General features: G+C 35.1%; 1 protein-coding gene across 1 annotated transcript; it reads right to left on the reverse strand.

Annotated features, from left to right (window-relative positions):
- Positions 1 to 2,377: 2,377 nt before the first annotated feature.
- On the reverse strand, positions 2,378 to 76,768 carry LOC148947801 (nuclear receptor subfamily 2 group E member 1-like). The gene is made up of 9 exons (XM_089096013.1): positions 76,697 to 76,768; positions 72,843 to 72,923; positions 65,128 to 65,270; positions 63,260 to 63,375; positions 25,418 to 25,669; positions 23,587 to 23,729; positions 21,622 to 21,715; positions 20,546 to 20,662; positions 2,378 to 3,165 (listed from the first exon to the last, which is right to left on the reverse strand). The coding sequence occupies exons 1-9, from the start codon at positions 76,766 to 76,768 to the stop codon at positions 2,939 to 2,941; spliced, it is 1,245 nt and encodes a 414-aa protein (XP_088952139.1). The 3' UTR covers positions 2,378 to 2,938.
- Positions 76,769 to 135,951: the final 59,183 nt, after the last annotated feature.

Here is a 135,951-nt window from a genome sequence, read left to right on the forward strand (position 1 = left end):
AATGATGTATTTTTGGATGCTCAGGGAACACATTCTATGAACAAAAAATTGGCAGTCCTGGTCACGGTGAGGAGACCCTGGCAAGTATTTAACAAAATCTCGAGGTTCACTTGCAGAAAATCAGAAGATTTGAAAAAAAATTATCCGAAATAACAAAAAGATATGAACTATACATCCTTACTGAGGATAATTTTTAATTAAATATATTTTTTCCAAGATCCCAAGTTCATGACTCAAATTTCCAGATCTTGAGGAAAATGTGAAGGATCGGCAGCCTTGCTAAACATAATTTTGCAGCCTCTATTTTACTGTTCTAACAGATGGTACTCTAGAAAGATGAAAAAAGTCAATATCCGATCATTTTGAAAAATTGCCTTATAAAACCATATATATATATATATATATATATATATATATATATATATATATATATATATATATATATATATATATATATATATATATATATATATATATATATATATATATATATATATATATATATATATATATATATATATATATATATATATATATATATATATATATATATATATATATATATATATATATATATATATATATATATATATATATATATATATATATATATATATATATATATATATAGTTATGCACTGTGAAAATCACAGGGAAAAATAATCCTCCATTACAACCCAGTTAACCCATGTAAAAGATGCTGTAACACCTTCATAACAAGATCAGGAAAAATTTGCCTTTAAATAATCGTTTTGAAGCGGCAATAAGGTAGATGAACCGTTAGACATATTAACCCCCCCCTCCCCTTTTAACAGTCAGTATGGAATTATTCAGTATTAAAAATAGATATTGCCCTAAATTATACTTTAAACCATCATCTAGAAACACATTTGAGTTCATTTATGCATTGACTAAAACAGGGTGTCACTTAGGGTTACCACCACCGTCGATTTTTCACTGAATCAGAGGATTTTTTCCCTTTTACTATTTGAGATGGTCTCGCAGATATAGTGATCTTTAGTGATTTTCTTTAAAACTGGTGCTTCGGCTCATAAAAAAAGGATAAATTTCATGCTTATTCTGAAAATTATCACTCAAACTTCGGATGGCTCGCGATAATTCAATCTACTGTTTTGAACTACATTTGTCTACTAGAAGTGGTTATATATTTGAAGGAGATACTAACAGGTGTATCCAACTAGAATATTTTCTCTTTTTAAGCCAATAGCTACATTTTGAAACATATGAACCATAGCCGTTCTAAGGTAAATTCAGTCACAAATGGAAAGAGAAAAACCAGGGTAACGAAATTGGAGCGACCAAAGAGTATGAGTAACTTATAAGAGTAGAAACTGGCACAGTGTCGACAAAAAAAAACTATCAGCGTCATCTAGCATTTAGAAAACTTAGTATTTATTTCAATGGAATAATAGAATAATTAATTTAATTAGTTTAATCGGTAAAATAGAATAGTGATAAGTATCTGATCTCAGTTCTTTACAGAAAAAATGATTACATGGCTTGAAAAAATGCCAAGTGTTACCACATTCTAGATTGCGTTGATGGCATGATGTTTTTACTTTCTGTCGACACTAGTGCCAGTTTCCAGCCCATTAGTTATCCATACTTTTTGCTAGTGATCATATAAACTGCACTTAAAACGCAACACGTAAAACAAAAGCTAGGTAAAAGCACTAATAAATACTGTCAAAATCATTTATTAAACTTACAACTGCTAGTTTCCTTGCATCGAAAATCTAAATTATGAGATCAGACTCCACAAAGAAGTTCCACTTGCAAGCTTTTCATTTGTTTGCGACCATCATCCACAAGTATTAGCAATTCGATAATTAACCACCAAAATCTGTTAGCAACAAGTTTCTATTGATACATCCTAATTTGTCAGGCTAGGTCTCGTAGAACTCATATCGTCCAAATCAAGATTTTCCAAACTGTAACTGAAGCTCCTTGGTAAGAACAATATAATAATTGTACAATATAATATAATATAGTGAAATATAAATAAAAATGTAGACAGAGCATGAGATTTATAAACATATAATATTTATTATAATACATTATTCATAATACCTTAAATTGTATATCATATATAAAAATTATAATATAGAAATAAAAATAAAATATAATATGACAATAAAACAAAAAACATTGTAATAATGTATATTAGGATAACTGCTTGCATTATTAATATGTATAATGTTTTTTTTTGTATCCTAAAACATCTATAAATTCTCTGAAAGGCTAGATGATTGGGTTTATCTAAAGATTTTAAGTGAATGTAGAGATTGTTGGATGCATGCTGTACATCCGACTTATCCAAATGAGCGGAATTGTCATACTTTAAAATTTAGATATGTCTCAAACGGCTGAAAAGTTCAGAGAATTTTTGGAGGATGTTCATTCTCTAGAAACAATTTCTTCCTGGGCCATTTGTGTCGCTTTCATCTATGAAGGAATTTAATCCGTCTCTTCTCTTAAAATACTGGTAGTTAGTTTATTGGACACAAAAGTGTAGTTGGTAAATAATGAAACAAGTAGCTATCTTCATAGACATTAATGCAATGGCTTCCGTTTATAGAAAGGTACACTTATAGGTTTAAAACCTTGATTTGGACTGTATGAGCTAATAATATCTAAAACATGAACGAAAAGATTATTAGAGACATGTTTAAATACGATTACTTTGAAATTGCTGGTTAAAATTTGTTGTCAGATTGTAAAAACGTGTCTTAATTGTAAACAGATGTACGGCAAAGTAAAAGTGATACGCCACAGGTTTAACATTTTTTATCGTTATCAGTAAATAGAATGAGTCCCCCATTTGGTATGTTCAATTGAACTTGATCTTATTTTAGATTATAACTCCTGTATTAACCAGCTGAAAATCGTCAGAAACAACACCACAGATATCATAATTTTATATAGACAAATCCACATTTCCGTTGAAGTAAGGAAAAATACTTTCTAATTTAGAACTTGTAACTATCCTTAGAGATGGTAGTAGTAGTATTATCTTTATGAACCGGCTTGTTAGACCAGTTTGACCTTGGTTGTGAAATGATTTCATACTGTGTTCAAGTAACATCCCTTGTGTTTGGCTGTGTAAGAATTCCACCAATCCCGGATTTTCCAACTGATGAATATCTATAAAACAGAAAAAAACAGGTTAGACTACATGAATAAAAAAGGAAAAAAACTGATTAGACAGCACTGCTATCGCATTTAGAAACAAAAGAAAAGATACAAGAACAATTTAATACTTTTCGTAGCCCACCCCCCTATTACTTGAATATTAGGATAGGTTAAACACGCAATACATTCTGATTCTAACAGTCGAAAATTTTTAATTCTTGCATCCTGTATCTAGAAGTATACTAATAAGAAACCAAATAAATATTGCGCTGTCCATACAAACACCTTTTAACTCAAGGACACCAACTGAGAAGCCTCAGATACTATTGGTTCTATGTTTGGTCTAAATATTTATTTTCTAGGGCATGGTAAAAGGGGGAATCAAAAGCCTTAGTTAGTTAACGATGGAGATCTGAGCAATTTTTTTAATATTTCAAAGAACTATTTTCTTATAATTTTAAAGATATTTCTAGCCTTCTTCTCAAAAGAGTACATGTACTAATGCATAGTATTTGTACTCGTTAATATAAAAAAGCTAATGTAAAAAATTTGTAATTATTAATGTTTTAGCTGAAAAACATTATGTTTTTACAGCTTAAAAAACGACTCAAAATACAGCTTAGTATATTGAAGCAAGACTTAAAAGTTGATTCAACAGCTTGGGGAATAGAAACTGACATGGGAAATGCTGCATCGTTCATATCAGCCAGTTTTGGGATTGAGAATTGACTGCCAGAATCAGACTTATTAATTTAATATTATTGGCAAATTATGAGCAGAAAAAATCGGCAATTTATAATTTCGACGTGGAAAATTTTAGCACCCTTGTAGATCAAAACATACAATTAAAGAGTGAAGTAAATTAGAATAAACTAAAAAGATTTATGATTAAAACAAATATTAATGTAGCTTATAATTTACATAAGGGCAACATTCACTCTAATATAGTTTGATATTAAAAGATATTATGTTGAATTGTAGATTCAAGCTTATAATTCAGGATGTTAAAAAAGAAAAAGAAAAAAAGGACTTTACACAAGGAGATAGTCGGAATTTTTCGGGGGGGGGGGGGGGTCGGGGGTGTTTTAAAAAAAAAAAAAAAAAAAAATACATCACAACTTTGCATATATGCATTTTTGCTTCTTTTTTAACAGTCGGACAAAATTTAGGGCGGGGGTAGAGGTTTCAAACCCAATGCCCCCCCTCTGGATGTGGCCTTCGATGTACAAATGAATAAAAACTGCTAAAAAATAGCCAATATTGGGATTCAAAAGAAGCCATTTATTTACCCTTATCTCCTTTTTTAGAAAGCAAAATGGAATTTAGCTTTTTACTGCTTTTGCTTGTTGACAGGCAATTATGTAAGGATACACTTTTATGCAAGAACATGTTTGTTAAGTTGTAAGAATCGGAGACAGTTCTTTCTTTTTGGCATTCTCTTCTATTTCTGTAAATATTAAGTTCCTTTGGTGTTATTTCTCAGTTTTTTTTTTATCTTGACAAGCACATTATAATGTAGTCCCAGGATAAGTTACAGTAATATGTGGGAATACTTGTTTGATATTTTTCCGAGGGTCAGATGACAGGAATTTTAGTTTTAGGAAATTAGGGGAAGAGGAGGGGAAAAAATTTATTATACATTTCAAGATCTAGGTAAGGGGCAATTTGGCTTTTTTTCATTTTGTTTCAATTAAAATACCAAAGGACTGTTTTTTTTTTCAATGAAGATACAAAAATGGTATTTTTCACATTTGTGGGGGGCGGAGGGGGGGGGGGTGATGGACCTAGGTTACCCATGAATGTATATATTCCTCTTGTTTTTTTTTTTGTTTTTTTTATACTTATTTCGGAAAATATTTACTAGATATTTAAACTGTAAATTTGGTGTAGGAAAAGAAAGAAGTAATGGATACAGACTTTTGCAATTTCGTAGGTATAACAATCTAGTTATAACCAATACGGTGTTTGGTCATAAAATGGCTCATAAGTTAACATGGTATTCACGTGATGGTAAGACAGCAAACCTTATTGATTATGTTATAGTAAACCGAAGACTAGCAGGATCAATACAAGATACTAGGGTATGTAGCAGTGCTGTTATTGATGTTAAAAGTAAAGATCACCATCTAGTAGTGTCAAGGGTTAATTTAAAGCTGAATTATCGGAAGGGTAACTAACTCCCGGGAAGTTATGATGTTGGTAGACTCCAGAATGAGAATTTGAGAGAAACTTTCCAGGAACAGTTGAATACTAAACTTCAGAGTTTAAAATTTGACAATGTGGAAGATCGGTGGAACAATTTTAGAAAAATAATTTGTGAAGTTACTAAAGGTGTATTAGGGAAGAAAGCAAGAACTGCAGCTAAGAATATCAGCGAAAAAGATTTATGTTTAATAGAAAGGAGAAAGGACTTGGTACAAGAATTATCTGAGTGATAGATCATATGAAAACGAAAGAAATTTAAAGAAAGTGGAGAAAGCATTAAAATATGAACTAAGGAGGTGTGAAGTGGAGGCCATGGATAGAATTGCCGAGGATCTGGAAGATGCAGCTAGACGGCATAATAGTAAAATATTATACTGGCACGTTAACAAATTGAGAAGAAGTAATCAATCCGGACTTCGCCCAGTTAAAGATAGGTATAGAGTCACAATTAGCGATAAGGAAAGAACTAAAGAGAGATGGGCCAAACATTTTGAGAATTTGCTTAACCGAGATAGAGTTGCAGGAAAAAATATAGAGGAAAATGAAAATGTTTGTGATACCTTGGATGTGAAGGAAGATTTGTTCTGTGAGGAGGAATTAGCAGCAGTACTAAAAGGATTAAAGAATAATAAGGCTCCAGGTGCTGATAAGGTGGTAAATGAGTTTCTTAAATATGATGGCTCTAAGGTTAGAAATAAGTTACTGAAGATTATGAATATGATTTTTGAAAAAGGGGAAGTACCTAACGATTTTAGGAAAACCTTAATTAAGGTTTTCCTTAATTTCCTTAATAATAATCGAGGCATTAGTCTGGTCTCTTTAGGTAGTAAATTACTTAGTAATATGATACTTTTTAGACTGAGAGATGCCGTAGACAAAGTTTTAAGAGAAAAGCAGTGCGGCTTTAGAAAAGGTAGAGGATGTGTCGACCAAATTTTCACTCTTAGGCTAATAATTGAGAAGTGGCAGAGTTTTTAAACACCTTTGGTCCTCAGTTTTATAGATTATGAGCAAGCGTTCGATTCTGTTGGTAGAAGAGCTTTAGTTAAGGTTCTATCTTTGTATGGTATACCAGACAAATACATTAAAGTGATTAGTGCTATGTACGAGAATAACACTGCTGCGGTTAAGGTAGGAAATAAGGTTAGCAGCTGGTTTTGTATTAAATCAGGAGGTAAGCAGGGTTGTGTTCTATCCCCCTTTGTATGGATTATTTTGATGGACTTTGTTTTAAGGAGCACAGGAAAGGCAATGGGAGACCACGGAATTAAATGGGGAGGAAAAAGTCTTCTGGACTTGGATTATTCTGATGATTTAAGCATCTTAGATGAAAGTGTGAGCAAAATGAATGAACTTTTAGAGGTTTTGCGAATTAAGGGTGGTAGAATAGGTTTGAAAATTAATGTTAAGAAGAATAAGTCGCTAAGGCTTGGAATAAGTGAAGATGAAAAGGGGACGTTGGGTAATTAAACGATTAATATGTTTGACATTGTCACTGACCGTACTAACATTATGATCAGTGACTGTGGGATTAGGGAAGTTGATAACAATAGAAGAGCCTAAGTTCAGAGTGTTTTTTCACAGTTAAAAAAAAGTCTGGACGAACACAAAGATATGTTTAAAAACCAAGATTAGAATATTAGAAGTGGTCAAAGAATATTAGTAGTGATGACAGTGGTCAAATATGGCTCTGAAGCATGGACGCTCCGAAAAGCGGATGAAGATTTGCTAGACGTTTTCGAGAGAAATTGTTTAAGGATTGTTCTGGGTACCTGGCTGACTGACCGTATTTCAAACAATAGGCTATACGAAAAATGTTGTTCAATACCGCTCTCTAGGGCTATAATGAAAGAAAGGTTGAGGTGGCTAGGGCAAGTTGTGCGGATGAAGGATGACAGATTGCCAAAGATTGTCCTTTTCGGCCAACTGTCCTGGGCTAAACGGAAAGCAAGTCATCCTCGCCTGGGGTGGGAGGATGTCTTAAAGAAAGATTTAAAGTAAATGGGAGCTTTCTGGGCGGGTGTAAAAAGGGAGGCTTTGAATAGATTGGGGTGGAGGAGGAGCATGCGTAGCTGTGTTGGCCTCAGGCGGCTTGGTGCTGTGGTGAGTTGTTAGTAGTAGTAGTACTAGTAATTAAAAGAATAGATGATTAAACTGTTTTCACAGAACTTGATAAGTGTAAAGTTGTTTTTGTCTTTTGTTTAAGTCCTTTCCCAATGTTAAGGCTTTGAAATACCTAATATAATAGAATTTTGCAATGTATTCAATCCAATTTTCTTAGAATGTTGGAGCATTTTTTTTCCTTTTTCACTTTTTTTTTACTGCAAAAAACCTCTTAGATTATTTGTATTTGCTTTTTGGGAAATATTAGTGTTATCAGCAATACTGAAAAAATTTTCTTAATAAATCTTACCAAAGAATATGGGTTACTTATAAGAGAGGAAACTGGCACTAATGTCAGCAAAAAAACTATCAACGCCATCTATTATATGACGACACTCGGCATTTTTTCAAGACCTGTAATCGTTTTTCTGTCAGGAACCGAGATCGGACACTTATTACTACCTTACTTTTGACAATTACACCAATTAAGTTAATCATTCTTATTATTACAGTGAAAAAATGCTAAGTCTCGCCAAATGCTAGATGGCGTTGATACTTCTTTTTGACAACACTAGCACCCGATTCCACTCTAACAAGTTTGCCACTGTAAATTAAGTGGCCGCTGTACTTTGCAAGATTCTACAGGTCTAGTTTTGTGAAACCTTGATCAATATGGTATGAGTTTTCAAGAACAGAAGCTGCGGAACATGTGAACGAAAAGAGTATTAGATACATGCTGTTGACCTGTCCAATTTATTTTGGATCGTGTTTTTTAATATTGGGATATACGTGACAAAAATAAAACTTTTAAGAGAGGTGTTGTTGAAAAGCCTTCTTTTAATAATTTATTACGAAGAAAACATAGATTAAAAGGGTACACATAAATGTTAGAAACCTATATTTCTTATAAGTGTAATATAAGTAACCACTTTCAGTTTCATTAGAACTAAATTATCTCTATTTCCGACACATAATGGGAGCGTTTAAATAGTTTTTCAAAAATCTCTAGTAAAGTAGATTTGGGTTTTTAGTTTTCTATTATTTATTTAGATCTCATATCTAAGCTCTACAAGCTATGGCATTACCGCCCAATCAATTCTTCATAATTTCGCCACACAAACTGAAAAGTTTATTATGGGCGAGATTGTGTGATACTTCAAGGTGTCGAATCTGATTATGAACTTTATCAAAGACGATTTTTGATAGACTTATAGTGGTTTTCAGAGGCAACGCTATAGTGTTGCCTATAGTAAAGGCCATACGGCTCCAATGTTTTATTATTATTTATTTTTTCTCCCAGAGGCACTTCATTTGGAACGGGTCGCCATATATACTTCAAAGGGGGTTCGTTTAATCGGAAAATCGAGAGTTCTAGCGCCCTTTTTAAGGGTCAAAAGTGATTTGACGGCAACTAACATCCCTTCCACGCCCACCAATTCCCCAAAGACATCCAATCAAAATTTTGAGATAGCCATTTTACTCAGCGTAGTTGATTTCCGGATAGAAATTATGGTTCTGAGGAGGAAACTCCCCCACAGTCCTCAGGGCAAGGGTTGTACGTTATGCCCTGGGGCATTTAAGGTTTTTATAGAAAGCTTTGTCGTAAACACTTCAAAAAGGACTCATTCGATTGGAAATTCAAAGGGCTAGTGCTCTTTTTAATAGTTAAAAGTGACTAGAGGGTACCTAGCCTCACTCTCACGCCCACTTTGTCCCCTGAACCCTCCAATCAAGATTTTGAGATAGCCATTTTGTTCAACGTAGTTGAAAATTTTGGATTTTAGGTCTTTGAGGATAACAACCCCTCCCCCCCCTACAGCCCTCAAGGCAAAGGTTGTAAGATATGCCCTGGGGGCATATTAGGTTCTTATAGAAAGCGTTGTCTTAGAAACTTCAGAAAGGGCTCATTAGTTTGGAAATTTAAATGGCTAGTTCCCTTTTTAATAGTCGAAAGTGATTGGAAAGCAATTAACACCCCTTCCACGCCCACTATTTCCCCAAACACATCCAATCAAAATTTTGATATAGCCATTTTGTTCAACCTCATTGAAAGTTCTGGAAATTGTACGTTTGAGCAGAACAATCCCCCCCACAGTCTTCAGGGCAAGGGTTATAAGTTATGCCCTGGGGGCATATAGCCTATGGTTCTTAAGGAAGAAGTGCTCGTATAAACTTCAGAGAGGGCTCATTTGATTGGAAATAGAAAGTTCTAGTTCACTTTTTAAGCGTCAAAAGAAATCAGAGGATAACCAGTCCCCCCACAAGCCCTTTTTTCCCAAATACATCCGATTAAAATTTTGAGATAGCCATTTTGTTAAAAATTAGTTCAAAGGTCATATAACAAAAATTGTAGTGTCAACAAAACCCCCGGGGCCCGGGGGCAGGCGTGTTAAGTTATGCCCTGGGGGCATATATGGATCTTATGGAAGGGATGATCGTATTAACTTCAAAGAGGACTCATCTGATTTGAAATTGAAAGTTCTAGTTCACCTTTTGAGAGTCAAAAGAGATTGGAGGGCAACTAGCCCCTCCCGCTATGCCCCTTTTTCTCCAAATGCATCCAATAAAAATTTTGAGATAGCCATTAAGTTAAAATTACTCAAAAGTCAGATAAGAAAAATTCAGGTGTTGTCACAACCCCCAGGGCCCGGGGGCAGGCGTTGTAATATGTGCCGTGGGGCATATAAGCTTTTGATAAAAGGGATGCTCGTATAAACTTCAGAGATGGCTCATTTGATTGGAAATTGAAAGTTCGAGCTCACTTTGTAATAGTCAAAAGAGATCCGAGGGCAGCTAGCCCCCCCCCCACGCCTTCTATTTCCAAACCCATCTGATGAAAATTTGGGAATAGACATTTTGTTAAAAATAGTTCAAAGATCGAATAAGAAAAACTCCGGTGTCAATCCAACCCCCAGGGCCCAGGGGAAGGCGTTTCGAGTTATGCCCTAAGGGCATGTATGGTTCTTATGAAAGGGATGCTCGTATATAATTCATAGAGGGCTTATTTGATTGGAAATTGAAAGTTATAGTTCACTTTTTAAGAGTCAAGAGAGTTAAGGGCAACTAGACCCTCTCCACGCCCTTTTTTCTACAAATGCATCCAATAAAAATTTTGAGATAGCTATTAAGTTAAAAATTGATAAGAAGTCAGATAACAAAAACTCAGGTGTCGTCACAACCCCCCAAGGCCCGGGGGCAGGCGTTGTAAGTTATGCCCTGGGGCTTATATGGCTCTTATAAAAGGGATGATCATATAAACTTCAGAGAGGGCTCATTTGATTGGAAATAGAAAGTTCGAGCTCACTTTTTAATAGTCAAAAGAGATCCGAGGGCAGCTAGCTCCCCCCCCCCCCCACGCCTTCTTTTTCCAGACCTATCTGATGAAGATTTTGAGATAGACATTTTGTTAAAAGTAGTTCAAAGGTCGTATAAGAAAAACTCCGGTGTCAGTACAACCCCCCAGGGTCCCTTATGAAAGGGATGCTCGTATAAATTTCATAGACGGCTCTTTTGATTGGAAATTAAAAGTTCTAGTTCCCTTTTTAAGATCCAAGAGAGTTAAGAACAACTAGCCGCCCTCCACTCCCAATTTTCCCCCAACCCATCCGCTACAAATTTTGAGATAACCAGTTGGAAATTGTTCAAAAATTAAATAACAAAAACTCCTCCCAGGGCCCGGGGATAAGTGTTGTAAGTGTTGTACTGGGGGCATATATGGTTCTTATGAAAGGAATGTCCGTATAAACTTCAGAGAGGGCTCATTTGATTGGAAATTGAAAGTTCTAGTTCAATTTTTAAGAGTCAAAAGATATCCGAGGGCAACTAGCCCCCGCCCACATAACCCTTTTTCCCCAAGCCCATCTGATGAAATTTTTATAATAGCCATTTCATTAAAAATAGTTCAAAGGTCAGATAAGAAAAAATCCTGTGTCGATGCAACCCCCCAGGGCCCGGAGGCAGGCTTTATGAGTAATGCTCTAGGGGCATATATAGTTCTTATGGAAGAGATGATCCTATAGACATCAGAGAGGGATCATTTGATTGGAAACTGAAAGTTCTTGTTCACTTTTTAAGAGTCAAAAGAGATCGGAGGGCAACTAGTCCTCCCCTCCTCCACGTCCTAAGTGCATCAGATGAAAATTTTGGGATTGACATTTTGTTAAAAATAGTTCAAAGTGCAGATAACAAAAAACTACAGCATCGACATAGCCCCCCAGGGCCCAGGGGTAGGTGTTGTCAGTTATCCCCTGGGGGCTTATATGGTTGTTATGGAAGGGATGCTCGTATAAACTTCATATAAGGCTCATTTGATTGGAAATTCAAAGTTGTAATTCACTTTTTAAGAGTTAAAAGTGATTGGAGGGCAGCTAGCCTCCCCCCCCCCACACTCCATTTATTTTTTTCCCAGAGGCACTTCATATTGAAGAGGTCGTCGTATAAACTTAAAAGGGGACTCACTCGATTGGAAAACAAGAGTTCTAGTGCCCCTTTTAAGAGTCGAAAGTGATTGGAGGGCAAATGGCTCTCCAAACCTTTTTCCCCCAAATACATCTGATAAAAAAATTTGAGATAGCAATTTTGTTAAAAATATTTCAAAGATCATATAACAAAAACTCCTTTATGTATGGCCATTTCGTTAGAAATAGTTCAAAGGTCAGATAAGAAAAACTCCTGTGTGAACACAACCCCCAAGGGCCCGGGATAGGCGTTGTAAGTATTGCTCTGGGGGCATTTATGGTTCTTATGGAAGGTAGGCTTGTATAAACTTCGGAGAGGGCTCATATGATTGGAAATCGAAAGTTCACATTCACTTTTTAAGAGTCAGAAGAGATCGGAGGGCAACAAGCCCCCCTCCTCCACACCCTTTTTTCCTAAAACCTATCCGATAAGAACTTTGAGAGAGCCATTTTTTCAAAATAGTTCAAAGGTCAGATAACAAAAACTCCGGTGTCGACACAACCCCCAGGGTTCGGGGGCAGGCATTGTAAGCTATGTCCTGGGGCCGTATGTGGTTCTTATGAAAGGGATACTCGTATAAACTTCAGAGAGGGTTCATTTGGATGGAAATTAAAAGTTGTAGTTCATTTTCTCAGAATGAAAAAAGATCGGAAGGCAACTAGCCCCTCCCACCCTCCACGCCTTTCGGTTTATCGGATGGATAAACCCATCGGATTGATTTTTCTATGCAATCTAAGCATTATTTGCTTTAAGATCTATTTATTCATTTATATTATTACTTGTTGTATGTTTTTTTCTATGATTGTTTACTTAATTTTTGTTCGTTTTAGGTTTCATTTATTCTTTAATAGTAATTACTGGTCGTTTTGAGTTTGAATTTTAACAGGTATTTGTATCTGCTGAGCTTAAGTTTAAGATGGCCTTTACTTTTCTTTGAAAAACTTATTTTTCAGAATTTTTGTTTTAATTAATTGCAAAATAAGACGATAAATAACGTTTATGCAATAGTTGTTTATGATCTGATTATCAAGCTGTTAAGGAAGCTTTAGAAAGAAAATGAAGTAACAATGGTGTGGGAGTAAAAAAAAAAAATGGTTGTAGATTTTACAAGCAATCTGATAGACGATGATAATTTAGCTAACACTTTAAATCAAAGCGCCAAAGATACAGTTGCAACGAAATTCCAAATTTCTCTTATAGACTTTCTTATATATTTTTTTATATACATAGACTAAAAATTTTCTGAACTGAAATGCGGTTCTAAGAAAATATGTGAATTTCCTGATTGACCAGTTGATGTAAATATATTTCTAATACTACTACTACTGCTAACCACTCACTGCAGCCCCAGACCACCTGAGGCCAACACAGCTACGCAAGCTCCTCTATCCCTGTCTGTTCAAAGCCTTCCTCTTTACACCCTTCCAATAATTTCTCATTACCCTTAAATTCTTCCTTACGACACCCTCCCATCCGATTTGGAAATCCAAGACGATTTGCTTTTCTTTTGCCCCTAGATGGCTGGAGATCTTTGACAATCTGTCATCGTATTTCTTCCTCTGCCAATACAAGCCATTTGCCACTGTTTATCCATTATTGGGGATATTTATCTAAAGGAACTTAAAAAGGGTGCGAAAAAATATTTTAAATACTTTTTTCAGACAATAATAGCTAAGGTAACAAATACAGTTAAACAAAAAAAAAAAAAAAAAAAAAAACAACCATCTCACTATTTTTGTTGCTGAAAGGGTTTACAGAAAGTGATTTTCGTAATGACATTTGTAAAATATTGAAAAATCCAGAAACATAAATAGTAGGAAAATGCATATCGCTATTTGCAATCTCTATTATTTTTTTTTTTATTCTTGTAATTATAATAAAGATTGGAACGAAATTGTATGGCAGAAATATTACTGCAATGTTTGTCAAAAGAAATAATTGCAAGAAATACTCGTGAAATAAAATGTGATGAACATTACAACTGTTGAGCTGTCCTAGCCAAGTGACTTGAAATTCTAGACTCGAAACCCTTTGTTCGCGGGACGGGGTTCGAGTACAGGTGTCGCTGGTTATTTGGTTTAGAACGGGGGTCAGTGGTGTGACTCTGTAAGCTCAGCCAAGAGTCGACTCAGCTCCAAATAAACACCTGGAGAAATTTGGTGGAAAACATGGGAAGGGTTGGATCATTTATCCCCAATCACGTATTGCACTTCCGGCCGAAGGCAGAGAATCGGAGATAAGAACCTGCAGTATGCAGACCATTGGCCAGCATACGACAATTTTTTTTCTATACTGTAGCTTTGACGGGTAATCTAGGTTAAACCTAAGAACTCAATTTAATATTAAGTTTCGGGCAGTGATTCTCTTTTATGTACTGGTTAATTAAACGCATGAAAGCCCAATCAAAAACCAAAGCTAATTGCAGATTCATCCTGTTGTTTGAAGGGAATTACAGCTGATGTTTTGTTTTAATATTAAATAAAAAAAACAAGTTTTTTAAACTGAAAGTAAGGAGCGACATTAAAACTTAAAACGAATAGAAATTATTCCGTATATGAAAGGGGCTGTGCCCTCCTCAACGCCTCGCTCTTCACGCTAAAGTTTGACTTTCTCACAACTCTTTTTTTTAAACAATAAAAACTTTAGCGTAAAGAGCGAGGCGTTGAGGAGGGCACAGCCCCTTTTATATACGGAATAATTTCTGTTCGTTTTAAGTTACAATGTCGCTCCTTACTTTCAGTTTAAAAAACTTGTTTTTTTTATTTAATTTCTGATCGTTTTTTAGTTAATGCAGCTTTTATTTTGGCTCGCCGGCATTGAATAAGTAAACAAAGTTTGCATAAAAAATTTACTTTTCTTTTGCTAGATGGCTGTCTCTAAATTTGGTTCTGACGTAATTTAGAAATTAACTTGCGTAACAAACTTCTATATTCGTATATTTTTCTTCTGGCAAAAAATACACAGTTGCAGATTTTTGCAGATATGAGCTTTAAACCTATGTTATAGGGTTTTCTGATACGCTGAATCTGACGGTGTGATTTTCATTAAAAATTTTTCACTTTTAGGGGATGTTTCCCCCCTCTTTAAAAAATCAGGTAAATTTTCTCAGGCTCGTAGCCTTTGATGAGTAACACTAAACTTAATAAAATTCATATGTTTAGAATCAGCATTATAAGCCCATTCTTTTAATACATTTATTGACATCAAAGTTCCGTTTTTAAAATTTTCGCTTACTTTTGAGCCGTATCGCTTGTTTTTTTTATTGTTTTTTTTTTATTACGTATATTTTATTACGTATATTATTTGGTTATCCCCTTATTAAAAAAAACGAACACTGCTTTAAAATTAAAAAAAAATATTGATTAAAAAAACACAGAAAAAAAACCGCAGTTTAATTAGAATATATAGATGTTTTGAAAGCACTAAAAAAAACTGTAGCGTAAAGAGCGTGGTATTGACTTGGGGGAGAACCCCCTCATATACGTAATAATTTATGTTAATTTTAAGTTCTAATGTTGCTTCTTACTTTCAGTTGAAAAAACTGTTTTTTTTTTAATTTAATTTCTGATCGTTTTTTAAATAATGCTTGGAAATCTGGCGCCCCCTTCATAGAAATGTCAATTGCCCCAAAGAAACATCCTCCATGGAAAGATTTTCCCGAGTAACCCCCTCCTCTAGCCCCCCCCCCCCCCCAGAAAAAAATCCGTCCTGAAAATGTGAGGAGACTTCCCAATAACCAAGACAATATGTAAGCAATGGGCAAAGTTCATATCTTGCAGCCCTTCCCCGGGGAACTGTGGGGGATTAAGTCATCGTAAAAGACATATTTATTAGATTTTCGACTATGCTGGACAAAATGGCTGTCTCAAAATTTTAATTGGGTGACTTTGAGAAAAAAATCAGCGTGGGAGAGGGCCTAGTTGCCCTCAATTTTTTTTGGTCACTTAAACAGGGCACTATAACTTTTAATTTCCGTTCCAATGAGCCCTCTTACGTTATTCCAGGATGACTGGGCCAATACGATGACCCATGGAAAAAAAAAAACAACAAACAAATAACCACGCACCCGTGATCTTTCTTCTGGCAAAAAATGCAAAATTCCACATTTTTGTAGATAGGAGCTTGAAACCTCTACAGTAGGGTTCTCTGATACGCTGAATATGATGATAAGAATTTCATTACGCTTCTGTGTCTTTTATGGGGCCTTTCCCTCTTTTTTAGAAAATCATCCAAAAATTTTCTCAGGCGCGTAACTTTTGATAGGGAGTGTTAAATTTGATGAAACTTGCATATTTGAAATCAAAATCTGAATCTTATTCTTCTGATGTATATATTGGTACCAAAATTCCGTTTTTTAGAGTTTCGGTTACCATTGAGCCGGGTCGCTCCTTACTTACAGTTCGTTACCACGAACTGTTTGATTGTCTAGAGCAGAAAATAAGCTAAGTATTTGCTCTTTGGCTTATCAAAATTATTTAAATTTAATGCCTAGGCCATATTATAGTCACACTTGTCGATAAAATTAAAATTACACATGACTACAGCGCCAATTATGTTCGCCGTTCGTAATTTCTCGAGTTGAACATTATTCAACTTTCAAGCATAAATTTCTTGACCGACCAATCAAAGTCAAGGTTTAAGGCATACTTTTTAAAATTAGAAAATATCGATAGATATGACTGTGATGTGGCACAGGCATAACACAATTGAATATGGTTAATTTATTGCAGGTTGCTAATGGTTTAGTTACTGTTTCAGCTTCTAATGTAACTTCATTTGATTTCAGCAAGCTTTACACTAATTTATCCCTAAAATAGAGTTTGAAAACTCAAAAATTGTTGTAAGAGTACTCTTTTTTCGAATATTTTTGAACCAAGGTATATAGTAAAAAAGCTGCTTGGTCTAACACGATTAAAAGTAATCCAAGCTCTGGATATGTTCATGGGATTATCAGAGCTCGTCATATTTAACAGTTTTGAGTTCGTCAATAGCATTTTATAGATGTAGGTTTTTGTTATTCATACGGGAGGAGATTTGACTTCGTTAATATCTGACTTGCATATTAACCAAATAGAAATGAGCTTTGTGATAATTAACTGGCTTAGTCATATAGTTTGGTTTTGGAACAAAATCATGGTTTAATTCTGATTGACGATTTTTTGGGTTTGAATATTACAGGAAACAATAAACGTACTTTGGAATCTAAACAACTATTAAAGACGATAATTACCACTTAGATGTTAAAGATTAAACATTTTCGGTAACAAGTGGTCTTCCTAGCTTAGTGTAACTTATTCTGCCTGTAATTACCAACTAATAATATTTACCAGAATATGTAGCAATTATTTAAAATTTCGAGCTACTCTCCTTGCTTATAAGCTAACTTCTAAAGGTTTTTCCGAAATGTAAATTTAATTTACATTTCCTAAAAATAATATTTTTTATTTCATAGCTTAGTCTCACGTTATGGGGTGATAGATCAATGCATCATTTGCAAAATTGGACTAAATTAAACACATTTTTCTTTTTTTCACCCTGACTGTGAACTATGTAATCTTTTTTGACCAGCGAGCTTGTATTCAAATCTGGGGTGAGTTGTGGTTATGTCATCTTAACTGCATGGTATACATTGTTTCAGCCGGTGACTTGGTTATTTAGTTATTATCTAAGAAACTGAAGAGAACCAAATAATCATGCAAACAAAACCCAATTTTTCCGACGCCATCTATCATCATCAACCAAATAATTAAGTCAAGTGTAAAAGCTTTAAGTGGAATTTCGTGCTGTTTTAAATGTTATATATTATTTTTTAGCCTTGCTTTGCATTCACCAAAGATTAAGTGTAACTTCTACCCTAAAACTAAAATACGTAAATTTGCAAATGATTTTTTCAGCATCCCAATGTTCTGCATATTAGTTAAGCTTTTTGTAATAAATGAGAAACAGTTTAAAAATAAAAGAATCTGACTTCTTTTGGAAAGAGTCAAGTTCAGACCAAAGAAATTTAGATGAAATTGAACAAAACTGAAAATCAAACTTGATTTGAACTTTTGTAGCTCTACTGGGTAATAATACACTGTCAATGGAACTAACAGTCTGTATTTCCTGTTTTTTACTTCTAGTATTTCCTCTTAAAAGCGTTTGAAAAAAGAACTTTTCCAACTAAAGTAAAGAGCCACATTCAAACCTAAGAAGATAAGAAATAAATTCATGTGATAATTCATGATTGATTCAAGATTGAAGCCAATTATAGAATCAATTATTTTCTTGGATCAACAGAACATTGCTCTTCGTGGCTTTAGAGATGATGGAGAGTAATTGACAGAGGAGGACCCATTAACAAACGAAGGGAACTTTCGAGAACTTTTAAGGCACCGTTAAATAGAGGTCAAATCACTTTAGCGAAAAAAAAAAACTAAATGAATTAATTTAATGTTGTACCAAGAGACTCTCAAAGAACTTCATTAAACGAGTTCATTGCGCTGAGTTCCACAGTGTGGCTCTTGATGAAAGAACGGATGTATCACACAAGCACAAATAAGAGTTGCCCTTTGCTAAAATTGCAATTGAAAAAGACGAGAGGATTTCGTTGGTTTTGTGCACCTGCACAAAGCATTCTTCTCTTACTTAATTTTACTTTATTTTTGATGGGAACTAGACGCTGCTCCGCCTCGGCCGGCTTCCATAATTTATCCAACAAGATACGGTTATGTACAATGGCTTCGACACGGTACAGCCAATCACTGTCCCAGAGCCGACCGAAGAGGCGGAAGTCTGCAAGCGGCTCTGCGTCATTTTTCATCACTGACCACCAATCTTTATTCTAGCCTACAGATCAACGTTTCTAATTTTCAAGCGGCTGTGCTTTAACAGTAGACTTATCCTTAGATTCTGCTACTCGGACAGCATTGGAAACATCGAACCGATTATTAATATGGAATGCTTGGAAATGTTGTACTGGATTTACTTTGATGTCATGGGATAGACTTGGAAAATTGTGTGGACATGGGCACTGATGGATGTGCTGTACTGGTTTCAGAATACTGTGGTCTGTAAAAGAAGTTCAAAAGGCAGGAAATGACCGCGTTGACCATGTTTAAACCATACTCTAAATCTTTCTATGTAAAAACTTTTTATGTCCAAAGTTTTAGGGACTGCATCGGAGTAATAAAAGCTTCGCTGCAATTTATAAAAACCAATCCTGAAAATTTCTTAATGACTTGGGTTTGTTTGCAGCAGAGTAGACAATTCAGCTATAGACAGGAATTGGCGTGGAGGTGATTTGTCGCTGCAAATACAATTCTATTCCAAACTGCTTCAATTACCATCAATTATAGATACAAGATACACAAATTCTCCCTCCACCTCGGATTGTTCTTCTTCTTGCAAGTAAACAGGCTTACTGGGCTGGTGTGTTGGATAAGAGGATATTTGGCTTGAAAATATGGAACATTAGGTAGGTTATACTTGCCACCTTAGTGAAAATTTCTTGGGCTTTTGTGACGGTCTCAGAGTTGTCACCAATGTGATCGAAAAAATCTCTACGCAATCACCATCATCAATTAAGTTAAATTTGAGGCTAATTTCCACTCAATCAAAGTGCATAACGGTCCTAGCCATTATCACCTCCATCAAGAAGTTAAAAGATACCGGAGGGGAAATGCAGGTCTTTCCTAATCCATGTTCTAAAAAGAACGTTATGGATAGATCTCTCTTAGCCTGGACTTCCTGCACGTGTTTGATCGTGACGAGCCTTCATAAATCCTATCAGCTTATCAAGTCTCCAGTCATAGCCCCAAAGGTTCTACATCTTAGGAGACGTGGAGTGCTGCTACAAAGTCTATAAACACACTAGTTATGAACTGCTTATGCTCTATTGGATTTTGAAAGACTCGCATGATTGTAACTAGCTGATCAACGGATTTCTTCCGTGTTCTAAATCAGAAGGCTGACTTGATATTTTTTGTATTCTGTTGATTACTAAACTGGGTAAGGAGGACTAAGACAACAACATTACTGCACTAGCCTACAGATGAATAAAATCTCTCTATGGTTTTATTTTGGGCCCTGTCTCCATTATTGGGAGCAGACAGGAGTTCTTGGTCATGAAACTCCTGACGAACCGCTCGTCTTTCAGGATTCTGATAATTAGGCTGTCTAGGCCTAATACTGCTTTTGGCTGAATATATTAGGCTCAGTGGGTTATTTTTATAGTGATATTGACCGTTGGCTACGAAGGTGGTGGCTGAATAGTGAGGGGTTATACTTGCAGTGGCGGTAGAGCACTCTGGATATTCTTGGTGTTACTGCGGTCTATCACCTATTGTTGACAGTAATATGTCTGTTGTTCCCATCCTGCAGTGATAAAATATTTTATCTTAGTTTCTTTCGCATTTTTAAGAAACTGGTGAGACTTTTGGGTGACAGTTGTTTGTCTTTCTTAGCTGATGAATTTTTTCACAAATTCCTCAAAGTTTGATCTGCCCATTATTTTTAAACATCGTCTTTTCGATTGGCATTCAAACAACAATTTAATATAAGCTTATATATTGAAAAATCTATTTTTATGAGGGTATTTCCTAAACAAGCAACAAATCAAGAATCATAATTAGAAGCTTTAGCTTACCATGCCTGAAAAGTACAAGTGACTTGAGACAGACGAACTCAGTGTAGTCCAATTGAAAGTGCTGAATTCGCTTAATAATATAGGCCAAATCCTCTGAATTGGCATCAACATCTTGTTCTGAAAAAAGGTTAGATCTCAATTACTCATATCTGAAGGCGACATCAAAAACTTTTAGTTGATAAGTAATTCAAGCTGTGATAATCCCGATTACCCCAAGTCTAACAGTAAAACTTCAAAATCAATCAAATAGCCAAAAAACATCACAGCGTTGGGAAAAGGAGGAAGTGGATATGATGCCTCTAAATCGCCGCCTGTTCATACCAGTGATTTCCAGAGTTTTTAATTTGCTCTTTTAATATTGACCTACATTTATAGATAAATAAATATAATAGAAGTCTGCAAAATACGAGAGAGATTTGTGTGTCATAGTCAATATCGTAGCTTTGACTTAATAAAGAGTAATCTGTCTACCAAACGTTATTATATTTCTCGACCATTCTGCATGAAGGAGATGCTCATATACGTTTGTAAGGTATTTAACTGATCAGAAAGCAAAAGTTCTAGTTCCCTTTTAAGGACCGAAAGTGATTGCAACTGGCTCCATCTTGGGCCATTCTCTGGCTTGAGGAACCCTAATCCCATGATGTTAGATCAAAATTTTCAGATAAAATTTTTTCTCAGAATATTTGGAATGTCCGATAAATATTTGGGGTGACATAACCTATACGCATATACCAATTGCTCACAGCAATTGAAATTGTCAATTGCTTACAGACAGGTTAAGTTGTAGAAAAACCATGAAATCTTTGTTATTCGATCGATTTGAAACTTTCAGGGAACGTCTCCTGGTCCAATAAAAGCTCAACTTTTGTGGGGAAGAGTGAGGGTCTGAAAATGGGGCAACATTTTTTGTAATAAGGTGCCCAGTGAAAGTAATGATAGGATTGAGCTTGCAATGTGTTTTTCTCGTTGTCTTGACTCTGGCAAGCATTTGGAGTGTACTAAAAAGTAGGGCAAACCAAAAATAAAACTTGATTACGTAGACGCAAATTGCAAAAGATGTTAAATTCACTTACCTTTCATAATGGAATGATTCCATTGGGCAGAATGTATAACGAATAATTCGGGCCATGTTTTCTCAATTAACCTTTTACGATCAGTTTTTGAAACCTAAAAGGATAAATAATATTTTTGATTTTGGGCAACAATCTACTCTAGGATAAATTTCAAGGGTTTCCAGAGACTCAAATCTTTTTGTATCTTTCCTAAATTAAAGTATTTTCGAAACACCTCGTCTCATAGTAAAAACAAATTTGATAACAAATGGAAACTTGGTGTTCAAATTTGGAAACTTGGATCCTTGTCAGTATTTTTAAAAAAGTACACCAAAATGAAATCGGCTCTTTTGTTATTTCAGTGGTATAATCTTAAAGAAGATTAAGTAAATCTAGGACTTAAGATTTAGTCTTTGATTCAAAACCTTTGATGCTAAATTTAGTTCTGAAGTTTGTATCAGCCGTTTAAAATTGAAGTATATCACGATGTCCACATTGTGCTCGTACTCAAATCGTGTTCGGATAAGAAAATTCTTCAAATGAAGCTTTTGGTAGCCCTAAGCCGCTACCTAGCCTAAATGATTAGAAACGTAACTAGCATGTTTAGATTTTGACGGTTGATCTGTGGCAAGAAGAATGAGAAGGTTCAGCATCGGTAGTTTTGATTATTTTTTTTATGGAACAAACACGAATTTCTAACAATTATTCAATTATTATATATATCAGCTAAAGAACCTTACGGACATACCATAGCGTACGCTATTTTGTGAGGATTTGATAAATATAGTTTACCCTCTTCTCCCGAACACGTTAACAGTGAGTGTGGTAATCTTACTGGGATTAGCTATCCTGGCTTCTGAGTTTTTGAGGTATTGAGAGTTCAGGGTGCAAAAAAAGGTTTGAAAATTACTGTGAAGAAGGCTAAGCCGCTTAGACTAGGAATTAATGATGGTAAGTGATGATATTGGACAATGAGAAGATCGATCAAGTGGAAACCAAATTTACCTGGGTAGTATTATTAGTAAAGATGGTGGGTGTAATGGAGAGGCTAAAAGTAGAATAGTCAAGGTCCAGGGTGCTTTTTTTCACAGTTGAAGAAATTTTGGAAGAATACGGAGATAAGTCTGTGAACCAGGATTAGAATATTGAAAGCTACAGTAATAGGAGTGGTCAAGCAAGGCTCTGAAATGTGGGTGCTTAGAAAGACGGAAGAGGATTTGTTAGATATTTTCAAGAGGAATTGTCAGGAGATTGCTTAGGGGACCCATTTGACTGACCGTATTTGACGCGGTAAGCTCAACGAGATCTCTGGTTTTATCCCGCTTTCTAGGGCTATAGTGTTAGAAAGATTGAGGTTGGTATGACGGGTTTTGCCGATGAATTATGGCAGATTGCCAAAGACCTTTCGACCAGTAGTAATATTCCCTCTTGTCAACATCCAAGAACTAACCAACTCTGATTGTTAAAATGTTCCGGAAAAATCGTCACCCTTTGTATAATACCGTATAATTCTTTTATATTAGCGATTTGTTGGTGTTATGCATTCTTATCCGTTGGCACCCATAGGGGGGGGGGCGGGGGGGGGGTGCCTGACCCCTCTGGCTGAATGGTACTGCCTTGGTTTTATATTTTTGTTCTGAGATTTCTATTATATAGCATTAAAAGTGCCAATTAGACCAGGTTTGCCCCGACCCTGGAATTCAGCTTCTGGGCGCCCATGTTACCAATTATATCAGGTAGGATTGTATGAAAGGTCATACATAGATCATGGCATTTCTTTGGCAAAAAAAACAACAACAAATAACAAAACAATATCTAGATTATATAATGATATTAAATAGGTGTTTCTCCTAAAACAAAATGATGAAATTTATCCTAAGTTTTGCAAAAATTGTTCTTTGCAGCTCTTTGTTATACAAGGCTGCTGTACCTCGCCCTCTCCGGTTTCTGCCCTTAACGATATGTAGTAGTAAACACCTTACTAACCTGATTAAAAGATGGTAGTGATTTTGCCCAGTCAATGACAAATTTAAGAACATTGCTTGGTGAATTGTTTTGGACTGGATGGCGGTCTTTTGAATGTAAAAGTGATACAGAGTCACTGACTACATCTATCTCTTCTTCCTGATCTGAAAGTAAGAAAAGATTTAAACAGTTAAGTATTCCAAATATTTCGTTTCTTGGACAAGTGCCGGTTTATCTTCTCAGGGATATATTAGCCTCATATGTAAGAAACTTCCATTCAATTACATTGTTACACTGATATATAGAAGTAGGCTATAAAAGATCTTCTGGAGAAATGAGGAGATCTTAAAGCTGCCCGCTTAAAGTCCTTCAAATTGATTAGATTACCATTTAAGACTTTCAATCTAGCCAGGGAACTAAGTTTTTATATTCGATTCTTAGATATTCCTTGAAATAGGCAGGAGGGGGGGGGGGGAGATACGTCAGAAATCCCACATTCAAACTAAAAAACCTGGCACCCAGAAGTTTAGATAATTAAAGCTTAAAAAGGTTTAGTGCAGTAACTGTCTTTTTATAGCTGCTATTATAAATGGAGAATTACTGCTTCTTGGAAAGAAGAGAGAACTTGAAAATAATATAATAATTCCCACAGTACAGGAAAATAAACAATGTGGTATTCCGCGCTTCAAAGAACTTTAGACCTTTTGGAGCATTATAAACAACCAAAAACTGTTTTCTTGATTCATTAGCTTATTAATAACTTTAATGATTATAATATTTTCTATCCCGTGTTAAATTTAAAACAAGCAGAAACTGCCATATTTTAGGATTAGCCTTTGAATCCCCTAACCTTTTCCACAGTTGGTAGAATACAACTACTCTTTTTTGAAAACCAAAGGACTGAAATTAAATCATAAACAGTTTCTGAGACCACACTGGCTAATCATTATAAAACATAAAATCGCGAAGAAAGGAAGAAAACAAGGACAATGAACAGTCAGTGAAAATTAAAAAAATTATGCAAGTATTTCAGTCAAGACCTCCGCTTGACCGTCCTCAGTGCAGAATAAAACTGAAAATTTTATAAATATTAAACCTTAAAACAAAACACAAAACTAAAATAGGCTAACCCTTTCTCGGTAACGGTGAAAGGATAACTGAAAAGGAAAACATATTTTAGTTTTTTTTTTGAAAATCAGTAGAAACTTTCTGAAAAGTCGGTGTATATTTTTGGGGGGGAAACTTTGCCGTTCCTGTTTGGACAAAAATATTGTAGGTATGCTCACCCCCACCCCTTCCTCATTTACTTTAATAAGTCCTGCTGTATTCCAGTCTTGCGACTGGATGCATGATTTGTTGCATCGATGATGAAATAACAATTATGTCCACTTACAGCAGCAGTTACATATCACGTTCGTAATTTGTCAAGTTGAACATTCTTCAACTGTCAAACTTAAAATTTATTATTGGCGGATCAGAACAGAGATTTAAGGTTTTAATATTGCCAAAATACGAAATGACATAGTATTAGCGGTATATATTTAGGAACAAATCAGTATGAATACATGCTTTCCAAACCAATTTCTTTGGCATTTCATTTTTCCGTAATATTTACTTTTCCTTATACATAATATTTCAATTTAACGTTTCTGTAAACCGTGACCATAAAATCCAGGAAAGACTATTACAATTCAAAAATCTTGGCTTTTTGTCGACAGGTGTGAGTATGACGTGGTGCGCGTATCCCCCACACACCGAATTACGCACGGATAAACTATAGGTAATTTACTCGCACGTAGTTTTGATTTCATCCTCAAGTGGGACCATAATGTGACTCGTGCATGAGACTCACCGTTTGGGAATGTATTCTTTTCCTGGTATGGTGACATGTCAACTGAAAATTTTTCTTCTCTGAAAGGCTGGGCCCGTGGTGTGATAGAATTCCAGAAGTACCAAGAAAACGGCATGTCATTCCTTGGCTGATAAACAGGAGGTGCATGGAAGATGTTTGAAGGGCATGAAAAACGAGGTGCTTGAAAAAAAAATGGTGGAAAAAGAGTTCTTTTGCCTGCCAAAATTCGAGGGGCTCTTTCATGTTGCACAGCTAAAAATATAAGTTAATGAATGTAAGTTACTATTGTTGATTCTAACAAGCACTCTAAAATAAATCATAATTATTGAAAAAAATAATCAGGCAATATTTGAAAACATTCAAAGTTAAAATCCATAAGATAGTCCGTGTTATATCCATACTATGGTTTCCACTAAAATCAACCTTTCGGTTCCCGGGTCGGTACAGCTTCTGATTCAAAATAGAGCTGGTAGCAGGGTTGCCACCATGGCCTGGAAGAATTTACTAAATCTGGAAGGAAAAATTTACTAAATCGCATCTGTTTCTACTAAATGCTAAAAAAAAAAAAAAATTGCGCGTGCGGCTTACGCCGCAGGTGCACCATCAATCATCGATTTTTACTATAGGAGGATAATCAACAGGATTTTCAAAATCTTTTTCCCTCTTTTCTTCGTTTTTTGTCTTTTCCTCTTTTCTTTCGCTTTCATAGTATGATAGAAAGTTCCGGAAACCTATAGTAGCCCTGATATCTAACATAATGGAAATCAGATTTTGTAATGGCTGGACCGTAATTTTTTTCCTGAATTCATGGAAAATAACAATAAGTTTATTTACTATAAATTATGACCTTTTACTAGATTTCGGTAAATTTACTAGATCCTCTAATTTTATTAGATTTTTTTTTACTAGACCTAGTAAAATCCTACTGACGATGGCAACCCTGGCTGGTAGCTTGCTAAATACGGGACACAAAGACAAATATAAGGCCCGTTTCTTAGCACTAAGATCTTATATCTAAGATCTTACATCTTTCTGCAAAGATTATTGTTTTTTAACTCATCTCTATTCAAAAATCTTACATCTCTCGATGTTAGCAATAAGTGTGAAGACCGCCACTGTTCTGCAATATAGAAAAATGATGACAGAGAACTTCGATGATCTACTCATCATTATTCTCAGACCGCTGATCAGAGCAAAATTATGAAAGACGTTTACACAAAAATGACCAAAGATGTAAGTTGTTAGTTCAAAGAATTCACTTTTAAGCCTTTTCTTACAAAAGATGTAAAATCTTAGCACATTGAGGGGTGAAAAAATGCCCCCATAGTTGGGATATAAGATTGCAAGTTCCACCATCCTAAAAGATAATAATTGAATAGGTGGGATGCGAGCACGTCCCTTTATACAAGACAGTGTAGAGAAACGGGTATGCACGTGTTAAAAGTGGCGAAATGAATTAAAAATCTCGCTCTAAACATCCTTTGTCTACCCGAACTGAGGAAAATGTTACAATAATTTGTGAAATCGTCCTGGAAGATCGACGACTGACGATTGGAAAAGTTGCGGAGAAATCTGGAGTGACGTTTAGTTCAGTACAAAAGATTAAAAAACCAACAAAAATAAAAATCTATAAAAAAAAAACAAAAAAACAAACAAACGAGACTGTGGCCCGGGGAGAGAAAAGGAAAACAACAGAAAAAAAACAAAGCGGATATTTCGCCTTTAAAAAAACAAGGCGTCTTCAGCACAAAAGACACACAAAAAAAAAAAAAAACAAGATAAAACAAAAAACAAAAAAAAACACCACCAAAAAAAAAAAACAACAAAAATGTACAATCGGCGCAAACAAATACACGGAGGGAAAAGATGCTAATATAGAGTTACTTCAGTGAGGACACCAGAGTAACTGAGGAAAAATAAAAAAAAACTGTAAATTACTTTAATTATTCAGTTGCGAAATAATCCTTTTGTTAGCTATTACTGAAGCAAATCGTTTTGGTCTAACAGGTAAAATAGTCCCCTGGTGATTATTTAAAATCTTTACTCCCTTATTGACAATTGATTCACTCTTTAGAAGGTTATCATAAATTGGGTCAATATTTAAATTACCCGTGTCCCTATTTATGGAAAGGTTAGTAAACATATGTTTTTTAATTTCTATGGCTTCCCTGGCCCATTGGGTGTACCCCTTATCATTAGAAATAGCCAAGGCTTCATCAAATTTTACAAAATGGTCTGGTTGAAGCCAAATATGCTCTGCTAAAGCTGAAACGAAAGTTTCTGGAGGCTTGCTTAATTGTAGGGTTTTTCCTATTGAATTACGGTGTTCAATAAACCTTTCAACAAATTGTTGGTGAGTCCTACCAATATAGAACTTCCCACAAGAACACGGAATTTTATACACCCCACTTACTAAATTTCCCCGAGTTAAATCCTTACCAGAACTAAAAAAACTACTCATTGGCCTCATCGATTGGAAACATGTATCAATACCAAATTTACGTAAAACCTGTGAAAGTTTCTCCCCCAAACCAGGTACATATGGTAATGAAATGAAGCTTTTTGATACAACTAAATCTAAAGACTGAGAAACCTCAATAACCCTACTACTATGTTTGGTCCGTCTATTTTCAATTATTTTATCAATGAACTTAATTGGATAACTATTACAAAATAAAATATCCCTCAAGTATAACAATTCTGAATCCAGAAATTCCTGGGAACAAATTTTAAAGGCTCTATCCACTAGTGAAATTACAACCCCTCTTTTCACCGACATAGGGTGGCAAGAATGAAAATTTAAATACCTATCATTGTGCGTAGGTTTTCTGTAAATCGAGAAAAGTAAATGGAGATCCCTTTTAATTAATAAAATATCCAGAAAAGGTAATTTATTATTATCCTCAAATTCAACTGTAAATTTAATATTATTATCAAAACTATTTAAATGCTTACAAAAAAGGTCTAAGGAGTCCAACCCATGTTTCCAAACGCAGACCACATCATCCATGAACCTACCCCAGAAGCAAGGGGAGATTCTAAAACTGTTTATAGCGGAGGTTTCAATGGCATCTATGAATAGATTTGCCAATAAAGGAGAAAGAGAAGCCCCCATAGGTAAACCAAAAATTTGCCTATAAAACTCCCCTCGAAAACCAAAATAAAAAGAAAATTCATTTACCAGCATAATTAGTTTCATAATGACATTAATATCCAAACTGGCTAACGTCACATCCTGTATTAAATCAAAGTGTCTTTCTAATTTACTTTTTAAAATATCCTCGCACTTTTTTAAATCACAATTTGAATACATGGACACAACATCAAAACTGCAAAGAATTGAACTCTCCTCCAACGTGAAATTGCGCAATTTATTAGTAAGATCAGTCGAATAAGACAAAAATATCTAAAAAAAAAAAAAACAAACGAGACTGTGGCCAGTGGAGAGAAAAGGAAAACAACAGAAACAAAACAACGCGGATATTTCGCCTGTATACAAACAAGGCGTCTTCAGCACGAAAGACACACACAAAAAAAAAAAAACAAGATAAAACTAAAAACCAATAGTTTTTTTTTTTTTTTATTTTTTTTTTTTTTTTTTTTGTCATGGCTGGCCGGTTCGGCTTAAGATCTTTCATTCGTACAAAAGATTATAAATGAAAATTTGGTGATGAGTGCGGTTGTGACAAAATTTGTTTCTCGAATGCTGACTACGCAGCAAGAACAAAGGCGCTTGGAATCTTGCTCTGTTTTAGAGGCAGGGTTCCAAACTGACCCAAACTTCTTTTTCCAAGGTCATCCACAGATGATAAATCATAGTGGAACCAAAGATATTTTTTTTAGCAAATATAGATCTGCGAATACCGATAAAATTGTTGTTCCCAAGGTGAATAGTGAAATTTGGATTGCTCTCTCATCACGGGCTAAAGAGATGGATGCTAAGACATTTCAAGTGCAGCGGACTATTGTTCACTCAACCTTCTGTATTTTAGAGGCAGCAAATACGATTCTTGAGCTTGAAAATGAGAATATCAAAGAAAAAGTTGTCAAAAACCTAATAGATGCAGTTGACATGCTTGGTTTCACCAATTATGATCTCAGTCTAAAAAGACGTCATGTGGTGAAATTTGAAGTGAGCCCAGATCCCATGGTAGTATCAGATTTATGCGTTCCTAAGTCAAAGTCATGGAGTTCCTTTTTGGCGAAGATGTTGCCAAAATGACGTTCAAAGCCAAATCCGTGACGGATTTGAAAAAAAAAAATGGAAGACCAAAAAACGCGCAAGGAGTGCGAGGCTACCGTTATCACCGATGGAAGACCATCGCCCTCCGTCCAAATTATCGCAGAAGGCTGGACCAGGACCGTCAAGAGAGGCTCAAATTCCGGAATTTCCAGAAAAGGGATCGCAAATAGCTGGTGTATACTATTTAATATACCCCGTCCTTGATTTTTATGATTTTGTTGTGAATTTCAATAGGCAGTCACACCATTTGGCTGAAAAAATTAAAGCGAAGAGAATTAGTAAGTTCGTCCCAAAATGGCAGTCAATAACCAGTGATCTGAATATTTTTAGTATTGTAGCTTCAGGCTTTAAGGTTGAATTTGAGTAAACACCATTAAAAGCATTGAAACAAAAAAACTAAACTTTTACGTTTGTAGAAATACAGGCTATAAGAAACAAACTTCATATTTTATTTCATAAAGGTGTTATTTTTAAAGTACCCGAGTTCAGAATACAGGAAATACTCTGCATTTTTCCCATTTTTAGGGTTCCAAAGAAAAATGGAACTTATCAGTTTATTCTTAATCTTAAAAAACTAAACGAAATCATTAAGTATTGCCATTTTAAAATGGAAAGTGTTCAGTCTGCGGTTTTTTAATGATAAAAAATTGTTATATGGCCTTTGTTGACCTGGTCAATTTTTATTATTCATGTCCTGTTGATTTTGATGATAAAATGTGGCTTTGTTTTGAAGTAGATTGTTGTTATGCTTTCATATGTATGTCAAACGGCTTACTATCAGCCCCAAGGATTCTTACAAAACTCAGGAAATCTGTTTACTCTCTACTTCGACGAAAAGGGTATTTGTCTGTTGTTTACTAGGATGACTCTAACTTTCTGGGAAGCTCTTATTTCAAGTCAACAAATAACAATTGGGGGTTTTCTGTTAGATTCACGATCAATGCGTAGGCTATTTTCATGCCGGAAAGAAAAATTAAAAAGGCTTTAGATTTGCTTTCGAAATTTTTTAGTCAAGAATCGACTACGATTCAAGAATTAGCCGGAACACTAGGCGTTCTTGTTTCAATCTTACCAGCAGTGGAATTAGGACCTTTATTTCACCGGAAAACAGAGTCGTTGAAAATTCAACCACCAAAATACGCGAGGGATGATTTTGCTGCCAAGCTAATCTTAACATCCGATTTAAATTCGGAACTGCAATGGTGGTTGGATATTGCCAATCATGCCTCTAAAGTAATTGAGCCTAGATCAACTGACAAATATTTGTGTGGCGATGCATCGAAACTAGGCTGGGACTCGTGGATGAATATTCCATGAAAACAGCCACAGGCGAATGGTCCTCAGAAGAGAAGGGATTTGACATCAATGTTTAAGAAACGAATGCCGTTTATCTGGGATTAAAATGCTTTGCTCATGATATTAAAAGCATGGATGTCCGGTTGCGTTCAGACAATAAAACTACAGTAGGTTACATAAATAAAATGGGAGGATCAAACTCTGAGTTTTGTAATTATTTCGCAAATAAGGTCTGGCAGCTAGTATTGCAGGACAAAGGTGGATATCTGCAGAACATGTGCTTGGAGTTGTTAATATCGCGGATAAAGCATCACGAAAATTTGATAATCAAAAAGAATGGAAATTGGATTCTGGAATATTTAATATTTTGAACTCTTTAGTATGTCAGTCGATAGCTGTTGATTTGTTTGCAACTAGATTACATTTTCAGATTAAACCATTTGTTTCATGGAAACCAAATCCAGAATATTTTTTTCGTAGATGCATTTGCAATGAGTTGGAAACCTTATTTTTTTATGTATTCCCCCCATTTAATTTACTTCTGAGTACCTTCAGAAGATAGAAAAAGATCAGGTAACTGGTATTTTGATCTTTCCTAACTGGACCACACAGGTCTGGTATCCCTTACTGTTAAAGCTTTTGGTAGAAAGTCCCATACTTCTACCAAATGCTTTTTTGCTTTGTCTCTCCCACAGAAACTGATCTTGTTCATTCCATTATCCAAGACTTTACGCCTAGCGGCTTGTGTGGTCTCCAGCAAGGGCTTCCCCACCAAGAATATTCTCCTTCCACAGTCAATATTATTATGGATGGATGTCGGGATTCGACTTAGAGCCAGTGCAGGGTTTACATTGAAAAATCGATTGAATTTTGTGGAAGAAACACAATCTAGGCCTTGGAGGCAACTCTACTGAAGACTTTGACCCTTCTTATTGAATTTTTTCTCTCAAGTAGATATGGTGCTATTGATGTTGCGAGGAGTGCTTTATCGGCCATTTTGCCAAGCCTTCAGTTAGGCTGTATTCGAATCACTAAGAGGTTCATGAGAGGTGTCTTTAATAGAAAGATTTCTAGCATTTGGGATGTAAAACAAGTATTCAATCTTTTTAGATTGCCAGCTTGGGAGATCAAAAATCTTCAATTAAAGACACTATCACAAAAATTAGCAGTTTTATTGATTCTATCAGCTTGTGAAAGAGTTAAGTTTTTGGCCAGTTTGTCACTTAGTAATATCGTACATATTGGCTCAGGAAGTTTATAGTTTCAAATCAATTTATCATCAAAAACAACGAAACCGGCAACCACAAGGCAGTAGTTAAATTTTGGCCTTTTCAAGAGTCTTCCCTGTGTCCAGTGACGCACCTAGCTAGGTATATTAGAATGACGTCATAACCGAATAGAGACGACGCACTTTTTCCTACATATTCTAAGCCTTATATTGCTGCGTTCAAGTCATCTATTTCTAGATGGATAAAAGAAGTATTATTTGTTGCAGGTACAGGTATAAGTGTTTATGGTGCTCATAGCACACGGTCTGCCTCAGCGTCCCATCTTAAAGTAAGAGGGGTTGATGTGGATTGAATCGTAAGATATGTAGGCAAGACAAATGCCAAAACGTTTGCAAGGTTCTCCCAATAACCAATTGAAAGTGGACAACAGTTATCTGTCTTTTGAAATTACTAACTGTATTTTGTTATATTTGAAATATCTTACTGTAAATGAATTTTGTACAGCAGCCTCTTTTGATGAATAGGGCTATTATTGATTATTAGTGTTGGTTTAGCTGATGCTGATCTTTAAAATCTCAGTTTAACTCGAGGCGGAGCTAAGGCGCTCTTTTTGAAGTAGAATTTATAAATTAACCGAAAGCTTACCAAGTTTGAAGTTTGATTGTAATTTTACTCTAAAGAAGGAGCGGCAGCGTAGCTGAAAGTTCAACCTGTTCAATCGTGGTGTTGTTTTTGGTCAATCGAGGCGATTGCACGCGTCTGTCTCAGTTGAACTCTCAGCTACGCTGGCGCTCCTTCTTTGGAGTAGAATTACAATCAAATTTCAAACTTGGTAATTGTAATTTAATTTATCAATTAACACGTGTCTGAGTAACCAGAAGGTAGATGTAATGAAAATGTAAAAAGTTGAATAGCCGACTCCCTGGGCGCTTTTCCACAGTTGATAAAGTTTGGAAGAATAGGAAAGTAACACTGTAACCAAGATTTGAATATTGGGGGTTACAAGTAATGACAGCGGTCAAGTACGGTTCTGAAATGGGGGTGCATCGAACGAAAGATTAAATGTTTCCCGAGGAATTGCCTAAGAATAGTTTTAAGCATCCGTTTATCTGACCGTAAGTTATAGTTGCAGCATCAACGTTAAAAAACGCGTTTGTTGCAGCAAAAGTTAAAAAAACACGTTTTGAAAAAAAAACTGCCTGGTGGAAAAAACAGCCATCTGACGCTGTTTTAGGAATGGTAACTATTATTTTGGTTCGTTTTAAAAGTAAGAGTTTATTGCTAAAAAAAAATTCTGGTAATTCAAAAAGGCCTGAAACCCTCTCAAAATAGTTACAGATCGAAATAAAAAAAAACGCACTATTGGCATCCGCATAGCTGAAACCTTTAAATTGGGGAATTACAGTCCCCAAAATAGTCACCTTAAATAGCAAGGAAAATCGGTAGCACCGATGTGTCTCCTTTTTTTCTTTTTTTTTTCAGGACTAGCGGGTTACCAAAATATTATAGAGATATTTTTAATGTCTCATTATCCACGTAATTTTTAAACTTCCACCATCTGCAAGTGTCATTTCTTGTGCTGTTTGTCAAAGGTTGGAGCTAGTGGGCTACCCAAACATAGTAGACAGAGTATTAATAGCTAATATAAAAGCTATTGCTCACATCTACGTTCTTCCTATAGGTTCCACCATCCTCAAGTGCCGAATGGCAATAAAATGGCATTTTTGATGCCATGTTTGAATAGGAAAATCTGGGGCTAGTGGGCTACGAGAACTTCTTAAAAAGATTTTTAATGGCTCATTTGAAGGCTATTGCTCGTATCTACGTGCCTATTATCAATTATACCACCCGTAAGTGCCATATACTACTAAAAACGGCACTTTTGATGCCATTTCTTAAGTGGAAATGCTTGGAAGCATAAAACGGTACCATTGCAATAATTATGGTCCAAAACCCTTAACTGGAGGTTTATACTCCTACTGCATGCTCCCCCTCCCAGCCCCTTAGGAAGTTTCATTGGCCCGTTGGGAGAATTCGCTATGAACTCTTTGTCTTTAACACGGTCAGCCGACGTTGAGGCCCGCAAAATGATTTATTAGACATTAAATGTTCTTAAGAGGAAAAAATTCATAGAATAACAAATCATTGAATTTCGAAATTCCAAATGATTATTCCTTGACGTAGCCCCAAATTTCAGATTAGCCAAATATAGTTTAATGTCTTCACTCGTTACAATAGAAACTTTAATCAACTCCATGTTTTATAAAAAGCCAATTACAAATGTATTTGCTGAAAAAGGTCCAATAACTATACTTTTGATGATGGTATGACCCTTCATAGTCCTTGGGAAATGGGATGTTAGTTACGTAATTATGATCCTGCAAAAGCCAACAGGTTAAATTTAATTATTAGCAGGGGCAAATATCCAGAATTTGTATTGGGGGGGGGGGAGACAAGAGGGGTCCATATCTGGATAGTCAAAGGGCATGGAATGTATAATATTTTTTCTCCACATTATTGGGGGGGGGACTAACCCCCTTGCTACCTCCAAACGCGCCCCTGATTATTAGCCACGCTAGTTCAGTTACTAGAGCGTTAGACTTTGAATCAGAATGTTAGGAGGTCAATCCTTAATCGGGATTTTTTTTTATCATGGTTTTGTGCCTTATATATGATTACTTTTTTTGATAATTCACTTTTTTTGTAAATATGATGCTCTTATTTTTAAATTTGTCAAGCATTTCATTCAAAAGAGGATGGAGGTCATCAAGTTTCCTGGTTTGCAACTACATTCCTAGTTGATAACTAAATCTATACCCCGACCCCTTGTCACTTCGGGGCTGGAGAGTTTTAGTTAGATGGTTCTGGAATCACTCAAAGTTGTATGTTCAAAGAAGGATTACTTATTACTATATTTACTTGTTCATATTATTTACTTATTTTTACTATTTAATACAGGATAAAACTGTTCGTAATGTATATAGAGAAATCATATTACATAAAACCTATTTGTATTTTTTTTCTGTTATATTTTTTCTAGTTGTCAGGTTACTTTCCAGATTTTTTTCTGTTTGTTGCTATTCCACATCTGTATGTTTTGGGTTTTTTGGTGTTTATAAGGGAGGTGAGAAATATTTCGTGAAATAAGTTAGACATACGAACATTTTGCTTAGATTTTGAAAACCTTAAAGATCTTCTTTAGAAAAAAAATTACTCTTTCCTAACTGTCAAGGTTGTTCATCTTCAGGACTATAGACTAGCTTTAGAATTTATATAATAACTTGAAATGTTTTGTTGCATAAAGCGAAATAACTGAATTTCCAGAATACATATTATGGCTTATTTGATCTTCATTTCGTGTAATACTAAAGCGTATTTCTTAGAAATTAAGATTGTATATTACTCATTGTTGACATTATAGCTGGTGAGACCAAAATGTTACCTGATAAATCAATCCTATATTTCTGTATGCTGTTCAATGGGTTTGCAGTTATTCCAAAAATACTTATTTTTTATGCTTGTGTTTTTAAAATAGTTATAATTGTATACTGAAAGTTACTGATAGTAGAAGAAGACATTGCTACAAAACCGGGGCAACATATATGGGCATTGACCTACTAACGGGAGTGGCACAACGCGCTCATTGAATACAACGAGGATAACAAGATCACGTGCCTCTTTCCAGGCCAATCAGGGAGCTAGAAATACTAACGGGAGTAACGCAACTAATATAATGGAGCATTTTCAGTATATTTGTTATGAGTGTGAGAATAAAATTTAAGAAGTGTGGACACTCGGAATTTTATCATATAGTTATCCATTGAAAAATTCTTACAATAATTATTGAAATGCTCACATTATTCTATGTCGACAGTGTAGTTAGTAGCAGCAGCAATGGTACAAAAGCACCTAACATTGCGGTAGCAATCACAAGAGGTTCAAGTCTTTGTCTTGAAGGGGATGAAATATATGCAGGAAACGTTTTATCATTGAGCAACTTTAAATTAGAAGACGAATTATGCTTCACTGCAAAAGCTGATATAGCGCATATGAAAAGAATTCAAAATGCTTTAAATGTAATAGTGAAACATATAGAGGACCATAAGTTATATCGATAATTGTATATGTGTAATATATATTATTGTTGTAGTTATAATCACGCACAATAAAATTGTTTCGAAATCGAAAATGTTCCCTTTCTTTTTGTTAGATTTTTTTTTAGGTTATCGAAGATTCATGAAGCAGAACGAATCGTGGTTAGTCTAGAGTCAGCAGTGAGAGTGTTAGGATTAAAAAATGAATAAATTTGAGAAAGAGAGAATTAGGTCGAATCTTGTGATTAGGGAAAAACATTTGATTCTGGATGACGATTTTCTCGAGTTACCTCTTCTACGGAAGATATTTTCTCAGGGAACACTTGACAATATAATGAAAGCTGATTCTCCCCCATTGGACTTTTGTACGAAGCTTTTACGACGTGAATCAAATGCTTTTACTCAATTTATAGATATATTAATTGAAACAAAGCAGAATAATATCCTGGATATACATTGCCATATACATGGCAATGTATATATATATCCTGGATATACATATTTTGAAAACATTGCCATAGATTCTATGTAGATGGCCCTCTCTTCAAACGAGGCTATGTAACGTCACAGAGTTACTCCTCTCCTATCCAACTCGGAATTTATCGAACGAGGATCAGTTTCCTTTGAAGCGTGAGAAACTTGACATCAGGTACCAAAAATGTTTTTTATAAACCCGCTATGCATGCACATTTTATTCGGCTGACCGTCACGTGGGACTTCTGTCGCGACTACTCAGCATTAAGATAAAGTGCAAATTTAGCGATCAGTACAGAGTTTAGAAAGGATATGTAGTGGAAATTAAAAGCTGTAATTCATGTCTTGAAGAGATTTGTGACTCTTACCCTAGAGGGCAACTCTGCTCCAATTGCCATTATGATACATGTGATCAGTGGAAGAATACTTATCCTGGTATGATTGGAAAGAATCCTAAACGTGATTTTAGTTTATTTCTACGAGATTGGTATCGTCGTGGTTTTAAATTATTTTGGCAGGAAGAATCAGGTCTACGATTCAACTGTTGGGGTAACAAGACAATTTGGTTTCTACGTCATCGTTGGGACAACACTGCCTATTATGACTATAAACCTAGTGATTTTTATTTGGCAGTTACCGAATGTGATTCACCGCTTGAAAACACTGTATGTGATATTGCTTCACAGACAGATTGAAACACGTGAATTTCACAATATGAATGCAAATAGTATCATTGAATATACAAAGAGATACGATAAGACTGAAGTTACATTGTACTGTAGAAAATGTGACCCTGACTTTGCAGCCTATCAAGATCAATATACAGGGAATTCAAATGATCTACCAGCATTAGTGGTTCTCGACAGTTACCTATACACCAAAGAAGAAGAAATCTAAAGTGTAGAATAAAGACATTCTTGTTGTATATATACATTTTGTTTTATTAATAAAAAAAAATTCACATACATATTTAAGCATTTTACTCGTAGGGCACTAATATCAATATTATACAGGTCTGAGAGGATATTTTCAACCATAAAGTCGTTCAGACGTGGCTTATCTACGTAAATTTTGGGAAACTGCTTGTATGTATAGTCGCGACATCTGAACACGAAATATTTTAGCGCATGGAAACTCGCAACTTTTAGTCGTCAGATCCTGCACTCTCTTCAGATTTTGAATAATAATTTTCCCACTGCTCTCAATATATTTGTTGATGTTTGGAGCGTAGAATGTATAGAGTAAGCCGATAAGATAAACAATCTAGACCGTCTTTATTGTTTGAATGATGCACAGTCAATGGCCGGTATTTACGGTCGACGGACTGCTATTAACAATGATTAGGGTATTGTTTGCACATTGAATTTTCCAAAAAAGTCCGAGAGTTGACAATAGGATCTGTATTTGGACATGTAGGGGTCCATATTAAATACACTGATTATTTGACTGGTGTTCATGGTGCAAGGTCTAGTAGAACACTGCCTTCGGGAGTGATTTCCCAATATGTTTCAAATTCACTTATTGAGGTTAGTGCGATACTCTCAGGAAATAGGTGGACGAATGTACGCTCTAAACGTACACACCCTAACCGTACTATACTCATATTCTGATTGCCAGACAAGTCTAGTGGAATAATATCATGTATGTTTGTGAATATATCTTCGGTTATACCATTTTCAAATAGTTGTTAATCAAGATCTATGGTTTGCATTGTTGACTCATACAATGTCCTATAGAATTTATCAAAAGATAGATTGTAGAGTGGATTTCCATTTACTTTGCAGACAAGAGATGAAAGTCCAAACATCTCAAATTTATGTGGGCAGCCAGTCCACGATCCTATTGCACTAGCGTTTTAACAAATGCCATTGCTAATTTTGATGGAATTCGCCACTGATAACGGATGAGTCGGTGAAGGTGCGTGAGCCTGTGGCAATATGACGTTGATTGGTGATTGTCTAAACAACAAGTAGTTTAATATTATTTCCGCTGGCTCTCTGTTTTTCCACTGCCAAAGCAATAGAACTCATAACCTGCTGCTTTCGTACATGTAGCATTGCCGAGGTGAGGGAGAGAGTTACATCTGGATTGGCAGGAAGTTTCTTTCGTAAAATGAAATTGGATGGAGTAAGCATTAATTTTATATCCACTTTAATATTTGGTGGTAGCCATTGGGGTATATTAAATATCTCATGATTTTTTTTTCCGACTAGATGTAATTCACTAGTTGTAGCATTTTCAAGTGCACCTGTTCTATTAGTATCTGTAATATATTCATATCTATTGGAGGTGCCTCTCAACTCCTTGAAAGGCTCGTGTGTCATAAACATGAACTGTGTATGGCTTTCAGAATATTAGAGGCTGCTACTAAGTTTCAACAATGTTCCATTTATCTAGTTACTGATTTATTAAACAAAAAATTTCAACACGCAATTTCCATGGTAAGTTCAATCGGGTCTAATTGGAGTTCTATCGTTAGACTTCTTGCCCTTGACATGTTAATCTATAAATGTCGAAGGTCTGTTCATCAAGTAGTCCTCAATGGAGTAGATTTGAAAGTGGGTATTATCGAATAGGGGTTGTTGTGGATAAAATTGTTCATAGTATCCATGTTTTACACTAACATAGACATTCTCTATATTGAATATATTTAAAGAGGATGTGCTTGAAGGATAGGAATTCCTATGGGGTAGATATATCATTAGTTTGTTTATGAAAATAAGTCTTGTTTTAATTTAACGAGTTTCTACTTGGGACTTTTTCTTTTCTTTTTTGTACGAGTCATCTTTTTCCTTCTTTTCTTTGACAGGAGTGATGTCTTTCGTTTCTGACCTGAGCATAGACTGATGAGTGGTGCACTGTTTCTGAACCTTTTCAAACCTTTTCCATTTTGTTGAGATTTCCATCGCTTGCCAAGGATTCGCGAGCTGGCCCTAAGATTTTCTGGAGCACTTTTTTTAAAATCGTTGCCAGAGCTCCAATCGTATAGTTTAGAGGATGCAAATCTGTCGCAGCCGGTACATTTATTTTCTAGACAGAGATAGTGCAGAGCAAAAAAGCTTAGCAAACCAACTGCCAAGACCATAGCCAGACATTGATGAACGACCTTTGTAACAGTCCACTCCATTGCCCAGTTGTCATCGGCCAAGGGCATTAACATAGCAGTCAATATCAAGACAAATGAATACCACATTTCTATTAGATATCTTGTTTGTTTTGAACACCGACAAAGATGGGTCGAAAATTGCATGCAATCACAGCCAAACCTTTTGATATTGCTAGGGGATCACCTAATTTAGTTCTTAGTGTTAACTGGCAGAGTTCCAAATAGGAAGTGTTTACGGGGATATACTGAAAATGTTTTATATTGTATTGATGAATATGATATTGATTGGTTTTTCGTTCAAGAACTCGTAGGAGGGGGACATTGCTATTGCCAACTCTGGATGTTTCAATTAATGAAGCATAGAGAAATATACAAGTGTCCGTGGAAAAGGCTGGTGGGTAGTCAGCAAAAATAACATTAGTGTTTCCGGAACATTTACCATTGATTATATTGAGTTTAAAGCCAAGAACATCTTTTAGATTATCATTGAGAATAACCTTTTTACCGGCAATGGGTGAACTAATGTAGATCCTGCCCTCTTTCTTTGAATACTTAACACGAAAGGCTACTTTCTTACAAGCAGAAATTATTTTATTGATAGAATGAGAAAAACGGGTAATGCAGGCGAGTTATTTATGTGGTAGTTAAGCATAATGATGATCCAACCATTTGAACTTTTTAGTTATATGTTGTTCGCACTTGACTGGTGGCAGCCAATCCTAAATCCTAATTTTCATATCATATTTGTGATATTTTCTCAGGATATCATAGGTGTTTGTGAGAATATAGTCGACAAGAGCTACTTCATACGCGCCGGCGAATTCGATTGTGGGAGGGAGTTTCGTCCAAAAATTACTTGTTTTATTCAAATAATTTTAGAGAGGATCGGAGACATTGGACACGAATGTAACATAGAAATAACTGGGCATTGTTAATGTCTTCAACTGCAATCCAAGAATCAAAATCAGAGTTGTACCCTAGCCATCGAACAAGCAACTGTCTCTTGCCCCTGCAAGTACGGCTCTTTAATATCTTTTCAATTTGATAAATTTCACTGCTGTTTCTAACTTTTTGTAGTTCATATTCATAAGAACTGCCAAGGATCTCATAATCTTTGCTGTCTCGCAGCCAATATGTTGTGGGTTTGGTGTCTAGGATTTTGGACACTTTAAAAAGGTCAGTGGTTCAAAAATATTGGTGGTTCTATTAATTCGAACAGTATCGCCAAAATTGAATTTTTTCTTCACATTTTTTTCACTGGAATATTGTTTAAGAAAAGTGTCAAATGTATTTTAACTGCAATAAATTTCCTGAGGGCTAACACCGGACAGAGATCGATGTGGTTATTGGTTATATATTTGCATGATTTTATCGAAATCATGAATACAAGTAGCGGTATTTTTCAGAGTCCAATATCTCGAAATTAATAGACGAATCGTTCTTATAAATCGTTCAGTCAATGCAGCCTTTATCAGACTGTGACTATGATAGAGTTTTGTATTATATCTCAGTAGAACCTTTTGCACATGAGGATTAACAAATTCGCTACCGCGGTTACTTTGAATTTTTCTATAGTAATCTTGTTCAAGAATACTTTCTAAAGCCTGAGTAACTTCAACACCTCTCTTTGATTACAATGGAATTGCATGTGCATAGCGATTAAAGACACTGATTGCCACTAGAATATATTTGTAGGGTGTATTGTGACGTCTTTGAATCATGTCTAGAGTTAAAAGAGCTGTTTGCATTATATTCAGGGGGAAAAAGGCTTTAGTTTGTCGATATTGTTTGCCACGAAGCCTACGATTCTGATGCAGAGTGTAACTCGGTTCCTTTTCTAGATACTCTTTTGCATTTTTAAAGTACTGCCACCTACGTCAGAGGCAACTTTAAAATGTGTTTTGGGGGAACTTAGACTTCCCATTTCACCAATATTTTCATAGACATATTTTAAAACTTCATCCATTTTGAACGCGAACACGTAGTGTACTGCCCACTACCTTTTTGTACACTGGAGGGTGGTGCTTGTGACGGTGAGTTGATATCAATTACGTCTTCGCTTTTGTCTAACCGTCGTCATCGGTGTTATCGAATAATTGCTGCTGCTGCTGCTAGGTTTGCTAGTATTTTCTAAGATTGATTTAAAATCTTCTTCTTCTCCTTCTTCTTTTTTAAATGGTGTTGGTGTTGTTAGAGGGCTGACACCTCTACTAAATGCCTTTGACATCTTCTTAATTTGCTTATTACCACTAATTATGTTGTATAAATTTTATACTTTTGTAACTCTGTTCTGTTATCGTCAAATGATAAAAGTCCTTTACGATTTGTAACATCATCAAAAACTCAATCAAGTAGATTAAAACTTTTTTCCTGAATTATTATTCGTTTCCCAGTGCTATCAACTTGAACTTGATACTCTTTTAGTCTGTTCCCGATAGATCATTGGCAATAGGTTTCCAATTGATGTCACTATTGAATTCAATTCCTTCTCCTTTGATTGTGCTGTTGCTGCTGCAGAATCTTGAGGAGATATTTTGCTGTTTGAAAGGGTGGGGGATGGGGACCTGTGACGGAGACGGCGGCAGATCTCTCACGATAAGATCTATGTTTGTCGACACGATGCAGTGCATCTTGAAGTAAAACTAGCTTTTTATCATCGGCAATTTTTTCATCATTAATGAATTTGCTTAGATTGTCTTCTAAGTGTTCAATTGGTGAAAGGACAAGTTCTATTGGAGTCAAATTATAGGGTTTAGCCATCTAAAGAAAACTGTTTACAAGTCCTTCGATTATTGGTAGTAAAAGTGTAAAAAAGCTACCGCCCGCTTGAAGGAGACGTTTTCTTTTAAAATCTTTTCCTTTGTTTTTCCAAGTCAAGGCACGTCGGGTGGAACGATGTTGCTTTGTCTGTTGTCTAACACCTTCTGTTAGACAAGTGTACATTGCCCTCAGTTAAATTTCAACAAAGTTCAGATATTAGATTAATAAATTCTTTTTCAACACTATGTTTGAGTATGGCCTTCCTGAGAGGGGGTTTTGAAGTGCTTAGAACGGAAAATAAGTGTCTATTTTCATGTAGTCTCTTAAGTGTCATGATGGCAAGTAATAGCCTTTTCTACTGTTCACTAGAAGATATGCAGTAATTTTTTTGTCGAAAATATCAGTGACAAGATTCAGATCGTCCGGTGTATTCTGATTAAGATCTAGCAAAATGTATCCGTAGGGCTTATTTGTCCCCTGAATGTACGCTGAAAGTAGAAATTTGGGGGCACCGGGATATATTTGTTTATTGAGAGTTATTAGAGAACTTGAATCACGAACAACACGGTAGATAATATAGATGGTGCAGTTCAAAGCAAGCGTCCCCATACACTTGCTCTGATGAAACAGATTGTGTAGAACTAGGGTTATGGAAATGTGTTCATGATGAGAGCGAACAGTAAACAGTTGTGGCATTTCTTTTGAGAACAGTTCAATTGATTCAGCTAAATAATCAACAATCACCCATGAGTTTGGCTCATAACTATTGAAAACGTCAAGTCCCCGTATGAATTGTATTGGTATGGAGGTAGCAGTGGCAATAGCGTTTATTTGGTCATAAGACTTTTGCCAAACACTATAGTAATAGCAAATTTTATTTGTTTTTTCCAAAAACAGTTTGTTACAATTTAAGTTATTTTAGCTAAAAGTGTCGTTTTCCCCGACATTTACGGGCCACAGAGAAACGATCTGAATGGTGTTTTAAATTGATACATACTGCTGCTGCTGTTGACAACAGTTGGACTACAACTAACTGTAAACCATACTTGTCTAATGAATAAATAATAATAATTTTTCCTTAGATCTACCTAGTACGTTATTCAATAGCAACAAGAACAACAAAAACATATTTTTCTTTTATTAACAACCCTTTTTGTACAACATCAGCAATAACAGAACAACAACAGTTTATGATTTTTCAATAATTGACAAAAAACCAACTTAAAATACAGCAAGAACAGCAACAATAGCAGTACAGTTTAAAACATAAGTACAGTTTTAAACCCCCCCCCCCCTCCAGGGCCGAAGGCCGGGCCGACCGCGGGTGGGACCCCCCACTCCCTGGGGCCGAAGGCCGGCTGCGGGTGGGAGCGGAAAGGTAACAAACTCTGTATACAATAGCAGTAAAAGTTAAATGACGATGATGATGGCAATGAAATGAAGATTATATTGAGAAATTGTTGTCATCCCCCCACCCATCAAGTACTATATTTTCGAATTTAAGTTAATTCATCCAGACTGAGTTGGTTTCGAGAGTCCATACATTCAACTCGATCTGAAATACGGTAGTGGCCGTGTAGGAGTACCCTTACACCATTCTCGAGTACATAGACCTTGTCGGATATGCAAGATAGGGCATTTTTTTCCACTCTAACAGTATAGTTCTTATATTGTAGAGAGCGAACTGCCATTACTTTTGCTCTTAGCCCTAGACAACTGTCCACACAGTTTCTGTAGAAACTCATGTCGAAATTATTTTTTACAAAGTGTGTAGACACGCCTTTGCACGCCTGTTTTACATCCTTGCCGTGTATTTCCACACAGTATACTTTTGGACTGGGGCACACCCCATTGGATATTAAATCGCTCCCCGTCTCCGAATTTAACATTAATAGTTGTTTGGGGGCCTGGCGTTTCACCAACTCTGGATAGATGCTCTGATTCCAATTCTGTAATCCATCCGCGGGCCAACGTGCACACCATTTTCCAAATCATCCAATAAATTTTCGGTTTTAACTTTTACCAACAGAGAATCTGTGTCCCCATAGTAAACTTGAACCTCCCCCTCCCGTGGTCATTGTATCTCGCACACATTGTAAGAGAAAGACAACATGGGTTTCTTTGAAATTTCAAGTACTGAACCCCCCCCCCCCCGTGATTTTCTTTTTCAGAAAAACATTTCTCTTTTTTCTGTATAGAAGAACCGCAGTCGGGTCTATGGTTATTGATTTTGTACAGTTAAGATCGGCGAAAGTTTGGGCAAATTATTTGGGGAAGGATACAACGTCTCAACGCGATTTGTTTTCTACGCTTTCATACCGTTTTTCTAGAGCTATAATTAAAATGAGTTTATGCATTTCTTTTCAAATTTACTTTTTGACTGTGAACGTTTACAGACAAAAGTGTCAGTAAAAGATTTCAAGTAAGGTTTCTGATCGAACTGGAGGGCTCTGTGGATCTTTGTGACCCCGAAACCATTGGACACCATCCAGCGCAATAGGACGTGTTGAACAACAATATTCTGTTTCGGGTCCAAATCTGCAATTAGTTTCTGCTTGCAGGGGGTCCAATGCATGCCCATATCATCGACAAAAGACCGATTGTATGGGCTCAAAGACTCCTTGGTCACCGGTCTATTTACACACGGAAAAACAAAATCTTTTAAAGTGTCGTGGAGCTCCAATGTTATTTGACCGTCAATTTAAAAAGAACATCCTTGGGGACCCTTTTCCTCGACAGTGTGAATGTCTGGGAAATCTAGGACACAAGGATTTTCAAGCCATTTGTTATTTCCACATGGTAAACTATAGTAAGACATCACCGAGGGGTAGAGTGAGTTCATGTTAAGATAAACAGCATTTGACTTTACACCATCAACAGGTTCTGTCCACTTGGATCCGTTGTTAGGATGCGATCCCTGTCAAAAACATATCCCCCCTCATAGATCTTTCAACCAATAGGTGTTGATCCACATCGGTGATCAAACCTATTTCCTCCCTACTGATTTTTAGAATTAAGTCCACGACGAGGCGTGGTGTTGAAAAATAATAGCCAATAATAGCATATTAATATTAATAATAGCAAATTCCGAATAAATTTGGTCTGTGTTCTTGCAGACAATGTCTAATAGAGTCAGTCCATCGCCTGCCAAGTACATTCTTCAGTAATCCTACCATTTTTACGGCCACCCTTAACCCATACCCTTTTGGCAAATTCATAGTCGTCGACAGTGCATTGACTATCGGTAAGTGAATTATAGAATGCTTCAATGGGGGGGGGGAGTTTCTCCTCGCAGACAATGTCTAACAGAGTCAGTACATCACTTTCCAAGTACATTCTTCAGTAATCCCACCATTTTTACAACCGCCCTTAACCCACACCCTTTTGGCAAATTCATAGTCCTCGACAGTGCATTCACTATCGGTAAGTGAATTATAGAATGCTTCAATGGGGGGGATTTTTTCCTCACTTACCTTGCACCAGAGCTGTAATAGTCATACGCTTATATGCCTTAACAATTCAATAAGTCATTTATTTTATTGTCTGCACAGCGTTGATTGAGCATAGGTAAACTACCGAAATTGTCACGTTTCCGCACTTGAATTAGTGGAATCAGAGCCTTGGAGAAAAAAACTATATAAATCTAAAAAACGGATTTTATTCCAGCACGTATGGCCTATTATCCACTGCCTGCCATTTGAATTCTAAAAACAACAGTTTATCAGCAGAGTTGGGTATAATATTGTAGGTAAATGAGTTATTTACCCATGGACTATCTGCACCCCTTCCCTCCCTGTGTATACGTGCCAAAGCCGGTAAAATAAATTTCAAATCGTAATTTGAATTGTGAATGAAAACTGGTATAAAAAACTACGGGCCTACATTCACATTGCACGATTGGTGTGCTACGCCACGATAATTACTACCCCCTGAGGATATTTCTTGCCACAAGTGATCATTATCTCTGAGTTTCCCCTTCCCTACCCTCTTAGTCTTTTTACCCCTAGTCCCTTTCCCCTTAGTCTTCTCTTCAAATTCCCCCTTACATACCCAACATATTTTCTTATTTTTATTGGCCAGGCAATCCTCTGCTGATAGTATCATTGGGTAGTGTGTGTTTCTCAAACGGGAGATAGCCTCATTCGCAGTGACAATTAATTTAGTCAATGCTTTCATCATGCAATAATTCTTGTCTAACGTCTCAACTATTTCTAAGAGACTCATAGTGTTAGTGCTGTCTCTTCGTGCGTGGGCATAGGAAGCTGCAATGGCTTGATGCTCTTCTATATAGTTTGGACATTGTGAGTCGTTCCCATTCGGGAGTTTGGCTACACAGTCCAAACCTAATTTATCCCTTTGCATAAGATCATTCTGGATATTTTTAAATCGTGAAATTCACCGGTCACCATAATCTTTCTCTAACAATTGATATTCGTGTCTTTTGCAGTGTTTCATGCGTTTTTGTAGATTTAATTCGGGTTAAAATCTAGACAAACACATTGGGCGATAGTATCGTACCCCATTTGTTTTTTCCCTCCCCACAGAACTCTACTAATATCCGTAAATGGGTTGAAATGACCAATTGAATTAGGTTCACTAGGTGGTGTGTACAACAACAAAACCCAGTGTTTCACAAATTCAATCGATGGACCCCTTACTGGAAATATTACTCCCTTTTTATGAGAACGCACCCCCTTCAAATTCCGTTTCATATTGAAGCACAGTAACAGCAATATTTAAATGCACGTTGGCCCGTTCAAAAATATCTATTCCCCTGAGTGTTACACGAAATTTTTCTGTTGAACAAGAGAAGTCTACTTGGGGAAAATCAGACCACTCCTTCCCATGCATGGCCCAGTACTCCAAATTTTTGTTTGTAGCTTCATTTTGTTGAGGTTGGAAAGCCGATATTAGAAATGCATACATGAAACATTTTGCTCTGTTTCGAAACAGGTTTCTTGGACACCCTTGCTCCCTACTAAATCAGGATTATATTTTAATTCAATACCCGTGTTCCTTTGTCCCCCCCTCTTAAAATCAAATCTTTTATAAATTTAAATATATTTACACTTAAATTTTCAACAAATAAAACCACTGAACCGCTACCATTCTCATTATAACTATCCAGATGCGTAACAACACTGTCGACCCAATCCATGAAAACGTTCTCATAATTTTCCAGATGAGGGTACAACACCAACATTTCGGTGTGCACATAGTGGTCATAGACCTCATCATGACTTTCATTTAAATAAAATATTTTTAAAACAATTGAGGCTCCCCCGTCCCCCCACAGCTGAATTAGGTTTTCTAGAAGTGCACTAATTTTCTCTGCATATTCATGAATTATATCTATGGGGTCAGTTTTAATATCCCCCGCCATCAATGTATTAAAAGGATCGCCAAATTCTGCAGTGAAAACGTCTATTGTTTTCAGAATTGAATTTGTTTGCTGAAATTCCGGTAGCGGTGATAATTGCATATCATTATCTATACCCCTCCCCCGGGTATATAAGTATCCAAACCCTCGCCCCCACTTTGTTCCACAATTGGACTGGTGTGTAGAGTAAAATCTCCCAGTCCGCTTAACATAGCCTCTAGTGCGTTAGGGCTATGTGAGTCAATCCAATCGAATTCATTTTCTTGTTCAATCAAACTTGATTGAAAAGGGGCAATATTCATTAAATCTGAGGGGGAAGGATTCTCATTTAACTCACGATTAAAATTGTCTAAAGTTTGCATTGTATTCAGCCTCAACCATGGTAGATCACCCTCTGAACTAACTGCATTGCCTTGTTCAACTGTGCTATTGTCTAAATCTAAAGAATTACTATCAAAATTGAAATATTGTCCCAATAAATTATCCGTCCTTTCCGTGTCATTGATAATATTAGTAGGTGTACCATCTAAATTGTCACTACCATAACACCCCTGTAAAAATTTACCATATCCTTCACCGTTATACGATGGTGTTTAAACAATGTAACGAGATTGCTCTGGTGCTCCAATTTGAATCATTTCATCAATGCGATCATATGATATGTGACTTGTTTCTTCAGGTGGGGGTGAAGGTAGCGATGAATCTGTTCTAACCCATAAAGAAAACAGCTGCTTAGTTTCAACGTCTATAAACCAACCTATTTTTAAGAAGGTCAAAAATTGGAATAATAGTGACTATGTCTTCTAATCATATAAAACATATGTATTAAAATAAAAAAACACACTTAGTAGCAATATCCCCCCTCTCCCCACATATAGACACGCGCACACACCTACACATAGTTTTTGTTTAATAGTAATCAAGTAGAAAGAAAATTAATAATAAATATAGCATCGCATAATGCCCTTCTCTCCTTACTAAATTTGCAATATTCATTATAACTTCTTAGTTATCTTTGCAAATAATCTAGTGGAATGAAATATAATAAATATAGCAGCACATAATGTGCTACTGTTGTCCGTACTAAATTATAATACTCATAAATTTGCTATATTTATTGTACCTCCTTAGTTTTCTTACCAAATTATCTACTAGACAGAAAAAAATGACAAATATAGCAGCGCATAATGTGCTGCTGCCCATACTAAAACAAGGAAAATCACACACCTTAGTTTCATCTTAATCATGCAACATACTTAATAGCAGCAGTTTTTAGCAATATAATAGTCATAAATTTGGAATATTCAATATAGTATCTTAGTTTTCTTAGCAAATAATCTAGTGGAATGAAAAATAATAAATATAGCAGCGCATAAAGTGCTGCTGCTGCTGTCCATACTAAAGTATAATACTCATAAATTTGCCAAATTCATTATACCTTCTTAGTTTTAATAGAAAATTATCTATAAGAAAGAAAGAATAACAAATATAGCAGCGCAAAATGTGATGTTGCCCATATTAGAACAATGAAAGTCACACACCATAGTTTCATCTTAAAGTACTCAAAATAAAACGTAATTATCATATGAAGATATTTATCATAAGCAACATCTACCCTCCCCCTCCCCCTTCCCCCACCGTAATAAAATACATTCTTAAAACTAATGCAAAATGTTTAACTTACGAGCTATGTATACGAATATTCATTTTAATCTGTACAAAATCAGTTTATCGCTTGTTGTTGAAGCGAATGATTGTAAATCGGAAATAGTTTTGATTCAGAATTTTAGGCTGATGTGATAATTGAAAGGGTAGTGTTATCTCATGTCATTCATGTGACAAGCATATATCACTTTCCTATTTGGTGTTATCCAGTTGTCCATAGTCCCACTCTTATAGGAAGTTCCCAAAATCCATGCAAGCTGTAACTGAAAGTTGACAGCAAATATTACGCAAATTAGAACCTGCATTTTTCTGGAATTATTTCGAAGCCTTTTATAACACAACTTGACATCCACATGTGTAAATGATAGAAATGATAAAAGGTATAATCCCTGTCTTTCAAATTGTCTTGGGACAAAATTCATTAGTGAAAATGTCAACAAACTATAAACATACATTGGAAGCTCCTTGCAATCCCATCATATTCATTGGCAATTTAATCTCACCCTGTATATATGCCGTCGCAAGTCCAATGTAGTGACTTACAGAGGATCGTAATGGATTCACATCTTTAATTTGGGCCTTTTTCTCGGAGGGGTGACGCATTCTTCAAAATTATCCTTAAAAACAAATTAAGTTATAATTTCCTTAAAAAAAAATCATTTTTACAGCTTTTGGTGGAGTTTTATCTTTGAAACTAGCTAAAAGTTGCTAATTCTTATACCATCTCCCCTAATGTGAAAATCTATTCACCCAGTTTGATTTCAAACTAATATATTTTCATCCTATTTCATTTAATATTACCTGAACTTCTCCTCTTTCGTGTGTCATATAATGCATAAGTATCATGTTTCCTTCTGAAAAGCCTATAGACACAGAATGTCACAAAAAAACTTTAGAAACAGAGGGGTATTTAAATATATAGGCATGAAAGCACAGTTCCACTATAACTAGACAGAAAAAGCTCGTTAACCCAGCTTATAGGCCTAAATTTATATCAAATGACAGTCTCAAAAGCTAGCCTAGTAGAAAATAAATGCGATGCGATAAAACAATTCTAGCTGGTTTACACTTAACAAAGACTTCATGCAACCCCAACCCCTCTAATGTGCAAATATATACTATGAATTTGAATATATTGGGGTGGTGGGGCTAAAATTTATTTCCGAAAAAAAGATTACATTTGGAAAGGGCAAAAAAATACATCGAGTGCTGTATCCACTTTAGTTAATAATATGATTTGGTAAAAATTTACCATGTAAATATCTCAATTAATTATTTATAAACAGGACTTACATTATAAATTTGCGATGCAAAAACTTCTAAATCATCCATATTTGATGTTTGATCCATAATGCTATGAAACGTACTGTTACTTTAGCCTCGAAACGCAAACAATATAAGCAATGTCTCAATGTGGGATTGTGACATAACTGATAACAAATAATTTGATTTCGACAACATCCTGTTCAATAAATTAAGGGTAAATTCATTGGAGGTCAATGATCATGTCCCGGTTGTATTCACTGAGCGTGTTGCGTCCACTCCCGTTAGTAGGTCAATGCCCATATATGGTGCCCCGGTTGCGTAGCAATATCTTCTTCTACTACTGATATCATAGCTGAAGTAAGACTATGAAATGGGTTATAAGAAGTGAGACCACTCTGCTTTCTAAAGGGTTCATACGGACTACTCCTTTCTTCCAAGTGTTTAACGGCGCAAGAAGAAGGTTTAACGGCGATTTCTTCTTTTGGCGACCAGGTGCCGCAATTTTAGGCAAGATTCCCAGTCCTTGCAAGATTCCAAAGATAGTTACTTGTAATGTAGTTGAAAGTGGTCTAACAGGTCTCGGTCATGCATCGCTACATCATATGACACACCCCTTTTCTGAGCATGCTTTTAATCTTTTCTATGACACAGATAGGGACCTTTCGAAGGTGTGTGTTGTCAGAAACCTATGATTTGGGATGTGTAATTTGCTATTTCTAGCTTTTCTGAGCTATGTTTTTTAGCCTTTCGTAGGTGTATGTTATCTGAAACCTATGATTTGGGATGTCTAGTTTACTATTTTGGACTTTTCTGAGCTAGGTTTCTAAGTCTTTCTTAGGTGCATGTTGTTTGAAACCTAAGATTTGGGATGTTTGATTTACTATTTTGGACTATTCTGAGCTGGGTTTCGTAGCCTTTTGTAGGTGTGTGTTGTATGAAACATATGATTTGGGATTTTACATTGGATTTTTCATTGATGTGCAAGGCTAGGAATATTTTTGTAGCGTTATGTCGTGTTTTGTCTTATCACTCTTACACTCTGTTGATGTTTCAAAGTTCATTTAAAAATTTTCGCTGAAATGTAAAACTTATTTGAATATTTTTTTGATTTTGTGTGGATTTTTTTTGCTGAAATGTAAGACTTGGAATATTTTTGTCACTATTTACCTTATCACTGTTATTACTGCTTTTTATTACGTTTAAGTTAGGTTCATCTAACTTAGGTTAACATTAATGCTCATGTTAGCTGACTAATTTAAAGAAACTCTCATGTTCCTCCGTATAAATTACAAAATATTCCAAGTCTTACATTTCGACGAAAAAAATCACGAAATGAACTTTAAAACATCAACAGAATATAGCAGTGACATGGTAAATCCTGAGACAACACTGCAAAAAATTTTAAGTCTTACATTTCGAGATAAAATTCTGAAATAAACTTTGAAACATCTACAGAATGTAACGGTGACAAATTAAATCTTGAGATAACACTACAAAAATATTCCACATCTTACAGTTCAACCAAAAAATTCCAAACTGAACTTTGAAACAGCGACAGAATGTAGCAGTGACATGGTAAACCCCGACACAACACTACAAAATTATTCCAAGTCTTACATTCCAATGAAAAAATCTCGAAATGAACTTTAAAACACCGATGGAATGTAGCAAAGATATGGTAAACCACGAGACAGCAGTGCAAAAATATTTCGAAGTCTTACATTTTAACGAAAAAATCCCAAACTGAACTTTGAAACATCTAAAGAATGTAATAGCGACATGGTAAACCAATACGAAAACGTTCCAAGTCTTATATTTCAACGAAAAAAAAATCCTAAAATGAAGTTTGAAACACCAACAGAATGTAGCACTGATATGGTAAACCGCTAAAAAATATTTCATTTCTTACATTTCAACGAAAAAAAATTCTAAAATGAACTTTCAAACATCAGCAGAGTGCATCAATGACAAGGTAAATGATGAAATAACACTAGGAAAAATATTTCAAGTCTTACGATTCAACGAGAAAATTCAAAAATGAACTTTGAAACATCAGCAGAGTGTAACAGTGATAGGGTAAATCATAACAAAACACTAAAAAAAATTTCCAAGTCTTATATTTCAATGAAAAAAATCCAAAATGAATTTTGAAACATCAGCAGAGTGAAAGAGTCAAAAGGAAAATCATAACATAACACTACAAAAATATTGTAAGTCATACGTTTCAACGAAAGTAATTCCAAATGCACTTATTAAGTTCAGCAGAGTGTAGTAGTGGCAAGGTAAATCACACCATAACACTATAAAAATACTCCAAGTCTTGCACTTCAATGAAAAATAAATTCCATAGTGAATTTTGAAACACCGAGAGAGCGTAACGGGGACAGGGTAAATCACTACACAACACTACAATAATGTTCCAACTCTTTCGCTTCAATGAAAAAATACTAAAATGAACTTTGAAATATCAAGAGTGTTAAAGTGATAGGTTAAATTACAACATAAAACTACAAAAATATGCCAACTCTTACACTTCGATGAGAAAAATTCTAAAATGAACTTTGAAACTTCAACAGAGTGTAATCGTGACAAGGTAAATCATGATATAACAGTACAAAATATTCCAAGTCTTACACTTCAATGAAAAATAAATTCCATAGTGAACCTTCAAACATCAAGAGAGTGTAACGGCGCTAAGTTAAGTCACTATATAACACTACAAGAAAAATTCCAAGTCTTACACTTCAATTAAAAAATTCCAAAATGAACTTTGAAATATCAAGAGAGTGTAACATTGATAAGGTAAATAATGAAAAAAATCCACAAAACATCACAAAAATATTCCAAGTCTTAAATTTCAGCGAAAAAAATATTCAAATGAATTTTGAAACATCATCAGAGTGTAAGAGTGATAAAATAAATTACAAAATAACATTACAAAAATATTCCAAGTCTTGCACATCAAAGAAAAAATCCAATGTGAAATCCCAAATCATAAGTTTCATACAGCACACACCTACGAAAGGCTACTAAACCTAGCTCAGAATAGTCCAAAATAGTAAACCAATACATCCCGAACCATAGGTTTCAGATAACCTAACCAACGAAAGGCTAAGAAACCTAGCTCAGAAAAGTCCAAAATAGTAAACCAAACATCTCAAATCATAGGTTTCAGGCAAGACACACCTACGAAAGGCTTAGAAACCTAGCTAAGAAAAGTCCAGAATTAGTAAATCATACATCCCAAATCATAGGTTTCAGACAACAAACACCTACGGAAGACTAAGAAACCTACCTCATAAAAGTAGGAAATAGAAAATTACAGGTCCAATGTCATAAGTTTCATACAACATGCACCTACGAAAGGCTAAGAACCGTAGCTCAGAAAAGTCCAAAATAGTAAACTAAACATCTCAAATCATTGGATTCAGATAACACGACACCTACGAGAGGCTAAGAAGCTTAGCTATGAAAAGCATAAAACAGCAAACTACACATCCAAAAAAACAGGTTTAATACGATAAATATCTATGAAAAATTAAGAAGTCTGTCCCAGAAAAGTCCAAAATAGTGAATCACACATACCAAATCATAGGTTTCAGACAATACCCACTTACGAAAGACTAGCAAACCTAGCTCAGAAAACCCTAAAATAGCAAACTACACATTCCAAATCATAATTTCAGACAACACACACCTATGGACTAAGAAACCTAACTCAGAATAGTCTGAAATAACAAACTATATATACAAAATCACAAGTTTCATACAACACACACCTACGAAAGGCTAAGAAACCTAGCTCAGAAAAGCCCGAAATAGCAAATTAGACATCCCAAATCATAGGTTTAATGCAACATGCACACCTAGGAAAGGCTAAAAAACATAGCTCAGAAAAGCCCGAAATAGAAAACTACACATCCCAAATCATAATTTCAGACAACACACACCTACGAAAGTCTAAGAAACATAGCTCAGAAAAGCCCGAAATAGCAAAGTACACATCCCAAATCATAATTTAAGACAACACACACCTACGATAGGTTAAGAAACCTAGCTGAGAAAAGGCTAAAATAGTAAACCACACATCCCAAATCACAATTTCAGACAAGACACACCTACAAAAGACTAAGATACCTAGCTCAGAAAAGCAGGAAATAGCAAACTACACATCCCATGTCATAAGTTTCAGACAACACACACACCTTCGAAAAGTTAGGAAACCTAGCTCGGCAAAGCCCGAAATAGCAAACTACACATCCCAAATCATAAGTTTCAGACAACACACATCTACGAAAGGCTAAGAAACCTAGCTCAGAAAAGCCCAAAATAGTAAACCAAACATCCAAATCATGATTCTAGACAATTGACACCTACGAAAGACTAAAAAACCTAACTCAAAAAACCCGAAATATCAAACTACACATCCCAAATCATAAGTTTCCTACAAGACACACCTACGAAAAGCTAAGAAACATAGCTCAGAAAAGTCCAAAATAGTAAAGCAAACATCCCAAATCATAATTTCAGACAATACACACCTATGAAAGGCTAAGAAATCTGGCTCAGAAAAGCCCGAAATAGCAAAGTACATATCCCAAATCAAAAGTTTCAGACAACACACACCAACGAAAGTCTAAGAAATCTGGCTCAGAAAAGCCCGAAATAGCAAACCAAACATCCCAAATCATAATTTTAGACAATACACCTCTACGCAAGAATAAGAAACCTAGCTCAGAAAAGCCCGAAATATAAAACTACACATCCCAAATCATAAATTTCAGACAACACACACCTACGAAAGGCTAAAAAACCTAGTTCAGAAAAGTCCAAAGTAGTAAACCAAACATTCCAAATCATAATTTCAGACAACACACACCCACGACAGACTAAGAGACCTAGCTCAGAAAAGCCCGAAATAGCAAACTACACATCCCAAATCATAGGTTTCATACAACACACATCTACGACAGGCTAAGAAACATAGCTCAGAAAAGCAGGAAATAGCATCCAAAATCATAATTTCAGACAATACACACCTACGAAAGGCTAAGAAACCTAGCTCAGAAAAGTCAAAAATAGCATACTACACATCCCAAATAGTAGGTTTCAGACAACACACACCTACGAAAGACTAAGAAATCTAGCTGAGAAAAGACCGAAATAGCAAAGTACATATCCTAAATCATAAGTTTCATACAACACACACATACGAAAGGCTAAGAAACCTAGCTCAGAAAAGCCGTGAAATAGCAAACTACACATCTCAAATCATATTTTCAGACAACAAACACCTAGGAATGACTAAGAAATCTAACTCAGAAAAGCCCGAAATAGTAAACTACACATCCAAAATCATATGTTTTATACAACACACATCTACGAAAGGCTAAGAAAAATAGATCTGAAAAGCAGGAAATAGTTTCCCAAATCATAATTTCCGACAATAGACACCTACGAAAGGCTAAGGAGCCTAGCTCAGAAAAACTCGAAATAGCAAACTACGCATCCCAAATCATAAGTTTCATACAACACTCACCTACGAAAGGCTAAGAAACCTAGCTCAAAAAAGTCCAAAATAGTAAACCAAACATCCGAAATCATAGGTTTCAGACAACACACACCTAGACAGCTCAGAAAAGCCTGAAATAGTAAACTACACATCCTAAATCATAACCGCTATTAGAACTAGCAGAGTCCTGGCGGGGGTCGATAACTATACTAAAATACGAAAGGTTTCGAGCGAAAAATGAAACGCCGAAAAAGAAAATGTCTTGAGGCTTTTGGGTGAAAAAATGTCAAAATGGTATTATGTGGCAGTGATGGATGCCCTATCCATACGTAAGATGCCATGACCTTACATAAAGTGTTTGCCGCCATTAAATTAATGAAAAAAGAACGGTTCGAGGGTTTCTGGCAAAAAAATTATTACTTGACAGTGTTGCATAATCACTACGTATGGAGTGAGCTGTCGTTACGTTACTATCGGGGGTTCCCCCAGGGGTTCCTGTGGTAGGGCTACATAAAAATGCGTCAAGCTTATTAGACCTGACGGTTTGAAACGGGGTAAGTCGTATGACGCCATTGGAGTCCAGAAGGATGTGTCAGTCTTGCCAAGTGTATTTCCTTTAATAGAACAGGTGACTGTGTTTTGCTGTTGCGAGGGGTTAAGAGCTCCACTAATGTATTCTCTATCTGTGCGTTTGAAATCCAATGCTATTTCCCCTATCTGTGCGTTTGAAATCCAATGCTATTTCCCCTATCTGTGCGTTTGAAATCCAATGCTATTTTTCTTATCTGTGCGTTTGAAATACAATGTTAATTCCCCTACTTGTATCATAAGAACTCAATGCTAATTTTCCTATCTGTGTCATAGAAGCGATTAATAGCATGCTCAGAAAAGGGGTGTGTCACATGATGTAACATTACATGACCAAAACCTGTCAGACCGCTTTCAACCACATTCCAAGTAATTACCTCCGGAATCTTACAAGGACTGGGAGTTCCGCCTATAATTACGGCACATCGTCGCCAAAAGAGGTAATCGCCGTTAAACTTAATTCTTGCGCCGTTAAACCATTGGAAGAAAGGAGTAGTCGGAAAGGAGTAGTGGGCCCCGTATAAAGCAGAGTAGCCCCAATGCTCTTATAAATTGGTTTGTTGCTGTCAGGCTACGTACTCACTTTTGAATCTTAAGTCAATATTCTTGTTTTTTATAATGTGCTTTTGTGTTTTCAGTAAAGCGCTAATTTTCTATAATCCTACAAATATATGGAAATATCACCAGTTGGTTTATTTGTATTATTTTTTTCTGTATATTAGATACATTGTGAAGTAATCATTTTTGTCCGTTTAAGTTTCAACTTGCCCCTTTACTTCCCTCAGGAAAACTTTGCTTTATTAAATTAATCAAACAAAAAGCAGACTTTTTAGATCACACTTTTTAGGGCTATAATAAAAGAAACGTTGAGATGGTTACGATACGATACAAATTTATTATGTCAAATAACAAGAATTAAATGGGACACGATATAATTTAAATAATGACTCTTCCTTGTCACTTACTTATTAAAATGAGACACAAAATATTGTCGAAAAGAAAATCTGTATCGGTTGGTAGCCTCGGGCTTACAAGGCTCGAGTTTATTCTGGTGCCTTGTATTACACCCTGTTCTTGCCGGTTCAGGGGGCAAATCTCGATGCCTGCTTGACTCCAAAAACTTCTGTCCAAAGGCCATTGTAAGCTGGTGTCGCCTGACATCAAGACCATCTAGGCCTAGGATTTTAAGGCTAACAGCATAATTTGTGAATTCCAGACCTAATATCACACGGGTAGCTCGTTCCTGCATATTCTCAAGGTCATTTCTTCGCTCTTTACTTAGCCCCGGATGCCACACAGGACAAGTACGTTGGTTAAGAAACATTTCAGGGATAGAGGGCAACATATTACCAAACATTGGGCTTGTTGGCCTTCCATAAGGGGTCAAACAAAAAGCAGGTCAGTCTCCAAATTGGATAGGAAGAGGTCATTGGTAGGATTTAAAAATAGTTGGAACTTCACAGACAAGGTGTACAGCTTTGCTGGCCATAGGCGGTGCTGCAGCGAGCTGTTAGCAGTAGTAGTAAATTTTATAATTCTTGGTTGAGCTTTCCCAATGCTTATCTCGTGTCATGTTGAACCACAGTATTCCTGGCTTTTGTCTTGAGCTGCAGAAGAGTTGGTAATCCACTTTCGTAGAGGTAAGTAGAAGCGAATGGCACCAACATTCCGAAATACGCATGGAAATGATTTTTCTTGAAATGTATCACGAGCTGTGGAGTCATTTGGTAGTTCTAAAAATTGTCAGGATTATCGGGAACGTCCAATAGACACGTAAAATGAATTTAAAACTCAAGCATCTTCATGTTCAAAGAACTTTGGGAAATTAGGTTGAATTTCAGATTCAATTTGGATGAGTCATAATAGATAGGGTAAATCACTGAATAATGCTATGCGTTTCCTCTCCTTGTCTTGCAATCTATTTACTTGTCTTCCGAAAACTTACCTAGATACAAGCATGGTTGGTGCTCTATCAAACAGTTCGTGATAACGAACTATAAGTAAGAAGTGACTCAATAGCAACCGAAACTATAAGAAACAGATTTTCAATAACAATAACTCAAAAGAATTGTCTTTTTATGCTAATTCCAAATATATAAAGCTTATTAAGTTTAATGTAACCCATCGAAAGTTACGAGCCTTTCGAAAATTTGTCAAATTTTCGAAAAATGAAGAAACAAACCCAAAGAAGTTAAGCGATCCTAATGAAAATCTCACGAGCAGATTCAAAACGTTAGAGAACTTTACTGTAGAGGTTTCAAGATGCTATAAACAAAAATGTAGGATTTTGTATTTTTGCAAGAAAAAAGATCAAGGGTGTGTGCTTATTTTTTTTTCTTTCGTTTTTTTCCTCAGGGGTGATCTTTCAGTGATCCTAGAGAGTCGAGAGAGGGCTCATTTGATCGAGACTCAAAAGTTCTAGTGCCACTTTAAGTGACCAAAAAGATTGGAAGACAACACTCCTCTCTCCAACACCACCTTTCCCCACAAATATGTCCAACCAGAACTTTAAGATAGGCATTTGATTCAGCATAGTTGAAGCCTTGAAGTGTCCAATAACTGCCTATTCTTCACAGATAGTATTTGTTATTGGGAAATGTACGGAAGTTTTTTGGAGGGTGTTTTCTGTGGAAGGGGGAATTTTCCATAGGAAGGTTTTTCTTTGGAAGGAAAGTTTCCATGAGATAGTTTCCAGAGGAAATTTTACCCAGAAGGAAATGTAGGAAAGGGGATTTTCAGACATGATTTAAAAAAAGGTAAGAAATTAAATTAAAAAAAAGTTTTTTTGACAGAAAGTAAGGAGCAACATTAAAACTCAAAATGAAAAGAAATTATTCCATATGCGAGGGGGATTGCCCCTTCCTTAGCCCTCGCTCTTTAAGTTTTAATACTGCTCTTTACTTTGAGTTGACCACTAGCTTTTTTACTTTATTGAATACAGCAACGCTTTATTGTAAAGTAATTTATTGTATAATCGGATATGAAATTCGGAAAAACTGCTAATAAAACCTAACTTCTTTAATTGAAAAAAGGGAAGGGAATGAACAACTATCATATACTCTTCTTTCTGAGTAACTAAGTATATTCAAAATGGCTGAGTTGCACCGTCTTAAAATTTCCTTTTTTTGCTTGATAATGCTAAAATAATGATCTTTGTACAAACTTTGGATTTGCAACATGGATATTTGGCACTTTTTTTTAGCCCATCGACACCTCTAAATTTTCAACTCTTTCCTATAATTTCTTATGAAATTATCTTAATTTCATTTAGTTTTTTTTTAATTTTACCCCAACCCCTTCCCCAAAATGATACACTCTTGATACATACCCTGGCTTAATTTAAGTTTAAATTAAGAGCAAAAAGTGGGGTAAAATCCTGACATGGGTGAGACCCACGTCTAAAATCCTTCAGCATCCAAACGGATGCAAATATCGAAAAAAAATGGTAATCGGACCACGGATTAAGTGTTAGTGTGATTGCTGAAGCTATACTAATTAATGAGAAATGCATAATACAAATTTTAAACATTCGCTTTAAAATGCCGAATTTTACGAAAGCAGTACCAAAATACCCAAAGAAAACGTATCCACAGCAGTACCCAAAGAAAACGAGGTCGTAGAATTTCTTATTGACGCTTTAGATACAGTGCTGATAGAAATGCTTGCTGATATTGACTTAAGTGTTAATATTTGGAAATACATATTGAAACATTGACAATCTTCAAAGAATCAATATTGTGATTATCGTGTTGACGGACACTCAGCATTAGACAACACTTGTAACCCATAGAGGTAGTTGACCCGTACCTATCGTAAAAAATGACAAGTTTATCTGCTATAGTAGCTCTCGTCACTGTGTTGAACAGTAAGTTTTTAATTCTTAGCTTTTGTGAAGAACTACGTACTGCCACTAGTTCAAAGCTGGTGACGAAACATTGTCATTTCCCAAGACTGTATTTTCCTTTTCCAAGAAATCCTGTCTTTTTTAGTTGTGCCAGCTTCAACAAACACGAGCAATATTTAAGTCCTATGAAAATCATCTTTAAATTGAAGAAATATATTTTCTTTTTAAATGCTTAGAAATTCGACTCCTGATATATTGACATTGACGCTTTCCCGATCTTGAACTATTTGAGAAAGGATCCAGATGTCAGAAACAGTCGAGTCTTTCTATTGAATCTAACGTTTATTTTATGAGTATGCCTCGGTCTAGGAAAACATATAGGGAAAGGGCATATGATTTGAGCAAGCACTTAGACCTATGTTTGCTTTGGTGATAAATCTACACAAATGGAGAATAATCGAAGTTAAGTGCAATCTTTTTCGGCAATCAAAAATTCTTCTGGGAATATATATTATGAATCTTGGTTTTTAATATTTAAAAAATGAGGAGAATGACACTTTTCAAGAGTTAATGTTTGTAACTCAAGAAACATAATCTTTTTAAACAATAAGAGTTTAGACTTATTTTTCGGCACTGAGAATTTTATTAAAACGTAGTACAGTGTTTAAACTGTATAATGTAAAGATTCGTAAAATGAAGTCTAAAAGATTTCAGTTGAGCCTTTACCAAAACCCATTTAATAAAAAAAGGGTTAAAATAAAAGGTTAAAAATCCATTTAACCCGCTTTCTAAGGCTAGAACCGTTGAGATGGCTAGGGCACGTTCTAAGGATTAAGGATGAAAGATTGCAAGAGATTGTGCTTATCGGCCAACCGTCTAGGGTCAAATGAAAAGCAGATTGTCCCTGGCTGGGATGGGAGGAAGTCGCAAGGAAAGATTTAAGGGATATGGGAACTTACTGGGAGGGTGTAAAGACAGAGGCTCTGAATAAATTGGGATAAAGAATGAACGTGCGTAGCTGTGTTAACCTCAGGCAGCTTGGTGCTGCATTGAGTTGTTAGTAGTAGTAGTATTTAACAAAAAAGTGAAAAAAAATCAAATGTTCAGAAGAATAAAAAAGCTTTCTTGATTTTTCTGGTCATCAAAATTGAAAAAACAACAACAGAAGAACTCCAGAGGATATACATAAATGAGGAAGTCAAAGAACTGGATGGTAGGTAAGGCATGCTAAATTAAAATATAGGAAATAAAAGGATGGCAAAGCCTGGTTTTTCTTTGTGTTTACAATATGTAAACTGTTGTTTTTTGAGGTTTAGGGGGAAAAAGATACCTAAGTTAGGTTAGGTTACGTATTTGATATATGCTATGCTTTACCCCTCCCCCCTAATGTGCAAGTATATAGCCACAATTTGTTTCTAAACTATTATATATTCATCCTATTTTACTATATTTCACTAGCATTAACCACACTTGACTTCTTTCGTGTGTACCATATAATGTACAATTACCCTGGAAGTTTTGCAAAAGATTTGGTTCGACCAAATCTTCTACGGCTATGATGAAAGAAAGGTTAAGATCTAGGCCATATCTTACGAATGAAAGATGACAGATTGCCAAAGATTATGCTTTTTCACTATTCATCTGGGGTCAAAAAAAAAAAAAAAAACAAAAAAAAAAAAAAAAAGCAAAAAAACAGGTCGTCTCTGAATAAATTGAGAAGAGGTCATTAGGAAGAATCTAAAAGAAATTGAAACTTTATGAGAGAGGACAAAGAATGAAGCTTGAATAGATTGCGGTGGATGAAGAGCGCCCATATCAGTGTTGGCCTTGGGTGGCTTGGTGCCGCAGTGAGTTTTAGTAGTAGTTGTAGCAGTAATCGTTTTTTATTATAAACGAATAAAATCTAATAGAACTCAAACTTCCAGCGATCTGTTTTGATACCAGTGTCGTAACAAATAACCTAATTTTACCAGTTTAACATACAACTGATTTCCCTTGATCTTTTCTTCTTTTCGAATGCATTTCTTTCAGAATTATAAAAAAAGTAGATTAGCCAAATAAAAATCAATCAGTCAAATGTATTTTACTGCCAGTTAAGCGCAAATTTGACAATAGCATTGAAGGAGTAGCAACAAGGCAGTTATTTTTTGGATTTTCCCTTTGTGTTAGACTTGCCTTTATTTATTCAATGCTATCTTTAATTTTTTGAAATTTGGAATATAATTATAAGGTAATTCCCACTCGTTTTACGTTTAAGTTTGGTCTATTCTTTTCTTGTGAAAACCACTTTTTTAATTTAATGCTGAGTACCGGCTACCCCAACTCTAAAGCATTGAAAATAAAAGAGACAAAATAAAGAAAAAAATAGGTGACCTAGAAACGTACCATCCCTTTTCATGTTGACAGAGATGCATTTTCTAAAACGGCAAGCTTGACACTGGTTTCGACGCGTAACATCAACAATACATGTTCCTCCATCTTTACAGACATACTCTAAGTTCCTAAAAAGAAGAGATAGAAACGTATAGAAGCAGAAATTTAAATATTTACCGCTTGCAGATACAATAAGCTATTGTTTTAAACTAAAAGTAAAAGGGATCATAAAAGTGGGTGCATATTAAAATGTTGGCAAAGCACCTTTTGAAGGTCTATTTCCGTCAGTTTATCTCATGGCAAAAAAAATTATAGCAGCTGACGGATCCCCTCCCGAAGAGAGTCACTAAAAACACCTAATAGAAAAAGGAGGGACAATCATCAGTTACTTAGTATACCAATTGACATACATTTTTTTATTTATCCCACCCCCCTCAAGGGTGTACCCAGGATTTTCTTCGAAGAGGGTTATTTTTTGGGAGGCGATTACAAAAAAAACATTAAATAAGGCGTAGAAAATTGGATTATATGTACTTTTGTTACGTTTTGACGAGTCAGACACAAATTTCAGGAGGGGGGGGGGCTCAGACCCGGTAGCTACCTTCTGGATATGGCCCTGCCCGTTCCCCTCGCCTGGCCTTAGAAACACCAAACTGAATAAAGCAAAAACAAGACGCAATTTGAAGTGAGGACATGTTCTCAAGGTAGAAAATTAAAATAATACCTAAGCCAATATTTTGATCAAACGACTAATAATGGGCCTCACCGAAATAGACAAAGACACAAAAAAAAAAAAAACAGAAAATCTGGCTCGCAATAAAAACCCCCTTAATGAAAAACCACTTACAACTAATACTTATAAGCTGACGGATAAATCCACTTTTATGCTGATTCCAAATATTCATTAAGTTTAAAGTTGCCCATCAAATGCTACGTACCTGATAGAATTGACCTGATTTTATATAAAATGGATGAAACACCCCAAACAAGGCAAGTGGTATTGAAGCAAATCGCACAATCAAATTTAACATATCCTATAACCCTATTGTAGAGGTTTCAAGCTCCTATCTGCAAAAATATAGATTTTGCATTTTTTCAACCCCGGGGAAAGATCAAGGAATCAAGCGTGTTTATTTGTTTGTTTTTCTTTCTTCCAAGGGATAATCATACAGAACCAGTGGTTCTATAAAAAAAATGTGTGCTCACTCAAACAGAAATTCAAAGTTTTAGTGCCTCTTTGTAGTTTCAAAAGAAGTTATAAGCCGATCGAGCCAAAACGTGTTTGCTCTTTTTCGGCCTTCGGGCACATCGTTTTATCCATATTTTGAGGTGGAAGGACCGTCCCCTGGAATTTCTTTTTAACATTAGGATCCCTTTGGCCCAAGGGCTTGCAAAAGTAAGCTATAAAATGAACAGGGGAAAAAAGTGGTTGGCTCAATTCACTGGTCCCTATTCCTCACTCTCTCCTAAATCAAGATGCTTGATTCTGTGGACATAGAGAAGGATCCCTAAGAGTTTTAAGCTAATCTTAAAATTTACATTAGGCAAACTTCCTTTCTTTATTATAAAACCTACGCGTAAACAATTCACAATTTGCGTATCTTGGGCCCTTCAACTATTTTAAACAAAATGGCTGTCTCAAAACTTCAATCCAATGTCATGGGGAGTTACGGAGGGAGGGACAGGCTGGGTAACAAAACTTAAAAAGGGTTTTCTCCAGTCCTTTTTGAGAGGCTTTACAATTGTAGAAAAATTTGGTACGACACTCATATCAAAGACAAAGTTTTCGGCAAACCAATGGTATCCAAGAGAGACATGCTAAAAAAAGAAAAAGGTAAGCTTATCTAAGGTAGTACGATTGTAAGACAAGCTTAGCTTACCTACGAATGCTTCTTTTGAAAAACCCTCGACAGCCGTCGCAGCTTGGGACACCATAATGTCGACCAGAGGCTCTGTCACCGCAGACTTTACACTGAACTTCAATCCGACCTCGTTGCTGCAGAGAAGAAGGCCTATTCATAACCTAAATTAAATGTATACGAAATTACATTTACTGGCTCCTGTCGTAATTTGGTATGTGTAATATCTTTGACGTAAAGAAATATTTTCCTTTGCTTCCGAAGAGGCTAGAAATTCCAGAGGATTTTCTAGCTTCTAACCTCGAAAATGGGAGTTTTCACTTTTTTGTGTTACATTTGCTTGCCTTTTGTTAGTAGTTTTTTTTTTGCCAGAAGTGTTCACATTAGAACAAGTTACCCTAGGATTTCAGGAGGGGCGAGGTTCATTCGAATAGAGATCAAGAAATCTAACGTCATTTTAAAGAGCCAAAAAGAAATAGAAAACAAAAGTTCAACACATATGTCCATAGGTAATGCAGTTTTTACAGTCCCCAGGGAAAGGACCCAAGTTGTGAACAATTTCCCATTTTTTATAAATAGACTTGTACATTAATCTTCGAAGAAAGTTAGACTTTATAGAGAAATTAAAATCAAGGTTGTATGGACATTTTGATCGAGGGTAGCTTAGGCTTTTCAAAAGCAATTCCGGGGAAACAACCAAACGTACGAAAATGACTAACTTTAAATGATAAAAGTTTATCAGTAACTTAAACTAGAAAGGTAAGACTTTTATACCTTACTAGAATTTTTCTAAACAAGCACATTATACAAATGCTTTAGTATACAGTGAAGGGCTATTTCATAAACTTCAAGAAAAGTTTGAGGATAATTTAAGCTTTTGAATTGTACATTCGTTGAAAGTAAGCCTTCAAGTCTGACCAATGGTGGTTGTGGGCTCTCTTGCGCACAGGGCAAAATCTTGATTTGCACAACGTCCCCTGTCTCTAAAAGAATTTTCACGCCAAATTAAAAATTTTCAACTATTAGCAAATTATTTTTAATTTATTATTTAAATTGCTTAATTATTATTGTTTTTTAATCTAATTATTAGTTATTATTATTTAATTACTGTTTAATCTATTTTTATTAATTAATTAATAAAATCAATATTTTCATTTGTTAACATCGTCCTCTACTTTATTTCAACAAAAATAAAATTTCAAACATTACAAAATGATTATGACCGTTAGTTTATTTATTTGAAATTTGCGCACCTAAAATTTCAGAAACTGGGACAAGTGCCCCCTCTATCCCTCCCATAAAACCACCTCTGAGGCTGAAAGAACCTGGGTCCTCCTGTTCCCTATTTCCCCCTAAAACTATCATCGCAAGGGCTGCTTAAATCGAGCTGACGGTCATTAAACATAGGAAGAGGGTTCTTTAAAATGCAAACAGGCAAGTACACCCTGTTTTTCCTTACCGCTGGTGATTAAGCGGAAATTTCCTAAAATTATATAGCTGGAGTGGGTATCGACCTGAAACTTCCAGCAATATTTTTTGGCTGGTACTCTCGAAAGAGCATGCGCTTTATTTTTTTTTTTCTTTCTTTTTTCATATGCCCAGCTCCGGCAGGTTTTTTGGCATAAAACATCCTATGTAAATATACACACGTAAACAAAAAGAATAAAAACCCACACAAAGACGCTAAGACAATCACAAATTAAACAAAATTCAACTATTAATCCAACCTTTTTGTATAAATGATAAAACTGCGAAAACATAATCGCAAATTTGTGTTGCAAACAGCATTCTAAGAAATTGGCAAAAAAAAAAAAAAATCACAATCGAGGATCAATTTGCCGTGACTCTTTCTGTAGTCAGAAACTCGGACATTGGCAAAGGTAATGTTCCCGAGAAGATTCCATTCCATGTTATTAACTTCACAACCATACACAACAAGGAGCGTGCGCATGGTTGTGCAGAAATGAATTCACAACCGAATGACATGCTTTAATTTCGAACATTTGATTAGGTGAACTTTAGTTAGAAGCATTAATTATTCAGTACCCATTGCGGACCAACTATTGATATTTAGCTACCAATTTTAAACTAATAAATATTACTCAACCCTGTCAGTGTCTTATGATTTTGTTGGAAAAGGTAACGTGCAAGTATTCAAAATTTTTCCTTCGGCTTTGGAGAAGATCTGTCGAGTAAACGGTTTCCTAAAACGGGTAATACAAATGATTTTAAGATTCATCCGTTGTGAAGATTTGTAAGTTAAATTTAAAAAAAACAAATTTGTGTTTTACCCTGCTAACACGGTTTGTAAGCCAAACCTAGTCTTTTTTTTTTTTTTTGCTAAGGACGACAATTTGCTGCTTTGTTCGATTTTAGCGATTGTTCGGTTGTGCTAATAAACCTTTGGGCCCAGCAAGGGACAATTTTTTTTCAAATTTTCAGTAAAATATGAGAAAAAATGCCAGGTAGAAATATGAGGGCCAGTGTCTCCATGAATTCCCGAAGGTTTTACGATTTCCCCTATTATTTACGCATAAAGCATCTCAGAAAATCCCTCTCGATTGGGTGAACACCCCTTGCACATGAAAGCTGTGGATCACTCTTCGCAGCAATAGCTTTCAACCGCCCAGTGAAATTACCCTACTTTCCAAGTCTTGCGTTTATCCACCACCGAATATGGATACCCACTGTATGCTGGTGCTCCGAAAATGTTCTTGTTACCGCTTCAGAAGATCCAGAATAAGGCTATTAAGGTAGGTTCAGAGGTTACCCATGACTCTCTCCAGTCTGTTAGTGAAAAGTTCGATGTAGTTTGGATGGCTTTTCCGACAAGTACTTAAATTCACCTTCTTCTTTAAAGCTTTCTCTTATTATTCCCATCATTCCCTAATCGACAGGGCAGGCACAAAGGCACACAGTTTGGCCCAATAATGTAGCTTCAGGTTGGCACATCGATAAACAGAGTACTTGAAGAACGGCTTTGATCAATGCTGGACTTCGATTTGGAACGAATTTCCTGGGGAATCTAAAATATTCCTGTCGAATCTTTCAGAAGAAGATTCGATAGTCATTTACAACCTTTGAGGGAGGGATGTAAAAGACTAGTGGTATATAAAATATTTAAAAGTTGCTAGTACCGCAATTTAGGTATGAAAATATAATTCATCGATTTTTAGCGTCTTTTTTAAGCTGTGCCGTCCTTGCCCTACCCCTCCAAAAATATTCCCTATTTACGTGCCTGAAAAACTTTGATACTGAACTATCCTGACAGTAATAAACGCAAAAATTCAAACCTGGCAGCAAATGTAAGGAAATAGGAAAGGTGACATACAACATTAAAACATTTCTAATTTTCTCCAAAGCATGTTAGTTTTCTTTTCGCCATCACCAGCCGAAATAGTTATGCGGAAAGATATTGGTAGCAAAATTATTTTTTTCATGGCTATGGATGTCTAAAAACCATAATCTGTTCAAACAAAACTAATTTACAATGGTAAAAATCCAACATTTCTAAATAGTAATGAAAAAAAATAAAGTCGAATCAAACAGTAGCCTAAGTAGTCTAAGGAGCGACCCGGCTTAATAGTAACCAAAACTATGAAAAACGGAATTTTGATACCAATAGATACATCAGAATAATCATATTTTTATGCTGATTTTAAATATATAAGTTTCATGAAGTTTAGTTTTACTAATCAAAAGTTACTCGCCTGAGAAAATTTGCCTTATTTTCGAAAAAAGGGGGAACAACCCCTAAAAGTCATAGAACTTTAATGAAAATCACACCATCAGATTCAATGTATCAGAGAACCCTACTATAGAGGTTTCAAGCTCCTATTACCAAAAATGTGGAATTTTGTATTTTTTGCCAGAAGAAAGATCACGGATACGTGTTTATTTGTTTTTGTTTTTGTTTTTGTTTTTTATTATCTCAGGGGTGATCGTATTGACCCAGTAGTCCTAGAATATCGTGAGATGGCTCGTTCGAACGGATATTAAAAGTCCTAGTACCCTTTTTAAGTGACCAAAAAATTGGAGGGCAACTTGGCCCCCTCCCACGCTCATTTTTTCCCAAAGTCACCCAATCAAAATTTTGAGATAGCCATCAAAATTTTGTTCAGCATGGTCGAAAATCTAATTAATATATCTTTGAGGATGACTTAATCCCCCACTGTTCCCGGGGGATGGGCTTGAAGTTATAAACTTTGCCTATTGTTTACATATCGTCTGGGTTACTGGTACGTATACAGGCGTTTTCAGGAGGAATTTTTTTCTAGTGGGGGGGTTGGGGTCAGAGTAGGGGTTACGGCAGAGGACCTTTCCATGGAGGATACTTCCTTGGGGGAAGGGACATTTCTATGAATGGGGCGCCAGATTTCCCAGCATTATTTAAAAAACGATCAGAAATAAAAAAAAAAGTTTTTTTAACTGAAAGTAAGAAGCAACATTAAAACTTAAAACGAACAGAAACTATTACGGATTGGAGGGGGTTTGCCCCATAGTCAATACCTCGCTCTTTACGCTAAAGTTTTTTTAGTACTTTCAAAAGAGCTTTCTATTCTAATTAACCGGCCTTTGTGATTCAGGGGTTTGTTATTCGAACAAAATTCGAACTTCAGCTTAAAGAACAAGGTTTGACTAGGGAGCGAACTCCCTAATATACGTAATAAAAACATACGAATATAGAAATTCGTTACGTAAGTTAACTCTTAAGTTACGTCCGAACAAAATTTCGAGAAAGCCAATTAGCCAAAAAAAGGAAAATTAATATGCGAATTTCTTTTTAATTATTCATGTACGGTGAGCCAAAATCAAATCTGCATTAATTCAAAAACGTTCAGAAATTAACTAAAAAAACAGGTTTTTTTTTTAACTGAAAGTAAGGAGCGACATTAAAAATTAAAACGAACAGAAATTATTCCGTATATGAAAAGGGCTGTCCCCTCCTCAACACCTCGCTCTTTACGCTAAAGTTTGACTCTGTTTCACCACTTTATTTTTTAAAACAAAAACAAAAATTTAGCGTAAAGAGCGAGGCATTTGTTCCTTTCATACACGGAATAATTTCTGTTCGTTTCAAGTTTTAATGTCGCTCCTTACTTTCAGTTATAAAATTTTTTTTTTTATTTAATATATAAAAAGAACAAATGTATCGGATCGACTTTGGTCGTCCTTTTTTAGTTTTTTGCTTGTTTAATATAATTGTAATAATATGCTTTATTAGTCGTTTTCACATTAATGTTTCAGGGGTTTTTGCCGTTTTCTCTTTTCCCGTAGACCTGTGCTATGTACGAGCTGTGAATACTGGCTCAAATTTGTCATTCTTTTACTATTTTTTTGTTGTCACGTCTAAAGGTCATTTATGAAATTCTGAAACTTCCGAAATGATTGTCATAACATTTTGCTGAGGTATTCTCACATGAAGATCATTAGGACAATGTATCACTCTCATCCCTCTGATCTACATTACCTTGCTGATCCTCCCTATGAGAACAACTTACAAATGATTGTTGGCAATTATCTCAAAAGTGCAAATATTTCAGATCGACCTTTGGCCGTAACAGCAAGTATTGACATATCCCGGTTAGTTATGAAAAAATCTTAGATTTTGCTGTTCTTAAAGCCGAGTTCCACTCAGATTCCACTTTATTGGTCCATTTGGAGAGCCGTCCTGGCCGAGTGGTTGGAGCACTAGACTTGAAATCCTTCGTCCGTGGGAGGAGGTTCAAGTCCTGTTGTCGCTGGTTATATCATTTGGAGGGGCCGTCAGTGGCTTGACTCTATAAAATCGGCCAGAGTCGACCCAATTTTAAATGGGTACCTGAGGAAACAAGGGGAAGGTAAACAGGAAGGGCGTACGAAAGTGGAGGATGGCTGGACCCCAGCCCCCCACCCATTGCACTTCTTTGCTGAAGGGTCATAAAACGGAGATCCACACAACCAGTAGGGACGATAAAGTCCAGAGCCGTATTCTTCATACTTTTTTTTTATATTTATCCGTCATATTTGTTAACCTAGTCACAAAGAAGCCTCATTATTAACCTAACCGTAAGAAAAAATTGAGGGTTTTTTGTAAAATTTACGTTTTGTAATATAACATCTAGTGACAAAGAATAAAAATCCAGGAAAAGAACATAGAGAACAGGGTTTAATAAGGCCAACAGAAATCCTATAGGAAATAATACGAATGTTTCGGCAGGACAACCCCTTCCTTCTTCAGCGCTGTATGAGGAAGTTTCAAGCAAACATGTTTACAGTTTTTGAACGTAAATGCGAAAGAAGCAAACCGGATAAAAACGAAACGACAAGAACAAATCACGCGGAAAACAAAAAGAAAAAGACAAAAAAACATTGGAAGAACTAGAAAACCAAACAACACGGAAAAAATGATAAAAGATAAAATCAGAATTAACAGAATCAATAACTTTTAGCGCCAACAAAGCCTAACTCAAAAGTGAGCCACTTATCAATGTCCACGACAAGTATTGGGAAGTGGCTCGTTTTTGAAATACGTTTCTATTCAGCTTTTGAAGTTTTTAATTCAATTAATTTTGACTATTTCTTTTATTTTTTTCCGTATTGTTAGGATTTTGTTTTTTCCAATATGGGCGTTTTTTTTTTTTTCTTATTATTTTATGCGTTGCATGTTTTTGTCATGTTATTTGTTCTGGCGTTGTAAAACCCCATTCTTTGTTTTCTTTTCTTTAGATTTTTATTCTTTTTAATGACAGGCCAATGCGGTTTACCAGTCTATCTTCAACATCTTTTGGCCAACTACAGCTGAAGTTATTCACACTTCCTATTTGATTATTCTTCAAAAATGGTTTTACTCACTTCAAGTACTATCCTTGGAACTAACGATGACATAATCCCTTTTAAAAGTCCCATTAAGCTGGCTATCTTATCACCCTTTAATGATCCTTTCACTCATAACATCACCAAGTCAAAACCAAAACACACCTGGTTTATTCCCATGGTTTACTGCTCCTATGTCGCTTATACAGAATATCCAATAAACCCCTCTATGGAAATAGTCGTTTCATATTCAAACACTACTTTTTGAAATTTAAGATTAATGATTGAACTGGATTAAAGTTTTATTTGAACTCTGCATTAATGAGCACGTTGATGTATACTTAATCAATTTCATCCTTGTGCTTTAAAAGATAAATTGAATTTTAGACTATTTTGAAAATGAGTTGTAATATAAATGAAAAGTTAAAAGCTAAAGGGCTTTCCTATATTTGCAACCCTTTTAAAACGTTTTTTCCTTATTAACTAAGAAGTTGAAAGAGATCGCCTTGATAACTGGATATAAAGACTACAGAAGTCTGCTATACGAAGCATATTCTGCATGCGAAGCTCCTTGTGCAGTTCCTCTTGCGGCACCAAAAAAGCAGTGTATCCAGGGAGTACTATATTAACAACCCCTCTTTAGCTGTTTAAAGAAGGATTACAAAATTCGGAGTTTATGTGATTCAATATGATAATCCCTTGGACTCAGGTGACTTTCTAATCTTTCTTTTTTATTGAAGAGCGTTTCATTTTTTCTACTTTCCTTTATAAACTACGTCATTTTTCATTTTGTTTTCTTGGTGGGTGATAAATTAATAATAATAATAATTATACACATGTTTGAAAAAGGTACAATCACATTACTATTTTACGATACAAGACTAAGGAAAAATTACGGATCATAAAAGGAAATTTTTAAAACGGTTTGCACTAAGCATTACATTATGTGGAAATAATTTATATCCATAAACAATGGTGCAGATTCCCACAAAAGGAAGAGCATTTATTCTTTCATCTTCTCCCTAAAATACAAAAATACAGAAAACAGGAAAAAATATAGTAAAATTTCGGGAGAAATACGATCCTACTCTGCACAAAAGAACCCATCCCCCCGAACCTTATGGATAATTTAGGCTGAACTTCATGTACTGAGTGGGAAACTAATGTTTGTGACAAGCACTTTGGATAAGTGGTTGACCACTTGACCGAGATGTCGTGACTTCTTCAGAATAATGTGAGGGGTGTGCCACTTTCAAAACCATGTACACCAAGTGGTAGACGCAATATGAGCCATAACGTACCACACAAGGTACGAGGTTTTTCATTAGTTGCCGCAAGAGATGCCGACAAGTGGCAAACCCAGAAATGCAGTAGGCAACCCCTAGTTTCCAGGCGGAGTTGCCTAAGAGGGAATCAAATCCTTAGGTGCTATAACAAGTAGACAACGTGAATCGTACAAGTGAATGCATGTATAAAATACCAATTCTCTTTTACTCCTGTGAAAATTCTAAGGCATCTGAAGAACAATCAAATAAATAAAGAAAATACCACAAAACCAAAACTTAAATGATGGTTATATAATGACGGTATTATAACAAATAAAGTTTAGAATTAGGGGGAAATATTATTGTGTATGGTAGCCTGCATGCCATGTTTGATTGGAGTACAATTTAAACAAGAAATTTCTTTATTATAAATAAGAAAAAAAAATCCATGAGAAGTGGAGAGTGGATTCAAAATTTAAACGAGCAGGAAAGTTACAAGTAACAACAGCTTTGAACTATCAAACTAAACTTGAAAAATATTTCTATTACCACAAATAAGGCTAGCTTTATAGCCCGTAGAAACATGTAGTTTGTGACTTCTGCTTTACCGAAAACTAAATTGATAGCTTAAATTGAAATTATGTTTAGCTAATGTATTTTTCGAATTTCTATAAATAATTTGAAAAGAATGAATTTTAACGAATAACCAAAAATGAGGGTCTATTTAAAATAGTTGAATTAACTAAATCGTTACAAGTGTTTCACCTCAAGGATTATTCACCATAAACGTGATGCTGCCTCCCCTTAAACCTCTAAAAGTCCATATCCAGTGGTGGCGCTAGATCTTTTTCGGGACTCTACAATAGCAACTCCCGGGCCCAAATGGCATTGCTACAAACCAGGGAATCGCACTTATTTCATTCATTTAATTAGGTTTTATTCTGTAGGTATTTAGTGGTCTTAAATAAGATATCAGGGTAAGGTTTTTCCATGCAGCATGATGGATTGTTCTGAGCGGTATTTCTTTATTCCACGTAGATGCCAGAGCATTAACAGAGCCTTGCATTTTTAGCTAATGGTTCGGGGCCCCTGGTGGCGCATAAGCTTGTGTGGCCACACAGGTCGAACATGCCTAACGCCATCACTGCCCAGAGCATAATTTAGGATTTATGATAAATTGTATAAATTGAAGGTTTAATTTAGCTAGTCCATTTTTATACATTTGAAAAGAACGAACCAAAAACCATGCGTCATGCATAAAATAATTTCTGCTTATTTTAAGTTTCATTATAACTTCCTACTTTTTATGGCAAGACTTGTTTTTTTTTCATTTTAGATCTATTTAATTACTCAGTGACATAGTTTTTACACATGAATAGATGTAATATGGTCTAATCAGCTCTATTACAATAAATTATAATTAATAGTAGAAACAGAGTAGGAGTAGCTGTAGCAAGACTAGGGATTGTAGGAGTAGTCATGACAGAAATAGTCCATATCGGAACAGTAATCGTAGGGTGGCCGCTGTTTAGCCCCCCCCCTGGCGACTACCCCCGGAAAATACCCCCCCCCCCCGGCAACTACCCCCCAGGAAAATACACCCCTGGAAAGTACCCCCCACTCCCGTAGAAAATAAGGCTTTCCAAATTTGAGAATTTTATTTTATTTTTATTTTTTTCATTTCCATAGGGGGAAGGAATTTTGGTACTTGTGTATTATGTGCCGCTTACTCAAGTTAGCGCTGTGTAAAACACAAGAAAAACCCGGTTTCTCCGTTATTTTCTTTCAGCTTAGCATGAGAAAACACTAAGATAAGTGACAGAATAGATGGGAAATATATAATTTGGGCTATATATTTGCACATAGGGGGGGGGGGTAAAGTAATTGGATAGTTAGAAAACAATTTCTTCTAGGTATGGCCACTAAAAAATTACAGAAGAATAGAGAGGTATCTGGAAAATTTTTTAACTTAAAAAAAAAAAAAGTATAAAGTAAATGTAATATTACATTAAAGTGTTTCTTCCAAGTTTTAAGTGTTTTTTTCAATGACCGTTTTTCCAAATATTAAGTACTATTATTAGTTTAATGTAGTGTTTTATTTAAGTGTTTTATGATGATAACTGATCAAATTTTATTTTATTTGTGCCTTTGATTTATGTTATTTTACTGTGTTCATGAAAGTATATTTGGTTTTAAAATACACTTCTCTATCTATCTATCTAATATGCAGAATAATTGTACCAAACACATTTTGCATGTAGACGCGCTATTATTTACTCATCTCCTCAATATGCAAATCTGTAGCCTAAATTTATTTCTAAAGTAACTAAAAAACTAACGAAAAAACTAGTATGTTCTCGAATTTTACACAATGTAAAGTGAGTGGCGCATAATACACAAGTACCAAAATTACTTCCCCCTACGGAAATAAAAAAAACAAAAAATTTGGAAAACCTTATTTTCCGCGGGGGGTATTTTCCGGGGATGGGGTATTTACCCAGGGGAGGGGGTATTTTCTGTTGGGGGTATTTTCAGCGGGGGATATTTTCCGGGGGGGATTTTGTGCAGTTTTTTCTGGAGGATTTTCCGGGGGGGGGGTTATTTTCCGTGGGCGGTATTTCCCTGGGGGTGTTTTCCAGGGGGTAATCACTGGGAGGGGGAGGGGGTAAACGCCTAGAACCCATCGTAGGAGCAGTCAGATTATGAAGGCCGTTCTCACTAAGTTTGGGTCTTGGGTACCCGGCCTGAAGCTCTGTGGGACATAAATTTGGGATAGTAGCTTGTTAACACCAGTCTCCAAGGAATGTAAAATAAGAAAATGGACAGTTTGATAATATATCCCTGCATGTAAGACAAATGCCAGATTGTTGTTAATTTCGGAACCCAAAGGCGTCCATGCAAACATATTCCACTAAATAAATAGAAGGTAGGGAATAGATATCTCTCTACGTTCATCTTAAGGACCTCTCCCAAATAAGTGACAAACGAAGGCCTAAAAAGAGACTATAGGAGGTTTCAATCCCCCCGCTCCGTCCATGCAAGTTTTGCTAGTTTTTAGGACTACATTTTTCTCGCTTGGGGGGATGGATTTATTAAATCAACAAAGATTTTTTCCCATTTTTTTTATTCTCCTTAAGGACGGAGGGACTATGATACTATAACATCACTTAGTTAATATTCCTTAGCAAGCAATATCCCTGCCGGTACATGCATTCTTCGGCAAGTAAAATCATGACATCTATGTTAACTTAATGATGTGTATGAGCAGCGTTTTTAGCAATCGTTGTCACCTCTTTTTCATAGCCTGACTTCAGCTAGTCCCAGCTGAGCGGTTAGGAAGCTTTATTTGAGACCCTTTTTCTGAGAGACAGAGTTTTGAGTTATTATTTGGTTTGAAAAGGAGTCTGCGGTGTGACTCTGTAAGTTCGGCCCGAGTCCACCCAACTCTAAAAGGGTAACTGGAGACACCTTGGGAAAGTAAACACGAAGAGTGTGCGGAAGCACAGGATGGCTGGCCCTCAACCACCAACTGCACTTCCTGGCTGAAGGGCCATGAAGTGGTTATCAGCACCACCGGTAAGAATTGTAAAATTCAATGCCATAATGTTTACCTTTACCTTTTTGGATATTTTAGATACCTTAAGTGCCAAATTTAGCCAATTGTTGACTCAATTTCGATAAAAAAGGACCTGGATGGGGGGGACAAAAGAACCAACTTTAGTTCTACAGTAGGAAGATTTGAGGTAGGAGTAGCAATGGCAGGACTAGTAAGAGGAGTAGTGGCAGCTTCGGTGTGAGCTGTAGTAGTGGTTTTTACTGTGGTCGCCACTGGGGAGTCAAACATCACTAACGAAAGTATGGCATTTCAATATTAGTCATAATTTCACTATCGACAAGCTTAGGGATTCTTAAATACCATCTCTGATCAAAACCCTACGCTAATTGTAAAATATGCATTTATTCAATTTAGATTTTGAGTTTTACGTTGCAATATTAGCCCCAGACTTGCTACCAAAAACCTTGTAATCGATTAAATACTAATTCTATGGACCTAAAAGGGCTTATCTCAGATTTGCCTCTCAATTACTTGGAATATCTGTCTTGGCTTTTTCTACAATTAGCCATGTCTTGATGTCTACTGCAAAATACTTGATTTTAATAATAGATAGACTTATCTATCAACAAATGAAATGACATGATTTTTATACAATCCTAAAAAGGGCTTATCCCAGATATTTTCAATGATTGAGGTTAAATCATTTTTATGAATAAACTTGGCGAATAATTCTTAAGCTATCGTGAGTTGAAGGAGGCCTAACATGTCTATATATGCAAAGTAAGGATTTTTGAGGGAGAGGGGTACATGGCACAACTTACGGGTCACAAATTCAGGGTTCTAGTGCCATTCATAAGTACCAAATGCGAATGGAAAGCTAACCTCATCCCTTCAACAACCTTTATGCCCCCACAGCCTCATTTGGTATAGAATATAACCTAAAATTAAGATAGCAATCATAATTATAACATTTAAGTAATCCAATAGGGTGCTGTGTAATTATACGCATAGCCTCGGGGACGAGGGCCCCAAACAATGCAAATAGCTCATTTAAAACAAAGGCTTCTAAGATAATTCAGCTAAATCTTGGACATGCTACACGTTGCAGAAATTAAATCTATTATAAGACTTTGCTATTATAATACTTTGATTATGTGTGATTTGAGTTCCCTTAATCTGTTAAGGCTCGATTTCCCTCCAGCTTCCACTACTTCCAAATTCTAACTTATAGCAGTTCTTTATCTTTTTTTTACTCACAGCCATTCGAGAACTCTACGTAATTTCTGTACAGCTTTAGATATTAATCATTAAAAATAGTTGCAGAAATTAAATTTATTATAAGACTTTCCTATTATAATACTTTGAATATGTGAGATTTGAGTTCCCTTAATCTGTTAAGGCTCGATTTCCTTCCAGCTTTTACCACTTCCAAATTCTAACTTATAGAAGTTCTTTAGCTTTTTTTGACTCACAGCCATTCGAGAACACTAAGTAATTTCTCTACAGCTTTAAATATTAATCATTAAAAATAGTTGTGGTCGAAGCATTACTATTCAATGTTGAACCGTGATAAGTGCATACGTTATAAATCTTGTTTAATTTTTACCTAGTCTGGTATCGAAGGGCCTTGCATCCTGCTGAATCATTAATTGAAAAAAAGAAGAAAGTGTTAAACACGTATTTTACAAATGCTTGATGAAGTTGATCACAACTTATTCAAGTTGAAGGTTTGCAAGAATTTTCGTGAGTGTAGTGGGAGGGCCCTTACTGGGGTTCTTTAGTCCTGCACCTACCACCCTCAACATCGCACATGTGTACACGCTGTATCTCTTTCGGCTCATAATTGTTCGAGAATTATTTAGATGATGGTTCTAAATGATCCAATGTTGAAAATCGTTGATGGTCCTTCCTGTAATGATGCCAGCCAACCCATTGGGCCTACCTATCAAGTAGTCTTTAGGCAAGACATATAATGCTTGAAAAAATTAAAAGAAAATTTGCAGTTTCACATAATGGCACTTTCTAAAAATAAATGACGCATAGATACAAAATGCTTAACTTACTTATGTGCAGACTCAAACTCCCACTTAAGAACCAATATAAGAGTGCACAACGTCTAAAAATATTTTCAAGTAGTTTTAGCTCAGACAAATATTTGGGATAGTAGATAGGGATGGGAATTGCTTGCGCAAGTATCCCCAAAAGTCAAAGGAACCTATAGAGAGAAGGAGTTTTAAAAGAAGAAATACTATTCGTAGAATTTTTCCACGCCCAGATCATTTTATATATTCAAATAGTCTACGTTTAATAGTGCTTTATGATGCAGCTATATTTAGTACTATTTGCTTTCGAACTGTTTTCCTTTTATTGTTTTGGTTTATTCTGTAAATTGATTGATTGATAGGAGAAAAAAGGATATAAAACTACTGAGTCACAGGAAGTGCAGCGTTACACAGCGGAACTTGAACAATTCAAGAAAATTAAATTCTGTTTTTTATTTAAAGAAAAGAACAGAAAGAAGAGTGAAAGTGAAAAAAAAATGCCCTAAATTTCAATTTTTCTACTGTTCGCTTTCACTTTTTTAATTTTTCAAATAAAAATAAAAAAAGGCATTTTTCACAGAAAATACCACCCCAAGAAGCAATTTTCAAAGTATATAGGTGGGGCACATGGGCGCCCATAAGCCAAATTCCACGGGGGGGGGGGGGCAAACCTCGTCTAATTGGCAGTTTTAATGCTATATAATAGAAATCTCAGAACAAAAGTATAAAAATAAGGCAGCGGGATATATATTATTTTCACAGAGGCAGAGGGAGAGGAAGTAGCTATGAGATATGCAGAGGCAGGGCAAGTTATGCTCAAAGTAATACGGAATTCAGGGGAGATTCTTACGATGCCAAAGGAAATAATTTCCCATATATAGGCAGAAGAAATGAAGAATTCAACAGAGGGACAGCAATTAGTTATAATAGGAACGTAGGTAGGGAAAATGAGTAGGAGAAACGGAGCTATAAAAGAGGAGGCTCCCCCACCGCCAATGTAAGAATTTCCCTTATATGGGCCAGAGGGACTGGAGACTTCAACAGAGGCAGAGGTCGGCAAGATTTTCAAAGTGGAAGAGGAAGCGGCTATAATCGGATCGAGGAACAGTAATAACAAGCATTGTTATCAAAACTTCTAAAGAGAATAGTCAGTTTGTCAGAAGTATTTGAATGTAACTTAATTGGAAGTATTTAAAAGAAATTTAAACGTAAAAAAGTAAGATTTTTGATATATACACATATAGTTATAAGGCTTTTTCTTGTTTGGAATAGTAAAAATGAACACCAGGGAATCAGACAGTGAAGATACTCAAATATGAAATCATACCCCACAGAAGCAACTTTTTTAAAATACACTTGTGTGGCGTTATCTTGTCAAATGGTACGTGTGTTGCATTATCATGTACAATGATTCGGTTTTGTTGGAACTTGCATTTCATAATGGTATTTTGGTTACTATAGGGTATAGGAGTTTTTTCCTTGCTAGAATATCACTTAGTTCCATGTTTCATACCCCCGGGATGTGATTTTCTTAACCTCCTAATGAGTCTGTTTTGAACCGTCTGAATTCGTCAGTCAAAATATTGAAACGATATTTGCTCTTTAATCCGGGTTACGGCGACAGCTAGCAACCAAGCAACAGATTAGCACATCCCATACTAAGAAATATACTAGCCCATAACTCCTCAAAAAAGAATCAGATCGAAACACAAAATACACTATTAGAACCGCCTTGTCCGAAAATCCTGTATAGAAAACTTACAGTTTCTTTGCTTAAACAACAAAGACAATATGTTGGTTTTAAAAACAAGTACACAAAGGCATAATAGGTGTTGTTCAAGGTTGGGGGGTTGCAACATTCCCTTATTGAGTTTTTGGCAATGGTAGTTCCAACGATGCAGTTTTCATTTCGATCTGAAACCTTTTTCGAGGGTTTTCGGGCTATCATTCAAAATACCCACTACTTCGTTTTCGTAATAGACTTTCAGCATTCTTTTTCAAAGCGAGTTTTTAAATTCTTGGTTACTTTGGGCTAGAGATGATTCTTTGCTAGGTTGCAGACATCGCTGCAACCATGACACAGAATGAACCCAGGAGAATCGTCAGAAGAGTAGCTCAAATTTGTTTTGATGGACATTGGCCGGAGAAACATGTCAAAGGCATTTGGCAGTGTAATTAGTGTGTTATATAAAGGCACAGAACCTACAAGCCTAGGGGCATGAATATACAGTGAAGTTTCACCGGTACATGCCTTACCACGGGCAGGCATCTATTACTACAGACGGTACATGCCTTACCAGACGGTTTTCTGAGTCAACACCTATTTCCTGGGCCAATCAGAAAGAACGAATACGGAACCTACAAGCCCAGGGATATGAATATACAGTGCAGTTTCAATGGTACATGACTTACCATGGGCAGGCATCTATTACTATGGAAGGGACATGCCTTACCATACAGGTTTCTATGTCAACACCCATTTTCTGGGCCAAGGTTTTTTTTTTCTATAAAATAATGTTTCTACTAGTGATACAGGCAAGTCGGACATCTTTATGAGTCAAAACTTGACGAAGAGATTGACAGCCTCTAGCTTAAAGGCAGCTCATCGGATTTGGTTAAGAATGCATCAGGGGTAATTACAGAACGATGAATGGTATGGTAGAGTCATAATTGTTTCAACTTGAAAATTATATCATTTGTGTAAACTAACTCAATTTGCGAAAAAAGGTATAGCATTTGCATAACTCTGTTCTGAATTATCTTAACTGGTGATTGAATAATAGGGGTGAAGCAGAGTTCGACAACATTTTTAATTAGATTGTAAGAAAGTGGTAAAAAAGGGTTAAACTGCTTACCAGTTAAGGTAAGCCCGAAGGTGGCGCTAACTCTTACGTGATTTAATATAAATTTGGAATAACATCAATGGTATCAATCTACGGAAACGATTATTTTAATTGGATTGTATGAAAGTAGTAAAGGGTTAAACTGCTTGCCAGTTAAGGTAAGCCTGAAGGGGGTGGTAACTCTTAGGCAATTTATATAAATTTGGAATAACATCATCAGTCTCAATCTACGGAAACCATTATTTTAATTGGATTGTATGAAAGTAGTAAAAAGGTATAAACTGCTTACCAGTTAAGGTAAGCCCGAAGGGGTTGCTAACTCTTAGGCATTTTATTATAAATTTAGAATAGCATCGTTGGCATCAATCTACGGAAACGATTATTTTAATTGGATTGTATGAAAGTAGTAAAAATGGTTAAACTGCTTACCAGTTAAGCAAAGCCCGAAGGGGTTTCTAACTCTTAGGTAATTTATTATAAATTTGGAATAACATCGTTGGCATGAATCTATGGAATGGTTAACGATGACAAGATGACCTTGTGACTTGACCTAGCTTTACTTCTCGACTTCATCCTGTATAATACACAAGTATCATTTGAGCAGTGTTGTCAATATAAAATATGCCTTAGCATTGGAGTATACTAAAAAATTGAAAATAATAAAGATGTAGATACCAAGAAAATAATTTTAATAAAGAAATTCAGAACAATCTTTAGAAATCCATAGAAATCAACTAGTGAGATGATTATGGGTTTGAACCATCAAGGACCGCAACCACCAATGACCCAAACCAGTGAGGACCTCAATTTCCAGGGGTCCCCTATCCCCAGCCTCTTAGAGGATCCCTCCCTCCAACTTTTTGGGGCCCCCTCATCCTTTTTTTATACTTATTTTTTTTAATTTTTTTTAAACTTCTTTTTTATTATTTTTTGAACACGGTATTTTTTCTACTTTTTTTTTTTACATATTTTCTAATGAGATAGAACATATTTAAAACATAAAAAAATCACATTCAATATTTTCCAAATTCAAAATGAAAATGATATAGACATCTTAGTCGTGACTTTTACTATTAGAAAAATAATGTTTGTAGTAGCACTTTTTTTTACTGAATTTTTTTTACGTATCTTAAAATGACATGAAATATGCTTGCGGCTCTACCAATCGTACTCCATGCTTGCTCATAGACATGATGCAGCTTTCCCAATGGAACTCTATGGTAGCTTACCGACACTATCTAGTTTATTGCATGTATTAAATTAGTTTATTGCATGTATTAAATCAGTATTTTTTACGCAGTGGGAGAATAGACACAATTCATATCTTTAAAAAAGTGAAGATGAAGAATTTTAAGAAAGTGTGTTCAAATGATAGTGTTACTGTAGCATTAAATGCTGACACGGAGAAGTATTTGAACTGTTTAACCAGTATTATTGGCACCACTATCGATGATTGATATAGGCCGTCTCTTGGAAATGAGAACTTACATTCATTTGGAGTATCAAAAAAATTCAACTCATAGTAATCTAGGTATGTGAGATTATGACCTCCATAGACGATCGCACTCAAAGAGAATGCCAGCATAAAAATAATAGTTGATGAAGAGGGGGATCTTCTTGCTAGTGCTAGTGGTAACATGTTACCCAGTGTTAAACCCTATCGTCAGCTCTCGGGTATTAGTATTCAACGGAAGGTCAAAGAAGACAGGCCTACTCTTCTACAAATATCATAAGCCATATCTTGTCTACGGGCCGGAACTGTTACGTTTGTAAAACAGTGAAATTGCCGGAAAAATAAAAAGGGCATTGGTAGAAAATATCCCAAAGGAATATAAAGATGAATCGATGAAAAACAAAGTGCCCGAAAACGTTACTACCATTGATCAAACAGTCAATGAACCAAATAATAGCAAAGACGAAATGCATATTGAACATGTGGATGACCCCCCAGTAAAAATGTGTTCACATAGTGTTATTGCAGCATTGAATACTGACAAGGAGAAGTATTTGAACTTTGAAGCAAGTACAAGTGGCAGCACTATCGGAAACGTATGCGTGCGTTGTCATGACAGTGAGAGTTTAGATTTCTTAGGAGTACCCAAGAATTTCCATTATACACAAAATGAATATGCGAAAGTATCATTTCCAGAGATGATTGCGCTCAAAGAGAACATAAAAATAATAGTTGATGAAAAGGGGTAACTTCTTGCTAATTGTTATGGTAACATGCTACCTATTGATAGACCCTATCGTCAGCGGAGAAACGAAGCTATAATAGGGGAGGCTCCCACACCGCCGATGCAAGAAATTCCCTTGTCAAGGGCGGAGGAACTAGAGACTTCAACGGAGGCAGAGGAAGGCAAGATTTTCAAAGTGGAAGAGGAAGCGGCTATAATCGAATCCAGGAAGAGTAATAACAAACATTGTTATCAAAACTTCTAAAGAAAATAGTCAGTTTGTCAGAAGTATTTGAATGTAATTGAATTGGAAGTATTTAAAAGAAATTTAAACGTTAAAAAGTAAGATTTTAAATATTTTTATCATCAAAAACTGATAACTATACACATATAGATATACACTATACACATTATTTGTGGAGTGTGTAAAATGTATAGCTACTTCGTATAATAATATAGATTACAAATAGGAACAAGCCTTAGGCTTTTCCTTGTTTGGAATAGTAAATAATGAACATAAGCGAATCAGACAGTGAAGTTACTCAAATATGAAATCATACCCAAGAGAAGCAACTTTTTAAAATACACTTGTAAGGCGTTATCTTGTCAAATGGTACGTGTGTTGCATAATCATGTATAATGATTTGGTTTTGTTGGAATTTGCATTTCATAATGATATTTGCGTTACTATAGGCTATAGGAGTTTTTTCCTTGCTAGAATATCACATAATTCCATGTTTCATACCCCCGGGATGTGATTTTATTAACCTCCTAATGAGTCTATTTTGAACCGTCTGAATTCGTCAGTCAAAATATTGAAACGATATTTGCTCTTTAATCTGGGTTGCAGTGACAGCTAGCAACCAAGCAAGAGATTATCACATCCCATACTAAGAAATAAAGTAGCCCATAACTCTTCAAAATATAATCAGATCGAAACACAAAATACACTATTAGAACACCTTGTCCGAAAATCCTGTATAGAAAACTTACAGTTTCTTGGCTTAAACATTAAATACAACATTTTGATTTAAAAAAAGTACACATAGGCATAGTAGCTGCTGTTCAAGGTTGGGGGGTGGCAGCATTCCTTTATGGAGTTTTTGGCAATGGTAGTTCCAACGAAGCAGTTTTTATTTCGATCTGACACCTTTTTCGAGGGTTTTTGGTCTATCTTTCAAAATACCCACTACTTCATTTTCGTAATAGACTTTCAGCATTCTTTTTCAAAGGGTGTTTTTAAATTCTTGGTTACTTTGGGCTAGAGATCATTCTTTGCTAGGTTGCAGCCATCGCTGCAACCATGACACAGAATAAACCCCGGAGAATCGTCAGAAGAGTAGCTCAAATTTGTTTTGATGGACTTTGGCCGGAGAAACGTGTCAAAGGCTTTTGGCAGTGTATTAAAACTCTTACAGAGTTTGATTATGAAGATGATTTTAATTGTTCTAGATAAACATGTAGCAAAAATCAGTTCGTCTCCAAACGGAGTTGGAAAAGTCATGAAGAAGGATTTAAGGAAATTAGATCTTCGTGGGAGGTTTATATGTAAGCATTGAAAGATGGCACCGGGGGAGGATCGTGCGCAGTAATTAGCAAATTAGTTTTGTATTAAAATATAAGAGAACAAAAAGTAAATTGTTAAATAATCTTTTTGTTTTAGACTGAATGAAAGAATGGTTTATTTCAAAACGACTATTCACAAGCACCTTTTTCTGACTTTGCGTTCTCGTGAAATAAATTCAAAATTAATAACTCGGTCTATAGCTACATAAAATACAGTCATACTATACCCTCTTAGGTAAAACGTTTATGCAAAATAAATCAAAAATAATTTTTTTTTTGCCTTTAATGCCTCTAATTTTCTTTATTGCCTCTAATAATTTTTTTTTTGGGGGGGGGGTTTGTTTTTTATTTATATTTACTCCTGGTTAAGTATTCAAACACGGTTTGTTTTTTATTTATATCATTGAATAAATGAAATCTAATAGGAACAAAAATTAAAATCAATAATTATATTAGGCTTTGAAATAACCTTTATTTCTATGGATGATTGGGTGAAAGCTAAAACAAACACAAATTACTATCATTGAATAAATGAAACCTAAAATGAACAAAAACTAAAATAGTTTTTCTATGCGTATATTATGGTACAATATACACCAATATCTTACATTATATGACCTTGAAAGATGAATTGTCTGTCCAGTATGTATCTCAAATCATCGTGGTATGCATATTCGCAGGATGATGCCATAAATAAAGCCCCAAAACAGATCACTGTTAACACTTAGTAACACACATAATCAAACATATATCAATAAACAAAACCATCCCTGCAATAACAACCATATTATCAAACACCAAATATAACATCAATACAATGAACATTAAAAATCCATAAACATAAAACATCCATACAATAAAAATAATAGTAAAAGTCACGATTAACATATCTATATCAATCTCATTTTGAATTTGGAAAACTTTAAATGTGATTTTTTTATGTTTTAAGTATGTTTCATGTCATTCTAAGACATGTATAAAAAGTTGAAAAAAACTAAAAAAATGAGCCCCAAAGCCCCCACCCCTTCTCTTGAATTGACAAAATACTACTAACCTCAAGTTATTGTATCCTGGTCCTTCAACTATCACCTCTGAGTGCTAGTTTGAAAGGCCCATCGCCACCAGAAAAACGCCCAAAGTATTTTTCAAATTCTAGTTAAGGAGAATTGCCAACCTCCCTCATTGATAATCCTGTGTTTGACGTAGATACAGGACAGACAATTTATTCTGATGGTTGGGTTCCATGTCAACACTCAAGAAGGAGGAGGGTTGGGGGGAGGGTATGGGTTTGAGGGGGGAGGAGAAGGGGTGGTGGACTTTGGGGGCCCAATTTTTTTGACAGTTTTTTACAACTTTTTTTTACATGTCTTAGAATGACATGAAACATACCTAAAACATAAGAAATTCACATTCAATATTTTCCAAATTCAAAATGAGATTGATTAAGATATGTTAACCGTGACTTTTACTGTTAGAAAAATAATGTTTGTAGTAACATTTTTTTGGACTGATTTATTTTGGACTTAGAAAATTATTCAACTTTTTTTTACATAATTTTTTTTTCATCAATTTTTAAGTTCCACTTCTGTTCTAAATTTTAAAAGAAGAAAAAAATTTCAGATTCTCTTCTGGAAATTTCCATTAAAGTGAAAAAATGCTAAGGTTTGATTCTGAATTTTTTTCCAGGGAAAAGAAATTCAACTTGAACTGCACTTTGCTGAAGTACACGGAATGAAACTTTGAAAAGTGTCTGTGAAAATTTTCTGTGAAAAGTGTCAATTGCACAACGTGACTAGCGTTAGTTGTACCTGAAGATTTACAGAGCGAGGATTAGGCAGAAAATACTGTCAAACTTTGTTGACTGTTTTGGACGTATCGTTGACCATTATATATTCCATATCTACTGCATATTAAAACTCTAGCGCTAAGAGTGTGGAGCTTGAATATGAGGAAAAATTACACCCAAAAGATAAAGGTAAGACTCGAAACACAAATTTGCCTTTATACCCCCCCCTCTACCTATCAGCAACAAAACTGTCCCCGATTATCGAAAATTGATCCCCCAACTATCTGACCAAAGACAATGGGTTACTAAAATTATAACTTTGAAAATACTTTTTGACTGTTTCTTTAAAATAAGCAAGGATAGGGAATTGCATCAAACCAGTGCCGCTCAGAGAAAATTAAGAGAAGGTTCAATCGATCGTAAATTTTGAGCTTTAATACCCTTTTTAACTGATAATAGAGATCACGACATCAAAGGTTCCATTTCCAGGCATTTTTAGCAGCAAAGCCTTAAATTTGCTTAAATTTGGTGGAAGTGCCATCGGATGGAATTTTCATCTTTAAAGGTCATATAATGTAAGATGTTGGTGTATATTGTGTCAATATGTACACATAGGAAAACTATTCTAATTTTTGTTCATTTTAGGTTTCATTTATTCATTGATAGTAATTTTTGTTTGTTTTAGATTTCACCCATTTAGTCATAGAAATAATGGTTATTTCAAAGCCTAATATAATTACTTATTTTAATTTTGTTCCTGTTAGGTTTCATTTATTCAATGATAGTAGTGAAATCACTATCATAGAATAAATAAAACCTATAAGAAACAAAAATTAAAATGCATAATTATATAAGAAAATATTAAATGTTGAATTTGGAAAATATTAAATATGAATTTTGTATGTTTTAAGTATGTTTCATGTCATTCTAAGACATGTAAAAAAGAGTTAAAAAAGCTGTCAAAAAATTGGGCCCCCAAAGTCCCCCACCCCTTTCTCCCCCTCAAACCCATCCCCTCACCCCACCCCTCCCCCTTATTGAGTGGTGACATGGAACCCAACCATCAGAAGAAATTATCTGTCCAGTATGTATCTAAAATCATCTTGGTATGCATATTCGCAGGATGATGCCATAAATAATGCCCCGAAACAGATCACTGTTAACACTTAGCAACACACATAATCAACCATATATCAATAAACAAAACCATCCCTACAATAGTTTCATCTCTGGTCAGCTTCTCATACTGCTCAGACCAGATATTGAAAGTTACTGAATTCGCTATCTCAAAAAAGCTTGTCTATATGTATTCATTAGACTATGTCCACCAATCCACAAGGAAAATCTTCTGAAAATCAAATCCACATTAGTTTAATACTTTAATTTTTATGCACTCATTTATATTTCCACCAAAATCCAATCCCCGTAAACCGTACCCCTGTTCCTCTCATATTTTAGAACCAAATCTGAAACGAAATAATAATTTCGTTTTTAAGTCCGAGTTTTAAGTTTATTCTTTAAGGCACATCTTCTAAAGACCAAATATAAAATAAGTTAATAAGTTAGCTTTTATAAAAAGACATACGTATTTGAATACTTAACCAGGCGTCAGTATAAATAAAAAACAAACCCCCAGAAATAAAATTATTAGAGGCAATAAAGAAAATTAGAGGTATTCAAGGCAAAAAATTTTTTTATTTGATTTATTTTGCATAAAGTTTTACCTAAGAGGGTATAGTATTACTGTATTTTATGTAGCTATAGACCGAGTTATGAATTTTGAATTTATTTCACGAGAACGCAAAGTCGGCAATAGGAGCTTGTGACTAGTCGTTTTGAAAGAAACCATTCTTTCATTCAGTCTAAAACAAAAAGATTATTTAACAATTTACTTTTTGTTCTCTTATATTTTAATACAAAACTAATCTACTACTTACTGCGCACGATCCTCCCCAGACCCCATCTTTCAAGGCTTGAATATAAACCCCCTCCCACGAAGTTCTAGTTTCCTGAAATCCTTTTTCATGACTTTTCAAACTCCGTTTGGGGACGAACTGATTTTTTTGGTCCCAGATAAATGGCCAAAAAATAATCATCTTTGCCAGTACGCTGTCCTTCATCCATAAAATATTTCCTATCCATTTTAGTCTTTCTTTCATTAGTAAAAGGATACCTTACACCTCGAGCCCTAAAATTGTTATAAAATTCACTGATTTTCCTTTATCTAGAACACTCGAAATCATCTTCATAATTGAACTCTATAAGAGTTTTAATACACCAGTAGTGTGTTTTATAAAGGCACAGAGCTTACAAGGCCAGGGGCATGAATATACAGTGCAGTATCACCGGTACATGCTTTACCACGGGCAGGCATTTATTACTACAGACGGTACATGCTTTACCAGACGGGTTTCTGTGCCAACTTCCTTATTCTCGGCCAATCAGAGAGAACGAATACGGAACCTTAAAGCCCAAGGACATGAATATACAGTGTAGTTTCAACGGTACATGCCTTACCACGGGTAGGCATCTATTACTACGGAAGGGACATGCCTGACCACACCGGTTTATGTGTCAACACCCATTTTCTGGGCCAAGGTTTTTCTACTATAAAATAATGTTTCTACTTGTGATACAGGCAAGTCGGACATCTTTCTGAACCAAAACTTGTCAAAATGATTGACAACCTCTAGCTCAAAGGCATCTCATCAGGTTTGGTTAAGAATGCATCAGGGGTAATTACAGAACAATGAATGGTATGGTAGAGTCATAATTGTTTCAACTTGAAATTTATAACGTTTGTGTAAAAGCTAACTCAATTTGCGAAAAAGGTATAACATTTGCATAACTCTGTTCTGAATGTTCTTAACTGGCGATTGAATAATAGGGACGAAACAGTATTCGAGAATATTTTTAATTGCTTTGTATGAAAGTGGTAAAAAAGGGTTAAGCTGCTTACCAGTTAAGGTAATTCTGAAGGTGCTACTTGCTCTTATGTAATATATTATAAATTTGGAATAATATCAATAGTATCAATCTACGAAAACAATCATTTTAATTGGATTGTATGAAGTAGTAAAATGGGTTGAACTGCTTACCAGTTAAGGTAACCCCCAAAGGGGGTGTTAACTCTTAGGCAATTTATTATAAATTTTGAATAACATCGTCGGCATCAATCTACGGAAACAATTATTTTAATTGGAAAATATGAAAATAGTAAAAAGGGTTAAACTGCTTACCAGTTAAGCTATGCCCGAAGGGGTTGCTAACTCTTAGGTACTTTATTATAAATTTGGAATAACATCGTTGGCATCAATCTATGGAAATGGTTAACGATGACAAAATGACCTTGTGACTTGACCTAGCTTTACTTCTCGACTGTGTTCTGTATAATACACAAGTACAATTTGAGCAGTGTTGTCAAAATAAAATTTGCTTTAACATTTTAGTATACTAAAAAGTTAAAACTAATAAAGATGTAGATGCCAAGAAAAGAATTTTAAAAAAGAAATTAAGAACAATCCTTAGAAATCCATAGAAATTAACTAGTGAGATGATTATGGGTTTGGACAATCAAGGACCGCAACCACCAATGACCCCAACCAGCAAGGACCTCAACTTCTAATGGTTCTCTATCCCCAACCTCCAAGGGGCCCCTCCTTCTAACTTTTTGGGCCCCATCCTCCCATTTTTTTATATACTTTTTTTTAAAGTTTTTTCTATATAACTTTTTTTATTGTTTTTTTGAACATGATTTATTTTTTTCAACTTTTTTTTACATATATTTGAATGAGATAGAACATACTTAAACCATAAGAAATTCACATTTAATATTTTTCCAAATTCAAAATGAGAATGATATAGATATGTTAGTCGTGACATTTACTATTAGAAAAATAATGTTTGTAGTAACACCTTTTTTGGACTTTACCTATCTTAAAACGACATGAAATATGCTTGCGGCTCTACCAATCGTACTCTATGCTTGCTCATAGACACGACGCGGCTTTCCCACTGGTATTCTATGGCAGGTTATCGTCACTACCTAGTTTATTGCATGTATTAAATCAGTATTTTGTACGCAGTGGAAGGATAAAAAAATCTTATCCTTAAAAAGTAAAGATGAAGCATTTTAAGAAAGTGTGTTCACATGATACTGTTAGTGTAGCATTGAATGCTGACAAGGAGAAGTATTTGAACTATGAAAAAAGTGCAAGTGGTAGCACTATCGGAAACGTGTGCATGCATTGTCATTACAGTGAGGAATTAAATTTCTTTGGAGTACCAAAAAATCCAACTCTTATAACGGCAGATATGCGAGATTGTGATCTCCGGAGAGGATTGCACTCAAAGAGAATGCCTACATAAAAATAATAGTTGATGAAGAGGGATGTATTCTTGCTAGTGCTTGTGGTAACATGTTACTCTGTGTTAAACGCTATTGTCAGCTTTCGGGTTTTAGCATTCAGATGAAGGTCAAAAGATGACAGACTTACTCTTCTACTAAAATCAGAAACCCTATCTTGTCTACGGGCCTGAACTGTTACCTATGTATAAATAATGTGGTAAAAGACAGTGAAATTGCCGGAAAAATAAAAAGGGCATTCGTAGAAAATACCACTAATGAATATAAAGATGAATCGATGAAAAACAAAGTGCCAGCAAACGTTACTACCATTGATCAAACAGTCAATTAACTAAATAATAGCAAAGATGAAATGCATATTGAACATGTGGATAACCCCCCAGTAAAAATGTGTTCACATGATAGTGTTATTGTGGCAGTGAGTGCTCAAAAGTAGAAGTATTTGAACTATGAAACAAGTACGAGTGGTAGCACTATCGGAAACGTATATATGCGTTGTCATGACAGTGAGAGTTTAGATTTCTTTGGACTACCCAAGAATTTCCATTATACACAGAATGGATATGTGAAAGTATCATTTCCAGAGATTACTGCACTCAAAGAGAATTCCAACATAAAACTAGTAGTTGATGAAGAGGGGTATCTTCTTGCTAATGGTTATGGTAACATGCTACCTATTGATAGATCCTTTCGTCAGCTTTAGGGTATTAGCATTCGAATGAATGCAAAGGGGAAAAGAAAGGCCTACTCTTTTAATAATATCATAAACATTATCTTTTCTACGTGCCGGAACTGTTACCTGTGTAAAAATAATGTTTTAATAGACAGTTAAATTGCCGAAAAAATATAAAGGGCATTGGTAGAAAATTACACTAAGGAATAAAAAGATGAATCGATGAAAAACAAAGTGCCAGCAAACGTTACTACCATTGGTCAAACAGTCAATGAACCAAATAATATCAAAGATGAAACGCATATTGAACCTGTCAGTGAAAAGCCAGTGAAATTGTGTATGACTCAAAATGGAATAATGATTATTCTACTGATTACAAACTAAGAGACGGCAATAGTTACAGTGTCAAGAGAGAATATGGTGAACTATTTTATGGAACAGATTCAAAATGTCCAAAGCTGTTCATTGATATTAATAATGTATGATAATATTTTTTTGTATTAATATTTTATATGAAACTATTTCATTAAAAATATATTACGCATTGCATTGTTATGTGTTCATTATTTTTAAAGTATGCAAGCATATCAAACGTTTAGAATGTCTATTAAAACATCGAAGATGTAAAAAAAGGAATTTGCATACATCATATGTCGGATAGATAGGTTAACATGGAGAAAATCTAAGTATCAGAATGAATTAATTCTTTATCAACACCTTTTCTCGGATAGGTCAGGTTGAAATTGATAAAATCTAAGTATCAGAACGAATAGATTCTTTATCAACATCCTTTGTCGGATATGTCGGTTAACATTATAAAAATCTAAGTGTCAGAGTGGTGAAATTCTGTATCAACATCTATTGTCAGATACATGAGATAACATTGACAAAACCTAAGTATCAGAGTGAATGAATTTTTTCTATCTGCATCTTTGTCAGATAAATAGAATAGAATTGACTAAATCTAAGTATCAGATTGAATAAATTCTTTATAAACATTGTTTGTCAGATACTTTGGATAGCATTGTCAAAATCCATGTATTAGAGTGAAAAAATTCTTTATCAACTTCCTTTGTCTGATAAATCAGATAACTTTCACAAAATATAAGTATCAGAGTGAATAAATTCTTTATCATCGTCTTTTGTCAGATATGATTGATAAAATTGAGAAAATCTAAGTATCAGAGTGAATAAATTCCATATCCACTTATTTTGTCGGATACATCAGATAACATTCACGAAATCTAACTATCAGAGTGAATAAATTCTTTATCAAATTCTTTCGTCGGATATATCAGATAACATTCACGAATTATAAGTATCAGAGTGAATAAATTCTTTATCATCGTAGTTTGTCAGATATGTCTGATAAAATTGAGAAAATCTAACCATAATAGTGAATAAATTCTTTATCAACATCCTCTGCTGGAGATGTCATTTAACAATGATAAAATTTAAGTATCAGAGTGAACAAATTCTTAATTTAACATTCCTTATCGATATCATTTGTCGGTTACGCCGGATAACATTGACAAGATCTATGTATTAGAATGAATAATTTTTTTTATCAGCATCTTTGTCGGATAAATTGGATAATATTGACAAGATCTAAGTATCAGATTGAATAAATTCTTTATCAACATCTTTTTTCGGATACGTTGGATAATATTGAGAAAATCTAAGCATCAGAGTCAATAAATTCTTTATCAATGAGTTTTGACAGATACTTTTGATCAAACTGGTAAGATTTAAGTATCAGAGTGAACAAGTTCCTTAGTAACATTGTTTATCGCCATCCTTTCTTGGATTAATTGGATAAAAATAACAAAATATATGACTTAAGATAAGTAATAGCCTTATCATCAGCCTTTATCGGATAGGTCAGGAAAAAATTGATAAAATCTAAGTATCAGAGTGAATAGATTCTTTATTAGTGGACCTGCCATCTGCCACTTCCCTAGCTCAAGGTCTTCTTGATAAAGTAAAAGATTGGTGCTGGTCAAATAGTATGACTCTCAACAGCCAAAAAGTGCCATTGTACACTTTAGAACCCCTTATCGTATGAGAGACGCAAGGGAGCCAACCTTTGCGTTGGCTCCTAGTTGGCTCCTAGTTGGCTATAGTGAAATTTCTTGGTGTGTATCTTGACTGTTTTCTTTCTTTTAAACCCCATATAACTCAAACCCGTTCCCTTGTCCTCCGCCAATCTTCAATTTTATACAGGGTTAGCTCATTTCCTCCCTACATGTTATGCTTTCTCTTTATTATGCTGTTATTTTCCCTTACCTTTCTTATTGCTGTTCTGTCTGGGGTAGTACTAATAAATCTCTTCTCTGCTCACTTCAAAGAGCCCAAAATAGGGCAGTGAAGGCTACTTTTCTTCTACCTCGTTTTTACCCTTCCCCTGATCTTTATAACGATACCGGAATAGCTCCGCTGGATCGTATTGTGAGTAAAAGCTACCTTTATTTAGCACATTCTGCTTTTCTAGGTACACTTCCACCATCTCTGCAGCAGTTTTTTCTTTCTGTCAGGCTCAGGTAGGTACTCTTCTTTTTTACATAGCTCTTATCGCAGGTTCATTTTACCTAAGCTATCATCAACAGCAGGTCAGAGGTCTCCTGTTTATCAATCTATTTTACTATGGAACTCCATCCCTCCTGTTGTCCCTCTATCTCTTTCTGCAAAGGCAGTTTCTCACTGGGTATTTCCAGTTGACAAGTGAGGAATTATATGTATTAGAATGAATTTTTTTTCTTCTTTTTTTTGCATTCCATCCAAATTTATATGAATTTTTTTCATTCAATATATTTTTCTGATTTTTTTTTCTTTTTTTTTGTATTTAATCCTAATTTTCAATCTCTTCTTCGTTTATATATTTTTTTCAGTTATTTGTGAAGTTTCTTGTTAATTCTCCTATATTAATAATTGTCTCTAGATTCAGTTTTTTTTCTTTTTTTTTAAGTATGTTTTTTTAAGTATGTTTTTTTCTGTTTTTTTATGTGCTTTATAATAGTCTCTTATTTGTTTTGTTGGACCATTACAAGCTGAGCTTTTTGGGCGTTTATAAATTTTAAGTTTGTAATTGTTTTTTTTTAGTATCAATAAATTGATTGATTGATTGATTGATCAACATCCCTTGCCGGATATGTCAGTTAAAATTCACGAAATCTAACTATCAGAGTGAATAAATTCTTTATCATCGAACTTTGTCAGATATGTCTGATAAAATGGAGAAAATCTAATCATCAGAGTGAATAAATTCTTTATCAATGTCTTTTGACAGATACTCTTGTATAACACTGATAAAATTTAAGTATCAGAGTGAACAAATTCTTTATTAACCTTCCTTATCGATATCATTTGTCGGATAAGTTGGATAATATTGACAAAATCTATGTATTAGAAAGAATAAATTCTTAATCAACATCTTTTCTCGGATATATCAGATAACATTCACGAAATCTAAGTATCAGAGTGAATAAATTCTTCATCAACATCTTTTCTCGGATATATCAGATAACATTCGCGAAATCTAATTATCGGAGTGAATAAATTCTATATCATCGTCCTTCGTCAGATATGCTTGATAAAATTGAGAAAATCTAAGTGTCAGCGTGAACAAATTCTTTATTAACATTCATTTTCGATATAATTTCTCGGATATGTCGGATAACATTGAAAAACTCTATGCCTAAGTATGAATAAATTTCCTATAAAAATACTTTGTTAGATAGGTCGGGATAAACTTGATAATATCTAGGTATCAAAACGAATACACTATGTATCATCACCTTTTGCCGGTAATGCCAGTTAACATTATCAAAACCTTATTATCAGATTGAAAAAATTCTGTATCAACATCTTTTGTCATACACTTGGGATAACATTGACAAAATCTAAGTATCAGAGTGAATACATTTTTTTCTATCTGCATCTTTGTCAGATACATAGAATAGACTTGACTAAATCTAAGTATCAGATTGAATAAATTCTTTATAAACATTCTTTATCAGATACATCGGATAACATTGACAAAATTTATGTCTTAGAATGAGTAAATTCTTTATCAATATCTTTTGTTGGATAAGTTGGGATAAAATTGATAAAATCTAAGTATCAGAGTGAATAGATTCTTTATCAACATCCCTTGCAGGATATGTCAGTTAACATTCACGAAATCTAAGTATCAGAGTGAATAAATTCTCTATCATCGTACTTTGTCCGATATGTCTGAAGAAATTGTGAAAATCTTAGCATTGGAGCCAATAAAATCCGTGTCAATGTCTACTAACAGATACTTTTGATCACACGCATGCAATGTATCAATAAGAGTGAACAAATTCTTTATTAACCATCCTTATCGATATCATTTGTCGGATAAGTTGGATAATATTGACAAAATCTATGTATTAGAATGAGTAAATTCCCAATCACCATCCTTTGTAGGATATATCAGATAACATTCACGAAATCTAAGTATCAGAGTGAAAAAATTCTTTATCAACATCTTTTGTCGGATACATCAGATAACATTCACGAAATCTAAGTATCAGAGTGAAAAAATTCTTTACCATCGTGCTTTGTCAGATATTCCTGATAAAATTGAGAAAATCTAGGTATCAGAGTGAATAAATTCTGTATCAAGGTCTTTTGAGAGATACTTTTAGTAGCACTGATAAAATTTAAGTATCAGAGTGAACAAATTCTTTATTAACATTCTTTTTCGATATCATTTCTCAGATACGTTGGATAACACTGACAAAATCGATGTATTAGCATGAATAAATTCTTTATCAACATCTTTTGACGGATAGGTGGGGATAAAATTGATAAAATCTAAGTGACAGAGTGAATAGATTCTTTATCAACATCCTTTGCCGGAAATTTCAGTTAAAATTATCAAAATCTGAGTGCCAGAGTGATTAAATTCTGTACCAACATCTATTGTCAGATACATGGAATAACAATGATAAAATCTAAGTATCAGAGCGAATAAATTTTTCTATCAGCATCTTTGTCAGATAAATTGGATAAAATTGAAAAAGTCTAAGTATTGGATTGAATAAATTCTTTATCAACATCTTTTGCCGGATACATCGGATAACATTGTCAAAATCAAAGTATCAAAGTGAATGAATTCTTTATCAAATTCTTTTGTCAATTACATCAGGTAACATTCACAAAATCTAAGCATCAGAGTGAATAAATTATCTATCAACATCCTTTGCTGGGTATGTAAGTTAACATTATCAAAACCTAAGCGTCAGAGTGATGAAAATCTGTATCAATATCTATTGTCAGATACATGGGATAACATTGATAAAATATAACCATCAGAGGGAATAAATTTTTTCTATCAACATCTTTGTCAGATACATTGGATAAAATTGACTAAATCTAAGTATCAGAGTGTATAAATTCATTACCAATATCTTTTGACAGATACGTTTGATAACACTGAAAAAATTTCAGTATCAAAGTGAACAAACTCTTTATCAACATTCTTAATCGATATCGTTTGTCTGATATTTCGGATAACATTGACAAAATTTGTATATTAGAACGCATATATTCTTTATCATCATCCTTTGTCGGATACGTCGGATAAAATTGAAAAATTCTAAGTATCAGAGTGAATAAGTTTCTTATCAACATCTTTTGTCAGATATTTCAGATAAAATTGACAAAATCTAAGTATCAGGGCGAATAAATTCTTCATCATAATCATTTGCCGGATAAATCGGTTATCCAGATAAAATTGACAAAATCTAAGTATCAGATTGCATAAATTCTTTATCAGCATCTTTTGTCAGATAAGTCGGATAACATTGTCAAAATCTAAGTATCAGAGTGAATAAATTCTTTATCAACTTCTTTTGCTGGATACATCGGATAACATTCACAAAATCTAAGTATCAGAGCGAATAAATCCATTATCATCATCATTTGTTAGATACGCTTGATAAAATTGAGAAAATCCAATTATTAAAGTGATTAAATTCATTATCAATGTCTTTTGACAGAGACGTTTAATAAGATTCACAAAATACAAGTATCAGAGAGAATAAATTCTTTAATCACATTTTTTTTATCGACATCATTTGTCGGATATGTCGGATAACATTGACAAAATCTATGTATTAGAATGAATAAATTCTTTATCAACATCTTTTGTCGGATAAATTGGATAAAATTGACAAAATATCAGCGTGAATAAATTCTTTATCAACATCCTATGCTGGATACGTCGGATAACATTATCAAAATCTAAGGATCAGAGTAATTAAATTCTATATCAACATCCTTTGTCGGCTACATAGGATAAAATTGTCAAAATCTAAGTGTCAGAGTGAGTACATTTTTTTTATCTGTCAGGTGCATCGGATAAAATTGACAAAATCTAAGTATCAGACTAAGTAAATTCGTTATCAACGTCTTTATTGGATACATCAGATAACATTCATAAAATCTCAGTTCTATTAATTTGACTTTATGCATCCTTGCGTTGAATTTAGGTTAGACTGGTTATAGATGTTAGAACACCCGCTCAGACACACAGTCATAGTGAGAGAGACATGCAAAAGGTTAGGTTAATTTAGGTTCACTTAGAGTGGTGCGCCACGTTGGAGGGGGTGGGTTTGACATCCATACAAAAAAAACAACATTAAATAAAACATGAAATGATAGCCCGCTTGTATGGATTGACTATGTTTCTGCTTGGAATAATAGCCCGCTTGTATTGATAAACATCAAATAAAACACCAATACAATGAACATTAAAAATCCTTACATCCCTAAACATAAAACATCCATACAAAAAAACATTAAATGAAACATCAGTCATACAAAAAATATGTCTGTCAGGAATGATAGCCCGCTTGTATGATGGGAGTACTGACCGCTTCCTTAGATTGACATAATAAGGGGGTACTGTCCGCTCTCTTTCATTTACCCAATTAAGGGGTACTTCCCGCTCGGAGAAATTGGTACATGCAAAAAGAATAGGGCCCGCTCTTTTTGATTGATACAATGCTACTAACCTCAAGTTATGGTATCCTGGTGGCTCATTCAAATATCACCTTTGAGTGATAGTTTGAAAGGTCCATCTTCGCCAACAAAACACCCATAGTATTTTTCAAATTCTAGGTAAGGAGAATTGCCCCCCCCCCAACCTCATTGATAACCCTGTGTTGACGTAGAATCTTTTGAATTACTGCAGTTGAGCTCTAGTTTCATCTCTTTTCAATTTCCCTTTCTGCTCAGACCAGATATTGAAAGTTACTGAATTCGCTATGTCAGTATAGCTTGTCTATATGTATTCATTAGACTATGTCCACCAATACCCAATGAATATCTTCTGAAAATCAAATCCACATTAGATTAATACTTTAGTTTTCATGCACTCCTTTATATTTCCACCATAATCCAATCCCTGTAAACCGTACCACTGTTCCTCTCATCTTTTAGAACCAAATCTGAAACGAAATAATAATTTAGTTTTTAAGTCCGAGTTTTAAGTTTATTCTTTAAGGCACATCTTCTAAAAACCAAATATAAAATAAGTTAATAATTTAGCTTTTATAAAAAGACATACGTATTTGAATACTTAACCAGGCGTCAGTATAAATAAAAAACGAACCCCCAAAAATAAAATTATTAGAGGCAATAAAAGAAAATTAGAGGCATTAAAGGCAAAAATATTTTTATTTGATTTATTTTGCATAAACGTTTTACTTAAGAGGGTATAGTATGACTGGATTTTATGTAGCTATAGACCGAGTTATTAATTTTGAATTTATTTAACGAGAACGCAAAGTTGGCAATAGGAGCTTGTGAGTAGTCGTTTTGAAATAAACCATTCTTTATTCAGTTTAAAACAAAAATATTATTTAACAATTTACTTTTTGTTCTCTTATATTTTAATGCAAAACTATTTTACCACTTACTGCGCACGATCCTCCTCCGGCCCAATCTTTCAAGGCTTCAATATAAACCCCCTCCCACGAAGTTCTAATTTCCTTAAATCCTTCTTCATGATTTTCTAACTCCGTTTGGGGACGAACTGATTTTTTGGTTCCAGATAAATGGCCAAAAATAGTCGTCTATGCCCGTACGCTATCCTTCATCCATAAAATGTGTCCTATCCATTTCAATCTTTCTTTCATCAGTCAAAAGAATACCTTACACCTCGAGCCCTCAAATCCTTATAAAATTCCCTGATTTTGCTGCATGTTTATCGAAAACACTCAAAATAATCTTCATAATCGAACTCAATAAGAGTTTTAATACACTGCCAAAAGCCTTCGACACTTTTCTCCGGCCAAAGTCCATCAAAACAAATTTGAGATACTCTTCTGACGATTCTCCGGGATTCATTCTGTGTCATGGTTGCAGCAATGGCTACAACCTAGCAAAGAATGATCTCTTCTCTAGCCCAAAATAACCAAGAATTTAAAAACATGCTTTGAAAAAGAATGCTGAAAGCCTATTACGAAACAAAGTAGTGGGTATTTTGAAAGATAGCCCGAAAACCCTCGAAAGAGGCGTCAGATCGAAATAAAAACTTCATCGCTGCAACTACCATTGCCGAAAATTCGATAAAGGAATGCTGCAACTCCGCAACCTTGAACAACACCTATTATGCCTTTGTGTACTTGTTTTTAAAACCAACATATTGTCCTTGTTGTTAAAGCAAAGAAACTGTAAGTTTTCTTTACAGGAGTTTCGGACAAGGCGGTTTTAATAGTGTATTTCGTGTTTTGATCTGATTCTATTTTGAGGAGTTATGGGCTATTTTATTTCTTAGTATGGGATGTGATCATCTCTTGCTTGGTTGCTAAGCTGTCGCCGCAATCCGGATTAAAGAGCAAATATCGTTTCAATATTTTGACTGACGAATTCAGACGGTTCAAAATAGACTCATTAGGAGGTTAGGAAAATCATATCCAGGGGGTATGAAAAATGGAATTCAGTGATATTCTAGCAAGTAAAAAACTCCTATAGCCTATAGTAACTAAAATATAATTATGAAATGCAAATTCCAACAAAACCGAATCATTATACATGATAATGCATAACACGTACCATTTGACAAGATAACGCCACACAAGTGTATTTTAAAAAAGTTGCTTCTCTGGCGTATGATGTCATATTTGAGTAACTTCACTGTCTGATTTCCTGTTGTTCATTTTTTACTATTCCAAAAAAGAAAAAGCCTAAGGCTTGTTCCTATGTGTAATATATATTACTATGCAAAGGAGCTATACATTTTACACACTCCACACATAATGTGTATAGTGTATAACTATATTCGTATAGTTATCCGTTTTTGATGATAAAAATATTAAAAATCTTACTTTTTTACGTTTAAATTTCATTCAAATACTTCCAATTAAGTTACATTCAAATACTTCTGACAAACTGACTATTTTCTTTAGAAGTTTTGATAACAATGTTTGTTCTTACTCTTCCTCGATCCAATTATAGCCGCTTCCTCTTCCACTTTGAAAATCTTGCCTTCCTCTGCCTCTGTTGAAGTCTCTAGTTCCTCTGCCCCTGATAAGGGAATTTCTTACATCGGCGGTAAGGGAGCTTCCTCTATTATAGGTCCGTTTCTCCTACTCCTTTTCCCTACCTACGATCCTGTTATAACTAATTGCTGTCCCTCTGTTGAATTGTTCATTACTTCTTCTCTATCTGGGAAATTATTTTCTTTGGCATCATAAGAATCTCCCCTGAATTCCGTATTACTTTGAGCGTAACTTGCCCTGCCTCTGCATATCTCATAGCTACTTCCTCTCCCTCTGCCTTCTGCGAAAATATGGTCTTCCACTGCTAAATCCTTTTATTTCGCTGCCTCTGCTAAATTCTGACCTTCCTCGGCCTAGGTTAAAATTTGGCCTCTTTTAAAGTCGATCCTTCCTCTACCTCTGTTAAAGTGAGATATTCCTCTACCTCCGTTAAAGTCCACACCTCCTCTGCCTCTACCCCCGTCATCCATACTGCCTCTATTTCTGTTAGGCTGAAATGCTTGTCCTCTGTCTCTGTTTATGCCGCGCAAATACCTCCTCCCACTGTTGTCACTATTTGTACGCTCTCTGCCTCTGTAATGATTACTTAACTTTTCAGGATATTGGCGCTTTCTTTCCGGCCACCTTTCTGAATCTTTACGAGAATTCGTCTTCACCAGATTTTTTTGAACCTGTTGGTCTTGATCGCTTATTTTCAAATTTGGGATATTTTTCTGTTTGCTTTTCTCCAATGGATCTGTTCCTTTAGGTGAAGTTTCATTTTTCCTTTTTGGTGTTACATTTCCTTTTTTTTCATCTCCAGTCTCTTGACTATCTGTTGTGTTACCTTTAATTGTCTTAATGGGAGCTTTATCTGTGTTCAAATCTACACTTGTCGGCTTATTCATCCTTTTCCTTCGACGTCTACGCCTTTTGATTCTTTCTGCATTTTCGCCATCTTTTGCTGCATATTGGCTCACGTGGTTGTATTTTTTGTCAACATTCTCAGAATTATCTATGTTGCTTACTGCTTAGTAACTGAGATAAATGAGCACTTGAACAAGGTCTAGGCCTTATTCTTCCATCCAATCACCTAGGAAAAAACAGTATATCCAACCCGATGATCCGAAAATCAAGTCCAAAATAGAGCAAAATCAGCATAATAAGTATAAATCATTGTCCCAACACCAAGCCATAGCACCTTAAATCTACAAAATATAATATTCCCAAAGTAATCACCACATATCAGGGCTCCTCAGATGAAAAACTCATTGCCTATATAGGTTCCGGCGCTTCAATTTCATTACCCCGGCAAAATGAGCACGCCATGCCATAGAACCTATGGTATTCCCCCATGCAGTGACACCTGAGGAATATCTATGAACCAAACAATACCCAAAAATATAAACAGATACCCAAACATTCTCCAAGCTTCCTTAACCATCATTCACCTAGCACAGAATAAAAAAAAACAAAACATCCCAACTCTGAAAGAATATCCTTCCGCCAGTCTAACTCCCCTAATTGAATAACCATAACTGTCAACCAAAGACTTTTCACTTTCAAATTTAAATTCTACGAACTGATTTACAAACCTTCTACGTAAATAAGCACCTACAGGTGTCGAAACAAAACTTAAAATCAAAAAATATAAAGGGAAAAGACAAAAAAAAATCATCCAACAAACTACCTCAAAATATCATTCAAAATGTCTTGATAATTTTTATTATACTTATTTAAAAGTTGATTATATTGAAAAATAAGCTTTTTAAATTGCCAAGCAAGTTTATTGGCGGAAAAACCTCTTACGATTAACTTGTCGCTCAGTATTTGAACTCTATTTTAAAATCGATGTAATTAGTACAAATTCTCGCATATCTAAATAGTTGGGAAAAATACGCTGAATATGTTATATTTGAATGTATATTACTTTTAGGAAAGGGAAATTAACTATTTCAAAATTAAAATCATCTGTTTTATTATATATTTTGAAAACTAATGTATTATTAAGTATAACATTAATATGTAAATCTAGAAAATGGTCATAATTCGCATGGCTGGCTTCCAGTTTTAACTCTGGTGGATATATCTTATTTGAAATTTCTAGAAAATCTGCACAATTTATCACTAAGAGTTTATATAATTGTCTTTTATTATTTGAAAGCAAATATTCTATATTACTTGGGTTCTTTTTACCAATCATAAATTCATATTCTAAATAGCTTAAGAACAGGTTCGCTGTAAATGGACTAGCATTACCACCCATAGGAATTCTAATACTTTGATTATATAGATTACCATTAAATTTTATAAAAGTTTTAAATAGAATGATTCTAGTAGATCATAAATCATATCTAAGCTATAACATCTTGAACTAGTGGTACTGTTAAAGTGATTAGTCCATCTCGCCTTCTTATTATACGTATCTTAAATAATTTGTTACAATTTATGGCAAATAAAAGAGAACTACGCTGTTTTTTCTTTAAACAAATATTGTTTATTTTTAGCGTAAAGTTTAACATTTGTTGCATTAACTTAACTGCACTTAGCAATGAAACCATTGATGGTGAGGAGAATTTGAGGCCAGTATGCTGAGGATGAGCTGGAATATTTCATATTCATGGCAACTAAATACAACAACCAACCACATTAAAATTCAATTTTTCCTATTTTAATTTCATAGTTTTTCTATGCGTACATTATGGCACAATATACACCAACATATTACATTATATGATCTTGAAAGATGATAATTCCATCCGATGGCACTTCCACCCAATTTGGGCAATTTTCATGGCTTTACTGCCAAAAATGCCTGGAAAGGGAACCTTTGATGTCGTGATCTCTATTATCAGTTAAAAAGGGCATTAGAGCTCAAAATTTACGATCTATTGAACCCTCTCTTAATTTTCTCTAAACGGCACTGGTTTGATGCAATTCCTTATCCTTGCTTAATTTTAAAGCCTCCAGAAACAGTCAATAAGTATTTTCAAAATTATAGTTTTAGTAAGCTTTTGTCTTTGGTCAGATAGCTGGGGATCAAGTTTCGATAATCGGGGACAGTTTTGTTGCTGATAGGTGGGGGGGATTTCAAGGCAAATTTGTGTTTCGATTCTTAAGTTTATCTTTTGGGGGTAATTTTTTCCTCATATTCAAGCTCCACACTCTTAGAGCTAGAGTTTTAATATGCAGTAGATATGGAATATACAATAGTCCACGATACGTCCAAAACAATCAACAAAGTGTGACAGTGATCTCACAGTTTCATTCCGTGCACTTCAGCTAAGTGCAGTTAAGTTCATGTAACAAATTCAAGAAACAATGTTTATTTAAAGAAAATACACTTAAGTTCTCTATCATTTGCCGTAAATTGTAAAAAATTATTTAAGATATTTCTTATAATTTTTTTTTAAACTCTCTGGGAGGGTGAAAAGATTGAAGAATTTATCTAATCTAATCCGCCGGCAGGGATGAACCCATCTTTGGTGAATTGTGCTCTTAGTTAGGAGAAACTAATCCTTTTTTTTATGTGGGCTTTTTCACCAGCATCTTGAAATTTGATGTCATTATGCTTAGTCAAACGTCATTGATAACATTGATTCTACTAACATTGTTCTACTCTCGGCATGCAATCAGCTACAAATAAACCCTATGGTTATATTCTATTGCATCTCAATCAGGAAACACCCGAGAATTTACGCGTAGTCACTAATATTTTTGATAATGAAATAACCGTATATCTTTCAGTGAACAGTAAAAAGGTCGTTAGTTGCCATCATGACACTGAAAAAAGTACATGACAACAGAAATTTATCCTCCGTCATAAAAAATTCAAAACCATGGCTTAGGAAGGTGACACTCAAACATGGTATTGATAAATAATTCAGGGGTCTCATATCAGAGTTTTATTTAAATCTAACTGAGAGCAATGTTCAACTGCCAGAAGTAGTCATGCAACATCGTTCACCTGGAAAAAGGTCTTCTTCTAGCGGGTGTTAGCTTCTTTACACTTATACTGCCGATAATTGTAGGACTTGTAAACAGTTTTCTCTAGAAAATGACCAAAACCTAGAAATCGACACCAATAGAACTCACCCTTTTTGCAAAGGAGCACTTTGAGGACAATCTCAATAAATGTATTAAAAATGGGACAATTGCAAACGATAAAAAATTAATTTTCCTTCAAAATGCGCCTCGGGAATGGACAGGCATAAACCCTTCCGTGAGATACCACTCAATGTAAATGTCATTGATCACAAAAAGGAACTGACACAAAATTCTGAAAATTCAATACCAAAACCATCAGCAAAAGAAGAAGATTTATTTTTGTCTAAGGTTATGACAAGTGTTGAAAACCTAATGCCTCAATCCTATCGTGAGCAATGTGAAAGACTCTTAACTTATCTCGCGGAAAAAGAACATGTTCAAATTGATGATACTAGGAATCAATTTATAATCCACGGCAAGACATACAATCTACTTGACAACAAGTCGTAAAAGACTTTTATTGTTTGACAGTCATTTGAATACATTTTTAAACTCATCAAACTTCGCAAAAAGTCAATAAGCATATTTTAAAACGATAAATAGAATTTATTCGAATATCAAAAGATGATTTTGAATCATTTTTTGAAAATACTAGCACATCAAGTAGTGATGATTTGGTGACAAGAGTGGGGGGACTCAAGCAAAGGTGTCTTAATATCACTGCATCACCCTCACCTGTTAGTATTTAATTGGGCTGTGGACACTTCATTAAGTGTTTACGCTCGAAATAGTTGAGGTTTTGAAAGATTTTATTAGAATATTGTTAAAGTAGGAAATTTAAGTTACCCCACCACACTTGCTCAAGTCACTGGACCTAAAAAGAAGCTAGCGACAGAGTATTTACAGACTGAATCAAGTTACGCTCTGCATCGTAATAATAGAGTTTGCGGTAGTCAATATCGAAGAACTAAAGCCTTTTTCCCGTTGTACATATTACAAGCAGATCTTTTGACTCTAGACGAGATTCAACGGCGTCATAATAGTCCATAAGAGTATATTCTACTTACAATCAGTGTTTTTAGTTGCTATGCATATGCCGCTCCATTACGGTCAACGATAGGTAATTAAGCTGTTAAAGCTCTTGAATCCGTCCTTGAAAAAGATTAGTATAGTAAAATTCAAACAAATTGGGGCATTGAATTTTTTAATCCACATGTAAAAAAAGTTATTGAAATATAATACAATTTTCTATCATAGTCATAGTCCAATAAAGGCAGTATTGGCTGAACGTTTTTATAAGAACTATTCGACTTTTAATTTCAAGATGTTGTATATTGAAAAATACTGCTGCTTTTATTCATGATTTGGATAAAATCATGTTGAATTATAATCAACTCCTCATTGATCCCTGTCTAACTCTACTTCCTGGAAGTTCATCGAGTAGATGGCAGTACATTTGACATCTTTCTTAAGCAACATTCCAATGAGAGGCCGGATTTGAAAACAAATAAAACAATATCATCAATACAGTTCGGATCAATCGATCTACTAATATTTTTGAATAGGAGAATTACTTATGGTCCGCTAAACTTTGTAAACCATAAAAGGTCTTAGACACTAAATCCGTAACGTATCGTCTACGTGACCTGAAAGATGAAGAGATTCCTGGTGGTTCTTGTGATTATTAAATACAAAGTACTGAAAGCAATGGAATGTATCGAATCGTACATATATATTAAAGAGTCATACTCACAGTTGTTTGTTCGTTGGCCTGGATACAACTCTGATTTTGATTCCTGAGCAGTCGCAGAAGACATAAACAATGCCCAGTGATTTCCACGTTACTTTTATGTCCAATTTCTCTAATCTTCTCTACGATGATTTTAATAAAAAAGCTATTTTTGGAAAAACTCTCCCCTGCAAACTGACAATCAAGCAAATCAAAATCAAGTACCAAATTGAAAAAATATACGGGTCATAGACAAATTGGGGTAGTCTTGCCTCCTAGTCTTGTTCCTAGCGTAAGCAGCAAGACTACCCCGATTTGTCTCTGATCCGTAAATTTTATTCAATTTGGTACTTGATTTTGATTCGATTAGCGACCTTTCCCCGTCCTTTTAGCCAATCCCCAGCCTACTTGTTAAAAAGTAGTTTTTCCAGTATTTCGAGGCCTTGATTCTGAAGCTTGAAATGTTGTAATGCTTTTGGATATTCCTCTCTGTCTTTATATAAAACTGGTTTAGATTGGGTCTTCAAATATTTATTATGGCTTCAAATGTCGTTCGATGCTTACACAAAGAAATGTCTTTTCAAGATTTACAACTGGGTATACAAAGAGAAGGTATTTTCCCAGTTAAGCTAATTTTAAATAGTCTGTTTACTTCTGATCTGTTGGAGCAAAGGGGATGCCAACTTTTACTGAAATTGACTTACCAAATTTACAAAAAAATAAAGCCTCCTTACATAAGTCAAAATCTGTGTGGTTATTTGTGTTTTTGTCTCCCTCGCTCTCTGTGCCTGTGTGTCTAGCTGGGTGTTTGCCTGTCCCATTGCCTGTCTTTGTCTCTTTCTATATCTGAATCTGTATGTTTTTATGTGTTGTTGTCTCTCTTAATCTCTGTGCTTGCTTGGCCGGGCGGGTGTTTACTTGTCCCAATTTCTATCTTTTTTCTGTTTGTACGTCTGAATCTATGTGTTTTTAAGTGTTTTTGTCTCTCTCTCACTCTCCTTGCAAGTGTGTCTGGGTGGTGTTTGCTTGTCCCAGTGTCTGTCTCTGTCGGTTTACAGGGGAGAGTTTTGTCCAAAAATATGTTGTTTTATTCAAATGATCGTAGAGAAGATCAGAGAAATTGGACATAAACTCAACGTAGAAATCACTGGGCATTATATACGTCTTCACCAGCTACTCAAGAATCAAAATCAGAGTTGTATCCAAGCAAACGAACAAGTAACTGTCTCTTGCCCCTGTGAGTACGACTCTTTAATACATTTTCGAACTGATACATTCCATTGTTTTTAGTGTTTTTAAATTCATAATCATAAAAAACCCCAAGAATCTCTTCATCTTTCGTGTCACGTAGACGATACGTTACAGAATTAGTGTTTAAGACCTTGGACGGTTTACAAAGTTCAGTGGACCATAAGTAATTCCTTTATTCAAAAAAAATTGGTAGATCGATTGATTCAAAATGTATTGATAATATTGATTTTCTTCTTTTTCAAATCCGTTCTCTCATTGGAATATTGTTTAAGAAAGATGTCAAATAAATTGCCATCTACTCGATGAGCTTCCAGGGTATAGAGTTTGACAGGGATCAATGAGGACGTTGATTATAAGTCAACATGATGTTATCCAAATCATGAATAAAAGCAGCAGTATTTTTAAATGTACAATATCTTGAAATTAAAAGTCGAATAGTTCTTATAAAAATGTTCAGCCAATGCTGCCTTTATTAGACTGTGACTATGATAGAAGATTGCATTATATTTCAATAATTTTTTTTACATGTGGATTAACAAATTCAATGCCCCAATTCGTTTGAATTTTACTATAGTAATCTTTTTCAAGGACGGATTCCAGAGCTTTAACAGCTTCATCACCTATCTTTGACCATAATGGAGCGGCATATGCATAGCGACTAAAACACTGATTGCAAGTATAATATACTTTTATGAACTATTGTGACGCCGTTGAATATCATCTAGCGTCAAAAGATCTGCTTGTAATATTTGCAACGGGAAAAAGGCTTTAGTTTTTTGATAATGAGTACCGCAAACTCTATTATTACGATGCAGATTGTAACTTGATTCATTCTGTAAACACTCTGTCGCTAGCTTCTTTTTAGGTCCAGTGACTTGAGCAAGTGTGGTGGAGGAACTTAAACCTCCCATTTTACCAATATTCTAATAGAATATTTCAACTACCCTATTGAATACTAACAGGTGAAGGTGATGCAGTCATATTAAAACGCCTTCGCTTGAGGCCCCCCTCTCTTTTCATCAAATCATCACTACTTGGTGTGCTAGTATTTTCAAAAAATTATTCAAAATCATCTTTAGGTATTGCAATAAATTCTATTAATCGTTTTAAAATATGCTTATTGGCAATGATACTTTTTGGGAAGTTTGATGAGTTTAAAAATGTATTCAAATGACTGTCAAAAAATAAAAGTCTTTTACGATTTGTTATCAAGTCAAGTAGATTGTAGGTTTTTCCGTGGATTATAAATTGATTCCTAGTATCATCAATTTGAACATGTTCACTTTCGGCGAGATGAGTCAAGAGTCTTTCACATTGCTCACGATAGGATTGAGGCATTAGGTTTTCAACACTTGTCATAACCTTAGACAAAAATGAATCTTCTTCTTTTGGTAATGGTTTCGGCGTTGAACTTGTAGAATTTGAGTCATTTCCTTTTTGTGATCAATGAAATTTACATTGAGTGGTATCTCATGATAGGGTTTATGCCTGTCCACTCCCCAAGCTCATTTTGAAAGAAGATTAATTTTTCATAGTTGGCAATTGCCTCATTGTTAGTACATTTATTGAGATTGTCCTCAAAGCGCTCCTTTGCAAAAAGGGTGAGTTCTATTGGTGTCGATTTGTAGGATTTGGCCATTTTATAGAGACAACTGATTACAAGTCCTGCAATTATCGGCAGTAAAAGTGTAAAGAAGCTACCACCCGCTAGGAGAAGACATTTTTTCAAAAATTGTTTCCCTTATTTTCGGAAATTGCTGCTAGGGCATGAACAAGTGAACGATGTTGCTTTGTCTGTTGCTTAAGTACTTCTGGCAGTTGATCATTGCTTTCCGTTAGATTTAAACAAAGCTTTCATATGAGTCTAATGAATTATTGGTCAATACCATATTTGAGTGTGGCCTTCCTAAGCCGCGGTTTGGAATTTTTTATGACGGAGAATAAATTTCTTTTTTCACGTAGTTTCTTCAGTGTCATGATGTTAGGGTTGCCGCTCAGCAGTTTTTTTTGGTCCCACTTTGGCTGGTAAAATAGTGTCAATTTCGTATAAAAAGTGTCATTTTCCAAAAATTTGCCGCTCGCGATGTTTTTCATTGCTCTCATTCCTACCAACAAGCTCTTCAAATTAAAAATATTAGCCAATCCGCATGGGATCCCCTCCGCGCAGTTTTCCGCATATTTTAATTTAAAACATCAATCGTCCTTTCTTATGCCATCCATACACTACAAAAGAGTAATATTGATTTTACTTAGGCGGTGCTGATTCTCTTCTTTGCGCAACACTTCCACTCTTTTCAACTTTCCAGTTTCCAGCTCTCCCCTAAAACCCGCTAAAGTGCAAATGGTGCTTACTGTATTAAATGCGAATTGTTCCTACAGAATACTTTTTTGTCTGTTTGTTCTGAGTACTCATTGTTCATAGCACGAAAAAAGAAAGAAAAGAGAAAAATCCTTCCAAGCGTTTTTATTCTTTTGAGAAAAAGGAAAAAAGGGACAGCAATACTCGTCTACATTGAGTGTTGTTCATTCAGTTTTTCCACAGAGTGGACTATCTGGATTATTAGAGTATGTCTGGGAACTTGAAACTTTTCTCTGAAAATACTGAACAGAGTGCCACGAACATAGATCGCAATTATTGATGGCCCTATGATAAATTAAATAAAAAAACAAGTTTTTTTCAACTGAAAGTAAGGAGCAACATTAAAACTTCAAATGAACATAACTTTTACGTAAAGAGCGAGGTATTGGCTAGGGGGCGAACCCTCTCATATACGTAATAATTTCTGTTCGGTTTAAGTTTTAATGTTGCTCCAAGTAGTATGGCCACTCTGCTTTCAAACGCGCCCATAGGGAAATTAACATATATTTGATGGTTATGTTAGGTTTATGTGATTTGATGTTATGATGTTGATATTTCTGATGTTTCTTGGTCATGTTGATTGATGTTTTGACGGTTATGTTGTTTCTTGGTTGTTCGTTATTAGTGTTGCTTATGTTTTTTGTTGGTTATGTTATGTTGGTGTTGTTTGATGGTTATGTTTTTATGTTATGTTGCTATGTTATGTTAATGGTTATCTAGTTAAGATGTTATTTGATGATTATGTTGGTTATGTTGTTATGTTGTTTGTTGGTTATGTTGTTTGTTGGTTATATGTTGGTTGTTTTGTTTGATGGTTATGCTGTTTGATGGTTATGTTGTTTGTTGGCTATGTTATGTTATGTTGTTCGTTGGTTATGTTATTTTGATGTTGTTTGATGTTTGATGGTTATGTTGTTATGTTATGTTTATGTTATGTTATGTTGTTCTGTTATGTCGATGTTGTTTGATGGTTATTAATGTTTTTGGTATCATGATGTTGTTTAATGGTTATGTTGTTTCTTGGTTATGTTATGTTTGTTGGTTATATTGATTTTTTTTGTTTATGTTGTTTGTTGGTTATTTTGTTGGATGGTTATGTTATGTTGATGTTTTGTTATGTTGATGTTGTTTGATGTTAGGTTATGTTGTTTCATGTTTATGGTGTTTCTTAGTTATGTTACGTTTGTTGGTTATGTTGTTCGATGTTTCTTAGTTTTGTTAATGTTTGTTATGTTTGTAGGACATATTTGAAATAAATTGTGTTACTAGGCTAGATTTCTAGCGCATGCCCAGTTTCTAGGCGAAATTTTCCAGGTGTTTCAACTACTTGGAATGTGGTCCGTATAATACACAAGTTTTAATAATAAGCTCCTAACCCCTCACCCCTATTTCTAGCGCACGCCCTCTGACGTCACGGTGCACACCCCCGTTTCAAGCGCATGTTACACCAAACGAAACACCCTTGCCTTTAGAGAGGCGGATAAGTGGAGCTACCAGCCCCTCGAACCTGCACAGTGCAGTCACCCGTTCTATAAGAGGAAACACACTTGGCAAGACTCCATGACGCACCCATCTGGACTCCAATGACGTCATACAACTTACCCCATTTCAGACAGACATATCTAATATGCTTGCCCCAATTTTGCGCAACCCTACCACAGGAACCCATGGGGGAATCCCCGCTTGTAAAGTAACGACACCCGAAACCCAACAAAGAGTTTTTTCTTCATTAACTTAATGGCGGAACACACTTTATGTTAGTTTGTCTTAGCGTGTCTTACTCGTGCTAAAGACTACATCTTAAAAACACACAAAATGAAATTAAAAACAAATTGACAAGCAATAAAACATAAAAGAGACAGCTGAAAAACACGACAAAAATAAAAGATGAAAATATACGCAAAAAACAACCATCTGTTATAGAAAACTGGAGGCTTCTAGCCTGCAACCCTTGTGGGTAAAGGAGAGGGGAGTGATATTAGATGGAATTTAAGACATATTAAAAGCTTTTAAGGAAATACCCCCTTTTCATTAAGATGAATTCATGGATATTTCACATTATCCTAACAATAGGTTCCAGCACGCACCTATTAGCATTCTTTTTCATATGATGCACTGATAATAGATGTATTTTTAGGCGTTATTGAAGCTTCAAAATGGTAAAGATTAACATGTCTAATTTATGGAAAGACGAAGGGAGAGGACTCCAAAGGAGGAGAACCGCTTTCTCCGTCACCAGCTCAACACTGTTTTATTTTTTTCCGTTACGCAAAGCTGTAATTTTCAAGCGTACATTTATGGTTATCCAGTCTCCCTTAACTAAGGTATCGATCTTTCCGCTGGTCGCCTCCGAGGAAGTGTCCAGCCCCCCCCCCCACACTTTAGGCGTTATTGAAGCTTCAAAATGGTAAAGATTAACATGTCTAATTTAAGGAACGACGAAGGGAGAGGACTCCAGGGGAGGAGAACCACTTTCTCCGTCACCAGCTCAACACTGTTTTATTTTTTTTATCGTTACGTAAAGCTGTAATTTTCAAGCGTACATTTATGGTTATCCAGTCTCCCTCAACCAAGGTATCGATCTTTCCGCTGGTCGCCTCTTAGGAAGTGTCAAAGGCATAATAGGTGTTGTTCAAGGTTGGGGAGTTGCAGCATTCCTTTATTGAATTTTCGGCAATGGTAGTTGCAGCGATGAAGCTTTTATTTCGATCTGACGCCTCTTTCGAGGGTTTTCGGGCTAACTTTCAAAATAACCACTACTTTGTTTCGTAATAGACTTTCAGCATTCTTTTTCAAACCACGTTTTTAAATTCTTGGTTATTTTGGGCTAGTGAAGAGATCATTCTTTGCTAGGTTGTAGCCATTGCTGCAACCATGACACAGAATGAATCCCGGAGAATCGTCAGAAGAGTATCTCAAATTTGTTTTGATGGACTTTGGCCGGAGAAAAGTGTCGAAGGCTTTTGGCAGTGTATTAAAACTCTTATTGAGTTCGATTATGAAGATTATTTTGAGTGTTTTAGATAAACATGCAGCAAAATAAGGGAATTTTATAAGGATTTGAGGGCTCGAGGTGTAAGGTATTCTTTTGACTGATGAAAGAAAGATTGAAATGGATAGGACACATTTTATGGATGAAGGATAGCGTACGGGCATAGATGACTATTTTTGGCCATTTATCTGGAACCACATGGGGGAAGGAAAATTTCTAAAAGAGGGGAGCTGAATTTTTCAGCATTATTTAAAAAACGATCAGAAGTCAAATTAAAAAAAACAAGCTTTTCAACTGAAAGTAAGGAGCAGAAGTATGGCCACTCTGCTTTCAAACGCACCCATAGGGAAATGAACACATGGAAATTAACATATGTTTGATGGTTATGATATGTTGATGTGATTTAATGTTATGACGGTTATGTTGATATTTATTGGTTATGTTGATTGATGTTATGAAAGTTATGATGTTTCTTGGTTGTTCGTTATGAGTGTTGCTTATGTTGTTTGTTGGTTATGTTATGTTGTTTGTTGATTATGTTATGTTGATGTTATTTGATGGTTATGTTGTTATGTTATGTTGATGGTTATGATGTTATGACATCGTTTGATAGTTATGTTGTTATGTTGTTTGTTGGTTATGTCATTTGACGGTTGTGTTGTTTGTTGGTTATATTATGTTATGTTGTTTGTTGCTTATATTATGTTTATGTTGTTTGATGTTTGATGGTTATGTTGTTATGTTATGTTGTTAATTTATGTTATGTTTTTATTTTATGTTGATGTTGTTTGACGGTTATCGTTTGTTATGTTATGTTGATGTTGTTTCATGGTTATGTTGTTTCTTGGTTATGTTATGTTTGTTGGTTATGTTGACGTTTTTTCGGTTATGTTGTTTGTTGGTTATGTTGTTTGATGGTTATTTTATGTTTATTTTATGTTATGTTCATGTTGTTTGATGTCCTCCACAAAAGGATCTTCCCACGTAAACCATTCCACCGACCCCCTCCAACCAGAAAAAATCCCTCCTGAAAACGTCTGTACACTTTCCAATAACCATTACTATGTGTAATATGTAAACAATGGGCAAAGTTCATAACTTGTAGCCCTTCCTCCGGGAACTCTGGGGGCTTAAGTCATCCTCAAAAACATATTTATTAGAATTTCGACTATGTTGAACTAAATGGCTATCTCAAAATTTTGATCAGGTGACTTTGGGGAAAAATGAGCCTGGGAGGGGGCCCAGTTGCCCTCCATTTTTTTGGTCACTAAAAAAGGGCACTAAAACTTTTAATTTCATTTCAAATAAGCCCTATCGCGATATTTTGGGACCACTGGATCGATACGACCACCTCTCGAAAAATAAAAACAAATAAATACGCATCCATGATCTTTCTTCTGGCAAAAAATTCAAAATTCCATATTTTTGCAGACAGGAGCTTGACACTTCTTCAATTGGGTTTTCTGATACGTCGAATCTAATGATTTGATTTTCATTAAGATTCTATAACTTTTAGGGGGTGTTTCCCTCTTGTTCAAAAATAAGACAAATTTTTTTTAGGCTCCTAACTTTTGATGGGTAAAACAAAACTTGATGAAAATTATTTGAAAACTGAACTAAAATTGATGAAAATTACATATTCGAAATCAGCATTAAAGTCCAATTCTTTCGATGTGTCTATTGGTATCAAAATTCTGTTTTTTGGAGCTTCGGTTACTATTGAGCCATGTCGCTCCTTACTTACAGCTCGTTACCACGAACTGTTTGATACAACTAATAGTCGATCAGACACTAACTCTTTCAAATTATTTATTTGTCAAAAACTGTAGTATATACTTCGTGTGAGGTACATGGGACACAAAACTTAAGGAAATTATCACCTATTTCACTCAAAACTTCGTGACCAGGAAATAGCTAAAAGGAGGACGTGCGTCCAATCCTATTTTTTGTTGGTGGTTAATGAGCAGGTTTCCATAATTGCTGGTATTTATGATCCATGTAATGGTGATGAAGCATAAAATTTATGATTAATATGAAGGAGCATAAACATAGCAATAGTATCTCTGAATCTGAAAACAGAGAGATCGGAAAATGAAAAAAAAGTTATTGATGCTTCTACATTGACAGTTTTCCTTCTCTTTTTCCTTCCGCCAAGTATCTGACCAAAGACAATGGCTTAAATCCTCGCGTAAATCCTCGTGTGTTTTCTAATCGAGATCCCATATAATATAACCTTAGGGTTTATTTGTAGCCTGATTGCATGCCGAGAGTAGAACAATGTTAGTAGAATTAATGTTATCAATGACGTTTGAATAAGCATAATGCCATCAAATTTCAACACGGTGGTGAAAAATCCCACATAAAAAAAGAATTAGTTTCACCTAACAAGAGTGAAATTCAACAAAGATGGGTTCATCCTTGCCGTCGGATTAGATAAATTCTTTAATCTTTTCACCTCCATGGGAGTTTAAAAAAAAATTATAAGAGATATCCTTAATAATTTGTTACAATTTACGGCAAATGATAGAGAACTAAGCTGTTTTAATTTAAATAAACATTGTTTCTTTTTAGCGTAAAGTTTGAATTTGTTACATGAACTTATTTCACGTAGCTGAAGTACACGGAATGAAACTGTGAGATCACTGTCCCACTTTGTTGTCTGTTTTGGACGTATCGCTGACCATTGTATATTCCATATCTACTGCATATTAAAACTCTAGCGCTAAGAGTGTGGAGCTTGAATATGAGGAAAAAATTACCCCCAAAAGATAAATGTAGAACTCGAAACACAAATGTACCTTGAAATCCCCCCCCCACCTATCAGCAACAAAACTGCCTCAGATTATCGAAACTTGATCCCCCAGCTACCTGACCAAAGACAATGGCTTAAATCCTCGCGTAAATCCTCGTGTGTTTTCTGATCGAGATCCAATAGAATATAACCATAGGGTTTATTTGTAGCCTGATTACGTGCCGAGAGTAGAGCAATGTTAGTAGAATCAATGTTATAAATGACGTTTGACTAAGAATAATGACCATAATGACCATTTTTACTAAAAAGTGTCACAATAGTGTCACGTTTCCCAGAAAGTGCCACTTTAAAAAAAGTGCCAAAAGTTACACAAAAGTGTCACCGGTGGCAACCCCGCATGATGGCAACTACCGACCTTTTTACTGTTCACTGAAAGATATACGGTTATTTCATTGTCGAAAATATTGCGTAAATTCTAGATTTTTTTTTCTGATTAAAATCCAATAGAATATAACCATAGGGTTTATTTGTAGCCCGATTGCATGCCGAGAGTAGAACAATGTTAGTAGAATAAAAGTTATCAATGACGTTTGACTAAGCATAATGACATCAAATTTCAACACGCTGGTGAAAAACCCCACATAAAAAAAAATTAGTTTCACCTAACTAAGTGTGAAATTCAACAAAGATGGGTTGATCCTTGCCTTCGGATTAGATTAGATACATTCTTTAATCTTTTCACCCTCCATGAGAGTTTCAAAAAAAATTTGTAAGAAATATCTTAAGTAATTTGTTACAATTTACGGCAAATGATAGATAACTAAGCCGTTTTTATTTAAATAAACATTGTTTCTTTTTAGCGTAAAGTTTGAATTTGTTACATGAACTTAATTTCATGTAGCTGAAGTGCACGGAATAAAACTGTGAGATCACTGTCACACTTTGTTGACTGTTTTGGACGTATCGTTGGCCATTGTATATTCCATATCTACTTTATATTAAAACTCTAGCGCTAATTGTGTGGAGCTTGAATATGAGGAAAAAATTGCCCCAAAAGATAAATGTAGAACTCGAAACACAAATTTACCTTGAAATCCCGCCCCCCCCACCTATCAGCAACAAAACTGCCTCAGATTATCGAAACTTGATCCCCCAGCTATCTGACCAAAGACAATGACTTAAATCTTCGCGTAAATCCTCGTGTGTTTTCTGATCGAGATCCAATAGAATATAATTTAGTAGAATCAATGTTATCAATGACGTTTGACTAAGCATAATGACATCAAATTTCAACACGCTGATAAAAAAACCCACATAATAAAAAGGATTAGTTTCACCTAACAAGAGTGAAATTCACCAAAGATGGGTTCACCCCTGCCGGTGGATTAGATTAGATAAATTCTTTAATCTTTTCAGCCTCCCAGAGAGTTTCAAAAAAAATTGTATGAAATATCTTAAATAATTTGTTACAATTTACGGCAAATGATAGAGAACTAAGCTGTTTTTCTTTAAATAAACGTTGTTTCTTTTTATCGTAAAGTTTGAATTTGTTATATGAACTTAACTGCACTTAGCTGAAGTGCACTGAATGAAACTCTGAGATCATTGTCCCACTTTGTTGACTGTTTTGGACGTATCGTTGACGATTGTATATTCCGTATCTACTGCATATTAAAACTCTAACGCTAAGAGTGTGGAGCTCGAATATGAGGAAAACATTACCCCCAAAAGATAAACGTCAGACTTGAAACACAGATTTGCCTTCAAATGCACCCCCCCCCCCCCCCACACTTATCAGCAACAAAACTGTCCCCGATTATCGAAACTTAGTCCCCCAACTATCTGACCAAAGACAATGGCTTGCTAAAACCATAATTTTGCAAATACTTATTGACTGTCTCGGAGGCTTTAAAATAAAGCAAGGATAGGGAATTGCGTCAAAACAGTGCCGCTCAGAGAAAATTAAGAGAGGGTTCAATCGATCGTAAATTTTGAGCTCTAATGCCCATTTTAACTGATAATAGAGATCACGACATCGAAGGTTCCATTTCCAGGCATTTTTGGCAGCAAAGCCATAAAAATTGCCCAAATTGGGTGGAAGTGCCATCGGAAGGAATTTTCATCTTTCAAGCTCTTACAATGTAAAATGTTGGTATATATTGTGCCATAATGTACGCATAGAAAAACTATGAAATTAAAATAGGAAAAATTGAATTTTTATCTGGTTGGTTGTTATATTTAGTTGCCATGAATATGAAATATTCCAGCTCATCCTCAGCATAATGGTCTCAACTTCTCCTCACCATCAATGGTTTCACAGCTAAGTGCAGTTAAGTTCATGCAACAAATGTCGAACTTTACGCTAAAAATAAATTATATTTATTTAAAGAAAAAACAGCGTAGTTCTCTATTATTTGCCATAAATTGTAACAAATTATTTAAGATATTTCTTATAAAGTTTTTTTTTGAAACTCTTGGGGAGGGGGGTGAAAGATTGAGGAATTTATCTAAGCTAATCCGACGGCTGGGATGAACCCGTCTTTGGTGAATCTCACTCTTAGTTAGGTGAAACTTTTTTTTGTGTGCTTTTTCACCAGCGTGTTGAAACTTGATGTCATTATACTTAGTCGAACGTCATTGATAACATTGATTACCAAATTAAGTCATTATTTTTCTTTTGGGTAGGTTTTTTTAATATCATCTTTTGACCTTTTTTTAATGCAAAAAGTAAAAAAGAGCAAAATAATTTGATTATTAGGGGCTATAGATTTTTGTGTCCAAAGTTTTCATCAGTAGAATAATTAGAAACCAAATTTAAAATTCTTTATCATTTATCGTCACTTAACAAGTGTTATTTAAAAGACTCAATTTTTCTTTTTATAAAGCGTTAAAATATGGAATCCCAAGAAACTTATATTTTGAAGGAGGTCAAAGGAGATGACAATGATGTTTGTAAAGAAACATTGGATACCACAGGAGCACAAAATGTCAATGAACAGGATATAAACACTCTTTGCGAACAGATAGCAGTAACCAACATAGAAAATTCTGAGAATGTTGACAAAAAATGCAACGACGTGAGCCAATATGCAGTAAAAGACGGCGAAAATGCGGAAAGAATCAAAAGGCATAGACGTCGAAGGAAAAGGATGAATAAGCCGACCAGTGTTGATTCGAACACAGATAAAGTTTACCTTGAGACAATTAAAAGTAACACAACAGATGGTCAAGACACTGGAGATGGAAAAATACGTAAATGTAACACCAAAAAGGAAAATGAAACTTCAGCTAAGGGAACGGATCCATTGGAGAGAAGCAAACAGAAAAATATCCCAAATCTGAAAATAAGCGATCAAGACCAACAGGTTCAAGAAAATCTTGTGAAGACGAATCCTTGTAAAGATTCAGAAGGGCTGCCGGAAAGAAATCGCAAATATCCTGAAAAGTTAAGTAATCATTGCAGAGGCAGAGAGCGTACAAATAGTGACAACAGAGGGAGGGGGTATATGCGCGGCATAAACAGAGACAGAGGACAAGTATTTCACCTTAACAGTAATAGAGGCAGTATGTATGATTGGGGTAGAGGCAGAGGAGGTTTGGACTTTATTGGAGGTAGAGGAATACCTCACTTTAACAGAGGTAGAGGAAGGATCGACTTTAAAATAGGGGGAGGAACGCCAAATTTTAACCGAGGCCGAGGAGGGTCCGAGTTTAGCAGAGGTAGCGAAAGAAAAGATTTTAAAAGTGGCAGTGGAAGGCCATATTTTCATAGAGGTAGAGGGAGAGGAAGTAGCTATGAGATATGCAGAGGTAGAACAAGTTACGCTCAAAGTAATAGGGAATTCAGGGGAGATTCTTACGATGCCAAAGAAAATAATTTCCCAGATAGAGGCAGAAGAAATGAGGAATTCAACAGAGGGACAGCAATTAGTTATAATAGGAACGTAGGTAGGGAAAAGGAGGGGGAGAAACGGAGCTATAATAGAGGAGGCTCCCACAATGCCGATGTAAGAAATTCCCTTATAAGGGGCAGAGGAACTAGAGACTTCAACAGAGGCTGAAGAATACAAGATTTTCAAAGTGGAAGAGGAAGCGGCTATAATCGGATCGAGGAAGAGTAAGAACAAACATTTTTATCAAAACTTCTAAAGAAAATAGTCAGTTTGTCAGAAGTATTTGAATATAAATTAATTAGAAGTATTTGAAATAATTTTAAACGTAAAAAAGCAAGATTTTTAATATTTTTATCAACAAAAACGGATAACTATACACATATGTACATGTGTGGAGTGGTGTGTAAAATGTATAGCTCCTTCGTATAATAATATAGATTACAAATAGGAACATGCCTTTGGCTTTTTTTTTTGGAATAGTAAAAACTGGACATAAGGGAATCAGACAGTGAAGTTACTCATATGACATCATACCCCAGAGAAGCAACTATAAAATACACTTGTGTGACGTTTTCTTGTCAAATGGTAAGTTTGTTGCATTATCCTGTATAATGATCCAGTTTTGTTGGAATTTGCATTTCTTAATAATATTTTGGTTACTATGGGCTACAGTTTTTTATTTACTAGAATATCACTTATTTCCATGTTTCATACCCCTGGGATGTGATTTTCCTTAACCTTCTAATGAGTCCAGTTTGAAGCGTCTGAAGTCGTCAGTCAAAATTTTGAAACGATATTTGTTCTTTAATTCGGGTTGCGGCGACTGCTAGCAACCAAGCAAGAGATGATTACATCCCATACTAAGAAACATAATAGCCCATAATTCCTCAAAATAGAATCAGATCGAAACACAAAATACACTATTAGAACCGCCTTTTCCGAAAACCATGTATAGGAAGCTTACAGTTTCTTGGCTTAAATAACAAAGAAATTATTTTGGTTTTAAAAACAAGTACATAAAGGCATAATAGCTGTTGTTCAAGGTTGGGGGGTTGCAGCATTCCTGTATGGAGTTTTCGGCAATGGTGGTTCCAATGATGCAGTTTTTATTTCGATCTGACACCTTTTTCGAGGGTTTTCGGGCTATCTTTTAAAATACCCGCTACTTTGTTTTCGTAATAGGATTTCAGCATTCTTTTTCAAAGAGCGTTTTTAAATTCTTGGTTACTTTGGGCTAGAGATCGTTCTTTACTAGGTTGCAGCTATCGCTGCAACCATGACACAGAACGAACCCCAAAGAATCGTCAGCAGAGTAGCTCAAATTTGTTTTGATGGACTTTGTCCGAAGAAACGCGTCAAAGTCTTTTGACAGTGTATTAAAACTCTATGTAGTTCCATTATGAAGATGATTTCGATTGTCCTAGATAAACATGTAGCAAAATCAGTAAATTTTATAAGGATTCCAGGGCTCGATGTGTAAGGTATTCGTTTGACTAATGAAAGAAAGACTGAAATGGATAGGAAATATTTTATGGATGAAGGATAGCGTTCTGGCAAAGATGGCTATTTTTGGCCATTTCTCTGGGACCAAAAAAATCAGTTCGTCCCCAAACGGAGTTGGAAAAGTCATGAAGAAGGATTTAAGGAAATTAGAACTTCGTGGCAGGGGGGTAAATATTCAATCCTTGAATGATGGGGCGGAGGAGAATCGTGCGCATTATGTAGTAAATTAGTTTTGTATTAAAATATAAGAGAACAAAAACTAAATTGTTATATTATCTTTGTTTTAGACTGAATGAAAGAATGGTTTATTTCAAAACAACTGCTCACAAGCTTCTATTACCGACTTTGCATTCTCGTCAAATAAATTAAAAATCAATAATAACTGGGTCTATAGCAGTAGTGTGCTATTAGGCACCACAGGGCTAAATCGTATAAAAGGGACCAGACAGGTATCTCTACATGCGAAACTTCCAAGACCTGCTAGAGGACTTTTTAGGGTCATGTGCCAAGCTGGTCAGATTTCTGATTAAAAACTTGTCAAACAGGCTAATAACCTGTAGCTTATATGTTTCTGGGATCTCTTCGAGTATCGCTTACGTTATTAGAGGTATCAAAAGGTTTCTCAGTTGGATAATTCTGGTCTGAAGGGTATTAATTAATGATTTGAATAATAGGATTTATTTGTGATTAGTGCATGTACGATATCGAGAATGAGAATGATAAAAGGGTTAAAACTGCTTACCAGTTAAGATAAGTCTAAGGGATTGGTAAGAAACTAGCCAGAGGCTAATATATTCAAATACCCATTAGGACTTGTAAGATATTACAGATATCAAAAAGGTATCTCAATTTGCAAAAAGTTATCCCATTTGCATAAATCCGGTCTGAATGATATGATTAGCATATATTCAACGTTTCAGAAGTCAATTGATTTAAGTACACTCAAAAGGTTGAAATTTCAATTGGGGTAATGTATAATATTCTTTAGCAATGGAGAATACTAAAAAGATGAATCTAGTAGAATCGTAGGCGCCGAGATTACCTTGTGACTTGACCTAGCTTTACTTCTCGGCTGTATTCTGTATAATAAACAAGTACCGATTGAGCAGTATTGCCAATATAAAATATGCTTTAGTATTGAAGTATGCCAAAAAGTTGAAACTAATAGAGTTGCAGACGCCAAGATGACCTTGTGACTTGACCTAGCTTTACTTCTCGGCTGTGGTCGCTATAATGCACAAGTACATAATGAGGGATGGGGGAAATATAAAATATGCTTTAGCATTGGAGTGTGCTAAAAAGTTGAAACTAACTCACGCAGGTGCCTAGGAAAGATCTTACGACTTGACTTAGCTCTTACTTCTTGGCTGTGTTCCCTATGATAGACACGTACATAATCAGGGATTTGGGCAATGTAAAATATTCATTAGCATTGGAGTATGCTAAAAAGTTGAAACTAACAAAGTTTTAGATGCCAAGAAAAGAATTTTAATATAGAAATTCAGAACAATCCTTAGGAATCCTTAGAAATCAACTAGTGAGATGATTATGAATTTTGAACCACCAATGACCCTAACCATCAAGGACCTCAACCTCCAAGAGTCCCCTCTCCCTACTTCCAAGGGCCCCTTCCCTCCAACTTTTTGGGGGCCCCTCCCCCGAGTTTTATATACTTTTTTGGAAGTTTATTTATAGTTTTGAAGTTTATTTTTTTAAACTATTTTTTAACATTTATTTTATTTTTATATTTTTTTTAACATAATTTTGTTTACATGTCTTAAAATGAGATAAAACAGGCTACTTATAACATAGAAAATTCACATTTAATATTTTCGAAATACAAAATGAGAATGATATAGATATGTTAGTTGTGACTTTTACTATTAGAAAAGTAGTGTTTGTAGTAGTAATTTCCCTTTTTTTCGACTGAATTGTTTTGGAGTTGGAAAATTATTTAACTTTTTTCATCTCTTTTTTTTTAATTATTCGGATTCCTCAATCGTACTCTATGCTTGCTCATAGACACTACGCGGTTCTCCCAGTGATACTCTACTTTTTACATGTCCTAAAATATGATGAAACATACTTAAAACATTAAAAATTCACATTTAATATTTTCGAAATAGAAAATGAGAATGATATAGATATGTTAGTCGTGATTTTTACTATTAGAAAAATAATGTTTGTACTAGCACTTTTCTTTCTTTCGGACTGAATTTTTTTTGGACTTGGAAAATTATTCAACTTTTTTCATCTCTTTTTTTTCTTTTTTTTTCTTTTGCATCAAACTTTTAGGTTTCTTTTATTCAATGATAGTAATGTCTGTTTGTGCTAGGTTTCACCCACTCATACATAGAAATAAAGGTTATTTCAATGCCTAATATAATTATTTATTTTAAATTTTGTTCCTTTTATGTTTTATTTATTCAATGATAGTGATTTCTGTTTGTTTTAGGTTTCACCCATCCATCCATAGAAATAATGATTATTTTAAATTCTAATATAATTATTTATTTTAATTTTTTCCCTTTTATTTTTCATTTATTCAATGATAGTAATTTATGTTTGTTTTAGGTTTCAACCATTCATCCATAGAAATGAAGGTTATTTCAAAGTCTAATATAATTATTTATCTTAAGTTTTGTTCCTTTTAGGTTCCATTTATTCAGTGATAGTAATTTATGGTTGTTTTAGGTTTCACCCATTCATCTGTAGAAATAAAGGTTATTTCAAAGTCTAATATAATTACTTATTTTAATTTTTGTTCCTTTTAGGTTCCGTTTATTCAATGATAGTAATTTCTGTATTTTTTAGGTTTCACCCATTCATCTATAGAAATAAAGGTTATTTCAAAGCCTCTTTTAGGTCTCATTTATTAAATGATAGTAATTTCTGTATGTTTTAGGTTTCACCCATTCATCCATAAAAAAAGGTTTTAATGATTTATTTTAATTTTTGTTCCTTTTAGGTTTTATCTATTCAATGATAGTAATTTCTGTCTGTTTTAGGTTTCACCCATTCATCGATAGAAGGAAAGGTTATTTCCAAGCCTAATATAATTTATTTGTTTATTTTTGTTCCTTTTAGGTCTCATTTATTCAATGATAGTAATTTATGTTTGTTTTAGGTTTCACCCATTCAAACATAGAAATAATGGTTATTTCAAAGTCTAATATAATTATTAATTTTAATTTTTGTTCCTTTTGGGTGTGAAGTATAGTATATTTCTCTAAGGAAATACCGTCTTATTGGTCCCCAGTGGGGGATGATCAAGCTTCCATGAGGACACGACCTTGGGTAGCGTGGTAGACAGAGTTCGTATCTACTCAAGATGTTGCAAAAACTACTTTAATAAACAAACAAACAAAATACAATTCTAGGGCACACTCGTGAACAGTCTTTCTTTTCCTCATTAGTAAGTCCTCTTGATGTTGTGGATGATCCGAGCTATACTCAACTTGCACCGGCTGGCACAGTTGATTTGGAGGTGGCTACTGCACTCTCCAAACTCACCGTCTATAGTCGGATAGTGGAGGTTACTGGAACTTTGCAACAGTAGTTGATGTGGAGGTTATTGATAAACTCTCCCAGCTTACCGTGTATGATAGGAAGGTGGAGGTTGCTCAAACTCTCCCAGCGGTGTTGCTGGGAGACATTGTTGTTACTGTTGACATTGTTGTCACTGTTGCCCATGACCCCACGAAGCAGCCTCTCATTGGCTGGCAGGTTTTGGTCATGGTGACCCACTACTTTGAATAGAAAAGAAGGCAGAAACAAGTACTTAAAACAACACATACCAAATATACCCTTGAAGTGGAACATGCACTAAATACAAAATATATACCCTTAACGTAATAAAACACTAAATACGAGAAATACACTTATATCTAACTTGCGTAAGCAAAGTGGCAATCTTTACATTACTCCCCCCTCTATTTATTTAAAAAAAAAATTTTTATTTCTTTTTTCATACCTGTTTTTTGATTCCTTCCCTAAACTACTTTTTGTTATTATTCACCGTCTCCTTGTTCGACTATTCTAAAACCACTCGATTTCATTTCTCTATAATCGATCCATAATTTCCTTAATTTGAGGAAAATCACCGTGGAAATTCCAATAAGGATTAGAAAAATAAATGTGCGGCCAGTCGTGATCCTAATACTCATGGACTGTTCTGATTCAATTTTTCTGTGTAAATTTTTATTGCTCAAAATATATTTTAGGCTATTTATGCCTTTCTCAGAATGCATCTCTCTCTCCAGAAAGCTAAGATTCTTCTGAAGTCTAATGATTCGAAATAAAACTCAAGTTTTGTAGTATTGAAAAGAATTTTATTATGAGCGAATTTTGTCAAGTTTACCTTTGTTTTGCATTCATACAATTCCGGAAAGGAGGATTTTTCATGGGCGAGGGAACATTTGTCTTTTAGTTGAACAAGGACGGACCTAAAATTTCTAATCGTTGTTGTTCCCTTAATCCATGGCATATGACAAGAATGTTTGATTTAGTTGAAATTGGTGTAACAGTTAAGAAGTGAGTTGTTCCAACAGGAATTATTAAAGGATTATGAACCTTTCCTATATTAATATCACATTCATTTTAATGATTTCTTGATTATTTGTGAAGCAACCGAATGAAAAGTTAAGAAGCGTGCTGTGACGTATAATGAGTCTGTCTTTGCAAACTACCCTTTTTGCATTAAAATTACAAGAGTGTGATGAAATTTTCATTTTGCAAAACATATCTTTTTTCTTCTTGATCTATTCCAAAGTATGGGGAACTTGGTATGATGGAATGGAATAAATTTGTGTCATTTGTGGGATAGGAAATGCTTAAAACTTCAAAAAGTTGAAAGCTTGCTGATCTTTTAATTAAATCTAACGAACACGAAACTATCACTGATTTAGAGTCACTCACAATATTGCATTCAGTGTTTTTTTATAATTCTAAAAGACTGCTATTTTTTAAGTCTACTACTTGTGTAGTGTCATAGGGTAAATTTTCTTCGATCCTTGTAAGAACGTCAATAATATACATAGGATCCAGGATTTCAATCGGAAAATGTCGCATTTCTGCTTGAATAACAGAATTTAACACTTTATTTACATAAGAACTCAACATTTTAATTTTCTTCAAACAATTCAAAACTTGAAAATCGATTTTATATTTTACGAGGTCTAGAGTCGTAAATGAAAGAAGTACGTCTTGTTGTATTTGTTTTAAGGTATTCTCTACAATTTCGAAGGTAAAAATTTTTTCTGTATCCCCATTTGATTCTGAATGTCACTACTGATTGAGACTGATTTCTCCATTATTTGGAAGTTTGTTTCCTCTTCCATTGCCAATTCCTTAATTGTCGATAAAATATTATTAATTTGGTCGTCAGTGGCAGTTCCTGCGACATTATTCAGAAGTTGTTCGATACCTGGTAATAGACTACGTATTTTTCGATTTTTCATATTTCTTTTTGGTAAAGAAAACAAGAGTCTTATATCCTTCTAGAGACTTTCAATTTTAATATTAAGAAAGAAAATGTTTTTATTCAAGTGCAGTTTGATAACTTTTTCTAATGCATCTATAGATTTGTTGTTGCGTCCATTGGTAAGTTTCTTTTCCCATAGGCTATTATTAAACGTAACTTTTTGCAGCTGATCAATGAAATTCAGTAGTTGGTCAGAAATTGCTTTTAGATCTTCTATGTTAATAAACCAAATTATTCTGTGTGAACCGGTCACTGGGTAAATATCTCTCAAATATCGAAACAGTAATTTATCTCGTATATTTATCTCGCTTGTGTAGTCCTTCAAGTAACTGTGACTTTGGTGAAAACATAACAGCAGAATAGTGACCCAATTCATATTTATTGCTTGTACTTGATCTGAAAAATTAGAATTTGGTCAGGGAATTAGATATTTATTGAACTGTGTTGTGAATTGAGACTCTTCAGTTAGACTTTGATTATTGTAAAGATGACTTCGAAATGTTTTATTATTCGGATTCCGACTAAACCTGGTGAGGATATTGAAATAGGTCATATACATACAACTTTGCCGACTCGGCTTTTGAGACGAGCTAGATTCTATGTTTACAGTAAAACAAGCTGTGTTAAGACAAGTGCAGATAGCGAGAAAAGTATCTAGAGCTCCTGACTAGACGATTCGTCAACATCGAACAATTCATCTTCGAATACGTCGTCAATCATCAAAGGACAGCGAAACTTCAGCAATAACTTCTGCAAAATGTTCGGGTGAAGAGAATAAGAGGAAAAAAAAAACTGAATTTTGGAATAAAAAGATTGCAAAGAGTCATTAAAGCCATTAAACCATTGAGGAAACGCAAGAAATAACTACTGGTAAGAACTATTATTATTTAGTTTCATTATCATTACTGAAACCAGCTTGAAACGGCTTAGTTTGACGTTTCTCACGAAAGGATCGTCTTGATTCGGGTGTCAAAAGGGATTCTTCTGGAACTTTCATTGTCCCAGTTTCTCCGCTACCATTTCCTTCAGTAGAAGTTGTTCCCTGCTCTTGCGTGATTACCCTTAATCCTTCTTGAGCGGGAGCCTCCTCCACACCCTCCTCTCGGATTTCTTGATTGTTGGCATCTCTATTAGTTGTATTTGCAGAATTTTCCAAACTATCTGTACTCAACCTTAAGCAAATCCTTGGTGATAGCTTGCCTTCTGAAGTGGTATCCTCATTAGTTAATTCTCCCGATTTTTTTTCCGTTTCCTCTTTGACTTTATTGTACCATTCTTTAATTGTTGGGTTGATTTCCAAAAAGACCGCATTATTGTTAATCATTTTTCATGCGTCTCACATTAACTAGTATTCTTTCTGCTGTAGAAAGTTCTTGTAGAAGAAAACAGTTGCCACCTCTAGTTGGGGCTAGGGAAAAATAGCGGCCACGATAGGGAAGTTGTAGCGATCCTCCTTGGTTTCTTACATATACTAAATCTGAAATGTTTATTGAACTTTCTACCGAGCTTTTATCATGTTGTTGTGCTTGTACAGTCCTCTCTTTTTTCAATTCTTTGAGGCAGATTTGGTGAATAATAAAAATCTCTTCCAGGAGATGTTTATTCGGTACTCATTATTTAACATTTTAAAATTCTCCTCGAGGCGTGCAATGGTCCGATAAGATATAAACACATCATTAGCATAACAAACTAGGCTTAGATTCAAACTGCGAACTATGCATGAACATTCAATTTGCGATTGTGGCTTTAATATTGCATTATTGAAAAAATCAGGTGAAACAATAGATCCCTGTTTCACTCCCTTCTAAACAGGTAATACAACATAAATATCACTCATACCAGGAATATAAATACGGACCACGAAATTACCACGTAAATCCCGATACAATCCTATCACTGAAGGGTTGACCCCCTCTTATATGCCAAATACAAAATACATTCGTGGACGAGCGAATCGAATGTTCGGTGCACATCTTGGCTACCAAGAAATGGAGATTCGATAGCTACATCAGCATTCAAAAGTATAGCACATAGAGCTGACAGGAGAGATCACTCTCTATTCTCTTCTGGAAGCTGAATTGCCCCGAAAGGACGTAATATTTTGACCAAATTTCATCGCATATAAGTAACTCAAATAACTTACAAAAAACATTCGACACAGTAATGGGTCTATACGAATTGCAAAGGTGGGGAGGTTTACCTCACTTTAACACAGGGATCAGATTACCTTCGCAAAAAGATTTCGGCACTATTCCAGAGAAGAATATCATTTTGTACAGTAAGCTCAGGTGGTCAATCAGAAGATCATTACTAATATTAAGAGCAACCCCGTAGATACCATCAGTACCCTTACTGAATTTCTTTTTCAACTTGATTATGCCAGAGATAACCATAATTCGTGTCACAACAAAATCACTAATTTTATGGCATTGTAAACTGCAGTTAAGCTTTTCAGCATGTTCTGCACTAAGATTGGAGGGGGGAGGTGCGAACTCTCGGTGGTAATGGTCTTCCAAGAGATAATCACGTGGAAAATAATCCTGTTTGGCATAGCGTTTGGATTGCAGGACATGTTTCTTTTCAGCACTAGGATTATGGTTAATGTTTTGAGAAAAATGTGTAATGTAATCACTCCTGTAATTGTTTAGACCTTTGGCAAATACACGGTTTGTGTGTTTCCAAACACAGTTAATCCAGCCTGTTCGTGGTCTGTCACAATCAAGCCAGACTTGGAACCAAAACTTAGATTTCTGACACGCAGATTTCAGTTCGGAGCTCCGGGACCAACCTTGAATTCGCATTCCACGCCTGATTTTCACTCTCAGAACAGCAGATTTTACGCCGCATCTAATGGCATGACAAACAAGAGCACAATAAATATCCATAAGCACCCGAATTTCATCACGAGAAATAACTGCAGATTTTTGTAAAAGAATGAAAGGGATCTTAATCTTGCGAAGGATTGTATCACAGACAGATTGGAAAGATAATGCGCCTGTCTTCTCCCATTGTTCCTTGACAAACCAGACTGGAATCTTGGCTTTGGGGCAGCATCAGGAATTTTTAGTTTGACAGTTATCGGAAAATGGTCAGAAGTGTATGTTGAAGACAGGACTTTCACTTGGTTTTGGGTTTAGATTCCTTATTTTATGCTCTTTTCCTGCATCACATGTGTTTCTGACAGTGCACCATATCTTCCCTAATGGTCCTGGATATATCCCTAAGATAGCCTATATAAAACTTCTACATTGCCAAAGACATTAACCTGAAGTTTTTTTTTTCTCAATGATCCTAAATCTTTTTTATTTGAGAGGATGTTGTGAACTATCTATTTAAATGTACCAAAGTAGGTTAGATCCTAATCTAAATTTATTCTTGCTTCAACCTCATAAAGAACATTTTAAATACTGAGTTAAGTTACAAAACAAATCCCCTAAATATCATTTATAATGATTAACTGTACCACAGCAGGTTTTATTTTAATCTCAAACCCAAATAGAATTGAAAAAAAACTAGCAATGTTTATCAAAGCATAGCCTATCCTAGCCTAGGCCTACAAATCAAGACAGTCTACTTACTACTTTCTTTCCTACTGATGAAAAACTTGGCTCAGACTTTCCAAAGAATTTAGTTCTTGAATTTAAGATCTTGTCCTTGAAAACAGGGTCCTTTGAGCTATATAGCATTTTCTAGTTTCTACAAACTCAAGTATTTTTTTTTTTTTATCTAAGTTTCATTTTGCTTAAACGTAAACGTAAGAAGTTGAAATATATTGAACTTCTTCCGTCAGAGCTCTAGCATTGCGTTTTGACTTACGGATACGTTAACGTAAGGTCTTACGGAGGGTTATGAGCCTTACGGAAGGCTTACGGAGTTCAGTGTGAAGGGGAGAACGGAAAGCCAAAATTCAATGCGAAGGAACCTGCATCTTTGACAAGCAATTGAAAAGAAAAATCATATTTAATGTTTGTGGTTTATAGAATAAATATCAATAGATAAAAGTTATATTTTTGGAATCAGTAGACAATCAGGTTTCTGTAAACGCGTAAAAAACCTAAAACGCTGATACGGTATATACATCAAAATAGGATAATTGATATTTCCGAAAAGATGTTCTTAGAGGTAAGTCAATAAATTAATAATTTCAAGCGTTTAATCTAAAATAATTTTAGTAATAACTGTATTGATACACAGCTTAGATTCTTAGCTATTCGGTAATATGTATAATTCTTCTCAATTCTTCCTTGGTAGTAAGATGTGAGGGTTTTAGTTTTACATAATTTTTCTCAATCGGATACTGGTCTTTTACCCTAACCAAAGTATAATCACCTACGGAACAAGTACTGACAAAACTCTCCAAAAGTGACCCCGTGTACCTCAGCGCCTCTAGACGCAAAATGTCGTACTACTTAATCGCTCCAAGCCAAAGTACTTTGCTCCATCCAATAATCCTGCTAGAGCGTGATTCAAGCGATGAGTGACCGGGATGAATTGTGTAACTACGTCAGGGTTGCCAACTTTTAGGTCAATGAATATGTCCGTTGAGAATCCAAAAATGTGTCCTTTTCAGCCAAATTATGGCCATATTTTGTCTATAATATGTCCATCTTGAAATCTCAGAAAGTAATTTTTTTACGACTTGTAAACCTCTTTCAAAGTGGTCAGTTAATATCGAATGTAACGAAAACGAAAAAGATCCATTTAGTTCATCCATAAAAAATTAACTAGTGTGAAAGCACAAAAGTCATAAAAACATGTAAACAGTTAAAAACTAATTGTCGGAGCTCAAAGCTCATCTTCCTACGAGAGTTCCGCTTGACAGGTATGGTCAGCACGTGGGTCAGCATTTTCACTTCTTTTGGTAGCTTTTTGCCAATCAGAGTATTTCTTGCGCATGTCATAAGATACAATCCAGGAGTCAAGCGACGTTGCGGAACGCTAGGTAAGCTGGGTTGCCCTTCAATCAGGGGGGTAACATCCCCAAAGGTAAAATTACTGGACCTTTGAACAACGCTGAACAAAATAGATGTCTACAAGTTCTGATTAGATGCTGGCTTTCAGAACTGATAGGCACGGGGGGGGGATTGCCCTCTAATCACTTTTAACTCTTATAAAGGGCACTAAACTTCAATCAAATGAGACCCATCTGAAGTTTATACGACTACCCATTCCATAAAACCTTATATGTCACTGGGGCATAACTTACAACCCTTGTCCAGGGCTTTTAGGGGTTGTGTAAACGCTGAGTGCATAATTATATTTTTCTTTGGACCATTTTTAACAAAATTTATATCTCAAAACTTCTGATGGATGCATCAAGGGAAAAGAATACGTGTGTGGAGGGGAGTGGCTCCACCCCTCTATTGATATCAAAATTGACTCTAGATCATCAAGAATCTATTTTTTTTTTTTTGCTAGCTTTTCATTTTCAGTTAGTAATACTTGATAAATAGATAGATGTTTTTGCCTGACTATTGGAAGCCGGAAGCGATTGTTAACTAAAATGGTGCCTGTTTGCCTATTATCTTGACTGTAGCATAAAAGCAAGGAGAAATAAAATCGTTTATAGATAAAAGAATACAAACTTGTAAAGAATTTCTAGAGTATTTGCAAATAATTGTCTGCGGAAGACAAGCAACTCCGAATAATAATAACGTTTGTAAAAAAAATAACGTTTGTAAAAAATTACTAAAAAATCAGTAGTTGAGTAAATTTAGTGCTAGACAAGTAGTTTTAATACTGATTTGGTTAAAAATGACATTTTTTTTTACAAAAATATGTATTAAGCGGGGAAATATACTATTTTATGTCATAAATTTGCAAAATATGTCCTTTTTATGTCCCAAATATCTAAAATATGTCCTTTTTTTGCCCTATTATGTCATTGTGTCCTTGCACACAGGAATGTGTCCTTTGGACATAAAATATGTCCAGTTGGCAACCCTGAACTACGTAGGTGATTATACTTTGGTTGCCAGGTTCGTATAGGTATACAAAGGGTCACTTTTTTTGTGTGGAGAGGATAGGTTTTGTCAGTACTTACTCCGTAGGTGATCAGGGTTGCCACCATGACCTGGAAGAATTTACTAAATCGGAGAGGAAAAATTTAATAGATCGCATCTGTTTTTACTAAATGCTCAAAAAAAATTTTTGCGCATGCGGCTACGCCGCACGCGCACCATCATGCATCGATTTTTGCTATAGGAGGAAAATCAATACGATTTTCACAATCTTTTTTCCTTTTTTCTTCTTTTTTTCCTCTTTTCCTTTTTCTTTCATTTTCATAGTATGATGGAAAATTCCGGAAACCTGCAAGCTCAAAAATCCTTTTATTAGATATATATATATATATATATATATATATATATATATATATATATATATATATATATATATATATATATAATGTTACATTTCTACTTACTTTTAATTTCTCTCAGCAGGCTCCTTTTTCCTCAATAAAATTTTCAAACTGAGGAGATTCACCTAATCACCTTGGGTGGCTGGCTTTTGTTTTGATTCCAATAGATTCCCAAACATCACAAATCCAAGTGTCATTATAGCTTCATTTTAGTTGGTAAGATTTGATACACAGAAAGCTGATTTTGTCGACCTTTAGACGCCGGAAGTGAAGTGTTTGTATGTGCAAGTAGGTGACTGCTTGTCTGTCTCTGAGACAGACAAGCAAAATTGTAAATTGTAAAACAGACAAGCAAAAATTGTAAATTGTCATATGTTTACGATAATTTTTTTCCCTGAATTCATGGAAAATAAAATTAAAACCTTGTTTACTATAAATCATGACTTTTTACTAGTTTTTACTAGATTTCGGGAAATTTACTAGATCCTCTAAATTTACTAGATTTTTTTTACTAGATCTAGTAAAATCCTACTGACGGTGGCAACCCTGTAGGTGATTATACTTTGACCCTAACGTACCTGTTCTGAGATTCGCATTCTGGCTCTGGTTGCCGGGTGTCCACGCTTTGTATTGCGGGCCTTTTCCATTGAAAGTATCTAAATAAATCGTTATCCGCTTGTCGCTCCCTCATTGTTTCAGTGTTAGATACAAACTGACCTGGGATTCGATTGTACCAACTAAAAAAAGGCTGAGCTGAAGAAAATATGCTGCCTAATCCTAATAATTGACTCTATTGTTCACTAAACGACAACTAGTTGAAGCTAAGCCGGTGATTATAGTGACCTTGTGATTTAGTAAGCTTTTAAATATGCGAGTTTCATAATGAGGTCAAAGTGTTAAAAAATAAATTTTCTCGGGCGTTTTGGGGGGTTCAAGCCCGCTAACCCCCCCCCCACCCGGATACGGCCTTGCTGTAATGTACATCATTTTTAGTCTTTTTCGGCGTTTAGCTGAAAAATGTCTCTAATACCAATCATTTTTAGTTTTCTTTAGTTTTTAACCAAAGTATACCTCCAATATCTATAATTTTTAGTCTCTTTTAGCTTTTAGCCGGAAAACGTCTGTAATATCCATCATTTTTAACCTTATTTAGCCTTCAGCCGAAAAATGTGTCTAGTGCTCATCATTTTTAGTCTTGTTCAACTTTGGCCGAAAAATATCTCTAGTGTCCATAATTTTAAGTTTTTGTGCTTGCTTCTAACCGAAAATTGTCTCTAATGTCAATCACTTTTAGTTTTCTCTAGCTTTTAGCCGAAAAATGTCTGTAATACCCATTATTTTCAGTCTTGTTTAGCTTTTAACCAAAAATGTCTCTAATGTCCATCATATTTAGATTTTTTTTTTTTAGCTTTTAGCCGGAAAATGTCTCTAATTTCCAAAATATTTACTCTTAATTAGCTTTTAGCCGAAAATCTGCCCAATTTTCATCAATTTTAGTCTTCTTTATTATTTAACCGAAAAATATCTTTATCTTTCCAGGATGCTTTGGATGTTGTTGCTTGTGTACAGGGGTGCAGTTAAGGAGGGGGCTTCCTAAGTTCCAAGTACGCACCGGCACCTTGGAGTTCAACTTTTGTTTTTGGTTTAATTTGGCTTATGCGTCCATATTAGTCGGCACATAAGACAATTTTTCTGCAAATTTTTTATATCCCTGCTCCAAACTCAGAACCAAAGCTGAGCCCTTGCTTTTCTGTCATTTATTCTGTCACATTTATACTTATCACGTTAGCAAAAAGTTTGAAATACAATACCAATTCTTTAAAAATGACTGCTGGAACGAAAAGGCCGCTTAAATTGAATAAGAAGCAGTAGAGATGCATTATTGAGCCCCACCCTCTTAACCCGTGCTGCCATCTACAATTTAGTTTAATGCTGACAGTTTCCGAGAACTTGAT

The sequence above is a fragment of the Artemia sp. Qi Xiang Cuo genome, chromosome 10 (genome assembly GCF_049724085.1).
Source record: "Artemia sp. Qi Xiang Cuo chromosome 10, ASM4972408v1, whole genome shotgun sequence".
In the NCBI taxonomy this organism is placed as follows: domain Eukaryota; kingdom Metazoa; phylum Arthropoda; class Branchiopoda; order Anostraca; family Artemiidae; genus Artemia; species Artemia sp. Qi Xiang Cuo.

Excerpts from the sequence above, each read along its gene's own strand:
- LOC148947801 (XM_089096013.1), bottom strand. The coding sequence starts at position 76,768 with ATGGCATTGAATTTTACAATTCTTACCGGTGGTGCTGATAACCACTTC. Across the intron at positions 72,924-76,696 it reads CCCTTCAGCCAGGAAGTGCA|GGAGAAGATGAAAGAATAAA; the intron begins GTTGGTGGTTGA and ends TTTGTATTTTAG. Across the intron at positions 25,670-63,259 it reads TGTCAACATGAAAAGGGATG|CTGTGCAACATGAAAGAGCC; the intron begins GTACGTTTCTAG and ends TTATATTTTTAG.